This window comes from Camellia sinensis, chromosome 9, assembly GCF_055761805.1.
Source record: "Camellia sinensis isolate YWXY chromosome 9, ASM5576180v1, whole genome shotgun sequence".
Lineage (NCBI taxonomy): Eukaryota > Viridiplantae > Streptophyta > Magnoliopsida > Ericales > Theaceae > Camellia > Camellia sinensis.
Window position 1 is genome coordinate 64,985,890 of NC_138969.1, and position 131,257 is coordinate 65,117,146.

Below are 131,257 nucleotides of genomic sequence, written 5' to 3' on the forward strand. Positions count from 1 at the left end.
TGTATAATTGTTGTTGTTGTTGTCCCTTATTTTCTCATTTGGAATTATAGGATGTGTTTGGGCAGGTCTGTTTCAGGTTGGTAGGGTTTAGAAACCAAGTGTTGCTGTCCAGAATTTTGGATCTTCGCTCGAGCGAGGAGTTTGTCGCTCGAGCGAGATGTTGTTTTGGTTCTTCGCTCGAGCCGGGGTTTGGTAGCTCGAACGAGAGTTTGCGTCTGGTTTGGACCTGTAGCTTTGCATTCTTGGCTCGAGCGAGCTTTTCTTCGCTCGAGCGAGTTAGTTCGTTCTTCGCTCGAGCAATAGTTCCTTCGCTCGAGCGTGAGTCTGGTTACAGACCTGAGGGTTTGGGTTCTTCGCTTGATCGAGTTTTCTTTCGCTCGAGCGAGCTTTTGGGTTGTTGGCTCGAGCAAGGTTTTCTTGGCTCGAGCGTAGATTTTCTGTGTCTGGTCGCTCGAGCGACCAATTCTTCGCTCGAGCGAGCCTGTCAGGTTTAAATAGGCAACAACGTGTTTCAGATCAGTTTTTCATTCCCTTTCAGATTCCAAAACCCTAGGTACGAGTTCTCTCTCCCTCTACACATCTTCTCTCTTAGGATTGATCTACTTAGAGTGAGTTTCTACCTTAGATCCTTTATTAAAAAGATAGAGTGGGTCGAGGGCTTCCATTTAATCTGAATTGTTGGTAGTTTAGAGCACTTTTGAGTTTGGGCTTTCATCTCCATCTTCTCTTTTGGGGCTATTTCTTCGAGGTAGGGATTTCCTACTCCATCTTATAAGTTTTGTTCTAAGTTTTAGTATTTTGATATGTTGGGGTACTTTGGTAATTTTGGGGAAAAACCCTAGTTGTATTAATTAAATTAATTTGTATAATTAATTCATGGAATTGGAAAAAGATGGTTAAATTCATGGAATTAGGGAATTCATTGTTTAAATGGCGTAGTTGGATAATTTGAATCATTTGTCTATTGAATTGTTGGCATAGTTATTTTCGGTTTAGAAATAACTGTTTTGGGCTATCGGTGGAGGATAGTCGTGATTGTTGTAGACATTGCATGTGGATTAGGAATAACTGAAACTAATCACATTGGGTAAGTCATTAATTTTGACCATTGCATTGATACAGAAAATACGTGTATTGATTGAGCATTGCATTTGCATACATTGTTTTGTGTGGGAGGAGATAGGGGATGTACTCCACGGTTTAGGGGAAGATAGAGGATGGACCTCTAAACCGGATTTTGTTTGGGAGGAGATGGGGGATGGACTCCATTAGCATCACTTTTATGTGTGCTTATTTATATAGAAGTGTCTTATTGATACAACACTAAAATGTGTATCAATCTGGAAGTATGAAGTGTTTTGATTTGAGCTTGAGTCTCATTTGTTTGTTGGCATAGGAAGAAGATGAATATGATGTTTATAATGCACTGTTGTAAGTTTGGCCAGGTTCTGAGCCATATTGATAATGTTGGAAAGTGGAACGTGTCATTGACATTAGAGTTATGAGACTGTAAAATGTTGAAATTGATTATCTTGGTTAACCATCTATTGAATGCTATTGCTTTATTCAATGCTTATATTTGGTTTAGTATATTTCTACTGGGCTGTGGCTCACCCTTTATGGGAACATCATTTTCAGGTCCAGGTGATAAGCTACCTCCCAGGACTTAGCTTGGAAGGATTTGGATTGTGAAGACTATCTTTAATTGTTTGTTTTTATTTGATAAATAATCAAGCCAAGGGCTTTATTTGTATTTGAGTTAGAACTCATATTTTGTATCCAAGTGTTGGCATGGAAAGATGTAAGCCTGTAGGGCATTTTATTCGATGTTACATGTAATGCTTTTATTTAGTAATATTCTGATGAATGAATTAATAAATTGTTTTCTTTAAATAATGCATGTCAATTGTATATATATATAACGGGTCTATTTTGAGGACGTGACAAAATATATTGTTGGTATCCACCAAGTCAAAATGGCCACATATTCATGATGCAAACATGCTGGCAGTATCCATGACTACATACACAAAACATGCCACATTGTCAAAATAGTTCGATAATCAAAACAAACAACACCCCTACTTTGGGTTCTTCACCTTAGAGGCAGATGCATTATGAAGTGAGGACAAGGTCACAACATTCCTCCCTCTCCAGGTAATGAGGCTGTTGTTGGTGTTGATATTGCTCTTCTTTATGCTTCAGATGTTTGTGACGATGCTGACTTTGTTATTGTTGTTGCACTTCTTGTTCTTGTTGCTGTTGCTGTTGCTGTTGCTGTTGCTGTTACTGTTGTCCTTGTTCCTACTGCTATTGTTGCCCTTGATGTTGAAGTTGCCTTTGTTGCTGAAGTTTCGCTTTGTGTTTGTGAACTTGCCCTTGATGCAGATGGATTTGGTGCCCTTGGAATTGCTGAAGTTGCCCTTGGAATGCCTGAAGCTGGATTTGGTGTTACCATTGGTATTGGTGTTTGGGTTGCACTTCGTGTTGCCATTGGTGCTGATGCATGGGATGGTGTTGATCCAGCCTTAGTGCACTGCAATTGGCAAAAAATATTCGGTCCAATCAAACATATATCTAGTTGTATTAATTTAAAACATTAACAACAAAGTATGCACTCACCCTTTTCCTTTTACAGCCTAAGCTCTTCCATCTTGGTTTATTTTTTTGTTGGTACTCCTTGTTTGGTGGATTCTTGCAGCTCCTATAGTTATGGCCCTATGTCCTACAATTACCACACTTTACTGTTGTATTCTGCCTTGTGACTTTTGTAGGTTTGGTAGGTTCATCTGATATAGTACATACCTTTTGTTTGTCTGTAATAAATGTCCATCCATGTTGATTCTCTATGCCAATGTCTTCTATGAGCAAGTGAATGAACCACAACTAAGAGCTCTTTGTTTCACCCTCCACCACTACATATGCTACTGGGAACATTTGGTTATTCGCATCAATTCCTATTGCACATAATAACTGTCCCGTTTGTTCACTTTTCAAATGGCATCCATCTAGACCAATCAGTGGCCTACACCCTGTTACAAAGCCCTCTGGCAAGCTCCAAGGCAAATGTACCATCTCTCAAAGGTAGATTGATTAGTAGGGTCCTCAGGGTGTGTTAGGGAAAACAGATGATTTTCCACAAGTAAATAAATCGATGGAAATAAAAAATAATGCGAAAAAATTAAATCAACAACAACACAAGAATTTTTATGTGGTTCCCTTAATGTGAGTTTCAAATAATGAGACATGAATGGTCTTACAAACCACCCTTAGGTGAATTTCAAATAATCACAAATAAATAAGAGGAAATACCTCACCAAATAGACGAACAAATTATCTTCGAAGCAAAGTTAAAGAAGACCCAAAATAACGAACCAAACAATGCTTTCAAGGAAGTGTGAAATAGAACCAAAACTTCCAAGCAAAATAGCAACAAACAAAGCACAAAGCTTTGGACCGATATTATACACCAATTGAAAATACACACAGCACCAAGATTAGCAACACCAAGACAATACCAAAAAAATATTGTTGACTCTTGGGCTTTTTATCAAAGTTCTAGTTGTTACCAAACAGATTATTAAATACCCATTAGACTTTCAAAAGTCATATATAATATATAAAAACATATATTATAACCAACACCAAACCAATTAAATATTTTTAATAAACCAATTGGGTCTCATACTCCACTAAGGAGGTATACCCAACAATGTTTCAGGAGGAGTTGACTTCATGATGATGGTTGTGTCAGGATTTGTTTTCCTCAACTTTTCACAGTAATCCCAAAGTTGATTATATTGTTTATTGTTAGTAACCTGTATGATGGTTAAAGCCTTTCTCTTGGCCCTGTATAACTGACTCCTAGATGCTCTAACCACATAATCCTCCTGAACTTGTGCTTGAAAAGATTCAATTAAGAGTTTAAGGTTTCTCCTAATGCTATCCATATACTTTTTTGACAGCCACCTAAAGTTAGCATGCCTGTTTTGAAACACCATTCCACAATTATGTTGTTTCCTATATGTTTCCACTTGCAAAGTGTTCTGGTTTTGCATATTAGAAGCAAATATGATCCATTTGCATCCCTCCCTACACACTGCCCTCATCCTTTTTTTCTCATTATTGACAAACTTTACATTCTTACCATTCTTTACTGCATACTCTCTCATTGCAGCCCCAAATTCTGTTGCTGAACCAAATAACATGCCCACTTTAAATTCAACATTGGTCATGCCAGTGTCAGGATTAAACTCTGGATGCTTTGGACCTCTTCTATCCTCATTAGTTGAGTCATAAATGCTTTGGAGCTCATCAGATGATCCACCACCTTGCTTAAGCTCTACACCGTCTAGTTCAATGTTTGTAAACCCATATGATACTCATCTGCTTAGTCATTAGTGTTCCCTCTATTGCTCCCAACCCACTCAATACCTTTGTCAACATTGTTTTCAAACAACACATCATCATCACTCACTGCATAATCACTATCATAGAAGTCTACATCCTCACTGTCATTTTCAGCCTCACTGTCATCACCATCATTTTCAACCTGAACGTCATGACTCTTATCTACAGAAACATCACCATTATCAGCAATTAATTCCTCTATATGATCCCTTTCAATTTGACTAATCACTTCTCTAGGTTGACTACTCCCAGAAACATCACATGACTCCACTTGGTTATCCCAACAATCCATTACTGGAACATTTTCTAAGTACACTTCAATGGCTCTACTAGGAGGCATTTGAGCAATCATTTCAACCAAATTAGCATCAGTTGCTAGCAACCTTAAACCATTATCAAAGTCCATCCCATGGATTCTGTAAAAGTAAATAATTAAACCATCATACCCAAATTTCTTCACATCAACATTAAAGTCAAATAAAGAAAAATTAGCAAGATCACAATTTTCAACTAAAGTAATGTTTCCACCAATGTACATCTTTCTTGGAGAGTAAACAAAGTCACCCCCATGGTGAATCTTAATAGTAAAACATTAACCACCCCCTGTAGAAAATAGTTTAGAGACCACAAAGTCATGAATAAATTTTCTTCAACCATTTTAATTAAACAATTCATAAACAAAAAGTCCACAAATGCCCACTGTGAACTAAAAGTGTAATTGGATTATCGATTTGGGTAGGGATTTTGTAATAACCCTCACGCTGTCCTAACCATTCTCGTATGCATTCATATGATTCTGTCTTGTTAAGCTTGCATTTCAAGTCTTGTCCTTGTTCGCTTAAGTGTTACAACATGCTTTGTACCTTACTCGGTACGGGTTTAGCCGAGGTCACCCTGAGCCTAGGTCGGTTTTGAACCTCTTGCATCTGAGACCATCTTGGAATTTACTTTTGGTTGACTCCACCTTCGCTCTGACATGTTGGCTGAGATGTCACTATCTAGGCCGAGGTGTTCGTCGCCGAGGCCGAGGTGTGTATTATCTAGGTCGAGATGTTACCCTTGAACCTAAGTGACCTTACTCCTGGATTGGTACGACCTAGACCGAGGTGTGGCACATCTAGGCCAAGGTGTGGCACAGCTAGGCCGAGTGTTGTCCTTTCTAGCCAATGTCCTTGCCCTTTGCTTGCCAAAGTCTTGTTGTTAGCCGATGTCGTTACTTGTCGGAGTGCTCTTGCCGCCTAGCTTGTTGAGTACACTTTGTCATAGTCTTGTCTTTTCACTCAGTCACCTTTTTTAGTAGAACCAACCAGCCGTTGCCACGTTCCCCTGCAGAGGGTTAAGTCAGCCGACAAACCCAGAAAATATACATTTTGTATTATATCTTTGCCTTGTAGAGAGAGAAGCTCTAGGAAGAAGAAGAAGTTTTAGAGTGAGAGAGTGGGCTTTCGAGCTTGATTCCTAGAGATCAAACCGTTAGATCCGTGTATTGAGGTTAGATTCCTGATTTACTCTTGTCGTTCTTTATGTTTATCTAGCTGCATTGCACGATCGAACCTGTTCTGCACGTCATGCATTGATTTAAAGTTGGTTTTAGAAAGAGAAAATAGTGTTCATGTGTTCTTGAAGAAAAAGTCTTGTTTGATCCGAAAGTTTGCATTAAGATTCATGTTTTTGTGTTTGTTCTCACAAGATCCTTGAATATGGGTACCTAGGTCCATGTTTTTGAATGCATAGCATGAAATCTCAGATTTTGTAATAGCAAATTATGATCTTGGCATTCATCTTCCTCATGTTCATGTTCTTCATGTTCGTCATGTTCTTTAAGAGAGGGAAACCCAGATTTTCCCGACTTCATTCCCTTGAATGTGGCCATCGAGGCCACACCTCGGCAAGGAGGTGTGGGACCTCGGCCTAGACCTGGTAGTTGCCCAACATGTTTTCCCGAGATAAGGAATTGTGTTTTGTTTTGATTTGACTTAGTTTTTGGAAGAATGCCGAGGTCATTTGCATGCATGCAAGACTTGTTTTGAGTAGTGCATTCAATAGACTTTGCCACGTGTTTGTAGGACTTGGGCTTGCCTTGACCCCGACGTTTGAAGAACTAGGTGAGTGGTATTTCTAATAAAGTTATGTTATTAATGTTTTGATAAGCTTTGCTTTGCTTTGTTTTGTTAAGCATGAATGATTACCCCTATTTTGTGTATCAAGTATTAGCTTTGGTTTTGACAATCTTTGAAAGTCCGTACGTGCTAGGGGACTATAAGCATTTGTAGCACAATCTTGAAAAGTCCGTACGTGCTAGGGGACTATAAGCATTTGTAGCACAATCTTGAAAAGTCCGTACGTGTTAGGGGACTATAAGCATTTGTAGAACAATCTTTGAAAGTCCGTACGTGCTAGGGGACTATAAGCATTTGTAGCACAATCTTGAAAAATCCGTACGTGCTAAGGGACTATAAGCATTTGTACCACAATCTTGAAAAGTCTGTACGTGCTAGGGGACTATAAGCATTTGTAGCACAACCTTTGTTAATGTCATCCCTTGGAACTTGAAAGCCTTGGAAGACTTAATTGTTGAGACCTGAAAGGTTTGTTAGATAAACTTAATTTGCCCTTGGATTTTGTACAAGATGTGATGTGCCTTGATTTGATAAAGATTTCGGATATCATTCATGTAAACCCCTTTATTATTTATACCATTCACTGAGTATCCAAGCTCACCCCTCTCTATATATATATGTAGGTGACGAGCAGGACGGCGGTGACACCTAGATATACTTGCCACTTGTTTTGGATTTTGCACTTTTGCAGCATCTTGAAAATTATGCTTCTTAGTTATATTTCATTGTATTCTTGTATTTGATGGCTGAGAAGCCTTTTGGTGAAGATGTATTTTTGTACTTCATTTTGTTGTATTAAAGCTATGTAATGATGTATGCCATTCCATTTAACTTATGCACTGCTCTTATGGACTACTTAGCTTTGAATTTATTGCTTCCGCATTTGTAAGCCCCATATGTATACTATGTTTGTATGTGAATTTTGAAAGTTGGCCTTCGGTAATCTCGGATTACTGGCCATCACGGCACCATTCTACTAGGGACGGAATGGGGTCGTGACAGATTTAGAAAATTGAAGGGAAAATGTTTTTGAAATGTAGATATATTTCATTCAAATTTCACCATATTTTTCCCTTTTCCTTTTCAAATTTCTATACAAATTCATGAACCAAACACAAGACAAGTGTTAACACAAATAGACAAAGACTAGTCAACTCACTCGAGACCACAATTTTCTTCAGCCAATAAAGTAGTAAATAAAAAAATTGAACAAAAGTTACACTTGATCCAAGAAATTGTTCTAGAAACCCACACATAGAACCAAACAAACAAAGAAAATGATAAATCAATAAATCGTTGTAAAAACCCCCCACACACAAACAAAGACAATCAATTATTATAAAATATTATGAAGTTATGCTTTACTTGATGGATGCGCACCTCTGTCTTCCATTCCCTTCAATTCGTGACTCACTTTTTGCATAACCGTGATAGTTCACCATCTGCATTTTGGTTTAGCCCTAAATTGATAGAAATTTTGGACAATCACAAGCTGTATTGGCAGGAAATAGGGTCAATTTCCGACCTTTCCCTATTTAGTGGCCACATACTAATTGTGCGACTAACTTATGTTAAAGAGTCAAACAGTGGGAGTAACATCAGGGTACTTGACTAAAAGTGCAGAAGTTAAGTGTCACAATTTAATACGTAAAGACCAAAATGAGATTTTATGTAAAATATAGGAATGCAAAGTGTAATTTATCTTTGTTTGTTTCTGTTGGAACAATCTTCTGTGTACAAAATAAATTGAAACAAATCAAACAAATAAAATAAATTACATACCGAATTTATTTTTTACCGAACCGAATGAATAATTAAAGACCAAGTCAAGTGTGTGACACTTTGTCCTTAAGACAGATTCGCCCCATTACGGTGCTTACAGTTAAGTGGCGTCTATCTTCCAGGATACAATGATCTTCACAAATTCGTAGTAGCACTCCAAACAAATTTGTCTGGCGAACTAGAGCCTTGTGTTCTATACTGTCTTTATTTTTATTCTAAAACTAATATGAAGAATAATGCACTAAAAGAGCAAAGTTGGACAGCAAAAAGGAATTTTTCAGACTGTTTTTTCAATGTCCCAGACTGCTGAAAAGGCTGGTATATATAGGCAAATTAATCTGACCCGAACAGGTACAAAAGAAGTGAACAGGTGAAGTTTTGAATTTGAACAGATGCTGTTTGAATTCAAACATATCTGCAAACTGTTTCAATAGATTAACTGCTGCAGTTATTTATCTGTTCAGAAACTGCCCAAAACCGAATATGTTATGGTCTTTTTGAACCTGTTGGACATGGACCGAATGAGGAAAGAAATTAAATTCAAATTTGAATTTAATTAAATTTTCCCGCAAGTAATTTTGAAAAAATTCAAATGAATTTTGTCCAAAAAATTAATACAAGAACCGACCCGACCCGACCCCGACACAACTGGCGGCGCGCGTGTGGTGGTTTGGGCTGAGGTTCATTTTGTCTATAACTCCTCCCTTCGACAAACTTGGGGTGCCTCTTGGGGCCCAACCCAAGTATTGTACTCTAGAGCTTATATACATACGCGAGCTCTCTTAAAGTTTCAATGTGGGACAATGCATTTCAAGGAAACCCACATTTAATTTTTTAAATGTCCAATTCCACGAACCCGAAAATGATATCAACTTCTCATTCACTCATAAATGGTTTTGATGAACCGTCTTCACTGTGTGACTTGCCATGTGACAAGGAACACGTCACCTTTTCGAACCCACCCCAAAAGACGTTTGGGGCCCATTCAATTTTGGGCTCAAAATTGGCCCAAAATAAGCCTTATAAAAACCAAATTTCCAACAATTTCATTTGTGGGGGAGGCTCTGGAGAGGCCAAGAGAAGACAAGGGAATGCAAGGCCCACTTTTGTTTCTCTCTCTCAATTAAGGGTTGGTTTGGGAAGTGGGTTGACTTTTTGGCTTTTTTGGCTATTTTAGTCTGGGCTAAAAAGCTTGGTTTTGGAAGTGGGTTGACTTTTTGGCTTTTTTTGTGAGAGAAGAGTGTAATGATTATAGATTGGATGTGATATTTTGTTTTTTGTGGCTAAAATAGCCTATTTTGTCTTTTGTGGTTAAAATAGCCAAAAAAGCCTACTTTAGCTCTTCCCATACGGTGCCTTGGTTTCTTTCATTCTTGAGTTACTGCTCAATTTTTTATTTTTTTTGTTTTATTTTGGTCGAGTAAGTTCAAAAGAAATAAAAAAAATTAATGTTACAGAGATGTTGGGAAAAAGCTGTCAAGTTTCACACACAATTGTGGATTAAGAATAGTGAGTGTTATTGTTGTCATATCTTTTATTAGGATATTGGTTTAATACTATGCCTTATGATTTCACTTTCTCCCTTTGTTAAAATTTCGAGCCATCACATTTGAACATTGCAAGGTTTGTCTCTAAACTTTATGGATCCATAAAATTGAAGACCATCTAATCTCTTCATATATATATTTTTATTGGTTTCATATGTGTATATATATATATATATATTAAGGACTAGCCACGCCAGGAATATAATAATAAATAAAAAAATAAGTATTATCTTATCAAAAAATTTATACAGAACATGTAACCAAAATGATGTGGTAGTGATATCCATGAAATGAAAATTACTTTGATAAATATTTTGATTTAAAATAGTAAAATTTACTACATCATTTTGTATGGACTTTTTGTACAAATTTTCTATTTCACCTAATATCATATATGTATATAGAATTGTGTGTGTATATATACTTGTAGCTATATATACATATCCATATATGCATATTATTTTTTTATTATACTTGTATACTACTTGTATATATATATATATATATATCTACATATGCATATTTTAATTTATTATACCTATTTACTACTTGTATATATATATCTATACATATGCATATTTTATTTTATATTATTTGCATCAACCTCACATCCATTCTATATTTCCCAAATCACCTTTTTATTTTCAATGTTACCTGTGTATAAAAAAAGAAAAAGAAAAAGAACAAAACACAAAAAAAAAAAAAAAAAAAGATGAGCAAAGAAACAAACTTTTTTTTTCTTCAAATTTTTGGTTTGAATTTAAAAAAAAAAAAAGAGAGTTTTCCTTAACAAAAAAAAAAAAAGAAAAGAAAAGAAAAGAAAAAGGCTAAAAAAAAAAAGAATTTCAAAAAAGACTTCTTTAAAAAATCGAACTACGATTGGACCTGATTCCTACAACAGGATACATAGGCAGCCATGTTGCTCGATCTGAATCCTTCTAATTCTCATTTTTATCTTTCTTTTATCATCAAGTTCAAAAAGGCTTCTTTCAAAAATCGAACTACAATTGGACCTAATTACCATAACAAGATACGTAGGTAGCCATGTGGCCCGATCCATACTTTTTTGTTATTATTTTTGTTTTATCTTTGTCATGTTACCATTTTGATATCATAATAGTGCTAATCAATCTCTTCAAAGAAAGGTTAATTTTCAAAACCACACATTGTTCTTATGAGGAGATAAAATCACACTTTGTGATTACTACTAAGTCATTGAAACCAAAATTGATTCAGTAAAATCGCAGTTGTCAATTCCATTCAATTCATCACATTAAGCTAAAGATTTTCTAAAACTCCTTTTTCTTTTTGTAAAAAGCGAGGGATGAAAAATTCAGACGCAATAGCTAACGACTTCGCTGGAGACACTTAGAGGATTTCGGCTATTTTTATTCTCTTTTATTTGATCCATTTTTGGTTTCATGACTCCTCAAATTTTTCTTCTTATTTCAATCATCTAATGTATATATTTTGTAGGAACACTAATGAGTTATTTCTTATTCTTTTGTAGCATAAATAAATTATGGAAGGCATGATCAAATATATAGCTTCATGATTGTCAAGGCAAGAGGGACATTTGTAAAATAAAAAAATATATAACAGGGATTTATTATTATTATTATTATTGTTAATGGCCCCCTCAATATAAAAAAATATATGTCATTCTTCTACCATATTGAATTTTCTTTCTATTTTACACCCAAAAAACTTCCTGATTTTATTAAAAATTGTTTCTGTGGTATTTAAATTTTTTTTATGTATATATAATTTATATATTATATTATAAATACATATGTGTTTTGTGTATATGATGAAAAAAAATATTTTTCTTTTGACCCTTCTGATAATGAAATCATGGTTCCGTTATGTGCATAACATACTCACTTGTAACCTTTTGGGAAAGTATGAAGGGAGGTCGTTATCGGATTTAGTTATTATATGGTCCCGGTAGCTTCTACACCGAATCTTTTCCTACTCAAATCACCAATCTGTGAAGGTTCCACTTGGGGGATTGGAAGTTTGAAGATTTGGGAACCAAACCTCTGTTTAGGAGCTGCATTAGTTAACCTACTCATGTTGCACATATCTCTCTTGCGAAGGACCTCCTAAACTTTGTACCATTAGGAACGCTTGGTTTTACACCCCCCCCCCAAAAAAAAAAAGAAAAGAAAAAAGAAAAGAAGAGAATAATAACAAGGGGTACCATTGTGTACTTTTTTTGTGCTTACATTTGTCATCATGCATTGCAAAGTCATCTCTGACAGGAGTTTCAAGTAACTCGAGCCATTGTATTTCATGCATTGTCAGCCCTAATTGAAACGGCCAAGGCCACTTTACATAGGAAAACCTACCAAATATTCTTAACTGTACACATATCCTAGACATGCATTGACTGTACACCCATATGAGATAGCCATGTCTACGTCTCAAGATTAGGTCAGAGAGTTCCACCACTCTAAATATCATCAGGCCACCTTTCTGTGCAACAGTTGAATGACAAGACCGTATCCAAATTGTGACCAAAACAAGCTCTATGCTAATTTAAACTATAACTCTGATTAATTGTAGTATGGTTGAGGGTTTGCCCAACTCATAATCAAGTTACTGCAACATTAAACTTTGTTTAGGACACTTTGACATGTGGTTGTTATTAGGCATCATACAATTATCTTTGGTCAAGTAACAATTTTTGCCTGGTCAAAAATAAGATTTTTCATTTTGCCAATTCACAAAGCAGTCTCAACTTAACTACAATCAAATCATTGTCATTTTTTTGTTGTTACAATGAGAACTAAGGTTTTTCTTGACAACTTTTGGACAATACGTTGCCTGATTGCATTTTCAAGTTGTTTATCATTGGAGTTCAAGGTTGGGGCTCATGAGAATGTGACTGGGCTAGAAGAAAGGTTGGGCCTTATGAGAACCTGACTGCGAGTGCATGAACATCATATGCTCATGTCACCATGTGAGTAACAAAAGTCATTCCTCAAAGAAAACATGCAAATGTTTCTCCAATGAAGAAGAAAGGACAATTCATTTGAGACATCAAAAAGATCTTGAGATGGTTCTTCCGAATTTAACGAAGTCCATAGGTAGGTGAATGAGCTCATGAATGTTGTCCAGACTTGACTGCTATCCAGAGATTGCCAACTATTTCATTCACCAGAAACAACTACTGGAATAAGGCAAATACCGCTACTTGGAGGTTCTTCTTGTGGCAAGGCCTAGTAACACAACAGTTCCTTATGGTCTTTTGGTACAAAGCCCACAAGCTCCTATGACTGCACCAGTATAATTTGTGCTGCCCATTGTTCACATTCCACAAGCTTAACTGTTACCACCCATTATACCAATTGAATGTCATGCTTATACGCAAAATGAGTCTGATGGAGAGGACATTTCTCACTTGCTTGATATATCATGGAAAGTGGAAAGAGAAAATGTTGGCTTAAAAATTTCATGCCCTTCAAAGCACATCCTAGTCAATGCAAAGAGCTTTCCATGTATTCAATCATCTATACTTGTATCCAGACCATCCATCACTTAGAAAGTTCAAAATCCTTGGCTTCGCCTAGTTCAATGGCACGGAGAATGAAATTTCTTTGATTAACTCAAGCTCTATGTTGGGGCCATTATGTTGAGATGCACATGATAGAACTCTTTGTTCTTAAATTTTTCAATGCAGCATTACTGGATTAGTCTTGCAGTAGTTTGCCCGCTTAAATGTATACAAGATCCACACATGGATGAGTTTTTTGAACTTATTCTTTGCACAATGCTAGCATAATTGCGAGCTCACCATTGACCATTACACCTTACTGGGCATGAGCTGTAATTTTGAGGAATCATTTCTGGAGTATGCCCTCAGGTTTAGGGAATCTATTGCTCAAGTGCATCCAATATTGATTCTGCCATAGCATGCCTGCAAAGGCTTGTGCTTCGACAAGTTGTGTATCAGTATCAGGCATACTTTCACCCAAATCACCCTCCAAGGTGAACTTATTGAAGCCACCATTAAGTTTGGTTACATAATTGATATTGCTACATGAAGTTACAGAGAGTTTTTATCCTCTATGGAAAAGCTTGAGACCAAGGAATTTGAGCAAAATAAGGGGCAAGTAGCCATCGTCCATCCTACAGTTAAGTATGGGAGAGGCCAACATGCCTCCATTACTTCAACCAGCATCAGTACAACCAAGCTTTGCTTCAATGATCATGGATATCATAAAGAAAAGAAAACAAAAGAAAAAGAAGTTAGGAATATAATCTTTGGCTACCAATAGAGTCAAGACAAGTCATAATCGGCTCGTATCTGATTAAATTACACCTTCTGAAGCTAAGCCCATTCCTACTTCTCTCCCCATAAGGGTTCTTGGCCTTAAATGTGCATATCATTTAGTCCAAGCAGGACACTGATGGCAAGTCTTGTTTCACTACAAGACATAAAGACGGTGGGGACACAAATAAGTGAACCTAATTAACCAACCCCATGTCAATGCTAACCTCATACCTCTAGGTACTCAGGTACACATGAAGGTTGGTAATCAAGGAAGGGTGAACTCATGCCCACATGTAATGATCCTAGTCAATATACCACCCTGGCAAATCAATCTGACAAGGTAAAAAGGGAAGTCAAACTCAAGCTTGTGGTCCTGATAGAACCAGAATTATTTTCCTTTCGAATCATAATCTGCACAAAGATTAGTCACTTCATATGGTTATCAAGGTGTACAACTACTATGAGAAACCTTTCTGTTGCAACACATGATGAACATAGGAGAAAACGGGTCCATGTCTAAAGTCCTTTAAGTTACCAGCCCTTCCCATCAGTCATACCTTGGTGTGCACCCTTGCCTACAACCTCAATGAATACAAGAAGGGCTTAATCAAATAACTTTACGTCCATTAGTGCTAATTATAGGCTTATCCTTAGCCTATACAAGTAAAGCAATGGAGCTAATTCCGGGGCAGCTTGAAAAGAAGAATATAGTTTTCACTCCCTTGATAGTCATTTGAACTCTTCAATTGACTTTGAGCTTCTGGAAAAGCTCTAGTCAAAGCATAACTACCGCCAATTTCACTACCCAAGAAGTTCAATCTAGGCTTTCATTGCGCCTACAATTTTGGGGCATTAGAGCATGACATGGAGAATTGCTACTCACTGTATCACAACATCCAAGTCTTTATCGATGTTGGGATCATTGGTATAAGGCTAGGAAGCATAGATACGGATACGACACGATATGGACACGACGATACGACAAAACCTAAAAAAATAGGATACCGGTACGGCTAGGATACGTTTGTGAAAAATATATTTTTTAAAATTATTAATAGTGAGTTACACATAAGGTAAAGAACGTTGAGAAACCATAATGTAATTTTATAATGCAAAATACTAACTTTTAAGAATTTTTTATTAATTTAAGCTAGTAGCTTGTTTACTTTTTAAATTTTTAATAGGTCTTGCAAATATTTCATTTCAATATCAAGTTTAATATATTTATATTACAATAATAGAACAATTCACAACTTGTCCCTATACTTTTTCCTTTGACACTAGAGAAAAATATTGTATTCAAGTTTACTTGCTTATTTATTTATTGATATTTAATTTTACCATTGTTATATTCTCTTGTTAATTCTTACTTTCTATGTAGTTATAGGGGACATGTATGAAATAATTAGGATACATCAATTTGATAAATTCTATTATTTAACTCATTATGCTCTTCTTATCGAAGAACTTAACAAAGTATTAGAAAAATATTCTTATATTTATACTTGCAATTATATTATATTATATTACTATGCAAGAAATGCTACAATTCTAATTTCATAAAACAAGTAAACATGACTTGGAGTATCCAATACTTCAAAATTAAGTATCCGATATTCCAAAATTAATGAAAAAATAATTAAGAAGTATCCGATACTTTTAATAAATATCCGACACGTATTCGCGAGTATTTAAGGAGTATCAATATCCGATACGGATATGATACGGATACGTCACCCTATTTGAAGTATCCGTGCTTCATAGGCAAGGTTCTGAAAAGCGGTTGCGGTCGCCGTAACGGTGGCGGTGACGCGGTTGCGGTTGCGGGGTGTAAAGGCCGTAGTGTAACGGTTGCGATAACCGGAACCGTGAATTTTTTTATTTTTTGCACAATTTGAAAAAAACTTACCGGTACGCATATTTTTTTTCCATAATCATATTTATTGGATTAAAAATAAATATTGATCAATTTTTGTAAATTTTAAGTATGATGCAATATATTTCATATTTTTAAATAACTATAAATTGAGTTTTTTACATTTTATTTTAATGATTAATGACTTTATATTATATAAAAAATCAATCACTAACTATTATATATAAGATAAACAATGATAAAAGTAAAAGAATAAATAAGAGCTTAAATATATATATATATATATATATTTTAACCAAGCCAAATAGATAATGACCACACTTATTGTTATTATTATTTTCAAACAATATATAGATAGACACACAAATAAAATGGTTTAGTGATAGCAGCTGAATATAGCATAGGTCTTACAGTTTTAACAAATCAATAACATGTTCTTCATCTTCCCTCTTCTCTCTCTCTATCTCTTGCTCCTCCATTTTCTCTCTTTATCTTCCCTCTTCTCTCTATCCCTCTTCTCCCATTTTTAGTTTTTTTTTTTGTGTTTTTTCGAAAGAAACAGTTTGAAACCGTTACGTAACGGTGCGTAACATGCCGTTACGGCTGTTACGGCACTGTTACGACCGCTACAGCAGCCACTACGGCCGACACACTTGTGAATCTCAATCACACTGCAAAAGCGGCCGTAACGGGTGGCGGTAACTGCCAAAACCTTTACGTAACGGCGTTACGTAACGGTTGCGGCCGCTTTTTAAAACCTTGTTCATAGGTATAAGGGCTAAAGACCAACAAGGATGCATCCAATCATTCTTGAATGACGCACCCTGGAGTGCAACCATCAAGTTGACAGTGACAAAGGATTAATAATCTTTTTGGCAGGTCAATTGCACTTGTAAACATGATGAAGAGTTGACTACACTTGACATCATCTGGTCAATACTGACAAAGGATCAAAAATCCACAGTAGTAGATGCTCGGATCACACATGAAATGAAAAAAGGATATTTTATAAAAGGACAATCTTTATCATTACAAACGATGAGAGCAACTCTGTCAAAAGCACCAAGATCATCCAGATCAATAAGTCATTCAGTTTGGAACCAATTGGAGCACTCCATAAGGACCCATTCAATTATATCGATAGTGCAAGAGCATGTTTGACCCTTATGGAAACAACTAAAGTGGATGAGCTGGAATCAAGGTCCCCCCTCCATGACTCTTTGAAGATGAATGACTCCTATAAGAAGAGTAGCCCTGACAATCAACCAAACCTCACGAGGCAATCTTTAAATGCCATAGTTGCAACTTGGCAGATCATTTGATACCATGGGCCTAATGCTTTTTGCAATCTTGCCATTAGATATCAGGTCTATTGGTTCAATAAAAATGATAGATTGACATGACCTGCATGCTAACAAACCATTTTGCCTCTTCAAATCTTATTTTCAGGATCTCAAAGATCATATCCTTCGATTCAACTGATATTGTGCCCTTAGAGAGTAAAGATTGTGGAATTGACATCAATTTTGAAAAAAAATGATGTCAATATGATTGGAGAAGTCTCAAAACTAGATTCCTTAACATCTATTTCGCTTCAACCGAACCTTCTTTGCATCCACCAGAGCTCAAAAACCAAAACCCAACTTCCAGCCCAGTCAAGCTCAAAAAAAAAAAAAAAAAAAAAAGCCTTAGCCACCACAAATAAACTATCTAATTCCCTCTCAACCTACCATAGAGCTTTCCATTCCAATATTCCAGGGCTTTTCCAAATCAAACCAAAGGACCACCAAACCCAACGTCCAAACAATATCCCCTTCAGGCCTTCAATCCAATAACCTCCAACACAAAATAAACCTAGTTCTCAAGCAACGAACCTTCAACCCTCATCTTTATGCTGGTACAAGATTGCAATCCTCCAAGGATTGAAGGAACGTACTGCATCAACTTGCTCACAAGGGCTAAAGGCCAACATCAATGCCAATAACTTGTACGCAATACCCTTGCGGACAGAATCATATTTCCAGGTTTCATCAACTCAATCAATGCACTACCATGTGTAATTTACTTCTTCTAATAAGCAATGAGATTTAGATCTAAAAGGAAGAAAGGCCCTCATTTCTGCTACCATTAGTTCTTTTAGGATCAAAATCCCCTTGTTAAACCCTTTGAGCCTACTATGGTCATTTGTAGCAAGCTCTGGTTATCCACTACACTAGGGAAAATCCAAATAGAGCATTCAATTGAAAGAAGAGTCCTAGAACCGGGGCAATTCCCCAGTGAAGTGTCAAAAGAACACTGGGTCAACAACAACAAAAAAAAAAAAAAAATGAAGGTAAAGGAATGTTGGGAACAAAGTGAAACCCCAAACTCATTCTAGTTATGAGAGATACATACACACACACACAAAATAAAGAAAATAAAATTAAAAAAAAAAACAAGAAAATGTGTTCTCTCAAACTAAGTCAAACAAATCAAATCAAGGTCTTGCCGAGATTCAGAGTTCATCACAGCCCAAGTTCAAGAACAAGTGTTAGGAGACCATTTGGATAAGAAGACACTGGGACACAAAAACACACGAATATTATTTTGGCCTCCATGCATCCCTTTCTTTCATTACCCTAACCTAAAGCCTAAACTACAGTCCAAATAAAAGACCTTTAAGATTGGATCAAATTCTCATTGCTCAAAAGAAAAAAGTTCTTAACACTAGAATAGTGTTTTGATAGTTTGGGATTAACTCTCTCATATCAAGGTGCTATATGGAGTGCATTAGCATTGTACGGGGATCAAATATTCCGCGGAGCCCGTACTCATTTCGTCCAAGTTCCTGGTCTATCCGATTGACCTGCGAGCACAACGGCGGTGAGCTACCCGGCGGTGTGTGGCCGGAAAACCCCTCCGACGGTCAAGTTAGCACACACACTCAGGGAGAGAGAGAGGAAGAGAGAGATAAATCACAAAGAGTGTTTCTCACCAAATGATGTTCCATCCCCAGCATGGGGGGCGCAGTCAAGCTTATATACTTTCTGCGCTTATATCTGCTCCCATTAGTCTCTTGACATATGGAGCTGCTCTCTCATCTGTCAGCACAAATCCCACAATCACCACCTAACCAAACCGCCAGACAACATTAACAGGATCTCGGCAGATCGGCAGAATCACCTCGGCCTTCCACGTCCGTGCTGCGTAACGTGCCCGAGTGCTCCACTTGCCGAGCTCCATAACAGCTGAGCTCGGTAGCATTCCGGCATAAGCGAGTTTAGGATAAGCCGAGCCGGTGAACAGAAGACTTTACCACCGAGCTAACCATGCTCCCCCAAAACCTGTGTAGCAGATGCTCATCTCGGCCCAGCAAGTCCAAATCCGGGGGAGTTTGATCAATCACATGGCCGCAAACCTCAAGCCTGGGCCTCGATCGAGCAAGATCACCTCCAGGGAAGCCCCAGTTAGCTCAGCCTAGACAGGGGCTGGGCCTCAACTGAGCAAATCCCACTCCAAATCAGGCCCAAGTGATCTCGGCCCAAACATGCTCGGCCCTGACCCGTTCGACCTCGTCCACGGTCCAAAGCCAGATTATAAATCTCCCTCTCAATTGCCCCTTAATTCCGTCCGCGCAAGCGTGACTGGAATTACATGATCCGTCCGGGGTAGACTCTTCCTAGGTCCTCAGTTTGCAAGACAGTAACTGCGCTAATCTCCATGCCCAGTTTCTGGGCTTGCTCGGTTGACGCCTCAACTTGCCATCTTGTCTCTGCAGTACTGACGCTGTAACGCCCTCAAAATAAACCCATTATATATACATCATTGACATGCAATATTAAAAGAAAACAATTCATTATCCCATTCATCAGAGTATTATTAAATAAAAACATTACAGGTAATACCAAATTAAATGCCCTACGGGCTTACATTTTTCCAAGCCAACACTTGGACACAAAATATGAGTTCTAACTCAAATACAAATAAAGCCCTAGGCTTGATTATATATCAAATAAAAACAAATAACTAAAGATGGTCTTCAGAATCCAAAAGCTAAATCCTTCCAAGCTAAGTCCTTGGAGGTAGCTTATCACCTGAACCTGAAAATGATGTTCCCATAAAGGGTGAGCCACAGCCCAGTAGAAAAATACTAAACCAAATATAAGCATTGAATAAAGCATTAGCATTCAATAGATGGTTAACCAAGATAATCAATCACAGCATTTTACAGTCTCATGACAATATTGTCTAAGACACGTTTTACTTTCCAACTTTATCAATATGGCTCAGAACCTGGCCAAACTTACAACAGTGAACTATATATAATATATTCACATTCTTCCAATGTCAACAAACAGATGAGACTCAGGCTCAAATCAAACACTTCATACTTCCAGTTTGATACACATTTTAGTGCTGTATCAAATAAAACACTTCAATATAAATAAGCACACATAAAAGTGATGCTAATGGAGTCCATCCCCTATCTCCTCCCAAACAAAATCCGGTTTAGAGGTCCATCCCCTATCTTCCCCTAAACCGTGGAGTACATCCCCTATCTCCTCCCACACAAAACAATATATGCAAATGCAATGCTCAATCAATACACGTATTTTCTGTATTAATGCAATAGTCAAAATTAATGACTTAACCAATGTGATTAGTTTCAGTTATTCCTAATCCACATGCAATGTCTACAACAAACACGACTATCCTCCACCGATAGCCCAAAACAGTTATTTCTAGACTGGAAATAAATATATCAACAATTCAATAGGCGAGTGATTTTAATTATCCAACTACACCATTTAATCAATGAATTCCTCAATTTCATGCATTTAACCAATTTCCCCAATTTTCTTAAATTAATTATACAAATTAATTTATTAATACAACTAGGGTTTTTCCCCAAAATTACCAAAGTGCTCCTAACATATCAAAATACCAAAACTTAGGACAAAACTTATAGGATGGAGTAGGAAATCCCTACCTTGAAGCGAAGAATTCGAATGGAGAAGATGACGAAAACCAAAGTGCTCCAAACCCAAGATTGTTCAGATTAAACGGAAGCCCTCGACCCACTCTATCTTTTTAACAAAGGACTTAGGGTAGAAATACACTCTAAGTAGATCAAACCTAAGAGAGAAGGTGTGTAGGGAGAGGGAGAAGACGGTTCTAGGGTTTTAAAATAAAAAAGGAGATGAAAAATGATCCAGAAAGTCGGATCTCGGATTTTTATACCAGTCGCCCCGCTCGAGCGTGGAAACCCCCGCTCGAGCGCCACTCACAGACTCCCGCTCGAGCGGCGAATGCACACTCCCAGAAGTTTTTGCAGACAGGTCCCCGCTCGAGCGCCCAACTCCCCGCTCGAGCGTCACTCACGACTTCCCGCTCGAGCGTCCAATCCCCCGCTCGAGCGGCCAACACTACACAGGACATACTGGATGGGTGTATTCCCCGCTTGAGCGTCCAAACCCCCGCTCGAGCGGACAAGCCAAAATCTGGGCAACTAGACTTGGTTCCTAAGCTCAACCAACCTGCTCCAAATCTTCCCAACACAACCCAAGACTCAAAATAAGAAAATAATGAATGACAACAACAATTATACAATGACGGAATCTACGGAACCTAAGTCCGGATACAATAATCAAATGGGAAAAGACCGGGGTCGCTATAGACGCCGCTGCCATTATGAACACACGTCGTGCATTTATTGGCCTCGAGCAGCCAACCCAGACGTCCTTTCAAATTCGAATTTTGGCGGCCTTTTTCTCTTACATATACGTCTCTCCCCCCTTTCATTTCCTCCTTACTGACTCTCTTCCGTTCTAGACGACCTGAAGCTGCAGTGCCCTCCTCAAGCTCCATTCTTGCCCTCCTCTGCGTTCGTGTTCGAGGAACCAGCTCTTGCCTCTATACTAGTAAGCTCTTCGAATCTCTTTATAGCTTTTCCCTTTGGTATTTCTCATTTTAAGGCACCAAAATCATAGATTTTAGGGTATAGCTCCCCAAAACCCACCTCTACCCCTGTTCCCTTTACTGTTCTTCAGCCTAAATGATGAACACATGAAGATTTGGAGCGGACTGGGCTCCAGGTCTTCTTTTGATCCCAAAAAACATCTAAACCGAGCAAATTGCGAGTTTATAAAAACTCATGTAGGAACCGAGGTAGGTAGAGGGTTTGACCACTTGACCGGGCTAACATCTGGTCCGCTTGAGCGGCCGAGCTTCTGGATTTACCTTCATGACTAGGGTGGTCTAGCACTCCACCTGACCGAGCTAAAGTCAAGCTCGTTTTGCGTGACCACGCTCCCACTTACACTTACCCTCCTTTTCCTGCAGAGTCCAAGCGGACCACGCACCAACACTGAGGCTCTCAAACACCGAGCAGCCACCAAACAAGAGTTTGTGCCAAACCAACACAGCCGTGCTAAAACCAACCGGCTACACATGGGGTGCTACCGCTTCCTGGTCGACACGCCGGTCGCTCTAGCCGCGTTCCGGGAAGAATACGGTATCCTAACCGACGTACATCTCGAGCTTGGTGCTGAGGAAACAACCCCTTGGGGTAGACTAGACCAGTGCCCTTTCACCATGCTATCCATAATAGAATGTGGCCTCTGCTTCCCGGTTAACCCCCTTTTGTGCGAGTTCTTGCGATGCACCGGGCTAGTGCCAACCCAAGTCTCAACCAACACTTACAGGATAATTAACGAGATCCATAAACTGAACAACCGGCTAGGAACCAACCTAGGATTAGCTGAAATACTTCGCCAGTATACCCTCGGGCATACGGGCGACGGCCTTGCCTATTATTTAAAGATTAGACCGGGCAAGGAGAAGATAGTGACTGGCACCCCGGATAAAGACATGCACGACGACGACTTTTTTTGGGTGTCTAGTAATTATGAAACGGCCGACGTGCCGGGCTGGTATATAAGCAAAAACTTCGGTGAAACATGTAAGCCGTGCTAACTGCTTGGTCAAATTTCTTTCTTTCTAAATTTCGTACTTAATATCTTTTCTTCTTTTGCAGCAATTGAGGCTTTGCAAACCAACTACCATTATCCCAACGAAGCAGCCATCAGAACTGTGCTGCGGTACTGAAACTGAGATTGTCACGAACTTGTCGGCTACGTACCGACCTACCGATACTCCGCTCCACGCCGGAGTAGAGTGACAGACTTTCTTCGAGTGCCATCGCCACCTCCTGAGCTCACATTGTCCGACGTGCCCTTCATCTGGCTGACTGAGGTAGAGGAGATGGCCAAACGAAGCCGCATCAAAAATCTCATCACCGCCACATCTACCGAGCTATCGAGCATCCCACCTCGCACTTCAAGAATCGAGAAAACATCTGAGGCCGTCATTGCCTTGGCCTCACCCCCCCATTACAGGTCGGCAAGGACACCCGCCGAGCTAGAAAAAGGCCTCGAACTGCCGATCCCTCAGCCGAGCTCGTCGCGGAGCTGAACACCGAGCAACCCACGGTCACAATCGAGCTACCACCGCCCTGGAAGCCCCAGTTGAAGCACCGGGGTAAGGAGATCCCGACAACCACCTCGGTCAAAGGCGACAAGGAACACCTCTTAGCCTTTGACCTAACAAAAGCCCTCCTACTACCGAGCGACGTGGTCGGTAACGATCACGTGCCCGACACCCGGCTGGTGAAGTCCTCGATCAAGTCCATGACTCAGGTAAGAGTTTTGCATGCTTTATTCAAAATTTTCAAAGTGTTTGCTCGGTTCCATCTCTAATCAAACTCTCTTCTTACAGGCCATCCAAAAATAACACCTTGTATTGGAGCGGATTCACAGACTCTGGCAAAAGGCAACCGACGCTGCCAGCCAGGTTGAGCACCTTCAGACCGAGCTGGGGCGATCAAAAGCTTCTTTGGAGATCGCAAACTCCGACAACTCCAGATTGCTCGGCCAACTGGGTGCCGCCGAGAAAGAAAGGGACACTTTCTGGGCCGAGCTGGAAGCGTTGAAGCAATCGAGGAAGGACAAACTGGACATGGCAAACAACGAAGGTTTCAATGAGGCCGAGGAAAACTATACCAAGCAAGTGGAGGCCACCAAGGACATTTTCTTCAAGTCTGGGTGGAAAGCTGCTTGCGAACAGCTCGGCCAAGGATCTGGGACCGACGTGTTTGCCTCTTTCCCTATTGCCTTTCTGTCGGCATACATGGTGCCATATGGCAATGGCGTCTTCAACGCATTGCAGGCTGAGGCCGAGGAAGAAGAAGGCTTGGAGGAGGTCGAGGAAACTACCGAGGGAGATAACCGCCCAACGTAGGGCGACCACGTTGAGACCGGCGTCAAGGAAACCACAATCACGGTCGATCTGGAAGCAACCTCAACCGGGGATGACTTCGCCGGCCTGTCCCCCTTGGTTTAGTTGTCTTTTTCTTTTTTGTTTTTAAGAATGTAACCGGGCTGCCAGCCCCACCGTATGTAATTCTATTCCTCATCAATGAAAAGTTCTGATTTCGTTAAGTGTTTGCACTGTGTTTAAACTAAATAACTTTGGCCGGGGTAAAGCACCTTGGCTCAGCAAATCATCAACTCGTCCTTGAACGAATTATCAACTCATATAGCCGAGATAAACCATCTCAGTTGATAAAACATCAACTCATTTAACCAGAGCAAAATCATCTTGGTCTAAATCACAGAGTTGAGCAAATCATCAACTCACGTAATCGGAGAAAAACATCTCGGTTTAAGCTGAGTAAATCATCAACTCATTCAACCGGAATAAAACATCTCGGTCTAAGTTGAGTAAATCATCAACTCATTCAATCGTAATAAAACATCTCGGTTGAAATTTCAGAGTTGAGTAAGTCATTAACTCATTCAACTGGAGTAAAACATCTCGGTTGAAATCTCAGAGTTGAGTAAATCATCAACTCATTCAACCGGAGTAAAACATCTCGGTTACAATTCCAAAGAGTTGAGTAAATCATCAACTCATTCAACCGGAGTAAAACATCTCGGTTACAATTCCAAAGAGTTGAGTAAATCATCAACTCATTCAACCGGAGTAAAACATCTTGGTTACCATTTCAAAGAGTTGAGTAAATCATCAACTCATTCAACCGGAATAAAACATCTCGGTCGAAATCTCAGAGTAAGCATCGAAAACAACAGAATGCTCCAGCAAAGTCAAGTCGCATCTATTATATTGACAAAAAGAGTTACATTCTGAAGCGTAAGGCAAACAAATCCTTGCTCAAAAGAATAACATAAAAACTATGAGAAACTTAAAAATAATATAGTTTGAGGTTAGCTGCATTCCATGGTCGGGGTATGCCTTTGCCATCCAAATCTTCCAAGTGGTATGCCCCCTTGCCCGCCAGACCGGTTATCCTGTAGGGTCCTTCCCAGTTTTCCCCTAGCTTGCCTTCGCCCGGCACCAGGGTGTTGCCTATGACCTTCCTGAAAACCTAGTCACCTACTTTAAATGGTCTGGGGTGCACGATTTTGTTGTATTTCCTGGACAATTCTTGTTAGTACGCAGCCACGTGAATCAAAGCTTTTTCTCGGCGCTCTTCAGCAAGGTCCAACTCCAGGGCTACTGCTTTAGCGTTCAGCTCCAGCTCAAAATTTTCACTGTGGATGGTGAGCATGTCGATTTCCAACGGGATGACCGCCTCCATGCCGTATGCTAGGGCAAAAGGAGTTTCCCCGGTAGATCGCCGCGGGGTCGTCCGGTATGCCCAAAGGACATTTGGGAGTTCCTCGGCCCATTTTCCTTTGGCTTTCTCTAGTCTTTTCTTTAACCCATCAAGAATGGTCTTGTTTGATGCTTCGGCTTGGCCGTTGGACTGCGGGTAAGCCAGGGTGGAGTTGTAGAATTCAATCTTCAATTCTTCACAAAATCCTTTGAATAGGCGCCCGTCAAATTGGGTGCCATTGTCAGAGATCAGAATTTTAGGGACACCAAACCGCGTTACCACATTCTGCCAGGCAAACCGTTTGACGTCTTTCACCTTGATAGTTGCTAAGGGCTCTGCTTCAACCCATTTGGTGAAGTAGTCCGTTGTCGCGATGAAGAACTTTCGATTGCCTGGTGCCGTTAGGAGTGGTCCCACTATGTCCAGCCCCCACATTGTAAAAGGCCAAGGGCTTGTGAGGGGAAGAAGTTCTCTGGCCGACTGGTGAATTTGGTGGGCGAACTTCTGGCACTTCTCACATTTGCGAACATATTTCTGAGCGTCCGCTTGCATGCACGGCCACCAATACCCTTGCGAAATAGCCCGGTAGGCCAAAGATCTGCCCCCGATGTGACTGCTGCATATGCCTTTATGAATTTCGTACAGGAAAGCTTCCACGTTGTTTGGGTGTACACACTTGAGATAGGGGCCGGTGAAAGACTTCTTGTATAAAGCGCCTGATGGAGAGAGCCAAAACCGCTCTGACTTCACCCGGACTTTATGCACTTCCTTTTTATCGGCTAGAAAGGTCCGCTCCTTGAGGAAGAGGATAATAGGGTCCATCCAAGAAGGACCTAACTCGGTGCAAAGTACCTCTGTCAGCTCGGTTTCCTCGATACTTGGCCTTGGAAGATACTCAATCAGGAGAGGACTGGGAGATGTTCGGTCGACCACGGAAGCCAGACTGGCTAAATCATCCGCACGGCCGTTGTCTTTCCGGCCAATTTGTTGGACCCTAATTGCCTGGAATCGCTTGATGTGTTCTCTCACTAGAGCTTGGTATTTTGCCATTCTGTCATCTTTAGCTTTGTAAACCCCAGACACTTGGTTGACAACGAGTTGGGAATCGCTGTAAACCATCAGCTCGGATGCGTGCACTTGAAGGGTGCTCTTGAGCCCGGCCAACAGCGCCTCGTACTCAGCCTCGTTGTTTGATGCAAGGAACCCGAGGGTGATGGAGTGTTCGATGGTCAGACCATCTGGTGAAATCAAAACTATGCCCAGCCCGACACTGTGACGATTCGAGGCTCCATCTACAAAGAGTTTCCACATTTCGCCGACAAAGAGTTTCCAACACTCTGAGGGGTCCTGGGAGGCTTGAAGGTTGAGGGGATCGTGGTCGCTCGGTTGTTCGGCTTCTGTTTCAATGCTGATCGGTTCCAATTCCTCCCCCCTCGGTGATACGGCATCGGACCCAACAGGTTGGTTTGTTATGCCTAAGTCCGTCGCCATATCACCGGTCTGCAGTATCATGCCGGCTGAAGGTTCTACGATGGGGCGCGCAGGTTCCACATTGCCAACATTGTCGTGCTGTGTAATTTCAGTTGAGCCTGCATTCACCTCCTCAGCTACCGTGGCAAGATCCACCGAGCATATTGGATGAATGCCAGGTGAGAATTCAACAACGAAATCGGCCAAGGTTTGTGCTTTTATGGCCATTCGTGGTTGGAACTTCACATCAAATTGTCCCAATTCGATCGCCCACTTGAGGATTCGACCGGAGAAATCCGCCAGCTCGAACAAGGCTTTGAGGAGGAACTCGGTCAAAACGATGATTGTGCGAGCATAAAAGTAGTGCGCCAATTTCCTTGAGGCCATCATCAACGCCAAAGCAAGTTTTTCCAGCGGCAAGTATCTCAACTCTACCGGTAGCATGGTTTTACTGACGTAAAAAATGGGAAAATGCTGGATGCCTTCTGACCGGACAAGCACCGCGCTAACTGCATGCTGAGAGACGGCCAGATAAATGTAGAGTTCTTCGCCGGGCTTTGGCGTCACCAGTAATGGAGCAGAAGATAGATATGCCTTTAGCTCAGCCAAAGCCTTGTCGCATTCCTCGTCCCATGAAAACTTGGATTTTAAGGCTCGAAAGAAAGGGCGGCAGCGATCTGATGACCGACTTATGAATCTGTTAAGCACGGCTGCCATACCGGCAAGATGCTGCACGTCCTTCTCCGAGTTTGGCTACTTTAACTCTTGTACGGCTCTAATTTGTGTGGGGTCTGCCTCGATGCCTCGGTTTGTGACTAGGAAGCCCAAGGATTTTTCGGATCCCACACCAAAGGCACACTTGGACGAATTCAGGCGTAGCTTGTGCTGTTTGAGAATGGTGAGCATCTTGGCTAGGTCAAACAAGTGGTCTGCGTGATGCCGGCTTTTGACCACCATGTCATCGATATAAGCCTCCATCGTCTGGCCTTGCAGAGGAGTGAACATTTTGGTCACCATCCTTTGGAAAGTCACCCCGGCGTTCTTCAAACCAAAAGGCATGACTCGGTAGCAGAAGAGTCCCCTTGGAGTAGTGAAGGAGGTGATTTCATGATCGGGGCCATGCATGGCAATCTGATGATAACCGCGGTAGGCATCCAAGAAACTAAGCCTGTTATGTCCGGCCGTTAGATCCACTAGCTGGTCTATTCGGGGTAGGGGAAAGCTGTCTTTAGGGCAAGCTCGGTTGATAGTTTTGTAGTCGACGCAAACTCGCCACTTCCCATTCTTCTTGGGCACTACGACCGTGTTTGAAATCCACCGAGGGTAGTGCACTTCCTGAATAGCCCGTGCCTCAAGCAAGTTCCTTACCTCCTCCGCGACTACCTCAGCGTGGTGTAGCGCCGATCTTCTCATTCTTTGAATGACCGGCCGTGCACCGGGGAAAACATTGATGTGATGACAAATAAAGCTTGGATCGATGCCGGGCAAGTCGTAGGGCGACCACGCGAAGACTTCGATATTTGCCATCAAGAACTCTACCATCTCGGTTCTTTCTTGGGTGGTAAGGCTTGATCCGAGCAAAAAGAACTTGTTCGAACTTTCCGTGTCAATCCGCACTTCTACCAACTCTTCAACAACTTTGTCCTCAGCCTTGGCGCCCACATCTTCAAGGACTCCCTAGTCCTCCGGTCCTTCGATTATTTGGATGAAGCCTTTGGCAACCCGGCTCCCGTTCACTGCCACGAAGCATTGCTTCGACATGACTTGATTGCCCCAAATTTCCTCAATTTCCCCCATAGCCGAGGGGAATCTCATAACCTGGCGGTAGGTCGACGCTATAGCTTGCATAGCGTGAAGCCATCCCCTACTGGGGATCAGATTGTCCGTAGACGGCACCTGCAATACCCAAAACTCCACTTGCTTGACAACGGTTCCGACTTTGACGGGTAAAATTATCTTTCCCAAAGGCCATTCCAATTGCGAGTTGAAACCTACCAGTGGCGAAGTCACCGGAGCCAAGTCTGTATCACGGAGTTTGAGTTGCTTGAACGCATCGTAGTATATAATCTCAACCGAACTTCCCTGGTCAATTAAGATGCGCTTGACATCGAACTCTTTGACACGAAGAGTGACCACTAGGGCGTCATTGTGTGGCATTTGAATGTGCTCCAGGTCCCTAGTAGAGAAACTAATCACGTCTTTTTGCTCGATCTTCCCCCTTTTGATCGCGGGCTGGACTGACAAAACTTCCCTCATGTGTTCGTCCTTTCTGATCATTCTTTGGAGCTCACATACACGCGCCGGCTCCACTATGCCGTGGATCACATTAACCACTCCTTGAAGGGGCGCCTCCAAGTCATTCGGTCCATGTGGGTCAACTTGGGCAGGATGCGCGGCCGTAACTCCCCCATCAATGTAAAGATCCAAGTGTCCGGCTGCGACTAGCTCCTCCAAGTGTTGCTTCAGAGGCAAACAGTCCTCTGTCCGGTGTCCTCGCGCCCAGTGATATGTACAACGGTACTGTGGATTGAAGCCATTTTGCGCGTCGCCTATCTTAGCAGGAAACCGGATGCAATCCTCATCACGAATTTCACTAAATATGCGATAGATTGGAATTTTGAAGACCGTGGTGATGCCCGTCTGAGCTTTCAACCTTCTGTTCGCATCAGCTACGTCATCGCGGGGGTATTCAGCTCGGTCATTCCGACGGTCCCTTTCCCGGTTCCGATGATTTGACCTACGGTCTGATTCTTCGGCGTGATCATTTGGTCGGTTAGACTCCTGTCTAACCGCATGTACCTTGCCAGCCGACCTCTTGTCTGTTACCACGGAGTTGTCTTTAGGGTGGATGCCGTTGCATCGTTCCCTACCTGAATGTGCTCATTGATGCGCTGCATTAGTTGGCCCATGGATGTCGACTGGTTCATGGTAAACGAGTCTCGCAGTCTATGTCCGACCAGGAGACCGCGCTTATATTGGGTGATGGCCAAGTTGATCAGGCAATCTAAAATCTCGTTGAAGGTTTCCCAGTGTCTGGAGTTGTATGCCTTTAGTGTGTCGCTCGACTCCATTTCGACACTGAGAAGGTGGTCCACCTCCTTCGGTGTTTTGGTGTTGGTCTTAAAACGAGTCACAAATGCTTCCGCCAATTGTTGCCACCTTTCGATGCTTCCCTCCGGCAGCCTTTCAAACCATTTCAAGCCCAGCTCACCCAAACTTGACGGGAAGATAAGGCACATAAGAGCGTCATTGCGCCTATGTCCGGCCATGACTTGCCGGAAGTGGCTTAAATACATGTATGGATCGGTCTTTCCATCGTAGAACGTAAACTTAGGCTGGTGGAAGCCCGTGGGGAGAGGAGTGGTTTCTATCTCAAGGGAGAAGGGGGTGGTGCTCAGCCTTGCCAAATCTGTCTCTAGATGGAGAGGCACGGCTGGGCGGGGTGGTGGCATTATGACCTCTTCACTGGCACGGCCGCCGAAAGATAGCCGCTAGAGCACCGGCACCCTTTGAGTCTCCCGCCGGCGAGCCCGCTCCTTCAAGACTGCCTGCAAGTCCTCCGAGCGAACGGAATAGGAATACCTCGACGTCGTCGCCGGATGTGAGGGTTGATAAGTACTATCTTGCGCGCTAGACTTCTCTACAGGTGCGTCGGATTCTCCAACCCTGTAGCTTCTGGTGATAGAAAGGGAGGGAGTGTGCCGCTGGCTCTGACTGCCTGAACGGCGTGGTTGGGTGCACTCACTGTGGTCTCCCACTCCAGCAACACCCTTCCCTTTGACATGTCGTTTGAGATCTTCCATCTCCACTGCCATTCTCCGGATAATGGCGTCTTGGTCCCTTAACTTGTGCTCCAGACGCCTGGTATGCGATTCTCGTCATCGCCAGTGCCCGTCTGGGCTCCGAGAGTTACCAAAACTTCTACTGCACTTATCCGGCGTGTCTTTTGAATGTCCTCCTGACTCTGGGGTAACACCGTCGATGGCGGACAATGGTATCTCGTCGTTGTTCGCTGTGGAAGGCGATCAGATGAGCTTCGAAGACAAGGTTTTGTCTATCAAAGTTCCCACAGACGGCGCCAATTGTACGGGGAGCAAATATTCCATGGAGCCCGTACTCCTTTCGTCCAAGCTCCTTGTCTATCTGATCGACCTGCGAGCACAACGGCGGTGAGCTACCCGGCGGTGTGTGGCCGGAAAACCCCTCCGACGGTCAAGTTAGCACACACACTCAGGGAGAGAGAGAGGAAGAGAGAGATAAATCACAAAGAGTGTTTCTCACCAAATGATGTTCCATCCCCAGCATGGGGGCGCAGTCAAGCTTATATACTTTCTGCGCTTATATCTGCTCCCATTAGTCTCTTGACATGTGGAGCTGCTCTCTCATTTGTCAGCACAAATCCCGCAATCACCACCTAACCAAATCGCCAGACAACATTAACAGGATCTCGGCAGATTGGCAGAATCACCTCGGCCTTCCACATCCGTGCTGCGTAACGTGCCCGAGTGCTCCACTCGCCGAGCTCCATAACAGCTGAGCTCGGTAGCATTCCGGCATAACTGAGTTTAAGATAAGCCGAGCTGGTGAATAGAAGACTTTACCACCGAGCTAACCATGCTCCCCTAAAACCTGTGTAGCAAATTCTCATCTTGGCCCAGCAAGTCCAAATCCGGGGGAGTTCGGTCAATCACATGGCCGCGGACCTCAGGCCTGGGCCTCGACCGAGCAAGATCACCTCCAAGGAAGCCCCAGTTAGCTCGACCTAGACAGGGGCTGGGCCAAGACCGAGCAAATCCCACTCCAAATCAAGCCCAAGTGATCTCGGCCCAAACATGCTCGGCCCTGACCTGTTCGACCTCTTCCACGGTCCAAAGCCAGATTATAAATCTCCCTCTTAAGCATCATCAATTGATGAGAGCTGCCATAGCCGACACACCAACCAATGCAATTTCAGCATTCAACAAGTCCAAAGTTCAAACCCCGAACTATCAAAGGGTTTCACTCATACCTCAAACCCAACATCCCCACCCATAACTCCAGTTCATATAGCCTTTCCTCAAGCTCACAAATCTTCTTTCATCCATAACATTTTAGCATCCAAACCATCTCGAGCAACATACAATTCAAAAGTCTCACTCAACTTGCCCACAACTCAAAATCTGGATGCTTTTGAAAACATCCAGCTTCGACTAGCCTCAGCATCTCGATGGCTCAGACCAACTCCAAATTTGTTTGACTAATGAATGGATAAATCATGATCCATGTGTGCTAAGGGCAAAAATATGAGATTCAAATCAAAGGTAATATCTTCTGAGAACCATATGAGCTCAATTTGTCTTATATTAACTGTTACAAAAATGGTTTGCAAAAGCATACATTTCACTTTCAAAATGTTGTTACATATTGAAAAACTAGTATTGCTTCATATCTATTGACAAAATGTTAAAGCATAAGTACATGAGCAAAAGATCACCATTATGCAATTCTGTGTCAAATTCATCCGGGAGTATAGAACCCACCAATGGAACAAGATTTCAACTCGAGAAGATTTTCAATAGTCAATTCATTCATTCATCAAGAGAGTCGATTATAAAACAAGCTTGATGTCCAACATTCAAGCACCCAGAGCATGTTCTTTGTGTTTGTCACTCTCACTCCCATCCAAATCATTAAGGGTATGAGTTGTTTTTTCAAAGAAACCACCAATTCCCTTCAAACAATATCTCCCTTGGCCCAAGACTGATCTCTATCCAAAAAAGCAACCTGCTTATCATTACCATAAAGAACATTTTGCAAGGACGCTATTCTTTGGATGCTATCCTTTGCTGTAAAGATGACTTGACAGGTTGTCAGAGGCCGCAGTAAGTCTCTACAATTATAGCAAGGATAATGGAGTGACCTTCATTCATTCTTCTCGTTAGAACTCCCAGTCAAACATCAAGCTTCCTATCATCCTGACCGCTGATCAGAATAAAGGCACAAATTTTGCTTTCATTAGCAAATCTAGTCTTCTATGGGTGCACAAAGTTTGTCTCTCATGATGTCGAGAAAGAGAATGAGGGAAAATATTCCATTTACTCATTAATTACCTCAAATGGCATAGCATGTTTTCGCAATTTCTTGGAAGGACATCTATCCACACAAATGCTTGTTACAAAGCACAAAGATTGCTCCATTACAAGAACATCATAGTATTCATGGAGAGGATGAGTCAATTCAAAGAGGCTTAGCATTGGGTACCTACATGCATTAGGTGCAAAACTACTACAAAAATAGTTAAAGATCATACTTTGACCAAAAAAAATATCTCACTTTTATTGGAAGTGTGATAAAAAAAAATTAGATTGATACTTTAATCACACTTAATTTGATTGAGTGTGATAATATTCATTTTTTATGTCACTTTTCAATTAAGTGTGATTATATATATATATATTTTTTAATCACACACTACTACTTTTTAATCACACTTTTTAAATAAGAGTGATTAGATATATATTTTTTAATCACACATTCTAATTAAAGTGTGATTATTTATATAATTTTTAATCACACCTTCTAATTAAAGTGTGATTATATATACATTACTACTTTTTAATCACACTTTTTAAATAAGTGTGATTATATATATATTTTTTAATCACACATTCTAATTAAAATGTGATTATTTATATATTTTTTAATCACCTTCTAATTAAAGTGTGATTAGATATACATTACTACTTTTTAATCACACTTTTTAAATAAGTGTAATTATATATATATTTAATCACACTCCACTACAAGAAAAAGCATCTTTGGCGACTAAAAAAGCACATTTGGTCGCTGAAAATATAGGTTTTGGCGACTAAAAAAGCATTAGTAGCCAAAAGTAAAGATTTTTGACGACTAAAAAAATTTAGTACCCAAAAGTATAGGTTTTGGAGTGTACCAACCCTCATTTTGACTTAGTCATACTTGCATACATTTATGGATGATCTTGTTTTAATATGTGCATTTGCAAATCTTGTCTTGTTTTGCTTGAATGATTGCTTGCACGCTTTGTTCTTGTCTGGTGTGTTGCCGAGGTCATCTTAAGCCTAGACACCTTCGAAACCTTTGTCACTTAGAACTATCTTGGAACCCCGTTGGTTGTCATCCATCTTCACCCTGGCGTATTGGCCGAGATGTCACCATCTAGGCTGAGGTGCGCGTCGCCTAGGCCGAGATGTGCATCATCTGGGCCGAGATGTTAATATCTAGGCGTTCTAGATCCTTGATCCGTGCATGAGTGATTTTGTTCCTGGCATGGTATGACCTAGACCAAGGTGTGGCACATCTAGGCCAAGGTGCGGCACAGCTTAGTCAAGTGTTGTCCTTCCAAGCCGATGTCATTGTTACCCTGCTTGCTGAAGCTTTGCCTTAGCCGAGATCATCACTTACCAGAGTCTTGTAGTTAGCCGATGTCGTTACTTGCCGGTGTGTTCTTGCCGCCTAGCTTGTCGAGTACACTTTGTCTTGGTCTTGTCTTGTCATGTCAGTCACCTTTTTGGATAGTGCCAATCAGCCAATGCCACGTGTTCCGACATAGGGATTAAGTCAGTGATTGTCGTGAGAAACATATCATTTGTATCAAGTCTTGCCTTTTAGAGAGAGAAACTCAAGGAAGAAGAAGGAGAAGTTTAAGCTAGAGAGAGTGAACTTCCAAGCTTGATCGTTGGAGCTTGAACCGTTAGATTCGAGTTTTGAGGTTAGAATCATAACCTATTCTTGTTGTTCTTATTGATCATCTAGCTGCATTGCACGATCAAACCTGTTCTGCACGCCATTCATCGATTTAAAGTTGGTTTTAGAAAGAGAAAACGGTTTTCATGTGTTTTTGAAGAAAAGCCTCGTTTGATCCGAAAGTTTGCATTAAAGCTCATGTTTTTGTGTTTATTTTGATAAGATCCTTGAGTGTGGGTACCCAGGTCCATGTTTTTGAATTCATAGCATGAAGTCTCAGCTGTTGTAATAGCAAGTTTTGATCTTTGCATTCATCTTCCTCATGTTCATGTTCTTCAAGTTCTTCATGCTCATGTTCTTCATGTTTATCAAGAGGGAAACCCAGATTTTTCCCGACTTCACTTTTGAATGTAGCCATCGAGGCTACACCTCGGCAAGGAGGTGTGGGACCTCGGCCTAGACCTGGTAGTTGCCCAGCGTGTTTTTCCAAGGATAAGAAACTGTGTTTCAATTTGATTGACTTAGTTTTTGAAGAATGCCGAGGTCATTTGCATGTAAGCTAGACTTGTTTTGAGTAGTGCATTCAATAGACTTTGCCATGTGTTGTAGGACTTGGACTTGCCTTGACCCCGACGTTTGAAGAACTAGGTGAGTGGTATTTTTGATAAAGCTATGTTATCAATGTTTTGATGAGCTTTGCTTTGCTTTGATTTTGAAAGATATTTGTTAAGCATGAATGATTGTCCTTAGTTTTGTATCTCGTATTATACTTGCTTGAATGACCTTCTCGGAAAGTCCCTTGTGCTGGAGGACTCTAAACTTTCGCAGCACATCTTGGTTGAAAAGTCCCTTGTGCTGGAGGACTCTAAACTTTCGTAGCACATCTCGTTCGAAAGTCCCTTGTGCTGGAGGACTCTAAACTTTCGCAGCACCTCTCGTTTTGGAAGTCCCTTGTGCTAGAGGACTCTAAACTTTCACAGCACATCTTGTCTTGAAAGTCCCTTGTGCTGGAGGACTCTAAACTTTCGTAGCACCCTCGTGTTAAAAGGCTACGGGCCTTTGTAACATAGGTCCCTTATGCTAGAGGACTCTAAAATTTTGTAGCACCCTTGTTTGAGATGCCCTCTTGCTTTGTCTTGTTTTGCCACGGACGGTTTACCGCGTGGATACGTTTGCCGGACTGTTATTATTCGTAACATGTGATGTTAGTAAGTATCCCTTGAAGCTTTGAAGATCTGTTAGATGGACGAGTTCCATTCCTTGTTATATGTAAAGTTTTGTTTTGTATTGTTTTGAAAGGACTTCGGCTATTATTCATGCAAACCCCTTTATTATTTATACCATTCACTGAGTATCCAAGCTCACCCTCTCTATATATATGTAGGTGATGAACAAGAAGGCGGTGACGCCTAGATGTGATTCTGGTGCTTATTTTGGGTTTTTGATTATGTTGGCTTAACCTGTAATTACGTCGGCAGTCTTGAAAATTATGCTTCTCGATTTGTAATACTTGTATGTTGCATACGTCGGCTTGAGAAGCCTTCTGATCAAGATGTGTGTTTTGTATACATGTTATGTCGGCAGTGAGGGTGTCGGCAATCCTGAAGATTTTGCTTCTAGCAGTATTTCATGTATTTTTGTTCATGTCGGCTTGTGAAGCCCTTTTGTTAATATGAAGGATGTAATTTGTATTTTGCTTCGTCTGTAATTGAGTTGTAACCCATATGCTGATGATTGCTATTTCATTTAACTTATGCACCGCTCTTATGGACTAATCTGTTTGTATAAATCACTTCCGTACTTGTTAGCCCCATATAATTATACTCTGATGGTGTGTGGATTTTGGAAGTTGTCCTTGGTAATCTCGGATTACTGGCCATCACGGCACCAAACTACTAGGGGCGGTTTGGGGTCGTGACAGAATGGTATCAGAGCACAAGTTCCTTGGTATACGTCATTCACACACTTTGAGTCCTAAAGAGCGTAGGATTTCCCCTTAGAAAGATGTTAGGATTGCATCATATTGCTTGCTATTTGGTCAAGGTGTGCATAATCTCGGCATGCTTAATTGTTACCTGCCTACGTGATTATTTGTTCGTCTTGTTTAAAAGTCACATTTTGCATACTCATAGCATCATGAGGAGAGGTAGACCTCCAGTTGGCCGAGATCAGTCTGAGGACAGATTGGACAGACTGGACAGACTGGAGCGGTTAGTTGAAGGTTTGGCCCGCGAGTTATGGCAGACAAGACAGCAGTATGCTAGTGCTACGTCGACTCAGGCCGAGCAGACAAACAGTCGAAATACAGTTCCACCTCCTCCTCCTACAGTACCACAAGTGCCCCCATAGCCAGCTTTATATGGGGACGGCACGATAGCTCTGATCAGGGAGTTCAAGAAAATGAAGCCACCAAGATTCTAAGGGGGTATAGAACCGATGAAGGCCGAAGCTTGGGTTTTGGAGATGGAAAAGCTGTTCGAGATCTTTCCCAGCACTGACACCCAGAATGTGACATTAGCAGCTTTTACACTAGATGACGACGCCCGCAGATGGTGGATGATGGTTCGAGAAAGCAATCCAGACTTGACATGGACCCGATTTTTAGAATTGTTTTACACCAAGCATTTTCCCTTAAGTGTTCGGAATCGCAAGGCTACCAAGTTTCAGACTTTGACGCAAGGTAGTAGAACGGTAGCTGAATATGACCGTGTCTTTACCGAGTTGGCAAGGTATGCGCCCCACATGGTCAATGATGAATATATGAAGGCTAGGAAATTCAAAAGTGGGCTTCGTGGACCGATACAAGACCGAGTTAATATGCTCAATATGCCGACTTACGCTGGAGTACTGGACAAAGCCATTCTGGCCGAAGCTAACTTGAATAGATACCAGGGTTCGGGAGAGAGCCAGAGGAAGAGGCAGAGTTATGACAATCGCCGAGCACAGTTTGGTACCAAGAAGAAAGCGAACGTCGGCAGTTCAAGCAACTCAAGACAAGAGAGTGGTACTAAGCCGATATGATCCAGTTGTGGGAAGCCACATTTCGGGGTCTGTCGTCGGGCGTCTGGGGCTTGTTACGAATGTGGTGAAGTAGGTCATTTTGTGAGGGACTGTCCAAAAACGAAGGCTGTGGAAAGTAAGAAAGATGAGAATACTTCGGGCTCTGTGCAGAAAGGTAACGCTGGGAAAGGACCGATGAGACAAGGCAGAGTTTTTGCACTAGTACCAGGGGACACTCAAAATGCTGAGACAGTGGTGTCAGGTATGCTTTCGATTTGCTCTCAAAGTGCATATGTATTGATTGATTCGGGTTCTACGCATTCATTCATTTCTGCTAAGTTTGCCGAGAAGATTAATAGGAAACTAGAACCCCTTGATTATGTATTATCTGTATCTACTCCATCCGGGAGATCTATGAATGTTGCATCCATCTATCGAACATGTGTTGTTGTGATTGGGAATGTTGAACTGTTAGCTGACTTAATGCCATTGGACATAACTCATTTTGATGTTATTTTGGGGATGGATTGGTTAGTGGCAAATCACGCGTCCATAAATTGTGTTTCAAAGAGTGTTACGTTAAAACCCCCAAACCTAGCCGAGGTCACGTTTCAAGGAAAAGGGGTAATATCCCCACCTTACTTAATTTCATCCATGAAAGCCTATAGATTGATCCAAAAAGGGTGTCAAGGTTATCTGTGTAGCATAGTAAGTAATTTGAATGGAAGTGTTGAGCTAGCCGACGTCCCAGTGGTTAGTGAATTCCCCGACATCTTTCCAAATGATTTGCCTGGTCACTTAGCTGATAGAGAGATAGAGTTTACGGTTGACATCATGCCGGGAACCCAGCCCATCTCTAAAACACCCTATAGGATGGCCCCCGCCGAGCTTAAGGAATTGAAACTTCAACTACAAGAGTTGCTAGATAAGGGTTTTATTAGGCCGAGCACTTCACCCTGGGGAGCACCCGTCTTGTTTGTTAAGAAGAAGGATGGCACACTTCGTCTTTGTATTGATTACCGGGAACTGAATAAGGTAACCATTAAAAATAAGTACCCGTTGCCGAGGATAGACGATTTGTTCGATCAATTGTAAGGAGCACGAGTCTTTTCCAAAATTGACCTTAGATCGGGCTACCATCAACTTAAAGTCAAAGCCGAGGATGTTGAGAAGACCACTTTTCGGACGAGGTATGGCCACTACGAGTTTTTAGTAATGCCTTTTGGAGTGACCAATGCCCCTGCAGCCTTTATGGATTTGATGAATAGAGTCTTTAAGCCATACCTAGATGAGTTTGTGGTTGTCTTCATCAATGACATATTGATCTACTGTAAGAGTAAAGCCGAACACGAGGAGCATTTGAGACTTACCTTACAGACTTTGAGGGATCGAAAATTGTATGCTAAATTTAACAAGTGTGAGTTTTGGCTTTCCATTGTTTCATTTTTGGGTCATGTAATTGATGAAGAGGGTATTTCGGTCGATCCTAGTAAAATCGAAGCCGTTGTGAATTGGCCGAGGTCGATTAATGTGTCCGAGGTTCGTAGCTTCCTGGGATTGGCTGGTTATTACAGAAAATTCGTAAAGGATTTCTCAAGGATTGCAATTCCGTTGACACAACTGACTAAGAAGGGAGTGGCTTATGAATGGACTAAGGATAGGGAAGCAGCCTTCCAGGAGTTGAAGACGAAGTTAGTCGCAGCACCAATTCTTGTACTACCATCAGGTAATGAAGAGTTTCATGTTTACAGTGATGCCTCGCATAAGGGTTTGGGTTGTGTATTAATGCAAAAAGGTAGGGTTATAACATATGCATCTCGCTAGTTGAAGCCACATGAAAAGAACTATCCCACCCATGATCTAGAGTTAGCAGCCGTGGTATTTGCTTTGAAGATTTGGCGCCACTACTTGTATGGAGCTTCTTGTCATATTTTTACAGATCATAAAAGTTTAAAGTACTTGTTCACTTAGAAGGAATTGAATATGAGGTAGAGAAGATGGCTTGAGTTGTTGAAAGATTACGACATGCGGATTAAATATCACCCAGGAAAAGCTAACACCGTAGCCGATGCTCTGAGCAGAAAGGTGGTTGGAAATTTGGCATGCCTAACCGCGATCTCAGTGGAGCCGACTATTGTTGAGGAGTTAAAGACAAGGCAAATGGAGGATGAATTCTTCAAGAAGGTAGCCGATGAGATTGTCACAAAGCCGAGATCCGGGTACACCATAGAAAATCAAGTACTCAAGTTTGAAGGAAGGTTGTGTGTGGCCGACGTCCCAGAGTTGAAAAGGAAAATTTTGCAGGAGGCTCATGGTTCCAAGTTTGCTGTTCACCCCGGGAACACCAAGATGTATCAAGATGTGAAGCAGACATTTTGGTGGCCAAATATGAAAGGAGAGATAGCCGAGTTCGTGTCCCAGTGTCTGTATTGTCAACAAGTAAAAGCGGAACATCAAAGGCCAGCAGGACTTCTTCAACCTTTGCCAATTCCTGAGTGGAAGTGGGAGCACATCTCCATGGACTTCGTGGTTAGTTTGCCGAAGACACAAAAGGGTATGGATTCGATTTGGGTTATTGTGGATAGACTAACTAAGTCAGCACACTTCTTGCCTGTTAAGACCACCTTCAACGCCGATAAACTTGCTTTGTTGTATGTGAATGAGATTGTTAGACTTCATGGAGTGCCGATGTTAATTGTGTCAGACCGAGATTCGAAGTTGGTTTCCAGATTTTGGCAGAGCCTACAAAGAGCTTTCGGAGCCGAGTTGAGGTTTAGCACAGCTTTTCATCCCCAGACTGATGGGCAAACAAAGAGGACGATTCAGACACTTGAAGATATGCTTAGACTATGTGTATTGGACCTCCAAGGAAGTTAGGGAGTACATTTTCCTTTAGTGGAATTTACCTACAACAACAGCTACCAAGCTAGCATTGGCATAGGGCCGTATGAGGCACTGTATGGAAGAAAGTGCAGGTCGCCGATATGTTGGACCGAGGTGGGAGACAAAGCTCTACTTGGTCCTGAGTTAATTCAAGTAACAACAGAGAAGATTAAGCTCGTTCAGCAAAGAATCAAAACCGCACAGAGTCGACAGAAGAGTTATGCCGACCAGAGAAGAAGAGAGTTAGAACTTGAAGTCGGGGACCACGTGTTCCTAAAGATTTCGCCGATGAAAGGAGTTACAAGATTTGGGAAGAAGGGTAAGTTAGCACCCTGTTACATCGGGCCTTTTGAAATCCTTGAGAAGATTAACCTCGCTGCCTACAGACTTGCTTTGCCGCCAGGATTGAGCCAAGTCCATATGTATTTCATGTTTCGATGTTGAGGAAATATATTCGAGATCCGCTACATGTGATCGACTATTTCGGAATTGTAATTAATGGAGATTTAGGCTACGAAGAGAAGCCGATACGGATTGTCGATAGGCAAGTGAAGCAGTTGAGAAACAAGTCGATACCAATGGTGAAAGTTGAATGGAAGGAGCATTACGGGGAGGGAGCTACATAGGAAATGGAAGAAGAAATGAAAGTCCGACATCCAGAATTGTTTTTGGAGCAAGGAAACTCAAGTTTGGGGACCAAACTCCTTTAAGGGGGGTAGGATGTAACAACCCTCATTTTGACTTAGTCATACTTGCATACATTTATGGATGATCTTGTTTTAATATGTGCATTTGCAAATCTTGTCTTGTTTTGCTTGAATGATTGCTTGCACGCTTTGTTCTTGTCTGGTGTGTTGCCAAGGTCATCTTAAGCCTAGACACCTTCGAAACCTTTGTCACTTAGAACTATCTTGGAACCCCGTTGGTTGTCATCCATCTTCACCCTGGCGTATTGGCCGAGATGTCACCATCTAGGCTGAGGTGCGCGTCGCCTAAGCCGAGATGTGCATCATCTGGGCCGAGATATTAATATCTAGACGTTCTAGATCCTTGATCCGTGCATGAGTGATTTTGTTCCTGGAATGGTATGACCTAGGCCAAGGTGCGGCACAGCTAGGCCAAGGTGCGACACAGCTTAGTCAAGTATTGTCCTTCCAAGCCGATGTCATTGTTACCCTGCTTGCTGAAGCTTTGCCTTAGTCGAGATCATCACTTATCGGAGTCTTGTTGTTAGCCGATGTCGTTACTTGCCGGTGTGTTCTTGCCGCCTGGCTTGTCGAGTACACTTTGTCTTGGTCTTGTCTTGTCATGTCGGTTACCTTTTTGGATAGTGCCAATCAGCCGATGCCACGTGTCCCGACATAGGGATTAAGTCAGTGATTGTCGTGAGAAACATATCATTTGTATCAAGTTTTGCCTTTTAGAGAGAGAAACTCAAGGAAGAAGAAGGAGAAGTTTAAGCTAGAGAGAGTGAACTTCCAAGCTTGATCGTGGAGCTTGAACCGTTAGATTCGAGTTTTGAGGTTAGAATCGTAACCTATTCTTGTTGTTCTTATTGATCATCTAGCTGCATTGCACGATCAAACCTATTCCGCATGCCATTCATCAATTTAAAGTTGGTTTTAGAAAGAGAAAATGGTTTTCATGTGTTTTTGAAGAAAAGCCTCGTTTGATCTGAAAGTTTGCATTAAAGCTCATGTTTTTGTGTTTGTTTTGATAAGATCCTTGAGTGTGGGTACCCAGGTCCATGTTTTTGAATTCATAGCATGAAGTCTCAGCTGTTGTAATAGCAAGTTTTGATCTTTGCATTCATCTTCCTCATGTTCATGTTCTTCAAGTTCTTCATGCTCATGTTCTTCATGTTTATCAAGAGGGAAACCCAGATTTTTCCCGACTTCACTTTTGAATGTGGCCATCGAGGCTACACCTCGGCAAGGAGGTGTGGGACCTCGGCCTAGACCTGGTAGTTGCCCAGCGTGTTTTTCCAAGGATAAGAAACTGTGTTTCAGTTTGATTGACTTAGTTTTTGAAGAATGCCGAGGTCATTTGCATGTAAGCTAGACTTGTTTTGAGTAGTGCATTCAATAGACTTTGCCATGTGTTGTAGGACTTGGACTTGCCTTGACCCCGACGTTTGAAGAACTAGGTGAGTGGTATTTTTGATAAAGCTATGTTATCAATGTTTTGATGAGCTTTGCTTTGCTTTGTTTTTGAAAGATATTTGTTAAGCATGAATGATTGTCCTTAGTTTTGTATCTCGTATTATACTTGCTTGAATGACCTTCTCGGAAAGTCCCTTGTGCTGGAGGACTCTAAACTTTCGCAGCACATCTTGGTTGAAAAGTCCCTTGTGCTGGAGGACTCTAAACTTTCGCAGCACCTCTCGTTTTGGAAGTCCCTTGTGCTGGAGGACTCTAAACTTTCGCAGCACATCTTGTCTTGAAAGTCCCTTGTGCTGGAGGACTCTAAACTTTCACAGCACCCTCGTGTTAAAAGGCTACGTGCCTTTGTAACATAGGTCCCTTATGCTAGAGGACTCTAAACTTTTGTAGCACCCTTGTTTGAGATGCCCTCTTGCTTTGTCTTGTTTTGCCACGGACGGTTTACGGCGTGGATACGTTTGCTGGAATGTTATTATTCGTAACATGTGATGTTAGTAAGTATCCCTTGAAGCTTTGAAGATCTGTTAGATGGACGAGGTCCATTCCTTGTTATATATAAAGTTTTGTTTTGTATTATTTTGAAAGGACTTCGGCTATTATTCATGCAAACCCCTTTATTATTTATACCATTCACTGAGTATCCAAGCTCACCCTCTCTATATATATGTAGGTGATGAACAAGAAGGCGGTGACGCCTAGATGTGATTCTGGTGCTTATTTTGAATTTTTTATTATGTCGGCTTAACCTGTAATTACGTCGGCAGTCTTGAAAGTTATGCTTCTCGATTTGTAATGCTTGTATGTTGCATACGTCGGCTTGAGAAGCCTTCTGATCAAGATGTGTGTTTTGTATACATGTTATGTTGGCAGTGAGGGTGTCGACAATCCTGAAGATTTTGCTTCTAGCAGTATTTCATGTATTTTTGTTCATGTTGGCTTGTGAAGCCCTTTTGTTAATATGAAGGATGTAATTTGTACTTTGCTTCGTCTGTAATTGAGTTGTAACCCATATGCTGATGATTGCTATTTCATTTAACTTATGCACCGCTCTTATGGACTAATCTGTTTGTATAAATCACTTCTGTACTTGTTAGCCCTATATAATTATACTCTGATGGTGTGTGGATTTTGGAAGTTGGCTTTGGTAATCTCGGATTACTGGCCATCACGGCACCAAACTACTAGGGGCGGTTTGGGGTCGTGACATGGAGACTAAAAATCTATTTGGTTGCCCATATATGGCTTTTACCGAATAAAAAAATTTTAGTAGCCAAAAGTAAGGCTTTTTGGCGACTAAAAAAATTTAGTAGCCAAAAGTGAGGTATTGGGTGACTCAAAAGATGTTTGGTCGCCAAAAGTGAGGCTTTTACCGACTAAAAAAATTTTAGTAGCCAAAAAGTGAGATTTTTTGGCGACTAAAAAAATTTAGTAGCCAAAACTAAGGCATTGGGAGACTAAAAAGATGTTTAGTAGCCAAAAGTGAGACTTTTTGGCGACAAAAAGAAGTTTAGTCGCCAAAAGTAGTAATTTTAGCCTGAGAATTAAATTTTTTAACAAAAAATAATTAGTAGCCAAAAGTATAGAATTGGTGACTAAAATTATGTTTAGTCGCCAAAAGTGGTCTCTTTTTTTTCTAGTACATAATTTATTTTTACATAAATTATGTTCAATAAAAAATAATTATCCTTATATATATACTTTTATATTAATACGGGTCTATGTACTATATAAATAATATATGTTGCATATATAATCATATGGTGTTATAGAGGTGTAGTGGAAAGAGTGTGTTGTATAAGGTTTATGGTGTGAGAGGGTTGATGGTTCGAATCTCCACAAGAGCAAATGAGAAGCTAGTGAGTGTAATATTTTTTTTTTCACATTTAAATGTTATTAATCACATTTAAAAGGTGTGATCTAAATGCTTTTTTTTTTTCACATCTAAATGTTATTAATCACACTTAAAAGGTGTGATCTAAGTGTTATTAATCACACTTAAAATGTGTGATCTAAATATTTTTAATCACACTTAAAAGGTGTAATTTAAATGTTATTAATCACACTTAAAAAGTGTGATCTAAATATTTTTAATTACACTTAAAATGTGTGATCTAAATGTTATTAAGCACACTTAAAAGGTATGATTAAAAATGACCCCTTCTAATCACACTCCCAAAGATCACACTTTAATAAAACTTAAAAGGTGTGATTAAATAACATACATCACACAAAAAAAGTGTAATCTTTATCTGTTTTTGTAATAGAACAATCAACCTTGGATCAAAGTTGGGCCTCTTCAACTATAAAAAATACATCTCCAGAATGAAGGCACAAAATTTCAAATTTCAATTTTCAAGTCCCGTGGTGGGATAGATCCATAACCCCGTGGTAGGACACATCCACAGCTTCACTTTGACAGAAGGGTATGTCAGACCCAATGACCGGGAAGCGTGAAAATTTCAAATTTCAATTTTCAATCCCCGTGGTGGGATAGATCCGTGCCCCGTGGTGGGATTGATCTAACCCAATCATGATTGGTTCCAAGTTTTTAAACCTAGAACCAAATCAATCATGCACTAGAACTCATCCAACCCAATGTAACTTGGGTTGGTTATGTTTGAAACTACGGTTCTACTATATTAAAAAAAAGTAAAATCAATCAATAATAAATAATTAAAAGGAACAAATCTTTTAACATTTAAACATAACACAAACAAAAAGCAAAATATTGTTGAATGCAAACTAATACAAATTAAATCTAACTCAAGTTTAAATATAACCAATTCAAATTAAATCCATTAATACAACTAATGCAAATTAAATCAATTGCAAAATCTAATTGAAACTTCTAGTACTTCCTTCGTTTACCTAATAATTTTTCACATAGTACTTTCTTCGTTCACCTAATAATCCTTGTATGTAAAAAATTATTAGGTATAATCAAATCCATTATAATAGAGTAATTAGGTGAAGATATGCCAATATAAATAAAATTTTAAAATATATATATAAATAGGTTCGGTTTTCGGGTTGGTTTAATTTAGGCAAGGCCTAAACAAAGAACCAACTCAGTCCTATTAATTTGATGATTTGAAAACCCAGAATCAAACTAATACACTCAAAAACCAACCCAAAAAGATCGATTTGATTAGATTCTTCAATTCATCGCCATATAAAGGGCTCAACAAAATGGTAATTTGGTACATAAAATTCTCTATTTCTTTCAATTTTTCTCTCTCTAAATGGTGTGATTAATTCTCTTTTCTTACTTTTTGTATGTTTCTTATGTTTTGCTCTATGAACATGACCGGCCCTGTTTTTTTGAGGCTTAAGACAAACTCAAAAAATAGAGTCTGAACTCTCATATATATTGGTAAAATAATAAAAAAAATTAATTTATTTTTATTTTTTACTTGTACTTTCTATAAATTTATTGCATATGGTACACATAATTATTGACGTAAATCATAATTATTGAGATAAATTTTGAACATTTTTTATTGTTAACATTATTAATTTATTCTCATTTTTTTGTCCTGATGTAATAAATTAAATTGTAAAATTTCATTAACTTCAACTTAAAAAAATTATTCCTCTAGAAGCCATTGTAACTTGTATAGTCAAACAATATTCTATAAATAATTCATACATTTGACAAACAACCATCCATTATTTTTGAATAATGGACCAATCCATTTTTTTTAAAAAAAAATCTTCATTTTTAAACTATTGATACTATAATGCAGTGTTTGGTTCACTGAAATTGGATTAAATTGAATGGAATGGCCATTCCTTAGTCTCTTTGTAAAATTACTATTCCCCCACAATGATGAATGATGATTTCGTTTAAAATCTTTAATAGTAAATCAAACGTAAAAATGGATATTATGATGAAATGATTACTCTATTCAACTTTATTTTAATAACCAAATTTGACTTAAGGGGAATTTTTTTTTAAAGTCCCTGATATTAAGATTTTATAAAATAAAGGACATATAATATTTTCATAGTAATTAAGGTCCCTCAACATTTCTATAGAGAAAATTCGATTTAGAAAAATTTTGCTCAACTTAGTGAAATTTAGCCCTGACTTAGAGATATTTCAATTTTCACAGAAAAATTTATCTGATTTGATAGAGAAATTTCAAAATTTATCTGTGATCGTACTAGAGAAATTTTTGAAATTTCTCTGAGTCAGAGCCGAAATTTCTCTGAGTCGGGTGAAATTTCTCTGAGTCGAATTTTATCTGTGAAAATGTTGAGGGACCTTAGCTAATACACAAAAACATCTTGGATCTCTCCTACTACACAAAGTTGGAGATGGATGTTTCACTAGTTTTCCCTTAACTTAAAACCGAAATAATTAAGAGGAAATATCATTTTGCCCTCCAAACTATTACGCATTTTTCAATATGGCACCTAAACTTTGCGTTATTTTAATTTGACCCCAAAACTTTTTAAATTTGATTAATTTATCCCCCGCCTTCTGTTTCCTTCCACAATCAAACGGAACTTACTGATGTGGCACTAAATTTAATTTGGAACTTCATTTTATCCCCCAAATTGTACCATAAAAATCAATTAACTCCCCAAATATAAAAAAAAATTAAATTTAAATGAAATAAATAATATACTTTGCAAAAATATAAAAATCCTCATTTAGAATTATCTCAAGTCTATCCTTAAGAAATTAATTGAGCCAAAAATTTCTTGGCTACTCTATGTGTGCACGTGTCACGCCCCACTTTTTATTACTCGAAATCATTACCAAATTCATTAACTTAATTCAATTTCAAGGATAACATGCGGAAATAATTCATACATGCGATCCGTAGAAGTGATTAACAATACTCTCATTCGTATGCAAAGTAAATATTACATGAACATACTTAATAAATTGCCCTTGGGCTTACATCACTTAAGGTACAAGAAGAAGGGTGTAACCCTTTTTACAACAATGGCATTCCGCCAACATAACTGAGGCCCCGTGGCCAGTAAATAAGTATATCCAATCTTGCAGCTCAACCTGCTTAATACCTGAAAAAGATTCAACAACGTGGGATGAACATATAGTCCAGTAGGGATCTCAACATGGCCCTCAACAATATCAACATACAGATAGCTATGATCATGAATGCTCAATCTCATACTAAAATAGTAATGTGACAGTTTATACAAAATATACATAGGTAAGAACTTTTCTTGAAAACAATCATTTCAATTAACACCATAGGCGATTCATCTTTCCCTTTCTTTTCATTAATCCCTGTTCTCAATCTTTCATAACATTAACAATACCTTAGGAAATAAATTCACTAAGCCCATTACTCTCTTTCGTTCTCCAAACATACACAGATAACCCTTCTCAAAATTCATAATTTCTTTTAAAGAAAATCCGTATCCTTCACACTTTCCAAAAGACAAAGATGACATTTTGGCTTCTTCCCGATACAATCAACTCTATATATGCATTGTTATAAATAGAGATAACAACTCACCGACATGCGTAAGATAAACCAATGAGGCAACTCGGCCCTCCAAAACCATAATCAACATAATCCATGGTATTTCCCAAAACACGGAAACATCAACAACAAAACTTTGCTCTACTAGCTATGTGCATAGTAAGCCAAAGATACACTTCTCACAACAACATGCCAGTTTACCAGGCGCTAGCTGGAAGGGTGTGGTACCTTAGATTCTCAGCGCATTCAGTTCTCCAGGCGCTAGCTGGAAGGTAACGGTACCTCTGATTATCAGCGCAGGTTATAACACCAACAATCGAAATGCAACAGGGCATAACCAACATGTACAACATATATACATAAACCATCCAGATACAAACAATGTGTTAAGGTATATGAACACATAGGTGTGTGGAGTCCATCCCCTATCTTCTCACACACACTGGAGTACAACCCCTCTCTCCTCCCTAACAAGTATACATATATAATGCATCTCAATATTTCATCACATAAGATGTTCAATCAACAATGGTGTAATGCATACACGACAATTTAACACAACCATGTCATCCTCCACCGATGACCAAGGACAAAACCTTTAGATGCAAATATTTAGTACATCTATTAAAAACTCAATTACTATGAGACCACAAACCCGACAACAACATTAACATGGTAGTTCAAGATACAATTCCACACATGTGTGTGTTCAACACTCATGAAACAACAATTCAATTTTCATACGTTTTTCAAAGTACCTTTCCCATTCACAAAACAAGTTCCACATTCTTTTTGTTTTCACAAAATCAACTCCGTCCCTTTTGTTGTTACAAAACCAAATTCATTGCTTTGTTTTACAAACCACTTCTATCGATAATAAAGTCATAACTCATATTAGTCCACTACATTCATTTCAAATCATTCCAAAGCCAAAGTTAATCCCTTAGGCATTAACACCTTCACACAACCCACATCAACACTAGAGATTTACAATATAGATTCACTACCCTCCATTTTAATTTATCAATCAATAGATGATTTAGGGTTTTTTCCTCTATCAACTACAACATGCTAATTTACACTCCAATTAGCCCAAAACAACCATCAATGACCACATAACCATTTTCCAACACCCAACCCTAGGTTCCTTCTCATGATTTTCATGCAATACAAAATTACCATATGTCTATCTATAGACGCAGTATTGAAAAAGAACAAGGAGAATCCCTACCTCAAATGGAGAACTCAAATGGAGAAGATGACCCGAAATCAAAGTGCTCCAAATCCCAAATTTCTTGGATCACAACGAAGCCCTCGACGATCAACACATTTCTTGCAAAGGCCCAAGGTAGGGAAAACACTCTAGCTAGGTCAATCCTAAGAGAGAAGTTAGGTTTTAGAGTGAGGTGCTCTCTAATGGCTTTTTCAGAAAAGTAAGAGAGAGAAAAGAAATCAAAAGTGATTTAAAAAGCTGAATCTCGGTGTGTTATACAGGTCGCCCCGCTCGAGCGTGGAAACCCCCGCTCGAGCCTCACTCACAGACTCCCGCTCGAGCGCCAAAAACCCCGCTCGAGCGGCGGATACAACCAACCAGAAGTTTTGTAGAACAGGCCCCTGCTCGAGCGTCTAACTCCCCGCTCGAGCGTCTCACACAAACTCCCGCTCGAGCGTCAAACCTCACGCTCGAGCATCCAACACTACAGAGGAAATACTGGGAAGGTGATTTTCCCGCTCGAGCGCCGAAACCCCCGCTCGAGCGGAGAGGTCAAAAACTGGGCAAAGATTCTAGGTTTTAGAACACAACCGACTTACTCCCAACAAGACCAACACAACCCAAAACTCTAAGATAAAGAGTAAGGGACAGAAAAGAGGATAAGACCACAACGAATCTACGGAACCGAGTCCAGATTACAGTTAAACAACAACAGGGGATACCGGGATCACTATAGCACGCCCCAATTGTAATTAGTTTATTCTCCAAATTAATTGCAATAGAATTGATCGACTAACAGTAATTTCAAAATTGAGTGGGTAAAAAAAAATTAAAATTCAATTACTGTCTAAATAATATTCAACAGGACTAACACTCAGTTTTTTTATTTAAAATTTAATTTTTTCATTTTTGAAATAAAAATTATTAATTAAATATCTAGTTTTTTTTTTTTAATATTTGGAGGGCTAATTGATTTTTAAGATATAGTTTAATCATAACGATTCTATCTATTTTCCAAAAAATTAAAGGGACTCAGTATATTATTTTTAAAAAAATTCAAATCAATGATAAAATAATATTCACTGGTACTGACAGCATTCCTTTAATCATGTTTTGAAATAAAGCTCTTAGTGGATCTCTTGTTGCTCCTTGTTCTATTCCAAATATGAGTGAACAAATAATGTTGAATGTGAGGGTCTTCATCAAAGGCGTCACCTATATTATCAACAAATTGTGTCGTACTATTAATGCAAGGAGGAAAAATTAATAGATTAACATGTCTAAGGTCCAATGGAAATTGTCATTTCTCCATGTGTATATGTGGTTGGTTTTGTAGATTCTTAAATAGCTACTAGCCAAACAAGAACCTCATGTGCGTCTCTTGTTCCACTTGTGACATCATGATTTGCTTTTGTAAAGAAAGAACCATCTTCATCCATCTTCCCAACATACTCCTTTAATGCTTCAAGCTTCAAAAAGGATACAAGTGCTCCCCTTATTCGCTTGTGATCTTCCCCACTCAACGCCAATATATTGTTCTCACCACAGACTCTCCTCATTGATGTTGGTTGCTGGTTGGAAAATGTCTTGCTGTCTCACGTGTATATAAATTTGTTTGCAGCCTGTCCATGGAGAAAAACTATAGGAGTTCCAAAGAGGCTGAGTTTGGAAATGGGACTATACTTTCTTATTCTTTCATGGAACCATGCCTCACCGTTGTTTGCTCACATGGCATGTAGAAGGCTGAGGCTATGACCTATGATTGGTAATCCCATGGAACCTGGTGGGAGCTTGTTAGAAGTTTTCTTGGTAAGGAAGAGGAATATAGGAATAAGTAAAAGTAGCAAACTCAGATAGTTAACAAATTCCATGGCTCAGAGAGAGAGAGTGGTATATTGGTGGAGGACTATACTTATATGGGGGATTTTGAGGTGATAATATTTATATATATATATATATAGAGAGAGAGAGAGAGAGAGAGAGAGAGAGATTGGCCCTTGTTATCTTTGTAGTTACAATCTTGCTTTGTCATTTTCTTTTTGTAGATACTTGTCTTTGTAGTTATAATCTTGCTTGTCATTTTCTTTTTGTTTTCTTTAGTTGATGATGTTGATATGAATAGATGTTGTCAATATTTGTTAGGCATATAAGCTCTATAATGGAGTTCCTTGGACATTTCCATAGTGATTAAAGCACTGCCTTCTAAAAAGGACATGCAATGTTTTCATGGGTGGCAAATGACAATAAAGACACATTATCTTTTTATGTCTGACGAGACGACAATTATTGTCGTATGAAATTTTTTCCCTCGCATCATCTCCCCATTTCACATCATCACTTTTCACCTCTCACTACTTTTCCTCTTCCCGTCATTTCTCTCTCTCACCGTTTTTTACACCGATAATTTTGATAATATAGGAATTGATGATAAAATGATGTTCATCTTGGTCTTGTGGATTTTTTACTAAAAAATGGGTTTTTCAAATTTTTTTTGGGGTGCTTAATACATCCTTAAGCAATTGAAACTTCTTTCTAGTTTTTGTCTTGGAGTCTTTGAAATTTAGTAAGGCTTGTTTAGGTCATAGGATGAGAAATAGGCTTTTTTCCCTTGAAAATGTGAAGTCCTCGGGACATTTTGTCAAGGGAAAAAAAAATTGTGAGTCTTAAGATTTTTACTTGGTCGTTTTATAATTCAATTCTCCATTCACTAACAGTGAGCGATTATAGGTGGTTTTTCATTCTATACTGTTGGTCCAAACTAGAAACTTCATCTAGGTTTTGAAGTTTTAAAAAACCTTTCTTAGTTGTGGTCTGAATAGAAAGGAGAAAGACAAACGATGGGGGGTGATAAGTGTTTTTGTAATCAGCAATCCCTTTTAACAAAACTTCTTTCAGCTATAATTTTATTCGCTCTTTTATTTCAATGAGGCTATGAGTGTTTAGATGCGAATCCAACCCGAATTGTGCCTATACATAGGAGTTTGTGATCTTGAGGCTTTCATGTTTGTCACTTCGTTGACTATCTTGAGGCTTTCATGTTTGTCACTTCGTTGACTATGTACGAGGATCGAGCTGTTTAAGCAAAAACCAAAAATGCAGTCGAAGTTGTTCGATCGCTTGAGCGGTCATTTGTGCGCTCGAGCAAAGAAAAGGATCATCTAGTACTTTTGCAGAGCTCCTGAACTTTTGGGAAGAAAGTTTTACCACTTGAGCGGTGAAAGTTGCGCTCGAGCGGTCAACCTATATGTTTTGCCCTGCCTTTGCTCATATCGTTCGAGCAGTCTGCGCGATCCTATTTTCTATAAAGTGTGCCATTCGATGTTTTTACGGTTCGAGCCATCCAGATTTTCAGAGAGGAAGAAAAAACAAAGTGTTTTATGTTCAAGGGTGCTTTATGAGTGTTTCCTTGATGATTTAAGAGTGATCAATGGATCCATGAACTTGATATCAACATCATCAAGGTGTTTGTTTGGTTTCTTTCATTCACACGAGAGAGAGTTGTTCTTTGGTGGATTCCAAAGAATTTGAGCCTGAAACGTTGGTGGATTCCGGAGTGGCTCATTGTTGTGGATTTGGCATCAACGTTGTGGATTTAACGTTGGGCAAGACAATTCCGAGGTAAAGATGGTGGTGGAACAGGCACATTGGGGTCGGTTCAATTCGGGCATGGATTCGCTAGGTAATTGAGGGTACGCTTATGTAATTCTTTTTTGTCTTCTTAGTGGATTGTTTTGTCGTTTTGGCCCGTAATTTTTTAATCAGAATTGGAGACACTCTAATTGTGTTTTTTTCCATGTTAAATTGTTGTGTCGATTTGTTTTTGAATGTTTGATTGGAATTGTTATTGCGTTGTTTAAAATTGAAACATAATCACAAATCAATATCTCAAGGATTTTAGATTTTTCAGTGGGGAGAGAGAGAGAGAGAGAGAAACTGTTGAAAAAGAGAGATGATGAAGAGAGAACAAGTGGAGAGAGAGTAAAAGGTGAATGATGGTTGAGCTAAGCCCTGGAGGAGTAACCAATAAGAGGAAAGGGTCTTAATTTATATTTGAACAGATGCATCACACACAAGTTAAAACAAAAAGTATCATGGTATCTCATCCATCCCTAAAATGGAACTTTCATGATGGAGCAAGAACTAGCATGAAAATCAATCTAGACCTAAAGCAGAGTCGAGGGCTCTTGCTATTGACAGGAATGAACCTACTTCTCGAGACTAGATATGCAGCTTGTTGGTTGCATTGAGTATGTCGTGGTTGGTTAGGCTTAGTTTACTTTGTAATGAATGCAAACAAAAATAGGCGGCCTTTATGCTAAACAAGGGGAACTGGAGATTTCCTTGGTACTTTAGTGCTATGACAATAGTTGTTGTACTATTAAACAAAAATAGTTGTTGTACTATTAAGATTAAGTGGCTGTACAATAGAATGTCGTTGGCCTTGACCTTAGCTAAGTTTTCAAAGTTGAACAACCCCTTTATAGAATTTGAACATCATGGCATGTCAACCAAAAATACAACCCTGTCAAAGATATGTATCCTTCCTTCCTATGAGTGGAAATCCAATCCCGTTGTGTCTTTTTTGCATGAAAAGCATCCAGCAGATAATATATAAGTATAGATATAAACTTTGTGCCTTTTTTTTTGACCCATTTGTGAAAGTGCATAGTTTCTCCTCCTAAAATGGGGCATCACTTGTACTACTCTACTAAATCAAGAGAAGTGCATTTTAATAGTAGAGCTACAAGAAATTTATTTCTTTAACTTAACCGAGGATGGTTGCCGATAGAATGACCGTGAGATTGGTGGAATGCAAATTCCAGACAAGTATCTAGTTGTTGTCATCTAGAGTAGTATAGGTTCTAAACAATGTGTTGGGCATAGTTATTGCATAGGTGGACTCTCCAGGTTCCCCGACATAAGCTCACTTCAAATGAACCACAATCTCCTCTTTCTCCTCAACCACCCCTTACAACTCTAGCAACAATTCATTTTTGTACTCTTGAGTTATTAGTAGTCAATCACATTCCAATAGAGAGCAAATGGCCTAATATTTTTACTATAGATCACTAAGATGCATGAAAACAAATATACGACATTGTTAACGAGAAATTATTTTGGACAAAAGCTCCACTGCAATGCAAAAAGTAAAATTACACAAGAGTACACTTTTCCCCTTTGTTCTCTCTTAATATATTTAGCACACATTAGACCTTTATTTAGAGTAACAGTTTCGATATTGCAAAGTAAGACAATTATTTGGAAACATATGCCTGCACAAAAATAATATCCAAGTAAGGTAGACATAATCATAGGGTAGGAGCTCATTTTGATATTTCGTCTATATTTCCTGTCACTACATTTATGGATCCATGTATCCCATTGTATTTGTCAAATTTTCAATGTATTTCTTTTGGTGAATCACATAACTGAACTGACACCCAACTAGCTCCACCAATAATTTAGCAACTTTTCATCTAGCAGAAATTAGAATATCTGAAGACAAATATTGAATGAGCAACATTTGAAAATTGTTGAGAGTATTATTGTTATTAAAAACAAGAAAAACTTGTGTCTAGATCAATTTCTTACACTTGAAACCTTTGGATTGAATTTTTTATTTATTTATTTTTTTGATTGGCGCCGGGTTTGATATAATTGTATAATGATAAACTATTCTATGGGATTAGTTTTGTTGATTTAATAAGGCCTTGCTGCCTTGATTTTCAAGTTTCATATTATTGTATGCTAAAGGTCACTTTTTAAAGAAAAAGAGGATCTTTCAGCCCTTTTTGCGATAAGAGTAAACAAAACTAGGAGTGCAACTATATGATCTTGTCCTTTCTGTACTATTCTTGTAGAACTTATAATACTTGTCTCATATAGCAAAAAGGTGTTTGAAAAGTCTTGTGTGTTTTGTTTTAGTTTGACAAATTGAGGAACACTACTGGAAGCTTGTGGCATACATGAACTGTATTATGGAGAATGTCTACACCTACAATTTGGTATGAGCGTACTTTGACATTGAAGTTATACTAAGTTAAAATGTGTTTTTGTTTCTGAAAATAATTTGGGTAAATTTTTACTTGTCATGCATAAATTCTTATTTATGTTATGTGATTCAATACTTGCATAAAACATATGTACTTATTCTCCAACACGAACCGAACAATGCAATTGAAACCAATTTGACAGAAGTGTTATGGAAGAATTTGTACTATTGTGCTGCTAGAATCTCATTATTTTGGAGATTTATCATTTTCTTGATTTTTAATTTTATCTATTTACTAATGTATTTTTGTTTAGAAGTAATTATTTTGTCATGTGTATATTGAAAGCTGAATTTGTTTTTCTTTTTTCTTTTCCTTTTGCTCAGAGGGTTTCTTGCACTAGGCAAGTGAGTTGTGCTTTTTCCACTCTAGTAGCCCCCTTGATCACCTTTAGATCATCTTTAGATGATTTTTCTTGGAAGAAAGAATATGAATCCTATAAAAAATAGGATTTCAAGGTTAATACAGTTTTGTTGTTTGTTTGGATTAGTAAAAAATTTCTCCATGAAAAATTGTTCAATTTTAAATAATGTGGAACCATATTTTTACACTTGAATGCTTGAGAAATATGAGATTTTTTGGAGTGTGAGAGTGGTATTCTCACATTGGGAAGGTAGCCAAAATTATGTTATATATTTTGTATTTGAACTCACTCAAACAACATAATCAAGGAGAACAAAGATAAAATTCTAATTTTACCTCTATTTCTACTATTTGATAATAGTTTTGCCAACTAGCTAAGATGGATTTCTTATAAATAAATAAAGGGTAATGCTATTTTTTTTCCTGAGATAGCGTTAGTATGTTAGTATAGTTAGATTACAACTGAAGGCCCGCCGTTGTTCCATCAACTCGAACCTGACCTCCCACTCACTACACCCTAAGGTGTAGCTACTAGACCATTGAGCCACACCCTAATGTCTGAGTAATGCTATGTTAACAAATATTTTTTTGAAGTTTCCTTCATATTAGTTCATTGGATTCCATTTGGTATATTGAAATTTTATTAGTACATATCATATTAGTTTGGGACAAAAGTTCATTTGTATAGCATTTTCATGAATAAACACTTTAAAAATAGCTGGTATCTCCTTTAATCTTCCAACAATTCTTTTTTGTTTGGATCCGTTTGCATGGTCTGCATAATGAGGTAGCTTTCTCTAAACCACAAACCTCAAATTGGCATTATCATGTGGAATTTTTTTTCTGGTTCGTACTTTTTCTATTTTTTCCTATTTTCTAAAACATTTTTTGAAATCATTTATTTCCTCAAAATTCATGTGCCATGAAGCAAGATGGAATCGTATAGGGGGAAAGTAGATGAGTCAATCATTTTTCCTCTAAATAGTTCATATATGTAAACAAACACAGAACCTTGAAAAAAAAAAAATTCAACAACATTACAGAGGTTTTATATGATGCATAAAATATACTCACACCCCATCGGTGGCCATACATGTTATGACCATTAGCCACTATATATTCTGCTTTACAGTGGAACTTAGTGGCTCATGCAGATCATTCAGTTAGCTTTGCATTATGAATAGAATAATCCATTAATGGACTACATTTAGCGCTATTAACATATTTATTACTTAGTAAAAATTCTGACCAAAAAAAAAAAAAAAGGAAGCAAGAATTTTAAGCGTACCTCTCTTTTTGTCAACAATTATACAAATGAAAAGTAGATGTGGAAAGTTTTGATGATAATTTGGATGAATCTTAGGGTTAACATTGTTCAAATCAAAATAATAGGAATCAAAGTGAAATTTTGGTCAAAAGGGAGTTAATAATCTCCCAAATGAAATATTAATGAAGATAAGAACAATAAGTTGGAAGGCAAGTGGGTTGTCTATAAATAAACCTTATTTTGCAGTCCTTTTTTGTATGCAATTTCATGAGTTCAATGGCATGATGTTTGATTCTTTCTAGGGATAAAAGGTGACAAAGAACATATACCGACTCCTTTTTCTCTATTTTTCTTTTCCTTTTGATAATCTTTCATTTTCTTGAGAAAAATGTAGTACCCTTCGCTCAACTCACTACAACTATGTTTTCATATTTATTGAGAAAGCCAATAAGTCCCTCAAATTGAAAAGTACTAACGAACTTACACCAAAAAATAGAAGGAAACACACACACACACACACTCTCTCTCTCTCTCTCTCTCTCTCTCTCTCTCTCTCTCTCTCTCACACACACACACACACATTAATGAACTTTGCAGCCCTTGCATGCAAATTCATTGGCCATGGCTAACATTTAAGAATTACTACTATGATAGTATTAGGTTGAATAAGTAATACCAAATGCTCACATTTGTTTACCACTGGGTTATTACATCAATACAAATTGCTCATGTTTGTATTGCACTAGTTCGTCAGGATTAATATATGAAATTTCATATAAGACCTCATTACATAAAAGTTGATTTTATTGTTTATATATTGCAGAGGCAAAATTGTCTTTTACCACACATTCTCATGGGACAAATTCATCCCATGGTATTCCTAATTCGCCCATTTTTGGGAATTTATTGTTTAACGGGATTGTTTATCCATGACTTTTTTTTCCTTGTTCTTTTTTTTTGGGTGTGCAGCTAAACATGAATTATGCGGAACTTATCAAATAACCAATCCAATCCCAACTCCTACTAGGGTTATCAAATAAGACCTGAATGTTGGTAGATCCCAAGTACGTCTTTGCATTGCAAATAGGAATATTGTTCAAGAGGGATTCTCTGTTATGATTGGTTCAGGGGTCTACGTCAAGTTTTGTTTTGGCATGATACATGGTTCGGTGATAAATCTTTGAAATATGAGTTTCCTAGACTATTCTCGATTTTGTCTCATAAATCTGTTATGGTTAATGATGTTTTTTTGTTCAATAGAAGATTGAACAAGTGGTGTTTGCAATTTAGGAGGAGTTCATTTGTTTGGGAGAATGTCCTTTTGGATAGTTTAATGAATAAACTTAATTTGCTTTGCTTGAGTCTTGACATGGAGGATAAGCTGCAATGAAAGTGGGATAAAAATAATGGAACCTATTCGACTAGATCTTTTTATAATGCCTATGAAAATTTATCTTGTGGTTTTGAGGTTTCTCCTCTCAAGATGCATCTCTTTTTTGGAATAATCTTCCCCTATTCAAAGTCGAAATATTTTGTTGGCAAACTATTCTAGGTAAAGTAGCCTCTCAGAAATTTTTTAGCTAATAGGGGTAATCCAAAATGAGTTTTAAGCGCTTTGTCCAATGTGTTTGAGATTTGTCAAATTTGTATATCATCTTTTCATTCACTGTCAATTCGCTTGGGAACATTGGTCCTATTGTTTAAACTCGTGTGGGTGGTGTTTGTTGGGTCTACCCTGCCTCTCTCCTTGATCTTTTTATGTGGTGGTTTGATCCTCCTTTTCGGAACCTTGAGAAACGACTTTGGGTGACCCTCTTCTACATGGTTATCTGGTTAGCTCAAAATGCTACTGTCTTTAACCACTCAGAACAGCATGTTCATGACGTTATTCACCTAGTAAACTTGTGTTTCACTCTTTGGGCTAAAGCTTGTTCTGGTATTGTCAATTACCCAGTGTTTGGTACTATTAGCTACCTTGACGGGATCAAGAAACTAAAACTGAAGTCTTTTTCAAAGCCGCCTTGACAAACATTGAAGCGATAAGATGGTTGAGGTGTAAAGGAGGCTTGGCTTTTTTTTATTGTTCTTGTTGTTGCTATTGGTATGTTCTTTGATGTTGCTGGTGGTGTAGGGTGGTTGTTTTGTTGGGTAGGGAGGTCTTGCTTTCATGAAGAATATTTTTGCTGCTATGGGAAGCCTTAAGTTATAAGGCAGTGTTGTTGCTTTTTAAGGCTGAGGGTTGTTCTTGATTTGGGAGTTTTGGGAAAGTTTTTCAGTTGCTCTTTTGAGTTGTGCGAGAATGAGTTCCGCTCTTGTTCTCTCTCTCTCTCTCTCTCTCTCTCTCTCTCTCTCTCTCTGTGCGTGTGTTTTTGTGTTTGTTTGTTTGTTTGTTTTTTGGTTTCGGTTTAGCTTTGATTCTTTTTTCACTTCCTTATGCTTTATTGATGTATTTCATTTCTTGATTTATATCAATAAAGTGATTTTTTTGCCGATAAAACAAAAGAAAGTGGAAGGCCATTATCATGTGCTTTTGGATGCTTCTTTGTAAACAGAACATGGAGTGAGGTGGATGCTTGCTACAATATATATATATACATATTTAAATTGGTAGCAGGGTAATACGGGAAGGGGAAGCTACATAACAGTAAACTTGAATTTAGACATTACATTTGGTAACTCATCTATCGGGCTAACCTTTAATGTTGCTTGTACAACAACCATATATATTTTGGTGGGTGGCAAGGCAAGACATGGTGGGTTGTACTCGATGCTGGAGTTAGGAGTTTGAAGATGGACAATAATTGTCGTTTTTCATGCTATCAAAATTTGATGTGTTCCACATATAGCTTGTTTATGGATTTAGTACATGCCTTTTTTTTATTAAAAAAAAAAATTCTCAATATTTTGTGTTCCACATATATCTTGTTTGTGGGAGCCCTTTGGAAGATTTCTTGGTTAGGAGAAGGAAGATAAGTAATAAAATTAGCAAGCTCAGATAGCTAACAAATTCCATGCTGAGGAGACTTAGTTGTTGCCTTTGTAGTTACAAGCATGCTCACTAGGGTTTAACGGTTTTGTTTTGTCGGAGTTGGATAAAATTTGGCATTGAACTAAATCTTTTGATTTTATTAATTGAGAACTAAAACTGACCACATTATGATTCAATTTGCTTAGATGTTTCCATAGTTACTGAGAACTTCCTTCCAAATAAGGCCTGCAATGTTTTCCTTAGTTGATGAAGTTGATATGTATGAATAAATGTTGTTTGTCAATATTGGTTGGACTTGGACATGTAAACCATAAACTATACACGAGTTGCTTGGACGTTACCCTAGTGACTAAAGCACTTCTTTCCAAAAGGGGCAAGCAATAGATTTCTATTTCTAAATGGAGATCCTGTGTCTTCGTAATGTGTCATTTTCTATTTCCTCAATATTATTGGTCCTCATATTCACTTGAGATAAATATAAGAATCAATTGCTAAGGATTCATTGCTAAAGAAACATTATTTCCCATATGTTTTTATAATCATCCTATGCTTTTGAAATGTTGCATGAGATAGTTCAACTATCTTTCTGGAAGTAACTTGTTACAAACCTCATTAGAAGGCATAAGACACAACGTTAGAGCAGTAAATTAGACTCGAGCAAAAACTTTGCCCAATGTATAAGTTCACATTTGAGGGAGAGATTGTTGGAACTTCTTGAAGTAAAGTGATCCCATATTGGAAGAAAAGAAAAAGAAAAGTCCTAATATATGTCGGATGGATTCACCCCATATATGTTTAAGCCTTTAAGTGAATGTGTGTTTGAAATAACGTGTATTGATTCTAAGTATGGACACTTTGGATTCCCTAACATAAATCTAAGTACAGACTCTTTGGATTCCGTAATATAAACTCCCTTCAAATGAATTACAAGCTCTTCTTCACAAATTCAAGCAACAATTCATTGTTGTACTCTAAATTATTACTAGTTAATCACATTTCAGTAAAGAGCAAATTGCAATAATTTTTTTTACCACAAATACAAACAAGCATGAAAACAAACATATAATATTGTTAATTGAGATAAATAATTTAGGATACAAGCTCCATTACAATGCATAGAAAGTAAAATTACACACACTAGGTACCCCCCCCCCCTCTCTATTCACTCTTTCTTTAGCACACATTAGGTAAGCATTCCTTTATTTAGAGTAGGAGTTTTGATATTGCAAAGCAAGACAGTCATTTAGAAACATAAATCATAGGAAGCGTATGTCCTTACACAATAAAATCCTAAGGTAGACATCACATAACCTTAGGCAGTAGCTCAGCATTGTTTATGTTTGACAACTGCAAAAAGAAAATGAAAACTCAATAACAATCTAGCAGTATATTTCTATAAAGGATAGAGATATCTATATTTTGCTACATATAATGTTCACTTTTTTGATTTTTGATTTTTGATTTTCAAAAAAAAAATGAAAATTTCAAAAACACCATTCTCTTCATATTGTTTTCATTTTTGCACAAAAAACAACTTTTGAAATTTTGGAAGTAACTTTTTGTTGTTACCTAAAAATGTGACAGGTATTAGAAAAAAATTCTAAAAAAAAATATTCAAAAAAAATTTCACAAAACATGTCTATTTTTCTGTAATAGAAAATTCCTTTCAGATAAGAATTGTATTGTTTTTGGGCATAGCTTGAGGTAAATCATGAATTGTTCACTTACTCATGAGAGTTATTCCTCATAAATTCATAATCTAGTTCACAATCTAATTAGGATTCAACTTGGATTTCATCTTCAAAGAGTACCAATCTGTCTTGCCTAAAAAAAAAAAAAAAAAAAAAAAATTAGGAAAGATTATGATAGGAAACATTCATAATGACAACAAAAAAAAGAGGTGAGAAACCTGATAATATTGTCTATGTAGATGGAAAATAAGATATTTAAACAACCTATGCATGATTTCATAGGCTATGTAGATGGAAAATAAGATATTTAAACAACCTATGCATGATTTCATAGGTTGACAAATCTATCAAGTGTATGTTGAATGGGCCTCAAAGAAAATATGCAAATTGAAAGGCCAATTAATTTTATTTATTCCTTATGTAGTAAAATTTATATTGAAAACTTTCAACATTTTCAGATTACTTATTGATTGAATAAAGATCTTACGCAATGCACAATGACCAAAAATTTCTATGAGACAGATAGCAAGTAGGCATTCTTCCTCTCTTTCACTTTTTGGCGAATAACACTTTCCATTAAGGCGATCGCCTAAGGTCTCACTTTTGGAATTCGACAAATTGAAACCAAAAAAAAAAAAAAAACAATCCCTTACCAAAACCTAATATAAAATTTATTAAGAGGCATAAAAACAAAAGAAAAAAAGAAATCCATTGTTAGCATTTTCTTTTTTATTTAAGGAAGGCATTATCTCAATCCACTAGGTCTCTTCCATCTTTATCCAAAGGCCTAAAAAAAATTCATTGTCCAAAGGTCCTTATACTAAAATTTGATTAAAAAAAACTCCCAAACAAAATAGAACTATTCAAATGGTTCGTTGTAGGGAGCATTACCATGTGAGTAGTTGCTAGAATATTAAATAATTTATTATCTCAAATTTTTTTTTTTAGATAGTCAAAGGCATTCAATAATAAAGACATAAATGAACATTCATTGTAAGAGGCCAATAAAAAGTAAAATTTCTTTATCCATCAACCTAACTTAACACTTAAAAATAAAAGCAAAACTCTATGCATGAAAAAAGACAATATGTTAAATTTTAACTAAATAATAAAAGAAAACAATAAATTTTACATTAAAAAGTGTAATCTATATAAATAAATAAAAATTTAAAATGTTATTTGAGTGTAATAAAGTGCCTCTCTATGCACAAAATTCATGCACAATAATATACCTAAAAAAATTGAATGAATTTCGACCGTATATTAAAATTTTTGAGCATTTTTAAGTGTACATATTTTGTGTGTGTAGTATTGCTCTAAATATAATTCAAAATTACTAGAGATCTCTAATTATCTACAAACTAAATTATCATGAATTTTCATCTTAAAATTTATTCTGAAACTAAAGTGTATGATGTTAATTTAAAATTAGTCGGATATGAATCATACAAACACAATGAATATATATAGTCCATTGATTTACTAGTTTATTAGTCAAGGACCCAATTTAATTTAATTTATTTTTATTTTTTTTAAGAAAAACATTGCCTCATAATGTAAGTAATTACCTGATATATCTATCTATCTATAATATATATATATATATATATATATATAATATAAGCAAATGTAGGTATTATGTCAAACGTCGCCAAATGTTTATTCTTAAATTCTCATAATTTTGGAATAAATAAATATGTGGTATGTCTCTTCACCTCCCTTCTCACTATTCAGGTCTTCTCACTCTCTTCTCTAATTGTTATATAAAAGATAATAATAAAAAAAATTAAATAATGTCTTTCCTTAGAGTTTTATGTATAGATATGTGTATAGAAACTGACATGTCTATCCCTATATCACGTAAATTTAAATTAAAAAAAAAGAACCCACAAATCCCACAACTCTTATTCCTAACTATTATATTAAAAAAAAATCTTAAAATAAAAAATCAGATAATATCTTTGTGGGTGTCTATCTAAAATCTCAATCCAAAATTTTTGAATTTTTACATTTAAAAAAAATTAGAAAATGCCAGACTCAATTTCTATTGGATCATACTTCATTTTACAATATATATATATATATATATATATGAAAAAGGTCAAAAATAAATAAACAACTAGATAAGTGTTTGCATTTATCAGATAAATGTTTGCTTTTAAAAAAAATAAAATAATTGATTTGTATTTAAAAAATGTGATGTTAAAATTTTAAATTTAAATTTTCTATGATATCTTTAGCTCCTTATCTCTATCCAAAAATTAAATTTGAATTTAAACACTAAACCTCCAAAATACATTATCTTTAAATTAAGTTTTTATATAAATCTGAACATCCACCAACAAAACCCAACATTGGAAACAACCCCCAACAAAATCCATTCCCCTCCCCTCCCCTCTCTCTCTTAACGTATTCGTGATCATAAAAATTTCTTTAAGTTATTAATATTTTATATCTCCTAACTCCAAATTCCATGTAAATTTTTTTCATCTTTATTTTATTGTATATTTTAATGATAGATCTTTTTAAGCAATATGGTCAACTTCATATAAATTTACATACGGTGTATATAGTTTTACAGAAAATCTACTTAGGTCTATAAACTTTTTCAGTCTCTATTGATCTAATTATTAGTTCTATACAGGGGCAGAGATAGAGAGGAGCCAGAGGGGTCACGTGCCCCCCTGGGTTTTGGGTTTCTTTTTTTTTTATCAAATATAAAGAAAATATTTTTTAAAAAAATTATAAAAATATTATTTAAAGTGGAATGTCAATGAAATTTTTAAAATTATGAAAACAATAATGATTGTTTTGATTGAAAATTAAAAAATTACGATAAGTCATATTATTATCTATAAAAAATTTATAATTTTTTTTTAATGTAATGGTGATATCTATTATTATTGGCATGCAAGCATAATTAATCTTACTATAAAGATATATAATTTATTGAATTGTTAGTTACATTTGACATGTGAGATTTACTCTTCATGTGTTTTTTATTATTGGTTGATGATATCACATGTCAATGATGACGTAATATTACCATTATATTGAATTTTTACTCAAATTTTGTATAAAAAAATTACTTTATCATTTTATAATTTATCTTAAGACTTATATTCATAACTTTTTTTGTATTGTCTATGATATATTAGTTACAAATAACATCATTTTTTTTTTTATCTTTCTCAAAGCCAATCGTAAAAATTTATGTGAAATATTTTTGTAAAAAATTTCAATATTATAATTAATAAGTGCCCCTTCTGATTTAATTTTCTGGTTCCACTTCTGGTTCTATATGATATCTTAAAAATTCATTTCAATTATTGATTGCAATTATTAAATGGATATATGTTTTTTTCTATTTTTTTTTATTGTTTTTATTCTCACTTGTCTATTCTATTGTTTATGTGAGAACTTTATTAATAAATTGTATGGTATAAAAATTATAAATATTTAGTTTGAATAATTATTCATATATATATATATATATATATATTTGGATCGGCAAAAGTCAGTTGTTAGATATTATTCATATTGTTTAGCTTAAGTATGAGATATTATGGCTCATTTTATTTAATGATTAATTTTATATTAAGATATTTTTCTTCTTAATCTTATTTCCTTTCCAAAAAAAAAAAACTTGAGACTCCTTATGGGAAAAAACTGATAAAGTAACAGTATCAATTTGGTTTCTATTGAATCATCCTTTAATCATCTTTGCTAAATTTAAAAATTAAAACAATTATCTTATTGATATAAGTAACAAAATTTAATGGGATTATACATGACAACAAATTCAATTATATCTATTAGCTAAATTTAAAAAATTAAAATTAAAAACATCTATTACATGAGGTAGAATCTAATTGGGTTAAACATTTTGACTATAACTTAATCATAACTATTTATTAAACTTTAAAAAAAATAAAATTGAGCATTAAAAATACTTATCTTATTCTACTACAAATAAAAAAATAAATAAAAACACCTAATTTTTTTTAGATTAATTAATCGACATACGTGGTCATGATCAATTGGGTCAGATATTTGACTATATCTCAATCATAACTACTTGATTATAAAAAATGTAATAAATATAAAAAAATAAAAATAAATTTTTTTATAATCATTAGATTATTTACCATGTCGCCCAATGTTCACTAAAAAAATTTCTTGTGTAAGGTTCAAATTTTAGAATACCCACAAGATAAGACCTAATTTTGATGTATAAAAAATATTGAATCACTACTAATCTAAATCTACCTTATTCTACTAAAAATTACCCCATCAAATCTCTATCATAATCAAAATCTACTAACTCCATCATATTAGATTCACACCACAACTAAAATCACATCTCTTTTTCTCTTTCAAATTTAAATATTTTTAATAAAATATTAAGAACAAAGAGAAATATAAATCGGGATTGTGCAATATATATATTTTAATAGGTTTCATTATTTTTAATTTATAAATAAAATTTTGACTCTTTTGTGCATAGCATAGGTTTTATGCTAGTGTATATATATATATATATATATGTTAAATGTGGTAAAATATAGAAGTACCTTAGGTGGCTTTGAAATGATATGGGTTTGCACAAACTGATTCAAGTCCATCCCCTGTAGCGGTATCACGGATTCATCTGAATAAACTTCCTTCAGTTTTGGTGTGCTGCCAGAAGTAGTGGCAGCGAAAGTCTTCATTTTGGGGCAGTTTTCCACTGTAAGTTCTTCCAAGGATGGCCATTCAAAAGGAAAGTTGTCTCCTCCTGTGCAGAAACCACTTAGATTTGGAAGATCTTGAAGGTAGAGTTTTTTGAGACTTTTGAACACTCTCTCTTCTTCGTCTTGTTGCCCTTCGTTTTGCTTCGCAGCAACAATTTCCTCCATTTCTTCACACTTAATTACCCAAAGCACTTCAAGTTGATGAAGAGCTTGAGCTATGGAAGGTTGGAAGACATATTTCAGTTTGTCACATGAAACGACAGACATAAATCTTAGGTTGCAGAGTTGCACATGTTGACGACTGGAGCAGTTCAATATATGCTTCAATCTAGGCAACTTGATTAGATATAAATCTCTCAAACTAGAAAGCAGCTTCATGCCTTCTCCTTCAGAACCAAAATCAAATACTTGTTCCAATTTCTCGCATTCTGCTACCCGAAGCTTCTCCAAATGTTGTAGCCTTTGAAGCAAATTGAATGGAAGAAGAACAGTTGATAGTGACGGACAATCGCCAACTTTCAAACTTCTGAGCTTTGGGAAGCACACCCAGCTCGAAGTAGTAAGTGCACTTGCTGCACATATCCCTTTGAAAGTAACCAAACAGTTGAGTTCCAATTCTTCCAGGTTGAAGAGCAATTGCAGATCCAGTTGTTGTGCCTGTGATGAAATCCCCCATTCCTCTATGTTGATCAAGTATTCGAATTGAGAACAATCTACAATCTTTAGACGTGTAGCTCTCTTCAACACCATCTTTAGCCATTTACTCCAATAAACCATGGTTCCAACCAAATTTCCAAGTACCAAATAATTTGGGGAATAATTTTCAACGCTCGCCTCTAAACTCGATTTTCCAATAAAAATAATAAAACTTTCCAGCTCAGGAAAAACAAAGTCCTTGGGTATATACGCAATGTCAGGTATGGAAATGGTTAGCACTTTTAGGCGAGGCCAAGATCTTAGTGCAGCAGCTACTTCTACTGCAGGGTCAGGGTCTTCTGGGCCTTCTATTGGGTATTCCGCTGCAAGGTCAGCGTCTTCTATTGCAGGGTCCGGGTCTCCGATCCTTCTAGAATATTTGGTACCAAACAAGTACAACTCCTCCAAATGGGATAAAGGCAATACCATTGCGGCCGGAATCAGAAATTCATGATGGCTTTCAGTCATGTCCAATAACCTTAGATTAGTTAACTCCCTTATTGCATTTGGTGCCTCAGAAAAAAAGGCACACCTAAGGCTAAGGACTTCAAGCGTCTTTAACTGTCCAAGATATTTAGTGTCCCCAAACTTAATTCTGTCAAGGACTAATGTTCGAAGACACATTTGGTTATTGAAAGCATCAGGACTACGAATTGGATCAGGACTACAGTCAAAATTGTAGTCAAGTTGTTGGCTCAAATCTAAAACACTAAGTGCATTCATCCTTGAAAAGAATTCATGTGAACATGACCATTCATTTTTATTGTGTTGTAATAGTAATATTTGGAGCTTTGGACATTCTAAGACCTCAGGAAGGTTACTGATTTGATTTCTCATCAACGATATGCCAGTGTATTGATCCAAACTATTGATCTTTGGCCAATCATTCAAATTGCAACCAGCTCGTACAAAATACTTTTTGGATCCAATATCTATGGCAACATCACGTACAACATCATGCATTTTGATGCAATCTTGTTTACTAGCTAATAACAAACAGGAAGCTATGAGATTGTTGGTTACTGACTTTGCTCTGCCCCTGGCTTCATGCACTGTATCAACATTTTTGAATACCCTCAACCCCATCCCATATCGTACCAAGTCTTCTATTAAGATGTTATGATCCTCGGGAAATAGAGAACAAAGCAAGAAGCAAGCCTTGGCTTCCTCATCCTGCAGGTAGTCATAGCTCAACTTAAGACTTTTGTACACACGCTGATCGACACCTTCAATGTTTGTTGGCACTGATTTTCTCAATTCTCGAGCTGCCTCATCCCATAAAGTAGGGTCATTTTTTCCCTTCATTGCATTTCCAACCGTAACAAGTGCTATTGGCAGGCCTCCACATTCTTTACAAACCTCATTAGCGACAACAGTCAACACATTAGAGTCAACAACATCGCCAACATTCTTTTTGAACAAGTCCCATGAATCTTTTTCAGATAAAACAACGAGATGAACAATCTTTGTCCTCAGCCTTTCCATTCCCATGGAATTGCATACTTGTTCACGCCGTGTTGTGATTATGATTTTGCAACCCTGGTGATCATTGCCAAATGGAATACCCACGGCTGCCAAATTAAGTTTGGCCCAAACATTATCCAATATAACAAGGATCTTCTTCACATCCTTGAGTCTTGCATACAACATGCTTGCTCTTTCGATTTCACTTTGTTGATCAGTTAATCTGGTGAAACCCAACATGCTAGCTATTTGACCTTGAATGTTTTTAATGTCTGGGTTCTGAGACACTACAGCCATCACAACTTCATCAAAATGCTTATTAGATTTTGCTTTTTTGCCGATTTCTTTCACTAAAGTTGTCTTTCCAACTCCCCCAATACCATGTATTCCAATGATGTTAATCTTTTCGTCAATTAGTGCCTCCATTACACTCGTCATTGTTGAATTTCTAGAAGCATAAGGCACGAACTGTTCAAAGGGTATGGATTCTATCCCCAAGGGAGGTGCAGGTTTGGATATGTTGTTATTGAATTTGCCTTCTTTTCCCAGCTCTTTAGCCTCCTCTGCTTTATTTTTTGCTTCCTTACCTAGCCGGCGTCTTGTGACCAAATCAGGAAACCACCCATTGAAACATTTCAAATTCACATTGGTACCACCTTCCAGAAACTCTTTAGCCTCAAGAATGAACCCATTAACTTTGTCAATCCAATTCTTGACACTTACTAGAATTTCTTCTCTGTTCCTTTTTGCTGCATTGATGGAGTCGAGCATATCTTTTCTCTGAGCCTCTAAATTTTGAACTTGCTCTCGTAGATCTTCAATGTATTTCACTTGATAGAAGACATAATCGAATTGACGCCCAACTGGCTTCACCAATAATTCAACAACTTTTCCTTCAATGGAAATCAAAGCATCACAGATAGCCATAGCCATGTCTGATAACAAACAAAGCAATACTTTAATAAATAAATAAATAAATAATATTGTACCATTGGCAGTAATAACTATTTGCATGCTTGCTGATAAAATAAATAAATAAATGGGAAGTTGCGAGCCAGTCCTTTATTTATCAAAAAAAAGTCCTACTCTAATTTTCTCTATAAAAATATTTATAAAAAAATATAATTTAACTATTTATATTTCGCACATCATATTTCAATACTAACTAACTCAAATAAATTAAAATTAAATCAAAACTCACAAATAAAAACTCAAATAATTTTGGTTATGACTTGGTTATCACTCATTGTAATGTTAGTTGTGATTATTGTTTTGGTTATGACCAAAAAGGTCTTTGGTTATTCTTTAAGTAGTATTTGACTATAACTTATTGAGTTTTTTTAGTTATAACTAACACAAATATCATAACTTGTATATGGTACACGCCAAAGTAAAATGTGTATCGTAGAATAACCCTACTTTTTATAATAAATTCATAAGTAGATACTTATTGACACATACAAACATAATTCAAATGAAATTTATAAAGTATGATATTCAAAATATATACTTATATTTTATAACGTGTATTGTATGGGTTAACTGCAAGTAACATATCATAAAATTTTGACCCATCTTTGTTAGTTGAGAGAAAAGAATAATCTACTTGATATGTTTTGGAATTCTTTATTTGTTAAGAATACCACATAAACAATATCAATAGAATCTCTAATACTACCTAATAATTTTTCAATATATATATACTAGTGTATAATGAGATCAAAATGTAATTAAATATAAAATTATTGGATTAAAATATAATTTATTTAATTTGTTACTAAAAATTTAAAGTCAAAATATGAATAGAAATCTAATTAGTTTTTCAATAAAATAATTCATATAAATATAAAATAGTCCATATAAATATAGATTCAATTTTAGATTTATTCAATAATAAACATTTATATAATAAATCTTTAAAAAAAAATAATCAAAAGAAAGAGTAAGAGACAGAGAGAGAGAGAGAGAGAGAGAGAGAGAGTGGAGAGACTCTACTCTCACCACATTATTCGTTTTTTTTAATGGAGATAGTGAAGACAAAAGAGAATTTTGAAGTGAAAAATGTGATGAAACTCAAATAATTTACTAAATATTTTATCAAACTTTTTATATGGGTGTAAGATTCACACAAACTCACATATATATAAATCACATACTTATGTAAAATATTTGATAAAAAATTTAATAAATTATTTGAGATTCCAAACATAACTATTTTGAAATTTGAAAAGGAAGAAAATAAGAGATTAGGCGCGAGGAGAGAGAAGAAGACAAGAGATAGAGGGAGAGAGAGCATGGGTGACGAGAGGAGAGAGAGGACTTAATCACATCATTATTAAATACTCTTTGTCATTGACCGATACATACACCAACCATAACATAATCAAATACCAAATACCAAACAATTTAATCACATCACCCCCATTATTTCTCTTCTCTTTCATTTTCACTTGCCAATATTTCAAATTCCATAGTGAAATGTAAACTACTTTTTTATCACTATTTTTTTTAATAGAATTTAATTAAATTTTGAATTCAAATTTATCAAAAATAAATAAACAATTTTTCACACAACCATTTTTTAACATAACCAATCTTTTTTAATGACGTTACACTAATAAATATAAACATTTTTAATGATGTTAGGTTTCTGAATAACTAAAGCTACTTAATTTTTTCATATTTTTTTAATAAACATTTCTAGATAGTGTGCAATGAACAATTATTCAAATAGATTAATTCGTACCCAATTCAATCTTATAAGAAAATAAATTATCAACTTAATATAAAAGTAATACCCTTTTTGATAAAAATATATGAAAACAAATTTATATTATAAAATTTTGAGATATTATACAATATATATTGTATTAATTTATGAGGTGGGGTTGAGTGAGAATCCTTGGGAAGGGAAAACAGACTCACGTGGGTTGCCTCCCACTCCCTTTGCCTACTTTTTATTTTCTTCTTCTACTTTTTTTCTTTTGTTCTTTTTTGAGCAGAGGGTTATGTCTCTCTTTTTCCTCTACGTCTCTCTCTCTTCCTCTTTGAACTCCATTGTTGCTCAAGTTTGAGCTTCGAATGGGTAATGAAAATTCATTAACCCAGAACATTCATTAAAACACATTAAAAAATCACAAATCCAAACCCAAATCTTAGAAACACAAATCCAAACACGTACCTAATCAATAGAAATAAAAAAAAAATACACAAACCCAACACAATGAGACCTTTCAGAAATCAAAACATATTTAAAAATGAAACCCATTTCAAAACCGTCGAACCCATTTCAAAAACTTATCAAACTCTCGACGGTGAAGGATGGAGGCGCTGTTGCGGGTTAAGATTTGAGAGAAGATCTGAGAACTGAGAGAGAGAAGAGATGAAGAGTTGCTGTCGATGGAGATTGCAGTATGGAAACAACGTGGCAGTGGAGAGTTGTTGTAGATGGTAGAGATGTTGCTTCCGACGACAATAGAGGAGGAAGATGAATAGGACATGAAGACAGAGAAAGGGTTTTGTTGACAATGTGCTCTTGGTTGAGAGCGATGGTGCCGAGAGGAGAGACAAAGGACAGAGTGATGAAAGGTAGAAGAGAGAGAGAGAGTGTGTGTTTGAAAGAGAGAGAGAGAGAGAGAGAGAGAGAGAGAGAGAGATGAGAGAGTAGTGGAATGATAAAAGATGAGAGAAGAGAGAAGAGATAGGCAGGAAACATATTTTGGACCAAAAAAATCTGATGATTAATTTTGTAGATGGAATGATCTGAATCATTGATGATGCCATGTAGGACAAAAATATGCATAAATTCAAAAAATGTTCTACCATATTATATAGATATATATATACTCTACATAACAATTTCGGTTTAGACCTTTCCCATTTCTTGCTTTCGAACCCGAGAATCCATGTCCTTAATTATTGTTCATCTCATTTTCATCTTGTTACTAGTTGAGTTTGGTTATTCAGGAGTTGTGATTGCGTTTGAAACAAGTTTGGAAGTTAGTTTTTCAAAGAGTTGCTGCCCAGATTTTTTGCCTGTTCGCTCGAGTGGTCTTTTTTGTGCTCGAGTGATCTTTTATAGTCTTCAAAACTGCTAGAAGTGCGGTATCTTCGTTCGAGCAGTCCTTCTTGTGTTTGGGTGGTCTTTTTTGGGAGGAGGTCATTGTGCACTCGAGTGGTAGTTTTGGTTGCTTGAGTGGTGTCACTTATTGTGTTTGACGCTTGAGCGGTGTATTGGTCGCTTGAGCGGTCTATGCATATATCAGTCAGAGAAAAGGCCATTTTGAGTCACTTTTTCATTTCTCTCTCTCTCTAAAAACCTTAAATCCACACACACTCTCTCTAGTTCTTACCTTCTAGCCCTAAATACTCCCACTTCTTTGATTTCTTCACCCTAGCCCTTTTGGAGAAAAAGGTAGAGCACGTTGAGGGCTTCGTCTCAATTGGAGGAGTTGTTGTTTTCGGCTCCGTCAAGGTTCTACCTTTGTTCCCTCTTGTCTTCTACTTTGAGGTAAGGATTTCTTCAACCTTTAATATGGTTCTTAGCTTAGTTATTTGCTCTTTGAAATAGGTTAGTGATTTGGGGGTTCTTGGTTAAACCTAGGGTTCGGTTTTGGAAAGTAAAATAAGGGTTTTTCAAATAAATGCTTGAGAATGTTGTAGAAGGGCATTTATTGTTGGGTTGGGTTGTGTGGAAATTGTGGAAACTTACTCTTTGAATGAGATTTTAAAGAACAAAAAAGATTTTGTTGAAAATCATTGATATTTGATTTATGGAAGTAAAGGAAAAGGTGTTGGGCCTTGAATAGATATACAGAATGTATTTGTTGATGATGAGAGTGGAGTTGGATATTTATTATCGCTCCCATTTTGAAACTGTTGAGATTTTATCTATTGTTGAATAAAATATATATTGAGTAGAAATATCTATTTTGAGCTATTAGTGGTGGATAGTCTTGATTGTTGTAGACATTGCATGAGGATTAGGTTAAATCGAAACCAATTTTTCATACATCTTGCATCAAGCATCGTTTGATATTGAACATTGAAAATGTATTGATTTTGAGAAAAATGTGTGAATACCTTGGAGAATCTAGTTAGGGGGTGTAGTTGTGGTTATGATGTTGGCATGTGTGCCCTTGAAAAAAGTCTAGAAACCCATGCGGTTGGGTGTCGATCCTTCTGCTTAGTACTGGTAAAATAGCTTTGGTAGTGCTTTTATAGCCTACTGGTAGACACGTACCTAAAGATTCTATGACGACCGGGTCTTTATTTTCCTTCTTTTCTTTTCTCTTCACTTCGTCCTCTTTTGCTCTCATTGGGTTTGAAACGTCCAGAAATAATTCTCAAAATTAAGTCCTTGTCCTTGTTTTCGCTCGGTGTAAGATTTTATTGGTTCCGAAGAGCGTGAGGTCAGATCCGGAGTGCCCGAGGGTTGAACCAAAAACTTTTCTGGGCTGGTTAGCTAGTCGCACGTACGGGGGTCTTGGGCCTCACGTGTGGGAGGCTAGGCCGCACGTGCAGAATTCAAGGGGGATGAGAGGCTACACAGTGCCTAAAAGCCAGGTGCGGAGGAAGGTGCGGCAAAGGGCCACCGCACGTGCGGGGAAGGGTGCCGCACGTGCGGCAATCTTTTGGCCGAATGTGTATAATATTTTGGGCATATTTCTCTCACTCTAAACCTTATTTCTCTCCTCCTTCTCTCTAGAAACTCTCACCAAAACACCAAAACACTTTGATTCTTGCTATCCTTTGGGTCTAGATCATCCTCATCTTCCTCTAATCTTGAAGATCAAGCTTGGGCCCCTCTTGGTGTAGTGGGAGTTGAAGAATCCTCCTTTGAAGCTAGGGTTTCATCTCTTGTTTCTTCATCAAACATTGAGGTAGGGTTTTCTTTGAGTTGTATATATGTTTATGTAAATTTTGAGTTGATTTTGTGTGCTCCTCTTGCTATTTCGAAAAAGGGTTTTGGTAACTCAAGAAGTTGTTGATTTTGTGGAGCAAACTTTATCTTGTGTTCTTTTAAAGACTTTCCTTGAGATTTTGGACAAAATGAGTTGAGATTGAGATGTATGATGAGATTTTATGAAGGGATGAACAATGTTAGGGTTTTTGTGAAAAAACTAGAAAATTGGGGCTTTTGGGGAACATGGGAAAATTCATGGAATAAATTTTTTCCTTGTGTTAAAATGAGTGGGTGAGTGTGGAGTTCACCCTTTAGTAAGAGAAATGGTAAGCTTCTTGTTATGAGAAAGTGAAGGACTTACCTTCAAATTGTTGTTGAATTTATGAAAATGTTTAATTTACGTGATTATAATTGTTGGCCCCCATGAATCATGGGAATTGAAGTCTTGGAAGTTGATGTTTTGAAATTTCATATAGTCTTGAAATGATTAGAATGCTAAGAATTTGCATGATGAGAGGTTATTGTTATGTATTGATTGGCATATGGTTATTTTGTGAAATAAAATTGGAGAAAGAAAATGGGAAATGTATTTGCTTCAATATTGTGTCAAGATAATTAAAATTGAAGGAATACCATGAGCAAAGGAAGGTCATTGCATTTCACTCACATATAGTAAATTAATTGGCATTTGTGAATTGTGATTGGAGATATTACTTCAAGCAAAGATCATATTATGAATAAGAACTATGGAAATTCAGTATGAGGTAAATACGTTGGTAAGTCCGGATAGGGGGTGTAGTTAAACTTGATAAGTTAGCCTAAGTATCCATGGTGAAAGACCAGAAAACCACGCGGATAGGTGTTGAGCCTTCCAGTTAATACTAATAAAAATGACGATTTGGTAGTACTTGTAAAGTCTATTTGCAGACACCAACCTAGGGATTACCAGTGTCGTATTTACCGCCCCTTATGATTAAAATTGGATGTTTGGAAATTGATGAGATTGCAAATATATTAATAAAACATGGTGGTCTTTAAGAAAAGCATGACATGTGATTGTTTTGAAATGGCACTGCATGGCATTGCATTTGCAATTAATATTTGATATATTACATAAATGTATATACTTTGTTAAGGATTTCTCTACTGGGCTTTATGCTCACCCCTATGGGATATTGGTGCAGGTAAAGATGTGGTGATCCCGTCAAACTGAGGGCGTGGATATGTTTTTGGTGAAGAATAGATTGCTCTTTTATTTGTGTTAACTTTTGTAAAGCCAAGGGCTAATTTGTATGGGTCCGAGAGACCATTTTGTGTAACCGGGCTATTGCCTTGGAACTTGTAAGCCCTTGAGGGCCTTATTCTTTTTGATTAAATGATTTTACATGCTATAGATTCATGTACTAGTTTGTCAATGAATGTATAATCGCATGTGAGATTATTGTGGTATAACTTTTGGAACTTTGTAAAGGAACATGGTGAATGTATCTTTCCGGCATCTCTTGAGCCATGGTTATTATTTTGCTTGGAAGTGGGTTGATGTATTTTCTATGTTGAGTAAATTTCGGGGCGTTACAAATTCCAAGTGTTGCTCTGTTTTCTGTTATAAAATGATTATTTTCATGAATTGATTTATAATCTGGCATTGCATTGTTTTGAGACGGAACAAGAGAAACGTTTGACAAATGGCATACATGTGCATTCACCTTATAATTTTGTTAAGATTCATCTATTGTGTTAGGATATCTCTACTAGGTTTTGGCTCACCCTATGTGGAAAATAATTGTAAGGTGCTGATGATATGATTCCACCAAGGACATAGCTTGGGAGGACTTGGAGCCAATGGCTTCATTTTTGTTTATTTTTTGTAATTAATTTTGTATAAGCCATGGGCTTTACTTGTATTGAGTTAAACTCATTTTGTTGTACCCAAGCATCAACTTGGAAAGATGTAGCCATTATGACATATAATTATTTAGTTTTACTTTTAGTTTAAATCATGTATCTATGTCATATGCTACAGATTCAGGATTTAGGATTTATAAATGTATATAGCATATGTCATCTTTTGTATGATCAAAGTTATGAATGGAATGGAAGATGTGATGTTGTTGATCATTTGTAAGTAATGTTATGAGACGGGTTATTATTATTTATTTTGGGGCATTACACTCTATGATGGTATGGTCACTCAATCTTCATAAAGACAATTAAATTCTAGGGACAATTAGAGAATAGAGTGATTTGGGTCAATTATTTACAAATTAATAGAGAATCATAATTGCAAAAGCATGGAATCTGTGGTTGTAATTACTAGAATTTTTTTTTTTTCCTTCTCTTTTTCTTCTCTCTTCCACTATCTACAACTATTGGCCAACCCTTCCTTATCTATAGCGACCCCAGTCTTTTCCCACTTGATTATTGTATCCGGACTTAGGTTCCGTAGATTCTGTTATTGTATAATTGTTGTTGTTGTCCCTTATTTTCTCATTTGGAATTATAGGATGTGTTGGGCAGGTTTGTTTCAGGATTGGTTGGGTTTAGGAACCAAGTGTTGCTGTCCAGGTTTTTGGTTCTTCGCTCGAGCGAGGAGTTGTTCGCTCGAGCGAATGGTTGCGTTTGTTTTGGACCTGTAGCTGTTCATTCTTGGCTCGAGCGAGATTTTCTTCGCTCGAGCGAGTTAGTTCGTCCTTCGCTCGAGCAATAGTTCCTTCGCTCGAGCGTGTGTCTTGTTGCAGACCTAAGGGTTTGAGTTCTTCGCTCGATCGAGCTTTCTTTCGCTCGAGCGAGCTTTTGAGTTGTTGGCTCGAGCAAGGCTTCCTTGGCTCGAGCGTAGTTTCTCTGTGTCTGGTCGCTCGAGCGACAAAATCTTCGCTCGAGCGAGCCTGTTCAGTTTATATACCCAGCAGCGGGTTTTGATCAGTCTTTTCTTATTCTTTTTGGTTCTAAACCCTAGGTCCGACTTCTCTCCCTCAAAACTCATCTTCTCTTTAGGTGTTCATCTACTTCTAGTGTGAATCCATCTTAAGTTCTTTGTAAGAAAGATAGAGGGCGGCTTGGGCTTCATTCTAATCTGAACATTTGGTGATTTGGAGCACATTGGAATTTGGGCATTCATCTCTATCTTCTCCATTTGGGTTGTTTTCTTTGAGGTAGGGATTTCCTACTCCATTATATAGGTTTTGTTCTAAGTTTTGGTATTTTAACATGTTGGGGATACTTGATCAATTTTGGGAAAAACCCTAGTTGTATTATTGAATTAATTTGTATAAATAATTCATGGAATTGGGAAAAGAGAGTTAAATTCATGGAATTCATTGATTAAATGGCGTAATTGGGTAATTGGTATCATTTGTCTATTGAATTGTTGACATAGTTATTTTCAGTTTAGAAATAACTGTTTTGGGCTATCGGTGGAGGATAGTCGTGATTGATGTAGACATTGCATGTGGATTAGGAATAACTGAAACTAATCACATTGGTTAAGTCATTAATTTTGACTATGGCATTGATACAGAAAATACGTGTATTGATTGAGCATTGCATTTGCATACATTGTTTTGTGTGTGGGAGGAGATAGGGGATGTACTCCACGGTTTAGGGGAAGATAGGGGATGGACCTCTAAACCGGATTTTGTTTGGGAGGAGTTAGGGGATGGACTCCATTAGCATCACTTTTATGTGTGCTTATTTATATAGAAGTGTTTTATTGATACAACACTAAAATGTGTATCAATCTGGAAGTATGAAGTGTTTGATTTGAGCTTGAGTCTCATTTGTTTGTTGATATTGGAAGGATGTGAATATTATATATGTGATTCACTGTTGTAAGTTTGGCCAGGTTCTGAGCCATGTTGATAAAATTGGAAAGTAAAACGTATCTTAGACAATAGTGTCATGAGATTGTAAAATGAAGTAATTGATCATCTTGGTTAACCATCTGTTGAATACTATTGCTTTATTCATTGCTTATAAGTGGTTTAGTATATTTCTACTGGGCTGTGGCTCACCCTTTATGGGAACATCATTTTCAGGTTCAGGTGATAAACTACCTCCAAGGACTTAGCTTGGGAGGGTTTGGCTTCTAGTTTGAAGAAGACTACCTTTAGTTAATTGTCTTTATTTATTGGTACATGTAAACATTCAAGCCTAGGGCTTTTCTTGTTTTGAGTTAGAACTCATATTTTTGTATCCAAGTGTTGGCTTGGAAAGATGTAAGCCTGTAAGGCATTTTATTCAATGTTACATGTAATGCTTTATTTAGTAATACTCTGATGAATGAATTAATATATTGTCTTCTTTAAGTAATGCATGTCAATGATATATATATAATGGGTTATTTTTTGAGGGCGTTACATTATCCCTCTTTAGTTGTTAATCACCCTTCCACCTACCCCCAACATCTCTATCACCACCATCCACACCTCCCTACCCTCAACTCCTTTGCCCACCTATAGTGTCTCGGATCTTAAATCTGACTTGTTTATGTTAATTGGCACCCATTACCTTATATTTGTATTATTTTCAAACTTTTGGAATTGATGGGTTTGCCTTTGACCTTTTGTTATTATAATTGGGACCTCTTTCTTGATGTTTGGAGTCTTGATTTATAAGTTAACATGGTGGTTGGATAAGATTGGATCAAAAACCCCAAATTCAAATATTTATTTTTTAGTAGTGTTCACTCTTTTACGCTTTTCTATCTCCGCACTTTGAATCTTGATATGAGTTCAGAACCATTGGAAAGCTTACTTTTGGAACTTCAATTTAGATACAAAATCAACCAAATTCTAACTCCAAAAGAGGGAGATACGCTTGTTTGAAGTTTACTATGTAAAAGTTGTCTAGGTCAATCCGCACGTGCGAAATATATGTTCTGCACAAGCAGATTATGCAAGAGAGCATTTTTTCCTGGACAAATCCGCATTTACGGCCAGAAGCTCCGTACGAGCGAACATGGGCTATAGACCTTGATTTTTGAACCTCTTACCCTCAAAATCTAATATTTTCTTTCCTATTTCCCTCATTTCTTTCAACTCTCTCCCTAAAACTCTTTTCTCTTCTCTCTCTCTACAAACCACCGCCAAACTATACCAAACTCTTGATCTACCGTACTTAGAGTCAAAATCTCATCTTGGTTGTTTGGGAAAAAATGTAGAGAGCATCGAACGTGTTGTTTTGAGCTGGAGCAATCTTTAATCCGACAACCGTGAAATTTCAAAATTCATACTTCTCCCTCTTCATTTTTGAGGTAAGGATTTTCTTAACTTTATGTAAATATTTTAGCAAGATTATGTGGTACTTTGATAGTTATGATTGTTTAAGGAATTAGGATTTTGTTATTATTATTATTGCCCAAATTGGGGGTTTACTCGAATTTTTGTAACGTTTCTCAAATTGTTCTTCAAAACATAACCTATAGTGTATGAATTTAAAGATTTTGTTCTTAAATTTAGAAAATCCCATTTTTTCTAAAAACGTAGAAAATGTGGAAAGTTTGAATGCAGATTGTGAATTGAGAAATTATGAAAATTCTTTGAGATGTTGATATATCTAGAAAATATGCAAAAGTTATGAAATTCTCAAAAAATTATGAATGTTTGGAAGGTATTGAGAAATGATGAGATTATTGGAAACCATGTTTTATTTTGAAAGTATTGAAAATTGTGAATTATGCTCTAAATATTGCCTTGTTGGAATTTTGATAGAAATAATTGTTTTGGCAATCGATGGAGGATTGCATTAACTTATTGTAGAATTGACATGAAAAATAGAAAAATTAAAACATTTGGAAAAGCATGCATAGCATTGACATACTAATGATTTCATGTTTTCACTTCTTATCTCATTTGAGAAATGCATTGTGATTGCTTGTTAAGAACTTTTGAAAAATATTAAGAAATGGGGTAAATACCTTGGTAAATCTGGTTAGTTTGTGCAGATATGATTTGAGAATTAATTTGGTTTGAGGTCCATAGTGAAGTCCTCAAACTCACGCAGAGTAGGTTTCAATTTCCTTTCGGTTAATAATTGGTAAAATGGAGTATTTGGTAGCGCTTTAAGAGACTATTAGTAGACACGTACCTAGGGATTTCCAGTGTTATATTTACCGCCCAATGTTGATGAAACAAAAGTTGTTGAATCGTTTACGATTTTGGAAAATGCATGGCATGATCTCTTGCAAACAAAACATTTATTTTGAGCATGGCACATTATTGCATCTCATGACCATGAGAATGTTAAAACTCTTGTTCTTTGTTAAGATTATCTCTGTTGGACTATATGCTCATCCCTATGTAGAAAACCATTTTTAGGTGTTGGCCGTATGCCTCTACCGAGGTCAAGGCCAAGAGGCTTTTGGGAGCTATGTATTTTGTGAAGCCTAGGGCTTAACTTGTATTGGGTTGAAACCCTTATTTTATTTGTAATAGCTCAAGTCCCTTGAAAACATGTAAACCTTTAGGGCATGTATTTTTGTATATCGTTTAGTTAAATGTTTCTCCTATTACATGCTATAGATTCATGCTTGTTGGGTTATGAATATATTAGTGCATGTAACCACCTCTTGTGAATCTCAAAACATTTGAAATGGGATATATATAATGAAATGAAAGAGAATGATATCTGTAATGAATGTTGGCTCATATCGAGATTTTGTTTTCTGCATGTATAATTGTATTAATTAATGGGAATGAATGATGAATGTAGTTTTGATTTGATAAATCGGGTCTTAAGAATTGAGGGCATTACACCACCATAGTCTCCTTCCATTTCCACGAGAGAGAGAAAGAGAGAGAGAGAGAGAGAGAGAGAGAGAGAGAGAGAGAGAGAAACTAGATCTAGATTTTCAATCGGAAGAAGTCAATTTAGTAATGATGAAAGAGATTGTAGTGATCCCGGTTTCAACCCTTCCTTCATGTTTTTGCCACTTCGACTAGGCAGGTCGGGGATCGAGCTGCCCGGTCAGCTCGCGGGGATTCAGGGGGCAACGCCCCTTGGCGGGTCCGAGGACAGGGCTCTGGCGGGGTTGAGGGGCAGCACCCCCGAAGCAAAAATGCAAAATGCATTCAAAGTTGCTTGTATGCTCGAGCGAAGCTTCTTGCACTCGAGCGAGAAGTGCATCTGAAAAACTTCTGAAGCTAGGTATTTTACACTCGAGCGAGAACTCCTTCGCTCGAGCGAGCCTGGCGTATATTAGTTACCAGCAGCGCCGTTTTGCTTCACTTTTGATTTCCTTTTCACTCAAAAACCCTAAATTTGCAGCTCCTCTCTCTAGAAGTCATCGTCTCTCTTTGATTTCTCCAAATCTATTGGGATTTAAGCCTAAGTTCTTCACCAAAGTTGGTCATCACCTCGAGGGCTTCGTGCTGTGCGGTGGAGATCGAGTTTCGACACTGTAAATTTTGGGGTTTCATCTCTATTCTTCTTCAATACTTCAGGTAGGGATTTTCTTTGAGTTATATATATATTTTTGCAAGATCTAGATGATTTTCGAAATCATCCTTTGATTTGTTTTGGAAAATTGATTGTTGATTCAAGAAGTTGAGCGATTTTGAAAGTGGGTTTGTCTCTTGATCATTTAAAATGATCTTATGGGTTTTGATCTTCGTTGATTTTCGAAAAGATGATTTTTGAAAGTTTTTTTTCAAAAGATTTGAGCTGTGTAGTTTTGGTGAGAAAACCTAGAAATTGGGGATTTTAAAAAAGATTGAAAATCCATGGATAATATTGTTATATTTATTTTGTGTGCCAAAATAAATGATGTTTCGACAATTTCTTATTTATATTTGTATAAATGATTAATTTTGTGAATTATGAGAATTGTTGTTCATTTTGGAAATGGTTGTTCAAAATGTTGATATAGTCTTGAAATGACTAAATTGTTGAAAATACTTGAGAAGAGGAAATTGTGTTATTCCTTGGATGATAAATTGGAATAAAAGTATTTATGTTCATCTTGTGAAATTGGCATATCATTTCATTTTATTACATTAAACTGTGTTTATGTGCTTACGTGGAGTGAATTACTGTTGTCCGTGCATTAGGACGTGAGTGTTTAGTTTTGGCACATTGTGAATGTGCTAACGTTCTGTATTACCTTTATTAGGATGTCAGGACGCGTGGTAGGCCTGCGAGGCAGGAAGTACCGTTACCAGAGGAGGTTCCGGCAGTACAGGAGGGAGTTGGTCAGGCCAACGTGGCCGAGCCAGCGGGTCAACAGGCTATGAGTGCCTTGGCACGAGAGATAGCAGGGTCTTTGGGTATTCTCAGGGCTGGGAATCAGGTAGCCGAGGCAGGGCCTTCTTTCTTGAAGAGGGAGTTTTTTCGGTCTAATCCGGATGAGTTTATCGGGGATCCGAAGGAGCCGCTGAAGGCTGATGAGTGGCTAGAGCAAATGAGTAAGACGTTCGAGATGCTTGGCATCGAGGACGGAGCACTGAAAGTGACCTTGGCATCCTTCCAGCTGAAGGGAGATGCGGGTCAATGGTGGAAGTACGAGAAGGCTCGTGTTGGGGGTACATGGGAGGCGTTTGTAAATGCTTTTCAGGAGAGGTTTTTGTCTGCAGCAGCTAGGGAGAAGCTGAGGGATCAGTTTAGCCGGCTTAAACAGCAGGGCTTGTCAGTGGCCGAGTTTGAGGCTACTTTTACTAGTCTGTCCAGGTTTGCACCTGAACTGGTGGCATCCGAGGAACGCCGTTGCTATGAGTTTGAGCGGAAGTTGAGGCGGGGCCTCAAGTTGAGAGTTGGTGGGTCTTACATCCGAGAGTATAGACACCTGGTAGATGTCGCTGCTCATATGGAAATTATGATGCAGGAAGAGGAGGAAGAGCAGAGGGGCTCCAAGAGGAGCCAGGATGGTCAGGGTGATGGCAGGAGATAGAGGGGTTATAACCCTCAGCAGCCTCAGGGTGCAGTTTCTAGATCGACCTTTCTAGTGCCGAGTGCAGGCTCGGGGAGAGGCAATCAGGGGGAGTTTGCTTGTTACAAGTGTGGCCAACTGGGTCACAAGGCTTCAGTTTGCCCACAGAAGGGTGGGGGTCAGAGAGCTGCTTCTTCTTCAGCTAGACCGCAGAGTCAGAGTTTAGGCAGGGGGCAGCCCTTGTCTTATTATCAGTGTGGACAGCCTGGGCACCTGAAGAGGTTTTGCCCACAGTTGAGTGCCACTTCGGGAGCGTCTGGTTCCAGGCAGACGCAGAGTTTTCAGCCAGCTCAGTCTGTGCAGGCCTCGAGGGCCAATCCGGGAGCTTCGTCATCCCAGTCTGTGCAGCAGTCTTTTGCTCCGAGGGGTGAGCAGGTAGATCAGGGGCCTACAGGGCGCGTGTATGCTGTTACCGCGCAGGATTTAGTACCGGCTCCATCAGTAGTGAGAGGTACTTTTCTGTTTTACAACTCGGTTGCTAGTGTGTTGATTGACACGGGTGCATCTCATTCTTTTGTATCTGCTACATTTGCATCTGTTTTGGAATTGGAGTTAGCGCAGTTAGCATCTCCTATTTATGTGGTATCGCCTATTAGTGGTGAGTTAATTTTGAAACAGGGTGTTAGAGGTTGTGATATAGAGGTCGCCGACCATAGGCTTCCTTTTTCGTTTGCTGTCATGCCCATGAAGGGCTTTGATGTTATTTTGGGTATGGACTGGCTATCGTCATACCGAGCTGTTATTGATTGCTACCACCAGAGGGTCACGTTATGTACCTTGAGCGGGGAGTGGTTCCATTTCTTGGGAGACCGGGTTGGTAGCGTTTTGCCACCGGGGTATGATTCACGAGGGCGAAGTGAGTTTAGTGGTCTACTTGCTAGCTTTGAGAGTGGTGAGTGTGATGAAACCCAGGTTGTTTTGCCGAGGGTAGTTTGTGAGTACTCAGACGTCTTTCCCGAGGACCTCGTTAGTTTGCCACCTCATCGGGAGATTAAGTTCTCCATTGATTTAGTGCCCGGCACGACGCCGATTTCTATGGCACCTTACCGTTTTGCTCTAGCAGAGTTGGTTGAGTTGAAAGTTCAGCTCCAGGAATTGCTAGATAAGGGCTTTGTCCGCCCTAGTGTTTCACCGTGGGGAGCACCGGCCCTCTTTGCTAAAAAGAAAGGTGGCACCTTGAGATTGTGTATTGACTACCGGAGGTTGAATCGGGCTACGGTTAAGAATAAGTACCCTATGCCCCGTATAGATGATTTGTTAGACCAGTTGAAGGGTTCCCGTTGTTTCTCTAAGATAGACTTGAGATCGGGTTACCACCAGTTGAGGGTCTGGGAGGAGGATATTCCTAAGACGGCATTCCGAACGCGGTATGACCATTATGAGTTTCTGGTGATGCCATTTGGGCTTACCAATGCACTGGCAGTCTTTATGGACTTGATGAACCGGATCTTCCGGGAATTCTTAGATCGATTTGTGGTCGTTTTCGTGGACGACATTCTTATCTATTCGCCTTCAGAGGAGGAGCATGAGGAACACTTGAGAGTGGTGCTTGAGTTGCTTAGAGCCCATAGGCTGTATGCCAAGTCTGGGAAGTGTGAGTTCTGGCTAGAAGAGATGAAATTCTTAGGTCACGTGGTATCCGGGAAAGGAGTGTCTGTTGATACATCCAAGGTAGAGGCAGTGCAAGATTGGGCATAGCCTAAGAGTGTGTTTGAGATCCGCAGTTTTCTGGGATTAGCAGGGTATTACCGTCGGTTTGTGAAAGATTTCTCCAGGTTAGCATCACCGTTGACTAGATTGACGCGGAAAGGGGTCAAGTTTGTGTGGAATGAGACTTGTGAAAAGTCGTTCCAAGAGCTGAAGGGTAGATTGACCACCGCTCCGGTTTTGATTATTTCGGAGAGGGGATTGGGTTATGCGGTGTATTGTGATGCCTCGCGAGAGGGTTTAGGTTGTGTGTTGATGCAAGAGGGAAAAGTGGTAGCTTATGGCTCACGTCAGTTGAAAATACACGAGAAGAATTACCCCACACACGACCTAGAGTTAGCAGCAGTGATCTTTGCCTTGAAGATTTGGAGGCACTACCTTTATGGTGAGAAGTTCGAGGTGTTCTCGGACCACAAGAGTTTGAAGTATCTGTTTACACAGAGAGACTTGAATTTGAGGCAGAGGAGATGGATGGAGTACATTGAGGACTACGACTTTGAGTTGCATTATCACCCAGGAAAGGCCAATGTTGTGGCCGACGCCCTAAGTAGGAAATCCATTAGTGATGTAGCTTGTATTGCCATCCGAGAATGGGAGATGTTGGGAGCTCTTGGCGAGTTTGATTTGCTATTGGGCGAATCTGTTGAGGCTGCGGCCTTGTTTTTCGTTGTCGCGCAACCTACACTTGTGACTAGAGTGTTAGAGGCACAGAGAGGTGACCTTGAGGTAGAATCCCTCCGAGAGAAAATCTCAGGTGGGAAGGTTGAGAAGGGTTTGACGGTGTATCCCGACCTGAGTGTGAGATACCGAGACCGTTTGTTTGTGCCGGAGTCTTGCCGAGAGGAAGTACTCCGAGAGTTTCACCATTCACGTATTGCGGTGCATCCGGGAGGCACTAAGATGTATCGGGATTTGAGTCGCCAGTTTTGGTGGCGGGGTATGTAGAGAGATGTGGCTGTTTTCGTATCGAAGTGCCTTACTTGCCAGCAAGTGAAGGCCGAGCATCAGAGTCCAGCGGGTTTGTTGCAACCCTTGCCTATTGCCGAGTGGAAGTGGGAGCATGTCATTATGGACTTCGTTGTAGGTCTTCCGAGGACTCAGCGGGGTAGTGACGCCATTTGGGTGGTTGTAGACCGGTTGACTAAGTCGGCGCAATTTATTCCTATGCGCGTGAGAGATTCGGTAGATCATCTTGCCGACTTGTATGTTCAGGACATAGTGAGATTGCACGGGGTCCCAGTGACGATCGTCTCAGATAGAGATCCTCGTTTTACTACTAGGTTGTGCCAGAGTTTGCAGAGTGCCTTGGGTACTAAGTTGACCTTTAGTACGGCTTATCATCCTCAGACTGACGGACAGTCCGAGCGTACTATTCAGATCCTTGAGGATATGCTTCGAGGTTGTGTCCTTGACTTTAGTGGGACGTGGGAGAGGCACTTACCCTTGGTAGAGTTTGCCTACAACAACAGTTTTCAGTCTAGCATCGATATGGCACCGTTTGAGGCCTTGTATGGCCGACCGTGTAGGTCTCCAGTTTGTTGGGCCGAGGTGGGTGATGCACCTTTGTTGGGTCCGGAGTTGGTTAGGGAGACGACGGAGAAAGTTGAACTTATCCGTAGGAGGCTTGTTACAGCCCAGAGTCGTCAGAAATCTTATGCTGACCGTAGGAGGAGGCCTTTGGTGTTTGAGGTAGGTGATCATGTTTTCTTGAAAATATCACCTAGGCGAGGCTTGATGAGGTTTGGGAAGAGTGGGAAGTTATCCCCTCGGTTTATTGGTCCTTTTGAGATCCTTGAGAGGATTGGCGAGGTTGCTTATCAGTTAGCTTTCCCGTCGCAGTTGTCCGGAGTCCATGACGTTTTTCATGTTAGTATGCTTCGGAAGTATGATCCAGATCCATCACATGTATTGGATTGGACCGATTTAGAGGTAGATGAGGATGCCTCGTATGAGGAGAGACCGGTTCGGGTCTTGGATAGGCGGGATCAGGTCCTACGTGGCAGGACCATTCCTTTGGTGAAAGTCTTGTGGAAACATCACGGAGTGGAGGAAACCACTTGGGAACGTGAGTTGGAAGTCCGTGAGAAATATCCGGACTTGTTTGTTGATATGTAATCTTGTATTTAAATTTTGAACTACTGTTGAACTTAAGAGCTTTTATATACGTCTTAAGTTGTGAAACATTGAAAATGTTTGGTTTATTGGAAGTATGTTTTGGAACTTGCCTCATATGGAAGTTGAATGTAACATTATATATGTTGAATGTATTATTGAAATTGGAAAGGAAATGCGTAATGTTGACGCATGTTGAAAGTACTTATGTTGTTTACATATTGTGAAATGCCTCTTGTTAAAGGGATGGGATGATCGGTAATGGGTCGAATTGTTGAATGTTGAAATGTAACATTGTTTAAAATTGAGGAAAACCTGTTTTTGAAAACTTGTATTTAATTTTGGGGACGAAATTCTTTAAGGGGGGAAGGTTATAGCGATCCCGGATTTACCCTTGTTGTATAGTGATTCGGACATGTGTCCGTGGATGTTGGTAGTTGTATCTATCGTGTTGCTATCCTTTAAATCCGTTGTTTGAGTTTTAGGATGTTTTTGGGGTTGTGTTGAACAGGTGGATTAAGCCTTGGTCTATATCCTTGTTGCCCAGGTTTTTGGTGTTACGCTCAAGCGGGTCATCCTGCGCTCCAGCGGAGTTTGGTTTCCAGTTTAGCGCTCGAGCGGGCGTTCTGGCGCTCGAGCGGAGATTGCACACTCCCAGTTTTTCGTGTCCCTGCAAAACTTCTGCAGAGGAGTTTTCTATGCTCGAGCGGGTTTTTCTACGATCGAGCGGGTGGCGCTCGAGCGGGATTGTTGGCGCTCGAGCGGGTAGTACTGTCTTGGTGAGGATTCTGGGAGAGGGAGATTTGCGCTCGAGCGGACTGGTTTTCTCGCTCGAGCGGATGTATTTTATTCCTGTGTCTTGGCGCTCGAGCGGGTCTTATTGCGCTCGAGCGTGTCCAGATTTGTGTTTCTGACGCTCGAGCATTGTGTTTTCCGCTCGAGCGGGAATGTCGTATAATAGAGGGCAGCTGGGCATTTTTGAATCACTCTTTTACTTTCTCTTCTCTCTCCTACTTTTCCAAAAACACCATTGTTGAGCCTCTCACTCTAGAACTCTACCTTCTCTCTAGGTTTTGATCTAGTAGGAGTGATTTGCTCATCTTTGGCCTTTACAAAAAAGTTGTTGATCGTCGAGGGCTACGTTTTGATCTGAAAATTTCGGGATTTGGAGCACGTTGGGTTTTGTCATCTTCTCCCTTGGGGCTCCGGATTTGAGGTAGGGATATCCTACTCCTCTCTATGGATTTTGTCTTTAAATTTTAGTATTTTGAGATGTTGGGGTTGGTTTGGTAATTTTGTGAAAGTTTGGGGCTTTTGTGTTATTTTACAAAAGTTGGGGTTTTATTTATAATAAACCTAGATGCATGTTTGGCATAGAGAAATGGAATAAATGTTGAACCATCAATGAAAATGGGACCTAAGGGTTGTAATGTTAATTATGGAAAATGACCTAATTACATTGTTTGATTAATTGGGATAATTAATTGTGAGAAATGAGGAAATGAAATGGAATTGTTCAGGTTGGGAATGCATGGGGTTAAAGGGTGTAGTTGAATTATTTATCACTCACCGAATTGAAGTGTTGATTGAATATCCATTTGTGCATTTATTTTCTGTTTAGAAATAACTGCATTGGGCTATCGGTGGAGGATAGTCGTGATTGTTGTAGACAATGCATGATAATTAGGCAAATGAAAACTAATCAATGGAATGTGTCATGGAATTTGACGGATTATAGAATACATTAACTGTATGTATTGAGTGATTGTATATAGAACCAATGTGTTTGTATACGCTATGTGTAGAGGAGGAGATGGGGGATGTACTCCGCGGTTTAGGGGAAGATGGGGGATGTACCTCTAAACCGGATAGTATTAGGAGAAGATAGGGGATGAACTCCGTAGATACAGCTCATATGCTTGTCTAGAGAAGTGAAGATAGAGTTGATATGCTTATCTTTGTGAAATGTGGATATAGCTAATATGCTTATCCGTGAATGTGGGATATAGTTTTTTATACTTATCTGTTGAGATGATGATAGAGCTAATATGCTTATCTGTTGAAAAAGGGAAAATGAAAAGTAACTTGGACTCATAAGTCGTATGACATAAAATGTGATTTATGTGGATGTATCAGTGTTGGCCATCTATCAATTGCTAATCTTTTAGTCATGGTTCATGGTTGGTTTAGTGTATTTCTACTGGGTTGTGGCTCACCCTTTATGGGAATATCATTTTCAGGTACAGGTAGCATGCCACCTCCAAGATCATAGCTTGGGAGGCTAGAGGCGGGCAGATTTTTGTTGTTTAAGTTCCTTTTTAATGTATTACATGTATATTCAAGCTGACGGCTTAATGTGTAGATGAGTTAGCACTCTTTTGTTGTAACCAAGTGTTAACTTGGAAAGCTGTAAGCCCGTAGGGCATTTTGCTTTTGTTGTTAACATGTAATACTTTTGTAATGAAACTCTGATGAATAGAAGAATGTGGATATTTCGTACGTCAATGAATGTTTTATTTGATGGGTTTAATGTTATTATTTCGGGGGCGTTACATTGAAGGTTGATTTGAAACCTTGCATTGAGAAAAGAATGTTGAGAAATAAGTTTTCATGAAATGGTTTTGGGGTAAATATGTTGGTAAGTCTTGATAGGTGGTGTAGATGATATTGAATAAGTTTGCCTGAGGGTCCGGGGTGAAAGACCGAAAACCCGCACAGGTAGGTGTCGAGCCTTCCAGTTAATACCGGTAAAAATGACAATTTGGTAGTACTCGTATAGTCTATTTGCAGACACCAGCCTAGGGATTACCAGAGTCGTATTTATCGCCCTTGAAATGAATTGTTAAGTTTTGAATAATTGAAATGGCATGACGTCATTGAGCATGAATGTTTTCAAAAGATGAAGATGTGATTTTCTTTCAGAAAAAAGGCATAGCATGGCCTATGCATTTCATCTCTTGAGACTTGTATAAAATGTATATACTTTGTTAAGGATTTTCTACTGGGCTTTATGCTCACCCTACGGGATTTTTGTGCAGGAAAAGATGTAATGATGCCGCCTAACTAAAGGTGAGGAAATGTGTGTTGAGCGTACGAGACTCTCATTCTGTTGTGACTCTGTGTGTAAGCCAATGGCTATATGTGTGTGAGTTTGGATAACCGTTTTGTGTAACTAGGCTCAAGCCTTGGAAACTTGTAAACCCTTGGGGGTATTTATTTGTTTATTTACTTGTTGTTGGATTAATGTATTGTTGCATGAAAAACTATTGTATCATGTAATACAAGTTTGGAGATTTATATTCGGTTTTCCTTGAAAGAGCCATGATTATTGTATTATCATCTGGGTTAGAAATTTGGGGCGTTACAGAGATCTCAATGGTGAAAGTGCGACGGAGTTATAGGGGTGATGGATTTGGTGGTGGAAGCAAGTAAAAAAGGGTTGAGTGTAGCAAAGAGGATTAGGGGAGGGTAGAAGTAGGGAGGTCGGTATCTTAGAAGGGTGTGAAATAGGGATGGCCAACAACTAGAGAGGGTGCAGGAAAACTTGTTGAGGTAGTAGTGGCAATGAAGGTGCTAGGGTCAGTGGAGGAATTGGCGAAACGGATTAAGGGTGGGCGGTTAAGAGTAGGGAAGGTGTGGGCGTAACAGGAGAGAATGAAGGAGGGATGGATAGTAAGGAGGGTGGAAGAGGAAGGGTAATCGACAGTAGAGAAAAGGAATGGAGAGAAAATGAAAGAATGGAGGAACAAGTGAAGAGAAACTAAAAATAAATCGGGGTCAAAAATGTAAAATTGTCAATGACTTTGTAATTTTATTATAATTCTTACCACTAGAGTACTTAAGAAAAAGGCAACCAGTATTTTGTAATTAATTATCTATGGTACTCTCTGTTATTTATTTATTTATATTTTCTCTAAGCATCTTTGTGATACTTGAGGTTAAGAGAAGTAGCTTGAGAACTTAAAATTTGCTTGTTGGTGCAAATTTGGTAAATGTGATGAAATAAGATAATACAGAAAATATTCACCCCCATCAATTTGGTCAAATTTGGTGTGCACCTGGTTATTCGTGAATCTGCCTCTAGGATACAATGAAGCCCAGTTTAACGACTGACTGTGTTATGCATGTACAAAATTAGTTCCCGAATACCTTTTGATTTTCTAATCCACCAAGTAAAAAAAATAAACAACATGAATTCTATAGAGAAAATCCATGGAAGTTCTGTCTTACAAATGCCAACCCTTTTCGCGTTTATATAGGCATGGGTTTGTGTCTATTGAATCCAAAAGTCATATCCCTTGGATCCAAAAGTCATATCTTTTGGTTTAAATCTAATACTTACACCATTTGGTTTAAACTCAAAAGTCACAGGCCAAATTACCAATACCCCCTCGAGGTTTGATTAAAATACGGATTCCCCCATGAGGTTTGAGAAATTACATCCCGGCCCCTGAGGTTTATATTTGCATAACAAATTGCCCCCTAAGGTTTATATTTGCGTAACAAATTGCCCCCTTATTTGTTATGTAAATATAAACCTTATGGGGCAATTTGTAATTTCCCAAATCTCATAGGGGAATCCGTATTTTAGTCAAACCTCGAAGAGAGGTGTTGGTAATTTTCCCGAAACATAGTAGTTGATGCCTTCAGGGTAAAGGAAATAAAAAGGAGTGGAAACTGAGAAGGCTCTTTGTGGGATCTTTGAAAGGGTATCTAGCACACCCGATAGTTCGCCCTCTCATCTTGCTCTTATAGAAAATCTGCTAATGTATCAAAATGCCAAATAAGGACTGTATCATTAGACCTAGAGTCACCACCTAATCTTGGAAAAACTAAAAAACTCTAACTCCTATTAATTGTGACGACCGGATCTTTGTTTTCTTTATTTTCTTTCTTCTTCACTCCGTCCTCTTTTCGCTCTCATTGGGTTTGAAACATTCGGAAGTTATTCTCAAATAAAGTCCTTGTTCTTGTTTTCGCTCGGTGTTAAATTTCACTTGTCCCGAGGAGTGTAGGGTCAAGTCTAGAGTGCCCAAGGAGCGAAGCCTGAAATTATGGGCTGCTGGGTTAGGGCCGCACGTACGGGGGATGAGGTCACACGTGCGGAGAGGGGTGATCTTCAGAAGTGTGCCTACTGCTTAAAAGGCACGAGCGGAGAATGGTGCGGGAGGACCACCACACGTGCGGGGATGAGGGCCGCACGTGCAGGAAGGGGCGTTCCGCACGTGCGGGAAGGGACGCCGCGCGTGCGGCACTCTGGGCATCCGAAACTTTGTTTTTTTTGCTCTTTGGCCGAACTTGTAACACGTTATGGGCATTTTCCTCTCACTCTAAACCTTATTTCTCTCTTCCTTCTCTCTAGAAACCCTTGCCAAAACACTAAAACACTTTGATTCTTGCCATCTTTGAGTCTAGATTATCATCCTCTCTCTCTAATCTTGAAGATCTAAGCTAGAGCTCCTCTTAGTATAGCGGAAGATTGAAGGATCTTCTATCAAAGCTAGGGTTTCCATCTCTTTCATCATCAAACATTGAGGTAGGGATTTCTTGAGTTATATATACATGTTTTGCTAAAGTGATGTTGATTTTAAAGCTTTCTTGAAGTTATGGTGTTGATTTTGATTATTGCTCTAAATGTAGAGAAGGTTTTAAAGAAATGAGTTTTTATCTCAACCCCTTTTTAATCCATGAGGATATTCTTTTATAAAACTCTAGGAAGATGATTTTGGTGAGATTTTTGCCAAGGAAATGGGAAAACTTTTGTCTTTGATGAAAAATCCTAAAATTTGGGGATTTTGGAAAAAAAGAAAAATGCCTATGAAATTCCTTATTATCTTGTGTCAAGAGGATGACTGAGAGTACATTTCATTACATGTTTAGCAAAATAGCAAATCTATTTGATGTATGAGAAATGAAATAGTATTGTAACATATTTGTCAAACACTTGAACATGTATAGTTGGGAAGTGGCAAATGGTTATGTACCATGAAATGTGAAAATTGTAAAATCTCGGAGATTAACGTTGAGAACATTACATGTAGTCTTGAGGAGGCTAATTTGTTATGAATTATGTAGGGTGAGAGATTGATGTTGCTAAGAATTGATGGCATGTGGTTATTTTGTGAAATAACATTGAAAAGAAGGAAATGAAAAATTTAATAAATTGGTGTTGTAGTATAGATATTTAAAATAGGAAATGCTATGAGGCATGGTGAAATCATTGTATTGCATACTTATTTAATTTAATATCATGCATTGTAAATTTCGATTGAAGATATTTATTTCATGAATGAAAAAGGTTTTGTAATAAGAACAACGGAAATGTGTATGGGGTAAATACGTTTGGTAAGTCCGGTTAGGAGGTGTAGATGAAATAATAAGTTGGCTTGAGTGTCCGGGGTGAAAGACCGAAAACACGGGCGGAGGAGATACCACTTCCCTTCCGGTTAGCAACCGGTAAAGTGGGGTTATTGGTAGTGCTTGTTGAGCCTACTTGCAGACACCAACCTAGGGATTACCTGAGTCGTATTTACCGTCCCTGTTGATTAAAAGAATTGGAAGTTTTGAAATTGATGAGATTGCATAAGATTATTGAAAACATGGTGATTTTCAAGTTGTGCATTTAAAATGAAGTACTTTATAATGGCATGGCATGGCATGGCATGGCATCATATTTGCATATGATGTTGATGAGTTTTGCATAATTGTATATATTTTGTGAGAATTCTCTACTGGGCTTTGTGCTCACCCCTATGGGATTTTGATGCAGGTAAAGATGTGGTGATCCCGCCGAGTTGATGGGGAGGATATGTTTTGTGAAGAGTAGATTGCTCTTTATTTTGTTGTAAATCTTTTTGTAAGCCAGGGGCTAAACGTGTATGGGTCTGAGAGACCATTTTGTGTAATCAGGCTATTGCCTTGGAAGATGTAAGCCCATAAGGGCATTTTATTTGTTTTGAGATGACATGCTTCACATGCTATAAATTCATGCGTTTTCTTACCCATGAATGTATAATTTGCATGTGAAACTTTTGTATAAACTTGATTATTTATCATATAAGGATGGAAGGCTTATTGTCTTTTATTTTGTGAATGAGGATTGATGTGGTTAGTTCATGATAGTTTATTTTCGGGGCGTGACATTAATATAGGTCATTGCCTGTCACAATTGGAAAATTTGGTTCGAGAGTTTAGGTATAAGAAAGGAAGGTCATGAATTGACCACCCTCTACTTACCTGATCAAAGATCGACCTATACTAATTCTTGATATGAGAATCATTTCCAAAATATGTTCATACTCCAATTATTAATGTTATCTTTATTATGTGAAGTAAACACGCATAGATTAAATCACCTATTTTGAAAAGCTTTTACTCTCTCAAAAATGAAAATAGTCTTATTATGAGGATTTTTCTAGAAGAAAAAAAAAAAAAAAACCCTCACGAAAGATAGCGGCATTTTCAATTTAGGCAAAATGCCCTCCAAACAATGAGCGAAAATCGAAATATATATTAAGTAAGTACATGGTCTCATGGTAGCATGCTAGACAAAATAAGAAAGAATACAAAAGAAAGATGTAAATAAAAGGGAAGAAACTTACCTAGTACTCCTTAGCATCAAGCCAAGTATGAAAGGGATTAGAGAGACAAAAAATATGCATAATCTTAGATGCAAAAGTCTATAAATGCAATAACTCAAAAAATGAATCCTATGAACCCGTTTGCCACTAAAATTTCATGTGAATCATCTCATACATGGAAACCATCTCAATACATATAATCGACATAACGAGATAACAACAATAATAAAACACGATCTACCGGGCTTAAAAAGTACGAACTAAGCTATGATCATGAAAGATAGACATGAGATAAGAGAACAAATGAAAATGGTGAAGAAATATATAATGACTAAGATCTACCCCTTTACATATGAAAATAAGCCAAGATCTCACCTAAGAAGGGAGATAAAGGCTCAAAGTCATGAAACATGGAGTTGAGGCAAGTAGATCTCAGCCATTATCAAAGAGCACAATAACAAAACAAAAAATAAAGGGAAAGAAAATAAACGAGAGGGAAGTGATTGGAATCTACCTCCAACACATGAAAATAAACATGTAAAAGTCTAAATCCATGAATAGTGGTTTTGTGGAGATAGATTCCATTATTTCACTAAGAGCAAAACTAAGAACAAGAAACAAATGCTACTCTACTTAAAGGAAAGCAAAAAGAAGAAAGGGAAAGATAGATAATGAGGTGAATTTTGTGACGACCGGGTCTTTATTTTCCTTCTTTTCTTTCCTCTTCACTTCGTCTCTTTTGCTCTCATTGGGTTTGAAATGTCTGGAAATAATTCTCAAAATTAAGTCCTTGTCCTTGTTTTCGCTCAGTGTTAAATTTTACTGGTTCCGGAGAGCGTGAGGTCAGGTCCGGAGTGCCCGAGAGTTGAACCAAAAACTTTTTTGAGCTGGTTGGCTAGCCATACCTGTGGGGGTCTTGGGCCTCATGTGCGGGAGAGGGGCTGCACGTACGGGAGGCTAGGCCGCACGTGCGAAATTCAGGGGAGATGGGAGGCCCCACACTGCCTAAAAGGCACGTGCGGAAGAAAGTGCAGGAGAGGGCCACCGCACGTGCGGGGATGAAGGCCCCACGTGCGGGAAGAGGCGCTTCGCACGTACGGGGAAGGATGCCACACGTGCGGCATCCTGGGCAGTCCGAAACTCTGTTTTTTTCCCTCTTTTTGTCCGAATGTATCTCTCATTTTAGACATTTCTCTTTTACTCTAAACCCTATTTTTCTCTTCATTCTCTCTAGAAAACCTCCGCAACTACTTAAACTCTTTGATTCTTGCAACCCATTGGGGTTTAGATCATCATCACCATCCTTTTCTAGCATTGAAGATCAAGCTAGAGCTTCTTTTGGTGTGGTAGAGGTTGAAGAGTCTCCCATCAAAGCTAGGGTTTCATTCTATTTCTTCATCAAACCTTGAGGTAGGGACATTCTTGAGTTATATATACATGTTTTGCAAGATTAAAGGTTGATTTTGTGTTTCTCATGAATTTGTTTGATAGTTGGGTTATGACTCAAGGGTGTAGAGATTTTCCAAAAGAGGGTTTTATATTTTCAAAAGTTTCTAGGTCAATCCTTGAGGGTTTCATCTATTTAACTTAAGAAAAATGTTTTGGATAGGAATTCATCAAGAAAAATGGAAATGTTTGGTTTTATGATGAAAAAACGCTAGAAATTGGGGGTTTTTGAAAAAGATAGAAATGTGACTATGAAACTCTTTATTTTCTCGTGTCAGGAAAATGAGGGAGAGTAAACTTCATCTTATGTTTAGCAAAATAATCATCTACTTGATAAATGAGAAAAGAGATGTTGTATTAACATTATTACTAAACACTTGAGCATGTGTGGTTGTGGTGTGGTTAACTGTTGTGCACCATAGATTGTGGGAATTGTGAACATTGGAGATTAATATCAGAAAGTGTTACATATAATTTTGAACGACTAAAGTGTTAAGACTTGAGAAATGTGAATGTTGACATTATTGTAGAGATATTTGCCAATGGAGGAATGTTATGAGGTATGGAAATTCATTGTATGGCATATTCATTCACTTGTTTTTATTATGCATTGTGAATTTAGATTGAAAATATTTATTTCATGAAAGAGGAAGGTATTGTAATAAGAACTATGGAAATGTTTATGGAGTAAATACGTGGTAAGTCCGGATAGGGGGTGTAGTTGAACTTGATAAGTTGGCCTGAGTGTCAATGGTGAAAGACTAGAAAACTGCGCAGATAGGTGTCGAGCCTTCCGGTTAATACTGATAAAAATGACAATTTGGTAGTACTTGTAGAGTTTACCTACAGACACCAGTCTAGGAATTACCAGTGTCGTATTTACCGCCCCTATTGATTAAAAGAATTAGAAGTTTTGAAATTGATGAGATTGCATAAGATTATTGGTAACACGGGGATTTTCAAAGTTGTGCATTAAAAATGAAGTCCTTTCATTAATGACATGGCATGGCATCACATTTGCATATGTTGTTGAGAAATTTCGCATAACTGTATATACTTTGTAAGAATTCTCTACTAGGCTTTATGCTCACCCCTATGGGATTTTGGTACAGGTAAAGATGTGGTGATCCCACCGAATTGATGGCATGTATATGATTGTGAAGAGTAGATTACTCTTTTATTTTTGTTATAAATTTTTTGTAAAGCCAAGAGCTAATGTGTATGGGTCCGAGAGACCATTTTGTGTAATCGGGCTATTGCCTTGGAACTTGTAAGCCCTTAGGGCCTATTTGTTTTTGATTGAATGATTTTACATGCTATAGATTCATGTACTAGTTTGCCAATGAATGTATAATCGCATGTGAGATTACTTTTGTATAATTTTTGGAACTATGTAAGGGTACATGGTGAATGTATCTTTCCGACATCTCTTGAGCCATGGTTATTATTTTAGTTGGAAGTGGGTTGATGTATTATGCATGTTGGGTCTTTTTGGGGACATTACAAATTTATTCCAAAAGAACATGGAAAAAGGCATTTGGAAAAGCAAAGGCCTCAATCCATGAAAGGAAACATGAGGGAAATAGATTTAACCCATAATCTGAGAAAACTTAATAAGCAAGATAATGTAAGTTAGAAAGTATAAATGGACTAAATCTACTCTCTACACGTGAAAATGAGCATGAAATACCCAAATTCATAGAATGATGGTTTTGAGAGAGTAGGTTCAAGTATCTTCCAAAAAAACTAAGCTACTAATCAAAAAAAATGAAAGCTAGAGGAAAGAGAATGGAAGAAGTCTCACTATCTACTAATGGAAATGAGCATGAGATGCTCAAATCCATGTAATGATAGGTTGAAAGAGTAGACTCAACCATTTTCAAATGGAAAGAACATGTTTGGCTTCCAAAAAATGCAAGAAAGTGGTAAAAAAGTGAAGATAATGGAGTTAAAACCATTATAAATAGGATTTGGCTAGAATCCTAACTATACAAGCCAAAGATACAACTAAAAGGAAAACAAATGCAACAATATAAAGTGTTTGGTTACTGAGGAAAGGAAAGAAAGTTCAAAGAAAACGAATATAATGCAACTCAAGCAATATATGGGGGAATAGGCAAGAATCCCCAATCTATTCAAGTTTAACAAGCTATATACTCCAAATATCACAAGAGATAGAGAGTGTTTAAGAGAAGAGAAAATAAAAGAAAACGAAAGAAAATGATCAAAGATATAGATTTACCTCTTTACCAAAGCTCTAAGCAACTGAGAATCAAGTCCAAATAGTAGATGAGTCTTCTCAAGCTTCCCTCAAGTCTCCAGTGGTGCTAAAAGTCCTCCAAGTTTAGCTATGGATGAAAAGAGATGGGAGTTGAGTATATGTTTTGGCATAAATTGAGTTTTGTGTGTGTGTGTGTGTGTGTGTGTGAGAGAGAGAGAGAGAGGAAAGACCCTTTTTCTCACACAAATGTGTGCATATATAGGCCAAGGGATCCTCTGGAATATGCCATTTCCCATGGATATCCGGAGTATATGCGAATGGAATCTTCTAAGATGTTTGAGGGACAATCTTCTAGAAACTATTCTGTCATGCATGACTTTTGCGGCCACATATAATTCCTACGGGTGCAGGGAACAAAAAAGCTATGGCTAGGACAAAAACCTGTGACTCAGCTATTTCGAGAGTATTCTTCATTCTTTCATTCATTTCAATTTTGTCCTCACTTGTTTTCTAGAATAAACATGTTTTTCATTTTTTGAAAAGAGTGTTGAAAACAATTTCGAAAATCATTTTTAAAGGTTTGAAAACATTTTGGCTAAAACAGGTTTAGGGTCGGGAGTCTCTCTCTATCCAAAAGTTGTTCCAAGTGGATCAAAAGCATTCATCTTTGTTTCATCATCGAGAGGCTTTGGAAGGCACCCACCTTAAGACTGGTAAAAAATGGAATAATGTCTACACTCTTAAAATCATATTAGCATTATTGTTTATGGTGGTCCACAGTGGTTACAGTCAAGGGTAGAGGAGGATAGAAGAATAAGTGATGACTCATGAGGTAAGGAGATTGAGTTTGTTTTAAGTGAGTTATGGACATGTGGCGGTACAAGAATGATAGTTTTTTTAATGAGCACGTGGTGGTTCAAGAATACCGGGATATAAAATTGGTACAGAGTGTTGGGAAGAGGATCCCAAGTCACTAATTTAACCCTAATAAAAGATAGGCAGGATAGAGCAATTGATTCTGTTCTTTCGATGTCATTGAAAATTAAAGTGTACACCAGCTAAATGATTTGTAGTTTACTATTCTTGCTAACTAATTTAACCCCCTTTTTTTCAATCGATATGAGAGTAATTATAAATATAAAAAATATTACATCAAATAAACTAGCTATAACTAGAAAGCTAATAATCATCAAGCCTAACAACAACGAATAGCTAAATGCAAATAAAGCGTTCTTGTTTAGTATCAAATTTGAGTTAAGAAGTACTTTAAAAAAGATGAAAAAATTAAAAAAAAAATGTTATGAAATCAATGAAAAGTGTTACGAAATTTGTTTTGTGTTAAGCTCAATTTTAAAAAAATCTTTTTTCTTATTCCATAAGGGTATTTGTTAGCAAGATCCTAAATATATTTAGGATTTTCATGCATTTATGGTTTAATCTTTATAATTGTTACCTTTTTGAGGATGTGTACCATAACATGGCCCTTGTTATAACATAGAAATTTTTAAGAAATTAGAAATAATCAGAGATGATTTAGAAGAAACTATAAATTCACACCTTTAAAACAGTTATCAAAAATTGAAATTTCAAATTGTGAAACTTCATACTTTCAAACTAGAAAATTATGAACTTTCACTTTTATTCTTGTTACATAATTCCATATTTCAATAGAGATATTTGAAATTATACATAAAAATGATAAATATACACCTTTTGAGTTCAAAAACTATGAACTTTCGGTCTTTTAAAAATAGTTTTGAAACTGTTAAATTTTAGGTTTTCAAAGTTTTCAATTTAGAACTATGAAATTGAGGATTTACACTTTTGAAACTGTTCATTTTGGATTAAACAAAGTGTAAAATTTAACTCTCTTTGACATGATTTCATGAATCTCTATTGTGTGAATTTTCACTTTTTGAAACAACTTCGAAAGTGTAAAATTTCAAAAAGCATGAACTTTCACAGCATCGGACCCAAACTCTCTCTCTCTCTCTCTCTCTCTCTCTCTCTCTCTCTCTCTCTCTCTCTCATTTTAAATATTTTCATATTCAAAATTTTATTTGATAGATCTCATCAAGTAAGTCTCAAAAATACAAATTTTATCTAAAACAAATATATACAACGAAAGTAATGTAATTTTGAAGTTTGAAACATAAAAAATAAAGTAGTTGTCACGAATAAGTGTAAAAATGTACCAAAAAAAGAAAAAGAAAAAGAAATTGTCAAAAATTTGGAAAAAAATGACTTAAACCTTCAAACAATGTACAGAATGGGACCTTGTGGGTTGACAAAAAAGTGATGGGATCTAATTGGAAATAAGTGCACATGCGGTAGGATTTTTCACTAATTTTTAAAAAATAAAAAACTATACCAACCATTCATGTGCATTTTTCATTTTAAGAGCATTTTTTTATTTAAAAGAGTAGAAAAATAAATAAATTATATATATGTACTCTAATATAGGGTAAATTACACAAAATTGTAAATGATAAAATTGCTTTTTTGCTACTTTAGTTATTAACCAATGTCAGGTTAAGGCCTATGATTATGTTAGGTCCACCAGCAAGCGTGAGTTGTTGGTGCTTTGTAAGCCTATAAATGTGTTGGTGCTTTGTAATGGCCTATTAGTACGGTGGGCTTGAATGTATTACGAGTGTTAAGAGTATGAGATAAGTTATGTTAGTGCTTTGGTTATTAATCTTTTGAAGGTTCACTGGGCAGCTTCATCGGAGAGTTTGGATGTGCTACAAATAATTATTTTATGTCTAATGTGTGCTTGCTCCACCGTAGAGTGTATTTAGGTATTAAGTGGATACTGATAATTAGTTTTACTAGTAATGATCAATTTAGAAGTGTCATAAGCATGGGTAATTTTTGTTTTTTTTTTTATATATTTTTTATTATTGAGATTGTGTACTACCATGGATTTTTTACACCTAGATTTGACTGTTTTTGATGCAGGGAATGGTAATAGAATGAATACTCGAACACAAAAAATAATTATGAATTTGATAAAGAAATGACTTTATCCCTTACTATATTATTGATTCTCCAAAATCGATTGATTTGTCCTAAAGCGTACATGTCAATATATGCTAGAGAAAATCTAAAATAAAAAAGGAAAATCAAATCCTAGGGTAATTACTTGCTAATCAAGCCAAAATAAAATAAATTACCAAAAATGAAAATATTTGAGTTAGGCTCAAATTGGGATACTGTAATGAAAAAGAAACATACTAGAAAAACTTAGGCAAAATTGAATTCATCTAGATCAAGTTAAAGATAAATAAAATATTTTCAAAAATGACAAAATTGAGAAATTAATGGCATAAATGTTGGAATTCACTCAAAATCCATCACAGGTCACGACAAAGTGATGTGTTCTAATCGTTATGATATTTTTCATGTCTCGACTAAATTTCACGCCATTTAAAGCACATGATGTCTTGCGTCTGCTGGTCTTTTTGCCATTACCTTACTTGCCTATAAGTTTCAGAAATTCTATAATCAAATGCTATGAATCAGTTTTGGATTTGTCAAATTGTTAGTAGATTAAAGGAGATGCACTCCCCCCCCCCCAATTTCACTATATTGGATTTGATGAAAAACTTTCATTAATTTTGCTAATTTGTAAAAGTTTGACTTTTATGATTATAAACTTCACATTGAATTCTTGAGTTATTCACAACCTTAACTTGGATTATTTAATTTATATTATACAATTGATTTTCTTAAAGGTCTTGTGTTTATTTGCTTAAAAAAATTACGGCACATCTATTTGTGTTTTTGATTCCTATATGAGAGTAATGTTTTTTTATTCAATTGCATTATAAAAACATTTTATTGCATTTGGTGCTATGTTTTTTTCATTGTATTTGGAGCTTTGTTTTTTTATGTTTTTTATTCACGTTGTTGACCCAAGTAAAAATAAATAAATTGCTCTCCGTTATTTTTCCCCACCGTAAGACAAAACGGTGCGGTTTTTCCAAAAACGATACCGTTTCTATTAGTTCACATGTCTTCATCTTATGTAAAGTGTAGGGAACTGAGGGATCAATTGTTGGAGAGGATCTATTTATAAAGCATAGATACCGATATGACAATATATTAAATTTTAAAAAAAAATAGAATATAGGTACGGTTAGTAGGGGTGAATAGTGGATATACCGATCCGTTAAAATTGACCGAATTGAACCGATCCGTCACATTTTGGATGGATGTGTGATGATGAGCGGACGGTTATAGATTGATTTTCTCCAATCTGCCAATTTGGCGGACGGATGGCGGTTTTGAGGTCCCTTTGGCCGTAACCGAACCGCCAAACCGCGAGCACCCTTAATAATTTATAAGATTTTGTGTTTTCAATTTATTTAAATATTTTGTTTGTATTTTCAATTGAAAAAGAGTTTAAATATTCTGTTGAAAAAAAGTTTTTAACTTGAATATATTTTTTGAATTGAAAAAAATAAACGCATTATTTATTTACATTTTTTGGTTTTTAAATCTAACTCTAAAAGTAATAAATAGAAAATATGATATATGCTGGTTAGTTTTTGTTTTCAAAAACATATATAAATGTAACAATACAGAGACATACAATCTCTACTACTACTATGTTCATGGTTTTGGTGGTTTGAATTGTTTTTATATTTTAAGAACCACATATTGTTATACTTTATGTGGATAAGACATGTTGTGATTGTAATATGTGGATGAGACATGCAGTGATTTTGATATTCTAAAGTTTCAAATTTTCTTTCTTTGGATGAGCATGCAGTAATTGTAATACTTTTTTAAGTCATTGACTGTAATACTTTTTTTTTTTTTTTTGAGGAAGTGTACAAGTTGAACTATGTTGAAAATTTATAAAATTTCAAACCGCCAAACCGATTTACATCCATCTGCCAAACCGCCAATCCGCTCAATCCACATCCGCCGGATTGGCGGACGGATGCGGATTTATTTTCTCCAATCCGCCAATCTGGTGGACGGATGACGGATTGGAGGTTCCATGGCCGCAACCGACCCGCACCCACCCCTTAACGGTTAGGATGTGTTTGTAAAAAAATATATTTTTTAAATTAGTAGTAGCAAAGCAAGTTACACATAAGCTAAAGAATGTTGATAAACTATATTATAATTTATAATGTAAAATATTAACCTTTAAAAATTAGATATTATAAATTCACTATGTTTTTTTTTATCAAAGAACTAAACAAAATATTAGAAAATATTCTTCTATTTATCCTTACAATTATATTATATTTTATTGGTATGCGATAAATGACACTTCTAATTTCGTAAAATAAGTAATACGTAACATAAAATATTCGATACTTCAAAATTAAGTATTCGATACACCAAATAATGAAAAATTAATTAAAAAGTATCTAATATTTTGAATAAGTATCTAATACATATCCGCGAATATCCAAAGAATATTGATATTCAATACAAATACGTGACCCTTTTTGAAATATCCGTGCTTCATAAGGATTCATACTCCAAAAAGAGAGTGAGAAAAAGAAATGGGGGAGATTATTTGGTTTGACTGAGAAATAAATGTCAGTTTGTATTAAAATATTGTGGTAGGATAAAAATGATTTATGGCATTATCACCACTCTTTTTATTGGCACTGTCTAGGGGTGGAAATTTGATACATAAATCGTTAACATAACTCGAATCGTATATGTAATTAGAAAGTTAGGATTAATCATTTTTTGACTTGAAACCGAATATGACATGACCCGAAAATACGAAGATTAAATGAGCCGTAATTGGGTTGAACAAGTGAAACTCGAAATGGACACGTCTGACCTGCGTAAAAATTCGTGTTGACAAATTAACACAAATCCACTATTGACTCGCATGTAACCCGAATACAACATAAATTTAGTAACCATAAGATCTTATATAAGTAATTCATTCTCATCCATTAAATCAAAATTTAAATCTCTCTCTATATATATACCTAATAAAGTATAACTCTAAATTAATGATAAATCAACTGTCGGTTGTAATTTGATAAATTGTTTCCCTCTCTCAAAATCTAGAAGAACTCTTCAATCAAGCAAAAGCCATAATTTTTTTTTTTTTTTATTCTTCTTAGTATACAAGTTACAACTTGCAATGGTGAATTAACATAATTGACAATTATAATTGAGAGGGTAATTTTTGGGAAAAATTGGGCCGAGCTGCGAGTTGGACATTGAGGCCCAAAACGCGAAGGACTAAGAAGGCCGCAATAGATACTCCGGCCCAGAAGGGCAAGCTACTCCGGTCTCGGGAAGACAAAGTTACTTCGGCCCAAGGACAGGCGAAACTACTCCGGTCTGGAGGTAACTCACAGTAGGCCGGTCTCAGAGTTAGTCCGGTCACGGTATGTTCTGAGAAGGCCGGTTTTGGAGTCAGTCCGGTCGTGACTTACAATGGTTAGGTCGGTCAGAACTTGTTACTTGGAAGTTTGAACTAAGCGCATCAAGGTTGAATAAGGACAGCCGAAGTAACAAGTTAGAGGAGAAGACCGAGCTAAGGATAGTTCGGCCCTCTATGTGGCTCAGCATAGCCAGTGTTATTTTGGTCATGTTGTAGTTCGGCCATGAAGAAAACCATCCCACTTGGTTTAAGCAGTGGGGGAGGGTGTAAAAGGATAAGCATTATCCTTAGGAGAATGAACCCTAGGAGGACTCTGCATGGAGAAATACAAGTCCTACTAGGATTGTGCCATATGGAACTTATAAAAGCTCACAAACATCACCTTGGAGGAGGTAATTGGACACAATCTTTCTGAGAACATAGAGCTTTGTCTATTTGTCAAGTTTTCTGACTTAGGCATCGGAGAGGTTTCCGGCACGCACCCGCCGGCTAGCTCACGTTTGTGTTTTCAGGTGACAAAGCGACGTCGTACGGAGGAGCGCGGACTTGGTCAACAGGATTATACGAGGAGAATTATTTCCTCCCCGTACAATTGGCGCCGTCTGTGGGAATAACAGACAAGAACAAAAACCTCTTGACTAAGCTTCTCCTTTTCTCAATCAATGGCACACATTGAAGAACCACCACAGTCCGCCGTCGACGGGCTAACTCCAGACGGGGGCGCAAGGCGAGAAGGATTACCCTCTGTCCCTCCTATGGCAGATCTGGAGTCCCAACAACATAACTCCAGGAGGAGTGGCAGGGGAAGACGGATTAACAGCCCTCGTCACTCTCAAAGTCCTGACAGGCAAAGGAGGAGGATTGATCCTCAAGCCCTGGAAGATCGCGTGAAGGAACAAGATGAACTAATTCGAAAGATGGCGGCGGACATGGAGGCTTTGAAACGCCAGATGAAGACTAAGGATATGGCGACAGGAGAGGGGCGCAAGCACAAGACGCCCCCTCGCCACTCAGAGAATCGTAGTAGGAATACTACACCTTCCCAAGGAGAGAGCAGAAGCCTCAGGACAGGCGACACTCACTCCTTATCCTCAAGGACTCGTCACTCCAGGTCTGAGAGGACGAGATCCGAAAGATCGTACACTGAAGGAAGCACGTATTGGCCTTCACATTCACACCAAACCAGATCTAGACAAACAGAGCTGCCCAGGTCATCCGACTTACGAACCGTGCTAGAAGAAAAAGCACGATGCAAGGAGGATGCCAGGGCAAGAGATCCACACCGAGTTTCGGCCTTACAACGGTTGGCTCCTCGGACGCATGGAAGCGTCGAGGTTGGAATGCCAATACCGCGACCGGCCTACGAACCAGCGGACAAGGCATTGGCAAGACTACAGACTTCGCCGTTTGTCCCAGCGATCGAAAACGCACCCCTACCATCAGGCTTCCTTCAGCCGAAATTCAATACATATGAAGGGAAGACGGACCCGTATTCACACCTAAGCCACTTTCGCCAAGTCATGGCTGTGTACAGGCGAAACGAGGCCTTAATGTGCATACTCTTCCCGTCAAGTCTTGGCGACCTAGGCTTGACTTGGTTCGAAAAGCTCCCAGAGGGCAGCATAGCCTCCTGGGCCCAACTGGCAGAAGCGTTCGTAACGAGGTTTCGAACGAACACAAAAACACCGGTGGAGATAGACCAGTTACTCTCCATCGACATGGGTGAAAAAGAGACCCTCAGATCTTACAACAGTCGCTACTGGGAGACATTCAACCAAATTGGAGACTGCCCAACCAATCTAGCCATTGCGCAGTATAAAAGAGGTCTACCAGTGGGGAATAGACTAAGGGATTCAATTACAATGACGCCACCCCTCACCATGGAGGCCCTGATGGAGAGAGTGCATCAGCACATCAGGGTAGAAGAAGATGGCGCACGTTCCAAAGCCAAATCAAGTGCAGCCGCGGTACCAGAAAAGAAAACCTCAGCAAAGGTTAATACGGTGGACCGAAGTAACAAAAATGGACGTGGCAGACGAGATAACGGAGAAGACCCAGACAAAAGATGGCTGAGAATCCGCACTGCCATAACCACGGTGTTCAAAAAACCAATATATCGGATTCTGAGCGAAATCAAGGATGAGCCTTTTGTCAAGTGGCCAGCCAAGCTTGGGGAAGCTCAGAAGAATTACGACGACAGATCACGGTGCACCTTCCACAAAGAAAAGGGGCACCGAACTGAGAATTGCATGCCACTAAGACAGCACTTGGAAGAATTGGTGGCAGCAGGCCACCTGGACGAATACATTGAAGGAGGAGCGCAACCGGCCCCCCAAGAACATAATGACCATCCCAACAGAATGCCAATTGACGCCCCTCCACAAGGTATCATCAATGTAATACATGGAGTTGTAGAACCCGAGCATGTATGCGAACTGAGAGGTTCGATCAAAAAGGCTGAGCACTTCAAAGAAGTACGAAGCGCCCAACCAGCCAACAAGAAAGGAAAGACAGAGGCCACGAATGTCATGTCCTTTTCGGATAAGGACTTGGATCGAATTTACTGCCCCCATAATGATGCCCTGGTTGTCACCCTCCGAGTCAAGGATTTTGACGTCAAGCGGATTCTGATTGACCAGGGTAGTTCATGTGAGATCATGTATTACGACACATTCAAGCAACTAAAGCTGCAAGACAAAGACTTAGCGCCTGCAGTTTCTCCCCTGATTGGATTCAACTCCATGCCAGAATGGCCTGTCGGCAAAATAATCCTTCCAGTCAGAGCAGGGAGTGTAACAAAACAAGTGGAGTTCTGGGTATTGAAGGTCCCCTCCACTTACAACATCATCCTGGGCAGAACATGGCTGCACGCCATGCGATCGGTAGCGTCATCTTACCACCAAGTGATGAGATTTCCCAACGACACCGGAATAATTGAAGAAGTCTATGGCGATCAGATCATGTCAAAACAATGCTTCGCCACAGCAAACGGAAGCCGAGCTGCCAAAGGATATGTTCATTCGGTAGAAGAACCAGAAAGTAATGAACACTTCGCAGACGTCGGAAAGGCAGCAGATCAGAAAGCGGTAGAGGACTTGGTGGAGGTGAAGATAGATGAGAAGAACCCGGATAAGTTCTTCCTGCTTGGCTCGTCGTTATCCAGCGCTGAGAGGTTAGAGGTCCTTGAATTCTTGACCTCTAATATCGAAGTGTTTGCCTGGACGCCATACGATATGCCAGGTATTGATCCAAACTTTATCAGTCACCAACTCAATGTCCACCCATCCGCTAGACCAGTCATTCAGCGCACACGCAGATCGGCACTCCACCACGCCGAAATAGTGGCAGAAGAGGTAGGCAACCTGCTGGAGGCAGGAGCAATAAGAGAGGTACACTACCCAAGATGGATCTCCAACACAGTGGTAGTGCCAAAAAAGAATGGTAAATGGCGTGTCTGCGTCGACTACAAAACAGTCAACAAGGCGTGCCCGAAAGATAGCTTCCCTCTACCAAGGATAGATCAACTGGTGGACTTAACGGCGGGGCATAACCGACTTAGCTTTTTGGATGCATACAGAGGCTACCACCAGATCGCCATGCACGAACCAGACCAGGAGGTCACATCCTTCACAACACCAAGGGGGTTATATTGCTACAAGGTCATGCCCTTTGGCCTAAAGAACGCAGGGGCAACATTCCAAAGGATGGTCACCAAAATGTTTGAACCATTGTTAGGCAGAACAATGGAGGCTTACATCGACGACATGGTGGTCAAAAGCAAGGATGAGAATGACCACCTGAAAGATCTAGGCGAGATGTTCCAGATCCTGAAGAAACACAAGCTGCGCCTCAACGCATCCAAATGCGCATTCGGAGTTGGATCGGGCAAATTCTTGGGCTTCTTGGTGACCAACCGAGGTATAGAAGCAGACCCCTCCCAGATCAAAGCAATCCAGGAGTTGGAGAGACCAAACTCAGTCAAAGAAGTGCAGCATCTCACTGGTATGGCGGCTGCACTCAACCGGTTCATAAGCAGGTCGTCAGACAGGCTACGACCATTCTTCCAAGCCTTAAAAACTAAGTTTGAGTGGGATGAAGAATGCGACCGAGCTCTGGAGAGCTTGAAGGAGTACATGTCTTCCCCACCACTACTTGTTACACCAGTACCTGGTGAAGAACTCTTTTTGTACCTGGCAGTCTCTCAGCACGCAGTTAGCGCAGTGTTGGTTCGTGCAGAAGGAATACAACACTTGCCCATCTTTTATGTCAGCAAGACATTGTTAGGAGCCGAAACAAGGTACTTGCCCTTAGAGAAACTAGCATTAGCATTAATGATGGCATCCAGAAAGTTGGCGCATTACTTTCACGCCCACACCATAATCGTCCTCACAGCCTTTCCACTAAAAGCTCTGTTTGAAAGGGCGAACTTTAGTGGGCGAATTTTGAAGTGGGCAGTAGAATTGGGACAATTCGACGTCAAATTTCAACCTAAAACCGCAATAAAAGCCCAATCCTTGGCAGACTTCGTCGCAGAATTCACCCCTGGAAGTCATCATATCTGCCCAGTCGACCTGACTAACACAACCGAACTAGGGACGGAAGTTGACGCCGGAAAAGCGCAACCCCTAGTAGAAGGTAGTCAATCAAGCACCAAGGCAGACCATGCTAAGGATAGCAAGGAAGAGACAAACAAAGATTCACCAACAGTTCAAACAGAGGACGCAGGACAGATAGCCGACATGGACCTTGAAGACAACACCATTCTTGACCTCACGACATCATCTGATCCTTCCACTTGCTGGAAATTATTCGTTGGAGAGATGTGGAAGCTCTTTGTGGATGGAGCATCCAACCGACATGGCGCAGGGCTTGGCATAGTCCTCATCTCTCCAGACGGTCTGGTCATAGAACAAGCAATCAACCTTGGCTTCCCAGCATCCAACAATGAAGCGGAGTATGAGGCGCTTATCGCAGGACTCAAGTCAGCACACTTCATGAAAGCAGCCGAACTAATGGTATACAGTGACTCTCTGCTGGTGGTAAACCAAATTTCTGGCGAATACGAAGCAAAGGACGACAGAATGGCCAAGTACCAAGAGTTAGTCAGAACAGAGATCAAGAAGTTTGATGTGGTAAGGATAGAACAAATTGGCAGGGAGGAAAACAGCCGAGCGGACGAGCTAGCAGGCCTGGCCTCAATGGCAGATACATCAATCCCTCATCCATTACTCATCGACTTCTTACCAAGACCAAGTATAGAAGACCCCGAAGCAGAAGAAGTATATTGCACCAAATTAGGCCCTTCATGGATGGATCCCATCATCCTGTTCCTAAAAGACGGCATCCTACCAGCAGAGAAAAAAGAAGCCAACAAAATAAGGGCAAAGTCGCAGAGATTTTGGCTATCTCCATCTTTGGCATTATACAAGAAGTCATTCTCTGGGCCTTACCTCAAGTGCGTTCATCCCAGCAAAGTAGAAGCCTTCCTATTCGAAATACATGAAGGGGTATGTGGAAGTCATCAAGGGGGAAGGTCGCTCGCTTACAGGGCTATTTCACAAGGATATTGGTGGCCATATATGCAAGCAGACTCAGAGAAATATGTGAAGAAGTGTGAAAAATGCCAGAAATTCGCGCACCAAATACATCAACCAGCAAGAGAACTCCTACCCTTAACTAGCCCATGGCCTTTCGCAATGTGGGGCTTGGACATAGTAGGACCACTTCCAACAGCACCAGGGGGCAGAAAATTCTTTCTCGCAGCAACAGACTACTTCACAAAGTGGGTAGAAGCAGAAGCATTGGCGTCAATCAAAGAGAAAGATGTGAAGAAGTTTGTTTGGCAGAATATTATCACTCGGTTTGGCATACCAAAAGCACTGATCTCAGACAATGGAACTCAGTTCGACGGCAGGATCTTTAGAAGCTTTTGTGAAGAATACAAGATAGAGTTCTACAATTCCACACCGGCATATCCTCAAGCAAATGGGCAGGCTGAAGCATCAAATAAAGTCGTCTTGGATGGACTAAAGAAAAGGCTAGAGAAAGCAAAAGGCAAGTGGGCGGACGAACTTCCTCATGTTTTATGGGCTTACCGCACCACACCTCGGCGATCAACTGGAGAAACACCATTCTCCTTAGCCTATGGAATGGAGGCAGTAATCCCACTCGAAGTTGGCCTCCCCACAATTCGAAGCGAAAATTTTGATCCAGACTTAAATGGAGAAGCCATAGCCTTAGAACTCAACCTTGCAGAAGAAAGAAGAGAAAGAGCGCTAGTCCACATCGCCTCATATCAACGAGAGTTAATCAGAAAATACAGCAAAAAGGTTCATCCAAGACAATTCAAGATTGGGGATTGGGTACTACGCAAAGTAATGGGAAACACCTTAATCCCAGGAGATGGCAAGTTAGGGCCAAATTGGGAAGGTCCTTATAAGGTGGTTGGATTAGCAGGCAAAGGGGCATACCACCTAGAAGACAAGGATGGCAAGGCAATCCCTAGGCCATGGAATACGGCCAATCTCAAGTTATTATACTTTTAGCTTTTCTTTTTCAAACATGTAATTTTCTCTTCCTTCAATAAAATAAGAAATTCTTTTTGGCACAAATTACTCTTTGAAAAAGTTAGCTTTCAAGACTTAAGTATATTGCAAACACGTTATTCGAAGTTAGCTGGACAAACTAACTTAGAGGTTGGCTGGAATAAACCAACACTTGTTACTCTTCAGCCGAAGTAAGTGTAAGGCTGAAGAGTGGTTGGCTGGAATAAACCAACACTTGTTACTCTTCAGCCGAAGTAAGTGTAAGGCTGAAGAGTGGTTGGCTGGAATAAACAAACTCTTGATACTCTTCAACCGAAGTAAGTGTGGTTGAAGAGTGGTTGGCTGGAATAAACCAACACTTGTTACTCTTCAGCCGAAGTAAGTGTAAGGCTGAAGAGCGGTTGGCTGGAATAAACCAACACTTGTTACTTTTCAGCCGAAGTAAGTGTAAGGCTGAAGAGTGGTTGGCTGGAATAAACCAACTCTTGTTACTCTTCAGCCGACGTAAGTGTAAGGCTGAAGAGTGGTTGGCTGGAATAAACCAACACTTGTTACTCTTCAGCCGAAGTAAGTGTAAGGCTGAAGAGCGGTTGGCTGGAATAAACCAACACTTGTTTCTCTTCAGCCTAAGTAAGTGTAAGGCTGAAGAGTGGTTGGCTGGAATAAACCAACTCTTGTTACTTTTCAACCGAAGTAAGTGTGGTTGAAGAGTGGTTGGCTAGAATAAACCAACACTTGTTACTCTTCAGCCGAAGTAAGTGTAAGGCTGAAGAGTGGTTGGCTGGAATAAACCAACACTTGTTACTCTTCAGCCGAAGTAAGTGTAAGGCTGAAGAGTGGTTGGCTGGAATAAACCGACTCTTGTTACTCTTCCACCGAAGTAAGTGTGGTTGAAAAGTGGTTGGCTGGAATAAACCAAACACTTTGTACTCCTTAGCCGAAGTAAGTGCATGACTAAGGAGTGGTTGGCTGGAAAAAACCAACTCTTGTTACTCTTCAGCCGAAGTAAGTGTAAGACTGAAGAGTGGTTGGCTGGATTAAACAACTAGTACTCCTAAGCCGAAATAATTATGTCGGTTAAGGAGTGGTTGGCTGGTAAGTATAAGTTTAACCAACCACAAACCGAAACAACACTGGAGTAATAGAAGACAGTAAAAATGCAAGCATACACACAATAACCAGAATAAGAGTTGCAGTAAAATTTTCATTCAAAAAGAAGTCAGTACAAGGGGGCTTAGTTCGGTTACAAAGAAAAGAGTACAAATTTAAGAGAAAAGTTCATCTATCTCGGCATCAAAGGCCGCGTCAGTGTCAGCTGGAAGACCGGTCTCTGGCGGCAGGACTCCTTCAGTCACAATAGTGGCATCGACCGGAGCCACAGTTTCATTTGGCTGTTCAATAGTCAGATCTTCAACTCTGGACTCCGGCCGATCTATCTGATCCACGTTTTCAACCGGAGTATCCTCAGAAGCAGAATCTTCGTCAGTGTCTGAACCTTCAAGGAATTGCTGCTGCATGGCATCCGCGAACCCCGCAAGGGACTTCGGTATAAAGTACTCTGGAGGGTTGAAGACCTCGGTCTGTTGATCATGACCGAGCTTCTCCACAGCCGCCCTCCAGCCGCACTTGAAGAAAAGCTCTTTTGCGGCATCGCATTGCTTGACGTAGGCCACCTCTGCCTCCTTGAAACCTCGCTTGTACCCCCCCTTGTCGACCGCCTCCATGCTCTCTTTTAGCTCGCTTATTTCGGCGTCCTTTCTCTTCTCAAGCTTCAACAACTCCCGCAAATACTTGTCCTTCATAATGATGGCAGCTTTCTGCTTCTCCGCTTCCGCCGAATTAACTAGACCAGCAAGACGGCCGTTCTCCGCCTCTAGCTCGGCCACTCTCTTTTCGGCTTGTAATAGTTCGGCCGACTTTGCTTCGGCTTCCGCCATCGCCTGCCTTGTGGTTTTGCGGAGTTCTTGGACTTTCCTATAAGTGACATTGTTCTTTTGCAAGGCCTGGCAAAACAAAAATCTCATCTCAGCCGAAGTGAAAGTTAGGAAAAATTTAGACAGGAAAAGACAGACCGAGCTACTTACCAAGATCATGGACTTGGAAGCAGACCGAATTGATTTCACTTCGGTATTCAGTTGCTTCAAGTGGTGCTCCATGTCCTTAGGGAGGCACACACTTTTGGCCAGATTAAAGGCCAGTTGGTGGTCTTTTTCAGCCACGACCGAGTCAGTGGCTTTGATGTTTCGGTCATTAAAGATCAAAGGCGGAGCCCACTTCGGAGATCGAGCTCGGTCAGTTTGCTCTGGTTGGGAAGCAGGATGAGGACTTTGGGGGACGGATTCGACTTCATCAACAAGTTGTTGTTCGGCTGACGTAGATCGGGCACGTTTTGAAGGGCGAGATGAAGAAGGCCGTTGTGAAGGAAGGGCCACGACGGCGGGCTGCACCTCCGTAGTTGGTGTTACTTCGGCTCTAGTTGTTGAAGTTAGAAGGGCCCTGAGCCTGCTCTTCTTTGCCATTTCTTCCTCAGCGGTTAGTGGGACAAGTCTTATCTCGGGCAAAGTTGGGTCCGGCTCTGGGTCTTCCTCGAGAAGAAAATCGGTTACCTTTGCTTTCCGTCGGCCGCTGTAACGGTAGGTCGGTTTGAAATTTAGAAGCTTGGCCCAGTCTCTTTCTTTAACCCGAAATGCAGCTCGCAAGATTCCGAGGTTGGGATAGCTATACAAGGAATGGAGATGGGCGAAATCTGCAAAAAAGGACAAGTATTAGTTCGGCTAAGAGGCTTAACAACCGAGATAGCGCACAAAGCAGAAGACCGAAGTAAAATTACCAGGCTCTCCCATTTTCCAGTTTATAGGTCGGCCAGGAATTTGAGCTTGAAAATCCTCAAAATTCCCAGAGACCCAAAGGAAATCATCATCGTTAAGATCCTTGTCCGGAGTGTGCTTAATTATCTTCTCTCGGCGGCGGCGAATTCTGAGGTAGTAAACCCACCCAGCATTCTTTGAGCCGATGGAATACTGATGGAATATTTCGGCTAGACCAAGATTTAGTCCGGTTTGGTTATTTAATGCGGCTATTCCCATTATAATACGGTATGTATTGGTGGACAGTTGGGTAGGACATAACCTAGTCTGTCTAAGAAATTCGCAGATTAGCGGTTGGACAGGAAACCGTAATCCGGTTTCTATTATTGATTGAAGGGTAAAAGGGACGAAGCCTTCATTGTCCCAGGGAGTAGCATCTTTCTTGGCCAACTCCAGTTGGACATCATCAGGGATCTGGTAGTCTTGCCTAAATTCGGCCATGCCACCAGGGGTTTCGACTAAATATCTATACTTACCCATTTGTTGTGTAATTTATGAATAAATTATTTCGGTGCTAAAATCGTGCTCAGTAGCTCGGGCGAGCGCGCACAGGAGTGCCTGGGTAACCTAAGTCTGCAAAGTAAAAACACAGGGGTTAAAGCACTGATCAATGGACCGTGCTACAATTCAAAAGCAAGGTATAAAAGCCCTACTTCGGCCTCAAAAAGTTGGCTCTATCTCGGTCCTTCAAAAGGGTTGGCAGTTCGGTTTGAGTAGTTTGCTCGATAGACCGGTTAAACGTCTAGGGGCAGCCTTCTGAGTTCGGTCTAAGAAACTAAGAAAGCTGGTCTAGCCCCAAGACCTAAATCGGTGGCAGTGTGAATAAAATTACTTCGGTTAAGCCTCTAGGGGCGGCTTTCTGAGTCCGGTTTAAGAACTAAGAAAGCCGGCTTGGCCCCGAAAGCTTAGCTCGGTTATAGACCGAAGTACCTAGATCGGTATTTGCAAGCTAGTTCGGTGATCTTATCTTGGCTAAGAGTGGTTCGGAAAAAACTACTGATATTCCTACAAGTTCTAGTTCGGTTATTGACTACAGAGATCTACCTATAGGGGGGCAAACAGGATCCTAGTTCGGTTGCTATGTGATTTTGGATCTAAAATTGGTTTTCTACGTAATAGTTCATACACGCGTAGAGTTCTACTGGTTTTTTCATAAAAAGTACAACAGCAAAGCAACAGATGAAGAAAAGTGTTTTCAAAAGCATACCAAACAAAAGCAGACGAAAAAGCGAGAAGGATAGGCTTGCTTACCTGTATAAGAAAGAAGCTAGAGATGGAGGCGATGGCAGCAATGGAGGCACGAACACAGCAAACCCAAAGACTCAGGAACCAGGGGAGAAGAGAAAGTGAAGACTAGAAGGTGAAGTGATTCAAGAAAGAGGAAGGCTGTTTTGTGAAAAGGGAGAGAGAAAAAAGGCGGCAAAAAGAGGCGGGAATTGTACGAAATTTCTGCAGGACGGCGTAACAGTTGGCCAAGGCTTATCAGAACCTGCCACGTGTCACTAGAATGGGAAGCGTTACAGACGCTATGATTGAAGAGACGTTTTTGGCCAGACATAGGGATATCCGAAGTAAAGGTAGATCGGCTGGAGAGGCTAAAGGGTTTTTAGCTCGGCTGAAAAAGCTTAATGAAACTCTAGCTCGGCCAAGTAGACTGGTAATCCCAATCATGTTGCGCAGATGGAATTAAGGGGCAATTGAGAGGGTAATTTTTGGGAAAAATTGGGCCGAGCTGCGAGTTGGACATTGAGGCCCAAAACGCGAAGGACTAAGAAGGCCGCAATAGATACTCCGGCCCAGAAGGGCAAGCTACTCCGGTCTCGGGAAGACAAAGTTACTTCGGCCCAAGGACAGGCGAAACTACTCCGGTCTGGAGGTAACTCACAGTAGGCCGGTCTCAGAGTTAGTCCGGTCACGGTATGTTCTGAGAAGGCCGGTTTTGGAGTCAGTCCGGTCGTGACTTACAATGGTTAGGTCGGTCAGAACTTGTTACTTGGAAGTTTGAACTAAGCGCATCAAGGTTGAATAAGGACAGCCGAAGTAACAAGTTAGAGGAGAAGACTGAGCTAAGGATAGTTCGGCCCTCTATGTGGCTCAGCATAGCCAGTGTTATTTCGGTCATGTTGTAGTTCGGCCATGAAGAAAACCATCCCACTTGGTTTAAGCAGTGGGGGAGGGTGTAAAAGGATAAGCATTATCCTTAGGAGAATGAACCCTAGGAGGACTCTGCATGGAGAAATACAAGTCCTACTAGGATTGTGCCATATGGAACTTATAAAAGCTCACAAACATCACCTTGGAGGAGGTAATTGGACACAATCTTTCTGAGAACATAGAGCTTTGTCTATTTGTCAAGTTTTCTGACTTAGGCATCGGAGAGGTTTCCGGCACGCACCCGCCGGCTAGCTCACGTTTGTGTTTTCAGGTGACAAAGCGACGTCGTACGGAGGAGCGCGGACTTGGTCAACAGGATTATACGAGGAGAATTATTTCCTCCCCGTACAATAATATATTTTGTTAGTTTATTAATATTTTTTTGTGTTACAATTTTTATTCACGGTGTTTGATTTAGTTAATTTATTAATTTTTTTGTGTTATTGTTATTAGTTTGGTATTGGATGAAAACTTATTTTGCTTTTAAAATTATATTGGATATTTAAATATTAATGAGTGACAATAATTTAGATTGGATATGTAATGGACTAGTGATGAATATTTTTAATTATTTTCATAGATATTGGCATGCATATATATTATCATTGTGTGTCAATGTTTAAACAAATTATTCTGATGCATGTGATCTGAAACGAATTATTATTATTAATATTTTAAATAGACGGTTCAATTTGCTTATAATTAATCTGAAATATGAACTTTTACTAATCGTATTAAACGTGTCGGTTTAAGATTAACACGATTATAAGTAAGTTAGGTCAGTGTTAAGATAACTGACACGTTTAATTAAATAGGTCGTGTTAGTGTTGAATTATTTTAAATATGAACTCGATATCACACGACACAAAACCGACGCCACACGGGCCAATTTCTACCCCTAACACTATCTAATGATTTCTTTCAAGTTTCAAGCTTGCTTTGTTGCGTGCAATGTTTTTGTTTTCTATTGAAAAAATAAAAAACTGAAAGAACAAAAATTCATTGGTTAAGGTAGTGTTGGTATCATTGTCAATACAGAAAATAAATTTAAAAAAAAAAATTGTTCTGAAAAAAATAATAAAAAATAATGTGTGATACATATTTTTAAAATAAAAAAATAATAATAAGAAAACATATTTAATGAGTTATTGAATGCTGGGCGTTGTAGGAAGGGAGGAGGCCAACAATTTTTTTCAAAACAAAAAAAACTTCTTTTTTCTTTCCACAAATTTTAAAAATTATTTCAATTTTTAGAAACAAAAACGAATACAAAATGTACTTTATTTCTCAAAACAGAAAATGAAAACACAACTAGACAAGAATTTTTTCATAGCCAAAAACAATAGCAACAATATGTGGCCAATTTTTGGGCTTTACTTGTGATTTTCTTTTGGTCCCCCGATTATTGCAGGGTTTGTTATATTTTGTTTGGCTCCCCCCCTATTTGAGGGGGGGGGGGTGTTAGATTTATTGTATTGCCTGGGGTATGCAATGCGTATATTTTTTGTCGTTAATTTATAATTTATCCACCCAAAATATATATATATATATATATATATATTCAAAATTTTGAGGGGGAAAAAATTGGTTTTTGTTTTGGTTGGCACCTCACCAACTTTGATGCGGTGTTAGTAGATGATTGAGCTTGTTTTTCCGTATAAATCTAATTGGAATTGATTAGTTTTGTTTTGATACATTGTAGAGTCTCTTTGTTTTATTGATGCTTATGTTAGTATTTTATGTACATTAGTTTTCATAATTAATGTTTCTCTTTTTCACCGATAAAATAATTAAAACAAGGGAGAATAATACGTCAATGAAATAGATAAAAAAAAAAAATTACATACAGATGAAGAGATGCAACTCACACTTGCACTCCCCATGTTTTATTAAAAAAATTTGGGTATCCTACCTTACATTGTTATTTCCCCTTAAAAAATTAATCTTACCTTTACTTTTTGTAAATTGAACTCATGCCACAACACTAGAACGAAGATGGTGCTTGTCATTACACCAGATCACCGCCTATTAAAACTATCTACACCTAACTTAGTCTCTATTAATTAACTTAGACGTAGATAGAAAAACTAGATACAAACTCACCTTTACTCATTCTATAAAATGGTCATGTGTTATATGTAAGTAATGTTATTACTAAGACTGATAATTAGAAATATCATAATTGGATCTTTTTTAGTTATGATTAAGAAAAAAATGAGTCACAACTAAACACTACATAAGGTACGTATAACCAAAAACTTTTAAATCATAATCATCACAACGAATTATAACTAACACCATAACAAATCATAATAAAAATCCATAAAACAATAATAACAATAACAAACACACATCGAAAGGTGATCCCATATAACAATAATGCGTTGTATATGATGCATAAATTAGTACACACACAACTGTGTGCATACAAAATATTATGGCCATTATCATGCAATTTGAGTAGCTTATGTTGACAGACATTCAATTAGCTTTGCATTATAAATAGAATAAGCAATTAGTGGACTACATTTATTTATACAGTGTTTGAATTATGAATTTGAATAGAAATTTGTAAAGAAAAAGAGAAATAGAAAAAAAAAATTTAACTTATATTTCATTCATGTTTGTCTCACATTAAATCCCTATCAAAATTTATAATCCAAATACAGTCTTAACACTATTCAAAATGAGAAACTAGAAATTTAAGCGTACCTTTTTTTTGTAAACAATTATACGAGGGAAAGAGAAATGGTTGCTGCAAGGATCACAATGGAGATAGAGATGGAGAGGGAAAGAGAAATGGTTGTTGTAGGGATCACAATGGAGATAAAGATGGAGATGGGATGGAGACCTGAACATTCTATATTTGAGAAATGGAAAGCAATTCTTTTCTTGGTTTGATCGTTGATGTATGTGGCACAAATGTTTGATGCTTTGCTTCCATGGACTAAAGATGACAAATGTATGTGGCACAAATGTTTGATGCTTTGCTTCCATGGATTAAAGATGACAAAGGATATATACTAGCTTCTTTTTCTCTTTTGCTTTTTCCTATAGATTTTCTTGCCTTGAGAAAAATGATATTCTTTCCTTGATAAGTCAATAAATCTTCACCATCAATTCAACTACAACTTTAAGTTATTAAATAAAGAAATAATTTTATTATTTATATTTTTGATATAATCAAGCTTTTTTTATAAGCGTATTAAATATGTTCAAATTTTTTAGTTATTTAGTAAATAGCAAGGTTCAAATATAAGATTTATTCTCTTATCTAATAATAATAACAATAATTAATTATATTAAATTGTTAAAAAGAAGAATAGTTTTATTATAAAAAAATTTTACAACTCGGTATATGGTCTACTAAACCGACTAATTCGGGGGACCAGCCTCATCATCGTCCACTAGTGGAGCACCAATTAAAGCGAGTTCGGATTTGCTAAAGTTATAGATCTCTTCTTCATAGGTAAAGTTGCCATCTTATAGGACTAATTTGTACTCATGTAAATGATCTGAATCGTTTATTTCATATGACAAGCCGAGAAAAATATGTATGCAAAAAATTAGTTTAATCAGACATAACTAATTACATGATTAAATCATATATATATATATACATATAATAAATAAATGATCTATTCTTAAAAATATATAGACTGTATAGATAAAAATGACCTAATAGATGACAATCATCTATGATGAGCACCTCTTGTCTTCCTTAAGTATCCATTGGATGAGAACACAAAAAATAATCACTAAAACCCAATTCTCAATTAATTACTCTGTCCAAAGATGACCTCTTCCCACTTTTTTCCTGTTTGGTGGAACAAGGCACATGACACAACCAGGATTGGTAATTTAGTCATATAAGACATATATATATATATAATACAGTTGCCAAACATTCACGACATGAAGTATATATAAGGGGGAGTGAACAAAGTAGTTTTTGCTAGCTCTATCAAACTAAGTTTTAAACTGATTGGAATAGGAGAGTCAGAGTTGAAAAACAAAATACAGAGTTTCTTTTATAGATCATGATTGCTGCAAAGCAATATTGTACAATACAATAAAGTAAATCACAATGTACAATTTGGATGACTAGTTCATGTTAGAAAAAAATTATGCATTAACATTACCACATCCTAATAGTTTAGTCAACAAAATTTAAAACCAATTAATTTGGCAATTTATTTTCATAAATCCTTATAAATAACATTAAAGATCCAAACACTAATCTTCAACAGCCACATGCTATCAATTACACAAAGTAATGGTAAATTACATATGCAACAATTCCATGCAACAATTCACACTGCTTTCTTAATATTTTTAATATAGTCAGATAATAAGAAGAAAAAAAATTTAACCAAAGATTAAGGTTTTTTTTTTTATTATTAAACACAAGCGGACAACAGAAAATAATATTAATCCACAGGTAAGCCATTAATCTAAAGAATACCATGTACTGAAAACCTCAAGGTACAAATTTAGAATATGAATTTTAATTTGACAAATAATGAGTTTATTTTAATCTTTAAAATAAGCTCAACACATTTTATAAAACTATTACTTTTAATAGATATTGTTTTGACAAGACTAAACCCATTAACATCTCAACATATATACAAGAGAGGAAGAAAGACAAACATAGATAATGAATCAACTTATTCTAAGCTCAAGTCATACATTTTCATAACAATAGCGATTTTAAACTTATTATCCTTAAGCTCTCTAATCATGGTGGGAATTCAATTGGTTCTTTCACCATTCTCAATTTTTTTTAAAAAACTAAAAAATCTTAAACAAAATTTCTTTTTAGAACACAACAGCTTTAGATTGTTAGAAAAATATTATGCACTAATATAATTTAATTAATAAAATGATTAAGAGATGTTGTGAGCACTTGGGTTGTATCTTGGAACCGTTGCACTGCGGTTGTACCCTCATGGTGGGAGGAACAATGGCTTTAGGGCAATGACTACACGCCTCTCAATCTCATAGGCCAACCCTTTTTTACTCCATATGAATTTACTTACTTTCATATTTTATTTATATAAATCTCTTAATCATTTTATTAATTAAATTATATTGGTGCATAACATTTTTCTAATAGTTGAAAGCTAAACTCAATGTAAACATGACCTTTATTTGAAGAAGCATTCATTCCCAGAAGCAGCATGAACTTCCTGAAGGAGTATTAGAGAAATATTTTAAATCACTTTTTTGTGTTTGAAATAAATCTTTTTTTGGTGGATTCAATATGAGATTTTTTTTCTTTTCTTTCTTTCTTTCAATAATTTAACATATGGGACAGTATATACAGAAACGGAGAATCTTATATCTTGAAACCTTTACTTGGGAAGGAATGGCTACTAAGAATTTCAATAAATGAATTATGGCATTATAACCATCCGTTGACTATATAACTTTGGTTCCTACAAACTAAATTTCCACAGATGACGCCAAGTTGTACAAAGTAAAATCAGTGGCATATCCCGCAAACTGAATTTCTATGGATTTCTTGAAAATCTTATATCTTTAGTCCACTACAAACAAAATTTGGGGCCAAGTCATACAAAGTAAAATTAGTAGCATATCCAAAGTGTAGCAGATGAATAGAATTATCAAAAAAAAAAAAAAAAAATTCAGCAAGCCGCTGATTGATACGAGTGGAAATAGTACTAATTTCAGTGTAGAAATGGGCTTTCTTGAAGATTATGTTGGATATATCTGCACTAGTGAGGACAACCATTTATCTCATAAGCATTGAATTTCCAACAGCAGATTGGTATCAAATATTCACAAAAAAAAAAAAAACAAAAAAAAAGGATAACAAAGTTTGTAATCAAAACAAATCATAGCTTATGGGCAAAATTACAAAAAACTTCGACATATAATGTTAAATACAGTGCCTAAATGACATACACTTATGCCCTACTTCTCTCATCAGCAAACCATTGTCATTAACTGACGACAAACAGATAAAATTGGGGCACGACTCACAAGAAAAGACTCTTTTTGTTTTTTGTTTTTTGTTTTTTTATCAAAAACAAGAAAAGACTTTGACTTAGACTCTATTAGCTTTAGGCTCATGAAATTTCGGACTCATCAGTGAGCTAGAAGGTCAATGGACTTGATTGAATCGAGGGCTCTAACCCAGTTCAGTGCAATAACTACATGGGGAGTACTTGGCCAGATGTGTGGTTTAGATTTGAGGGAAAGAATATTGTCAGTACATGATAAAGATGAAAAGTCTCATATCAAGAAGGGAAAACAAAAAGGAAGAGCTTTAGTATTACGTTGGATGAACTCACCACTTATACAAGTTTAAGCTTTTAGGTTGGTATGTGTTTCAAACAATACATGTTGAGAATCTAAGTTTGACACAAGTGGACTCCTTGGATTCCTTAACATAAACTCGCTTCCAATGAATCACAAGCTCCTCTTAACAAATTTAAGCAACAATTTATTGTTGTACAATGAATTATTACTAGTCAATCACGTGTCAATAAATAACAAATTGCAAAATATTTTTTACCACAGATACAAAGAAGCATGAAAACAAACATAGAATACTGTTAATTGAGATAAAAGAATTTTGGATACAAGCTCCATTACAATGCAGAGAAAGCAAAATTACACGCATTGGGTACTTTTTCCCCCTTTATTTACTCTTCAAATCTTTAGCACACATTAGGCAAACATACCTTTAATTAGAGTAATCATTTTTGAAAAATCTAGAAATCCCCTAAATATTGATTTGTGATTATGTAACAATTTTAAGCAGTATATAACAATCCCAATCAAACAATCAAGACAAATCAACACAACGATTTTAACGTGGAAAAACCACAATTGGACACCTCCAACTGTGATTAAAAAACCGCGGGCAACAGCCACAAAACAATCCACTAAGAAGATTTAAAGGAATTACACAAGTATACTCTCAATTACCTAGCGAATCCACGCCTAATTGAACCAACCTCTATGTGCCTCTTCCAACCCCGTCTTCACCTCGGAATTGTCTTTACGATGAGCCACTCCAGAATCCACCGAAGCTTCAGGCTCAAATTCTTCAGAATCCACCGAAGAACAACTCTCTCTCTCTTGTGTATAACAAACAAAACTTTTGATGTACTCTCTTTAAACCATGAGTTGAATACTCAATAAAACATCAAAGAAAACTAACAAAATATCCCCAGATATAAACCTTAAGAACCAAAAAGAAGATCTGGAGGAATTAAGGAGTAGGCTAGTTTTGGGAGAAAACCAACTACTTATAGAAAACCAAAAGTAATCCTAGATTTGGAAGAAAACCCAATCCTTATTGAAATCCGAAAAACTGTGTTCGCGCAGTCTGCTCGAGCGCCCAACAGCCCGCTCAAGTGGCTTCAGCAAAATATGCGCGTGATATAACAGAGGTCCGCTCGAGCGCTAGAGAACCCGCTCGAGCGTGAAATCACACATCTCAGTACTTTTACAGGTGACCAAAACTACTGGAACCAAGGATTCTCCGCTCGAGCAGATAGGCAACTTTGAAGACAATTTTCCATTTTGCTTCGGGGGCGCTACCCCTCGACCCCACCTGGACGCTGCCCCGGACCCGCCAAGGGGCGCTGCCCCCTCGACCCCCGCGAGCTGACCGGGCAGCTCGATCCCTGTCATAATCAGCGAAGTGGCAATCTTGAAAGCATTAGCATCACAAACTTCTCTGAAAGGCACAATTCGAGTTGGATTCGCATCTAAACACTCATAGTCTCACTGAAATAAAAGTGCGAAAATAAATACAACTGAAAGGAGTTTTGTCAAACGGGGTTGCCAAGAATAAAACCTAACAATTTTGATATAGCAAAGCAAGACAATTATTTGGAAACACAAATCATAGGAAGCATGTGTCCTTACACAATGGCATCCTAAGTAAGGTTGACATCACATAACCATAGGAAGTAGCTCAGCCTTCTTTACAATTGGCAACTGCAAAAAGAAAATGAAAACTCAATAATAAACTAGTTGTATCTATCAATTAAGGGTAGAGCTATCAATATTTTGCAACAAATTCTTTTTATTTTTTGCTTCTTTTTTTTCCCTATTTTTGGGAAAAAAATAAAAATTTCAAAACCACCCATTTCCTGCATATTGTTTTCATTTTTGCACAACAAACAGTTTTTGAAATTTTGGAAATAACTTTTTTGTATTTCCTAAAAAACGGGATAGGTTTTGGAAAAAATTTCTGAAAAAAGTTTTTAAAAAAAAATTCACAAAACAAGTCTGTATTTCTGTAATATCAAATTCCTTTCAAACAAGAATTGTATGATTTTCTGGGTATAGCTTGAGGTAAACCATGAATTGTCCACTTATGAGAGTTATTCCTCATAAATTCATAATCTGGTTCGGAATCTAATTAAGATTCAACATGGATTTCATCTTCTAGAGTATTAGTCCATATTTCCTGGAAAAAAAAATAGGGAAAAATTCTGATAAACATTGATAATGACAAAAAATAAAAATAAAAATGGAGAAACCTAATAATATTGTCTATGTGGATGGAAAACAAGATATTTAAACAACCTATGCATGATTTCGTAGGCTGACAAATCTATCAAGTGTATGTTGAGTGGGCCTCAAAGAAAACATGTAGATTGAAAGGCAAATTAATTTTATTTATTCCTTTTGTATTAAAATTTATATTGAAAACTCAACATTTTTAGATTACTTATCGATTGCATAAAGATCTTACACAATGCACAAGGACCACAGATTGCTTTGAGAGAGATAGCAAGTAGGCATTTTTTCCCTCTTCCAGTTTTTGGCGAATAACTGTAACGCTCCGAATTAATTCGACATGAACCACCCATATAACTGTTACATCCATCCACTTCCACAATAAGATATTAACCATATCCCTTATATAAGATCGAATGTTTTACAGAATTAATCTCACATGCGGTTATACATTCGATAAGCTAGTACAAGAATCTATAGCATGTAAAATCATTAAATCAAAACGAATAAGGCCCTCAAGGGCTTACAAGTTCCAAGGCTATAGCCCGGTTACACAAAATGGTCTCTCGAACCCATACACATTAGCCCTTGGCTTTACAAAAATTTACACAAAAATATAAGAGCAAAATATTCTTCGCAATCACGTCCACGCCATCAACTCGGCGGGATCACCACATCTTTACCTGCAGCAAATCCCATAGGGGTGAGCATAAAGCCCAGTAGAGAATTCTCACAAAGTATCTCAACATAAAGAAACGTAAATGCAAGGTGATGCCAAAGTTAATAAATGAGGAAAATATTCATTTTAATGCACTGTTTCAAAATCACCATGTTCTCAATATTATCTTGTAATCTCATCAATTTCAAACTTCCAATATTAATTCAATGGGGGCGGTAAATACGACTCTGGTAATCCCTAGGCTGGTGTCTGCAAGTAGACTTTACGAGTACTACCAGATTGTCATTTTTACCGGTATTAACCGGAAGGCTCGACACCTATCTGCGCGGTTTTCTGATCTTTCACCACGGACACTCAGGCCAACTTAACAAATTCATCTACACCTCCTATCCGGACTTACCAACGTATTTACCGCTTACACAATTTCATGGTTCTCATTACAATAATACTTTTCCTCATGATATCAATCTCTTTTATTTAAGTTCACAATGCACAATGATAAATAAAGTAACATGCAACGCAAAGATCTTTTCCATATCTCATAACATTTCTCCATTTTGAATATCTCTACGACAATGTCAACATTCACATTTTCATATTCTCCTTTCAATATTCATCCACGAAATTAACATTTGTCATCAACATATTGCCATAATTCTCATTTCACATGTCATAACAAATTAGTCTCTCCATGGCTACAAGTGACATATTTCAAATATAAATCCCCAATGTTTACAATTTTTCTCCATTTATGATATCCAACAATTTATCACACACACGCTTTCTTATTCAAGTATTAGCAATAATATTTAAATAGCACCTCCTTCTCATACATCGAGTAAATTTGCCATCTTGTTAAACATTGATGAAACCCCTCTCATTCATCTTTTTAACATGAGAAAATAAGAAATTTCAAAGACATTTTCCATTTTACCAAAAATCTCCAATTTCTAGGGTTTTCATCAATAACAAACCTTCATCATTTTCTAAGAGAAACTCCTTCACACCATTTTTCATGGGTTTAATAGAGGAAGACCATCAAAATAATAGTAAAAGGTCGAAATACAAACCCACATTCAAAGCCCTCTTCATTTTGAAATCAAAATCAAAGAAATCAACACAAAACTTCAAGAACTCTTTTAAATCAACATCAATCTAGCAAAACTTGTATATGTGACTCAAGAAAACCCTACCTCAAAGGCTTGAGAAGTTGGAGAGGAAGAAACCCTAGCTTTTAATGAAGAGTCCTTCAACCTCTTCCACACCAAGTGAAACTCTAGCCTGATCTTGAAGATTGGAGGAGGATGGTGATGATCTAAGCCCAAATGGATAGCAAGATTTAAGAGTTTTTGGTGCTTTGGTTAGGGTTTCTAGAGAGAAGGAGGAGAGAAAATGACCTATAGAGTGAGAGAAGGAAGCCCCAAAGTGAGATACAACTCGGTAAAAAGTTACAAAAATGCAGATTTTCGGGTCCAGACTGATCGCACGTGCGACACCCATCCCCGCACGTGCGGCCCTCACCCCCACACGTGCGAGGCTCCCCTCCCGCACCACCTTCCGCACATGCCTTTTAGGCAGTGTGCAACCCCAGCTTCTCTTGAAATCCGCACGTGCGGCCTCACCCTCCAGCACGTGTGGCCCCTCTCCCGCACGTGTGGCCCTAGGCCCCCACACGTGCGCCAAGCTAGCCAATCCAGAAAAGTTGTTGGTTTGACCCCCAGGTACTCTAGACCCGACCTCACACTCTCTGGAACACGTGGAATACAACACCAAACGAACGAACGAAGCGAAGAAAGAAAGGAAGAAAGGAAAAAAGGACCCGGTCGTCACAATAACACTTTCTATCATCACTCCAAGTCATGGCGTTTATCACTTTTTGATTGATTGTACATAACTTTTTTGTTGTTTGGTCTTAAGAAAAAAAAAATATTTAATATAAATATACATGTAGCATAGCACCGTGGACTTAATGACAACTTTTTATTATTATTAGGCCATTAAGGCGATTGCCTAAGGTCTCACTTTTGGAATTCGGCAAATTAAAACCCACAAAAAAAGAAAATGACTTCCCTAATAAAAAGGAAAAATTAGTGAAACATCATCTCCAACCTTTGGTAGTTGGAGAGGTCCAATATATTTTTTCTTATTAATTAAGGTTCCTCAATAATATTATTAGAGAAAGTTCTCTTTGAAGAGTTTGAAATTTCTTTGTGTTGAAATTTTTCTATGAAAATGTTGAGGGACCCTTAATAAAAACCTAATATAAAATTCATTAAAAGGCATAAAAACAAAAGACAAAAAGAAATCCATTGTTAGCATTTTCCTTTTTCTTTTCTATTCAAGGAAAGGCATTATCTCAATCCACTCGATGTCTTCCGTCTTTATCCAAAGGCCTTAAAAACATTTATTGCCCAAAGGTTATTACACGAAAATTTGATAAAAATCTCTCAAATAAGAATAAAATTATTTAAATGGTTATAAAATCTAGAGAGCACTACCATGTGAGTAGTTGATACAATGTTAAATAATTTATTATATGTTGTCCAAACACCTTTGAAGCAAATTGAATAGAAGAAAAACAGTTGATATTTCAGGACATTCATTAACTTCCAATCTCCTGAGCTTTGGGAAGCAAGCCCAGATGAAAGTAGTAAGTGCACCTGCACATAGTCCTTTGAAAGTATCCAATTTCCAAAATGCCAATTCTTCGAGTTTAAAGAGCAATTGCAGATCAGGTGGTTGTGCCTGTGGTGAAATCCCCCATTCCTCTGTGTTGATCAAGTATTCGAATTGTGAACATTTACGAATACTCAGATACTTCAAGACATTTAGACCATCGGCATCGGCTTATAAATTAGGGATAATGTTCTCCATGTCCTCCAAATGATTCACAAGTAGACTTGTAGCACCATTTTTAGGCACACAAGCTAAAAGGTGAGCATTAAAAGATCCTCCATTGAGATAAAGTTAATTGTTTCTCAGATCACTCTTCAGAAGCAGTTTGTGCTTCCTGAATATAAAAGAAATATGTAAAATCATTCTTAAGCAAACTTCACTATGAATTCATTGCTCACCAGTACTGAATTGGTCTGAAATGTTTGTTTGATGGTTCTCAAAAGGTCAACTCAACAAGCCTTTATATTTCACTTCCATGTCAAAACAGGGTCCATGTATTTGGGCTAATATTCTGGACAAAGGCCATAGATAGTGTTCTTTAGCTTCTTCTTTTTTAAGACTTTCATAAACTTATTGATCGACACCTTCAATGGTTGTTCGAAATGATTTTCTAAGTTTATTAGTTGCCTCTTTCCATTCTATGTGAAAGTTGTTGTCTCTCATTGCCTTTCCAACTATGACAATCGATAAGGGCAAACCTTGACATTCACTGTGAAACTACTTCACCTAGGCATTCAATGTGGGGGAGTCCACAACATCGCCAACATTCCTTCTACACACATCTCAATATTCTTTTTCAAACAAAACTTGAGGTCAGTCAATTCCTTCCCAACAAGTTCACTTAAATCTTTTGTGTGGTTAGTCTATTGTGTTCTACATAAATATTTTTTTGTGGATTCAGTACAAGTCTTTTTGTTTCCCTCCATAATTTGACATATCTGCATCTAGAACTTCAGGAAATGACCATCTTATGATCTGTTAAAGCATTACATCCAGCAACCCTTAATTGGGAAGGAATGGCTACTCAGACTTTCAAAACTTAGAAAATACTTGACTAAATGAACTACCATCCATTGAAGATATAACTTCTGTTCCCACAAAGTGAATTTCTATGGAATTCTTTAAAACTTTATATCTTTAGTCCACTTCAAATGAAATGTGGCACCAAGTCATGCAAATAAAATCAATGGCATATCCAAAGTGCAATGGAAGAATAGAAATTACACCCCAAAAAAAAATAAATTAAATTTCAGCGAGCTGTGATTGATACAAGTTGAAATGTACAAGTAATTTTGGTGTAAAACTGGCTTTTGTGATGATTATGTGGGATACATCTGCACTTTGAGGCATTGAACAGCCATTTATCTCATAATTACCAGCAGCAGATTGGTTCAAATAACAAAAGTAAAAAATAAAAAAAGTAGATCGACAAGAAGGTATATAATCAAAACCTATCATAGATTAAGAGAAAAATTACAAAAGGCTTCAAAAAATTATGTTAAATGTAGTGCCCACATTAGCTAACAACAAGTAGATAAAATTGGGGCACAACTCACAGGAAAAGACTCTGATTCAAACTCTCTTGGCTTCAAGCTCATGTATTAATTACTCCAAGCACAAAACCATTACTGTATGAGGGAAGATTGCTAGATGGTCTATGATTCCTCACTAGTGAGCGTAAAGGATTCCCTGTGTCACGGATTGAGTAATGTGCAGTCCAACACTATGAAGGACTTGTTTTAGCCCTTAGTTGTTGCCTTTGTAGTTACAAGCATGCTTACCTTGTCATTTTCTTCTATTTTGCTTGACGACATCAATATTATGAATAGATGCTGTCAATATTTGTCAGACAAACTATAAATGAGTTGTTTAGACATTTCCATAGTGACTAAGACCTTCCTTCCAAATAGGGCCTGCAATGTTTTCCTTAGTTCATGATGTCAAGATGAATAAATGTTGTAGTCAATATTTGTTGGACTTAAACATATAAAGCATAAACTATAACATCGTTTTGAATCAAGGATTTGGATAGAGATTTGGAAAGGGAAAGGGAAATAGAGAAAACATTTAGCTTGTATTGTATTCACTTTTTACTCACTTTTTACCTTTTCCTTTCCAAATCCCTACTCAAATTCATGATCCAAACACAGCCTAAAGGTGTAGCTTGGACATTTCCATAGTAACTAAGGCACTTTCTTCCAAAAGGGGTCTCCAATAGATGCTATTTCCAATAAGCAGCAACAAAAGGTCCTAAATTCTAACAACTATTTGTACACTACAATTTGTTATCTTCATTAGAACAAGAAACACATTTCCCTTTATTTTGAAATGCTGCAAAAGAAAGTTTGGCTATCTTCTAGATAAAATAGTAACAACCCTCACTACAAGGCTTAAGACACAATGTCAGGGAGTAGAAAATAAGACTCGGGCAAAAAAATGTCCTTCACATTAGAGGGAGAGATAGTTGGTACATGTTGAAGTAAAAAAGCCTCATATTGGGAGAAATGCAAAAGAAAAGTCTTAATATTTATTGGATGGATTCACCACCATAAGTTTAATCTTTTAGGTAGATATGTGTTTCAAACAGTGTGTGTTGAGCCTAAGTAAAATTACACACAAGTGGACTCCTTGGATTCCCCAACATAAACTTGCTATGAATGAATGATAAGCTCCTCATAACAATTTCAAGCAACAATTAATTGTTGTACTATGAATTATTACTAGTCAATCACATGTCAATAA

General features: G+C 38.1%; 2 protein-coding genes across 4 annotated transcripts; both read right to left on the reverse strand.

Annotated features, from left to right (window-relative positions):
- Positions 1-3,692: 3,692 nt before the first annotated feature.
- On the reverse strand, positions 3,693-4,948 carry LOC145799503 (uncharacterized). Its single transcript, XM_082889093.1, has 2 exons — positions 4,435-4,948; positions 3,693-4,351 (listed from the first exon to the last, which is right to left on the reverse strand). The coding sequence occupies exons 1-2, from the start codon at positions 4,946-4,948 to the stop codon at positions 3,693-3,695; spliced, it is 1,173 nt and encodes a 390-aa protein (XP_082745219.1).
- Positions 4,949-61,310: 56,362 nt separating this feature from the next.
- On the reverse strand, positions 61,311-119,628 carry LOC145789154 (disease resistance protein At4g27190-like). 3 transcript variants are annotated; one of them, XR_014339830.1, is made up of 5 exons: positions 119,365-119,628; positions 98,732-98,837; positions 66,501-69,754; positions 61,964-62,059; positions 61,311-61,582 (listed from the first exon to the last, which is right to left on the reverse strand). XR_014339830.1 is itself a non-coding variant. In XM_082886922.1 (4 exons), exons 3-4 carry the CDS (start codon positions 69,750-69,752, stop codon positions 61,538-61,540), a joined length of 3,297 nt encoding a protein of 1,098 aa, XP_082743048.1. In that variant the 5' UTR covers positions 69,753-69,754; positions 98,732-98,837; positions 119,365-119,628; the 3' UTR covers positions 61,311-61,537. The 3 variants fall into 3 exon arrangements, 2 of the variants coding, with proteins under 2 accessions (XP_082743048.1, XP_082743049.1); XM_082886922.1 differs by lacking the exon at positions 61,964-62,059; XM_082886923.1 differs by lacking the exons at positions 61,964-62,059; positions 119,365-119,628 and having other exon boundaries at positions 98,732-98,900.
- Positions 119,629-131,257: the final 11,629 nt, after the last annotated feature.

What these genes read in the sequence shown, in the direction of transcription:
- LOC145799503 (XM_082889093.1), bottom strand. Translation starts at nt 4,948, where the DNA reads ATGTACATTGGTGGAAACATTACTTTAGTTGAAAATTGTGATCTTGCT. An exon ending in TGAAAACAATGTTGACAAAG is followed by an intron (nt 4,352 to 4,434) that starts GTATTGAGTGGG and finishes ACATTGAACTAG; the next exon opens with ACGGTGTAGAGCTTAAGCAA.
- LOC145789154 (XM_082886922.1), bottom strand. Translation starts at nt 69,752, where the DNA reads ATGGCTATGGCTATCTGTGATGCTTTGATTTCCATTGAAGGAAAAGTT. An exon ending in TCATTTCAAAGCCACCTAAG is followed by an intron (nt 61,583 to 66,500) that starts GTACTTCTATAT and finishes TTCTTTTTGCAG; the next exon opens with TTGTCAAACATAAACAATGC.